Raw genomic sequence first — 144,179 nt, forward strand, 5'->3', positions numbered from 1 at the left:
AAGTATGGCTCTACCAGGAGGCTAGGGGTGCAAGCCATGCTGAATAGACTGCTGGTCACAGTATAGCCTGTGATCACAGGGGCATTCTACCTCTGAGCTATTACCCCAGCCATAATTTTTTTTCCTTTATTCTGAAACAGAATCTCACTGAGTTGCAGAGGGCCTCACTAAGTAGCTGAGGCTGTCTGCACACTGTGATTTTCCTCTCGAAGCCTCCCAAATGCTAGGATTACAAGCGTGCGCCACCATGCCCGACTATTTATTCTAATTTTAAAAAAATATGTTTTATTTGTGAGTTATAACTATACATAATAGTAGGCTTCACTATGATATATTTGTATCTGCATATAGCATAGTATGGTCTATATCATTCCTCTGTATTTCTTTCTCTCCCCCCTCTCCTTTATTCTTATCTTCTACTTTACTGGTCTTTCTCTTATTTTCATCAGGAAATTCTTCATTTCTTCTCCTCTTCGCTCTAGCTTCCACATATAAGAAAAAATATATGACACTTGGTTTTTTGAGATTGGCTTGTTTTATTTAACATGACCTCTAGTTTCAGCTACTTTTTTACTATAAATGATATAATTTCATTCTTTATGACTAAAACTCTATTGTGTATATATAACATTTGCTTTATCTATTCATCTGTTGATGGACACCTAGATTAGTTCCATAACCTGGCTATTATGAACTGTACTGATATCAACATGGGTATGCTTGTGTCACCATTTTATTCTGACCTTCATTCTTTTGGATAAATACAGAGGAGTCTTATACTCTTTTATTAAAAGCAGTTAAATTTATGACAAAAATACATGCTGAGTTTACAGTTGCCCAACAAATCCTTTCTTGAAACTTGGAAACACAGTGAGCCAAATTCTCACAAGTGTAGTCATCTTTTTCTATTTTTATTAAGGTAGAGATTACAGATATAGCCTATAAACAACCCTTTTTATAGATTTGTTTAACTATGTTATATAAAGTTGATCAACACATATTGTTCTTCTAAATATGTCCAAATTTATATACTTTGACCTTGTTCTCTGAACCCTCCTCAGCATGTATGGTATATGTTTATTTTTTAAGTAAAGTTATTATTAAATGTGTTTGTAAAAGATACAACTTGGTATAGTTGCCTTGATCTCATTGATTTCCCAGGAAAACACAGATATCCCATGTTATGGATTGGGAGAGTATGGTTTTGGGGAAACTGTTCCCAGGGACCCGTTAGGGTTCCAGATACACTTTTCCTCAAACCACAACAAAACCCAAAACGACCCAAAACAGAAAAAACCCGCGGGTTCTTGTCCTAAGCTAAGAATAAATATACATAGCATGGACAGTTGCTGAGGATTTAAAGAAGTTTATTAAAAAGATAGAAATATAGGAGATATTTACAGCCCTGTACCAGAGAGTGGCACAAGGGGGCAATTCGAATGAATTTTGCCAAAGAACCCCAGTATGCTGAGTTCTTATCCTGACCAAGTCTGCAGCAGGTCCTTTGATCTGTAGATATGCTGCCCTATCTCTAGCCCAGTTTTCTGCTGTCTCCATCTCTGAACACAGACCTCTACACATTTTGTTATACCCCCAAGATGTGTTAAATTGCTTCTCCAGGATCTGCGATTTCCTCCCATCCATCGCTTAGGCCATCCGTCTCTCCTTAGAAATGTAAAGAGACCTCTTCCCTGGCTCCGGCTTTCTTTCCTTGTCTTTAGAAATGCAAAATACAAGTCCCTTCTTCCTGCCAGTCCTGGCTTTCTTTAGTACAAACGATATATTTTCAAAATTGAAAATCTTTCCCAATACTGGTACATTAATACATTTTGGAACCTCTTCCCAATACTAGTACATCCTACTCTGCTTGTTCAGAAAAGGTCTCCACTCCTGGCTCTGACTCAACAGGGGCAGGCCAATCACAGTGCCTCACCTGGCCACAGGTAATGGTAGTATCCAAAAAAGAGTAATGACATTCAAACTGGCTTGGATTGCCTGGGAATTTTGTAAATGTGAGAAAAAAAATTTCTATTTTTATTTTCAAATCTCTCTGTCAACTGCACTAAGACATTGGCCTGGCATTGCCTGTGACTTGCAGCCTTGTGGTATTATCAGAGAACTAGAGCTGACATTAAAAGGGAAAAGAAAGCCTCTCATGTCATGTGAGTTACTGGATCCAGGAAGGGAGGCCAGATCTACTCCTCCCTTAGTCTTGCAACTGCTATGTTTAGATTTCAGATTAAATTATCACTTGAAAGTAAAAAATAAATCTCCCTAATATAATGCCCTTAACCTTCATTATTGATGTCAATTAAAGGGCTTCAATATCATTAAATTTAGCCTAGCAGTTAGAACACTGATGCCAGGATTCAGCTAGCCTAGAACAGGATTTAGAATTGATGGCTTCTGTGAAACCCTCTTATCATCAACCATGTAAACTAAACCCAGTGGCAATGTGGCAGAGGGGAGTGGCTTTAGGACTCTTTGTGTCTTTGCTGAAGGGTCCAAGTAACCCAGATCTAGGTTTAGACTCCACTGGCAGCTATGGCCTCAATGATCTCAGTAAAATGAAGATTATAACAACCCCACTTTGTGGTCTTTAGGTGTTAATAGCACAATGGACAAAGTAGAGTGTAACAGGTTTTTTCTCCCTCAGGATTAACATATCTTACATCTTTTTGCCCTTCGGTTGGCATTCAAGTCTTTGTTTAGGCTTTTTATTCTGCTGTAAAATATCTTTGTGTGTGCTGGGTTGGGGTGAAGCTGATCTTGGCAGCAGACCATAGGAGCTTTTATACACCTGGCCTTTTAGTGTATTGAGATCTTTTCACTGTTATTCAAACCTGAAGCATCTGAGCCAAAAATAGTCATCTGATTCTTCCATTGTAGCAGATTCCCCAATGCATACTTTCCATATCACTGCACATCTGCTTCTTATGCAAGTGGTCTTTGATGGAACAGAACTGCTGAAAACAGATTTTTCCTTAGTTGAACCTCCTACCGAGTGACTTAACTCTTCATCATTGCCTCGGTCCACTCCTAGTTTTCTTTTGTTGTTATATTTTCCTCAGTGTAAGTTTAATTAAAGAGTGAGTTTCAGGCATTCTTCTCTTTTTCACAGATAGACGTCCTCAGTCAGTTCCACCTTCTCTCATCCTCTGGTCCTCCACCACCTAGATGTCCATTATTAGCAGATGCTACACAAGATGTGTGCTGCTCTTTGATGTTTTGGGTCCACTAGGCTCTGATGCATTTAAAACATGGAACAGGTGGTAACTCTAGTTATCACCACCATAATCATGACACTCACCATGAGTTTATTTTTTATTTTTATATTGGGGATTGAACCCAGGGGCATTTGACTTCTGAGCTACAGCCCAAACTTTTTAAAATTTTCAAATGGGGTCTCACTCAGTTTTTGAGGATTTTGCTGTGATCCTCTTATACCACCCCTCAAGTACTAGAATCACAGGCTTGCTACACCATACCTGGCTGAACTTCTTCATCCTTCCAAATGCTACCATTTGAGATGAACTGATGTCTGTCACCTCACTGGTCACCAGAGTCTCTTCTTCCTACTAACCTAATTAGTGGGGATGGGCGCCTCTTTTCTTCCTCTCCATAGCATGTCTGCTTTATCTGAAACAGTTAACTAAATTAAGGATTACTTTTTGGGGGGCTTGGGTGTGGCTGAAATAGTGGAGCAGTTGCCTAGCATGCTGAAGGCCCTTGACTTCCCCAGTACCACAAAAAGAAAACAAAATAAGAAAGATTACTTTTTTATAGTAAAAATATTTTTGTTTGTACAAGGATTAAGACTTTCTCCTAAAAAGAATTTTAGTACTAGACTTTTCAAGTCCTGTTTTGCAGATCCACAGCTGTATTATCTATAGAAATTAAAATAATTCCCTTGTTTGGCAACTAAACCTTAACGTAGAAAATATCACACTGATGCTAGGAATAAACGTATAAATTAGTTCTTCTGTGTTTTATATCTTGAGAAGAATAACAGTCAGCTGAGAAATGTTTCTCACCTTGGAAACATTTCTCAAGTTCAAGAATGGTTTTATTATTGCCTTTTGAAACAAGTGTAATATTTGGATGAACAGGCAATTGGTAAAATGTCCTTGCCCTAGTGCTAATAAACTTTGAAGAAGAGTTTTCAGTTACTTTGAAGAATATATTTTATCTGCTGATAGGCTGTAAGTAATTCAAGCTGTAATTTCTACTGGTACGCTGGCCTAGCTCTTGCTTTAGCATGTAGGAGAAAAAATGAAACTGTTGATAGAAGTCATCTATCAGAATTACTAGATTCAAGCGTTAGAAGAGGAAGCAGAAGAAAAACAAGAAGTGATTTTTCTGTCAGTTATACTGTGTTTTATATCGAGTAATTGTGTACTAGGAAGAACTATGCTGGCTGTTAGATTCTCTGCACTTCCAGACACACATGCTCTTTTTAAGCCTTTCTTTCAACTTCCCCATAATGGCAAAACAAAGGTATTCCATTTGACAATCTACCTTATCAGTTACTTCCTCAGTCTAGAGTTGAGTGTATTGGCTATGATGTGAGTTTAGAAAAAAATGATGTACGCAAGCATAACTTTGAGCAGTGGCTTGTCAAAATACAAATAATAAAGAGAAAGAGAGTCATTCCTCAAGATAACCAAGTTACCTCAGGTGGTGAAATAACATTATTTTTGGACCAATCTGTCACAATCTTTAACAGCATATTATTATATTTTAATCAAATTGAATAACATTTATGTCAGGCAATTTAAAGAAGACTAGGATTAATTGTATTGCAACTCATCAAATAAAGAAGTGATGCTAACTATTTGATTTTTCTTCTCAAATTGTAGACCCAGGAAAGATGCTGATCAGTGAAAGTTTTATTTTCTTGAAGTGGTCTAGCTCCTAATAACTGTGGTGTTCAAGATACTCTGGACAATTGCTCTGGCCTGAGGACAGGGACAGGGGTGAATCTTCAGTCACACTAGAAGCAGCAGTGTGTAGAGTCAGAGTTTCATCCTGCCTTCCCTTGGCTGCCTTCTACTTCAGCAAGGTTAGAGCCTCACACGTCCATTGCTGTCAGCTCTGTTACCAAGGGGAAGTCAGCAGGCTTATCTGTAATTCATTTATTTCTTCCTAATGATTGTTCATGAAATACTTGTGGAAAAACCTAAAATCAAAATCAATTTATAGTATTCAACATTACAACACTTAGTACTCTGACAAACGTGCTGTGTTTCAGTGAACTAGTATGCAATTTAATTGTGTGTGTGTGTGTGTGTGTGTGTGTGTGTGTGTGTACATGTTTGCTTTGAATATACAAGACAGTACCTATCGATCACAATGAAAGGGTTGAATCCATAGGTAGCTCCAGTTACAGTGTTTGCATCTTACCTTGGCGCACAGTATGTCCATAGATGTCTACCTGTTTTTGTTGTTGACACTGTCTATTTAATTGCTCAGAGTTTTGTTTATTTTTGGAAATACTTTATTATGGTAAGAACATAACATGAGATATAGCATCTTAAGACATGTTTACGTGTATCACACATTATTGTTGCTTATAGCTGTGATGTATGAATGATCTCTCTAGAGCTTCTTCTTTTTTTTTTTTTTTGCAGGTCTGGGGATGGAACCCAGGGACATTCGACCTCCAAGTTGCAGAGGGCCTCACTAAGCAGCTGAGGCTGTCCGCGAACCGCGATTCTCAGGTCTCAGTGTCCCGAATGCCGGGATTACAAGTGTGCGCCACCACGCCTGGCTAAGCTTCTTCTTCTTTAACTGAAACCTTTTGCTTGTTGATTAGTAACTCTCAACTCACCTATCAGAGAGGATACAATGATTAAATTTATGTTTTAGGACATTCTACTATGTAGAAGTGACTTTGTAGGTAAGCAAGAACGGGTGTGGGAAATCTAGTTAGGAGACTACCACAAATAAAATGGTGAAAAACGATTCACTCTATTTTTCCATATTCTCTGAATTTTTTATTTTCTGGCTTCAAGCATTGTGCCAGAATTAATATGTATTTGTTCAATCCAAAAGACTTATAAATGAATAAATTCATCTATGGCATGATATAGAACAAACACTCAAATTAGCTATGCTGTTTTTCTGTGTGTCTTCAGTGTCTGTTCTGTTGGTCATTGATGCCCATCTTCAATTTGAAAACCTCAAAAGTTATACATCACCATCAAAATACGAAAATAACAATGTTCTAAATATAATAAGCCACTTACTGGTGAACTAAGGAAAGAAGTTATAGAAGCTATAGAAACATAAGGCAGACATCTCATCTCTCAATCCTTGTGGACCAGACAGTGATTAAACAAAATTAAAGATTTGATTAAGACTGCAAAGGGTATAGAGATTCCTGAGGTTCTTGTAATTATGCAATAGAAATTTAATCCAAATTGGCAGGAAATTAGTCTTTGAAGGATAAGGAAATGATAACTAGGTCAGTTGACAATATGGTATGAATATTTTGCCTGAGCCCAAGAAGAGGTCATTCTAACTGCTTCATTAAGACTCAAATCTTCCATTAAAATGAAGATATTCTAAGTATGTCAGGTTTTGCAAAATTTCCTATAATTACACAATGATATTTTAAATTGCAAGTACTGGATGCCTAACCAGGAATTAAATTTGTAGACACAAAAATATAATATTACTATTTCTGCTAAAAATTCTCTTAACCCGCAAAGTAAATAAAATATTACAAGTTAATATGAAGCTGAGGCTATGCAGCTTGAAAATGTTCCCTGTTGGCTTGCAAGTTGGACTCATATCTGGGTGCCTCCATTAGAAATCCTGTTCATGTGTCTTGTCTAATGAAGGATCTAGTTGAGGATGTAAGGACCTACCTTGACTAGCTTCTATCAGCAGGACTAGCATTTTCTCATTGTCTAATTTCAGAGATCAGATCCAGAGTCTTAAAAGATTCTTAGAAAGTTGGATTCTGGGTTCTAGAAAAAAAGATTGAAAATACATTATAAGGGAAAGGTCAACCTTATGACATTTAGGTTCACCTTAATTAAAAAAATATCCACTTTATCTCAGACCCATAGATGTGAAGAACTTAGTTCAGTGAGTGGCAAATTCCATGGCTCTCAACAAATTCCTTCTTATTGAGAAAAAGACAATCTGAAAAATAATAGCAAGGTTATTATTTTGGGGGTCTAATTAACCCAAAGATAATTCTTCTTTTTACTAAAAATCATTTGGAAGGCTCACAAAATTAAAAGTATAGTAGATAAGTATGCAGGCTTTAGTCCTGCACTCTTAGAGCAGATCCCATCTCTGTTGTTAATCACTAGACCTTGATCAAGGTACTTAACTTCTACATATCTTTTATCTTTAAATGGGGATAATAGCGCTATCTACTTTATATAATTAATGGAAGAATCAACTGATTTTATAAATATTAAGAACTTAGCACAGTGAATGACATGTAATAACCTAAAATAATTGCAGCAACTGCTTCTGTTAGCAGGTCTTTAAGATCTTTTATAATCTTCGTCCATTTCTCATCACACAGAGAAATAAAAGAATGAAAAATATCCATAGATTATTATTCCAATTAAATAAACAACAAATAGTCTATGAAACTACACAGCTTTTCAGAGATAGCAATTCAATTTTAGGACATAACACCATTTAAAATTAATCACTAAAATATTATTATAAGCTTATTATATGTTATATTGTTTTAACATATAATATTTTGTTTTAACATAATATTTTGTTATGACCTATTAAAGCATCTACAGAATTCAAGTGTTAATGGCATATTGCATGAGTTTTTCTTATCTTCAGAAATAAAATATTAAGTGTTTAAGCAAATTCTGCAATGTTAGTGACTGGAGGAAATAAGCCTAATGCATACATGGAATATCCTAGTATTTTCCTGATTTAATGGGCTAAATCAGGTGAGTTTTTGAAAAAATGCAATTTATATGAAAATGTAATTTCTAAGCATTCAGCAGCCTATTCACATGGTAAAAACTGTTGTCATAAATCCAAAAAAATACAATCTTACATTCTCACAACTATTTATCAAAAATGAAATATTTTTCTTCAGGCATGAAAGACAACTTATTATTATACATTTGGGGTGCTTAAAGATTCATATTTTGTTTCAGAAACAGGTTATTATTTCTGATTGACTGCTTTGAATTTTAAAACTAATATTGTCATTAGCAAAGAAATGTACCCAGTTATGTAAGCATAAACAAAACAAGGCTATATTTAAACAGCATCTCACAGGAAGTTTCTTAAGAAGTCATTTAGGTAATTAAAATTTTTTTCTCTGATAATCTGTTGTGTTACATATAGATTCGAAAGCTTAGCGGCCATTGTATCTTCTGTTTTGGCTGTTTTAACGGTATAGCTTAACTATTGTGGCTTATAAACTCCATAAACGTATTGTTCACGGTTCTGGAGTTCGGAAAGTCCAATATCAAAGTGCAGATTTGTTATGTGGTGAGGGCCCTTTTATTGTTCACAGGCAATACCTTCTCCCTGTGTCCTCAAATGATGGAAGGTTAGGCAACTGCCTGGAGCCTCTGTTACAAGGGCCGCTAATCCCAATCACGAAGGGGCCTGCTACTACTATCACATGTGTGATTAGGTTTCAAATCATAAATTTGGCTGGAGAGAAGGCACAGACAAGTATCCATAGCATAGCACCTCGTGACTGTTTTTAAATGAAGAACAAAACTAAAATATTAATTTCTTAAGTATCTCACAGTGTTTCCCCTGTGAGTATCTGTTTGCCTCTTCTTAGCTAATTAATCCTAGAGAAATTTCTCTAAGTATTCCTACTACTAAATATGTAATCTTCCAAAGTTTTCTAAAAAAAAAAAGAGACTTCTGTTGTAAGTCTCTTTGCTCTGGAAGAAGAGACCAATCAGGGCTGAGGATGTAATTCAGCAGTAGAAAGCTCGCTTAGCACTGGGCTCAGTCCCCAGGACACAAGAGCAACAACAGTTGGCGTGGTGGTGGTGGGGAACTCTACATTTTAGAGGCAGAAGGAAAAGACAGGTTATATATAGAGAAGCAAATGTCAATTAGTGAAGCCCCTAAAGTAAAAGAATAATTTTGAGTGGGGTGTGGTAATACACGCCTATAATCCCAGTACTTGGCTGAAACAAGAGGATTTGAGGTTTGAGGGCAGCCTCGGCAATTTAGTGAGTCCCTTAGCAACTAAGCAAGACCATGCTTCAAAATAAAAAAATGGTATGAGAGTGGGGGAGGGAGTGTATCTCAAAGGTAGAATGCCCCTGTGTTCAATCACCAGCAACATACACACACAAATACATACACACACACACACACACACACACACACACACACACACACACAATTTTATTTTCTGATACTTTATATTGGTGGTTTTGTACTCTCAGGAGAACCAACTATCCATTTGTTCCACAAACTAGTCTCCTGTCCTTCTAACAAATCTCCCTTTATTGTGTATGGTAGCTTGTGTGAATTTCTGCTACTTGCAAACCAAAGCACCTCTATAAAAGAGAAAACTAAAGTCTGGTCTTGAGTGGGCAAGAAAGTGGTAGTGATGGCAGTGAGTTTTTTCTTATAAAACTGTTCACATTAGAACTTAGAATTTTGAAACCTGAAGCTAGAAATGTACAAGTTGGGATTTTTCCTTGTGAAATTATGCAAGGTGGTAGTGCACATTCCCCTGGGAAATTATACAAGTTGGAAATTGTATTTCCCATAAAAGCATAGAAAACAGTCATGGATTGGACTGAAAGTCACAAAATGCTTGTGAAAGTTTAGGAATAACCAAGCACTGACCAAAAAAAAAAAAAAAAAAAAAAAAAAAAAGAAACATTTTTGTATAGGCCAGGAAAATTTGATCGTCTTTGAGGACAAATGAGGAGAAATAAAGCATGAAAGGGGAAATTATATAGGGATTTCTTTTTTTTTAATTTTTTTAAAAATTTTTTACTTATTTATTTATTTTTTTGGTGGTACTGGGGTTCCTGGAAGCCCTTCTACCTCCGGGCTACACTCCCAGACCTATTTTTACATTTTTATTTGGAAACAGGGTCTCCTAAACCAGCACGCGCGGCTGGCTTCGAACCTGCGCGATCCTCCTGTCTCTGCCTCCCAAGCGCGGGGATTACAAGCGTGCGCCACCACGCCCGGCCTATATAGGGATTTCTGAAAGTAATTTTTACAGTTAGGACATTTTTACTCTGATCTTGGAATCTAACCACTTTATGTAAGATAACTTCACTGTACATGGTTTCAGAGAAAATTAATTTTCCTAGAGCTGTAGTGGATGTGTGCTAGAACTGAGATCAATTCCAAAGTGCCTTTTTTTTTTTTTTTTTTTACTCTGCCCCCTCTGGTGATCCTAAAATTTAGAGTGCTGCTAGGCTTAATCCTTCTAGAAAGTACATTTTTCAATTAGTGATAATGTACAAAGAAAGAGTATACATAAAGGAAGTTTTTGATGCTCCTTATCTGCATTCTTTGCTCCTTATAGGTATTCATTCTTTATCCATCTTTGCCTGCTTCCTAGACCCAAGCCTACCACAGAGTAAAATACTCGCTTATTACCATTACTTAGCATGTTGATACCAGCCACCTATTTTTACTTTTACTTTTCTTGTAGTTATACAGGACTGGAAGTCATATTTGAGATACGAGAAAGAGAGGAGTTTTTGTTTTAACATATTTGCTTCTCAGGCCGGGCGTGGTGGCGCACGCTTGTAATCCCTGCACTTGGGAGGCAGAGACAGGAGGATCGCGCAGGTTTGAAGCCAGCCGCCCGCACCGGCTTAGGGGACCCTGTTTCCAAATAAAAAATGTAAAAATAGGTCTGGTGGGAGTGTAGCCCAGAGGTAGAAGGGCTTCCAGGAACCCCAGTACCACCACCCCCCCCAAAAAAAGATATTTGCTTCTCTGTATACTGCATAGGCTAATGGCATTAAATATTGTTGTGGGAAAATGACCAGCTTTATCAGGGGACTAAATGTAAATGTAGTCCCTACAGGCATAATGGTTTTATTTTTAAATCAAGCTGATCACATCAGGAGATTCCAGCGTAATTTTTAAAAGTATCTTTAGATGGCTATCTCTAGTTGAGAGTGACAAGCACAGGTTAGGGCTCTTTTCCTATTTATTGATCTATGCTAAACAGACCAATAGAGCTCTTATTTCTATACATTGTGAATCTAAGAAACAGTGGATGCATTTGTGACGAGTCAGTTACCTGAACATTAGCCATTTTGTTTGATAAATATAAAAATAAACATCATAGTTTCTATAATGACTAAAACATATTTTCATGTAGGGAAATTCTGTATCACACAATTTGGGGGGCATATTGGTAGTGCCAGAGACTGGGTTAGGCAAAGAGATAGCAAGCAAGTCGCATAAGTTATTATTGTTTCCAGGAATCTAGCAGGAGAAAGAACAACATTAGGAATAATTGATAGTGAAGGGATGAGAGAGATAAAAAGAGATGGACTGGGGAGAATTTAATGACTCTTTGTGGCTTTACATCTGTCACAGTTTTTGTGCCACATTAAAGTTTCATTATTTTCGCATTTTGTGTTTTCATATTTTTCCGTCCCCTTCTTTCTGCTAAATTTACCAAGTAATACAATGTAGATAATGAAGAGCTATTTCTGCAAATGTCATCGAATCTGTTACTGGAAATGAATAAAGTGTTCCGGTGATGCATTTCCTTCAAAACACACTTTCAATTAGCAGGAGAGGATTTGTGTACAAAACATGCTCTTTATAAAATTACATAAAAAATAGGCTACCGTATGCAGAAAACCTAACAACCTCAAACTATGAATCACTGCATTTTTTTGGTTCAGTTTCATTGTGTCAAATAGCTTTGTCAACTGCTTTTATAGACTTCAGTTTCTTGTAATATTTGGAATTCACCTAGAAAGTCAATCTGCCTTAGCTTAGCTCCTTGACCTTTCCCTTGCCACAGGACGCATCCTCATGGTGATTTCCTCATGGTGATTTCTGTTACTTTACCTCGGGCATAAAGATATTTTAAGTGTGAACATCTGAGGGCATCAGTTGAAATGATTTCCATAATTATATGTTTGCATAATTAAGATTTTGGTGTAAATCTTCATTCAGAATTAGGAAAGAACCCTGCTTCAGTCCTGTTTCCATGACTGAGTCGTGATGTAACCTCTTGCAAGAATTTGTATTTTGGGCGTTGACTTGGGTAGAAGGGAAACAACTTTACTAGCTTTCCAAAGCATGTTCTCTCCATGCGTGTGTGAGGGATCACTGCCGCTTTGCCTGCAGTGAACTGCTGCTAAACCAAAATTTCAGGAAGACACAGAAGGGAAGGCATAGTGTCTCATTTACTGGGTCTGCCTTTCACTGTCTTGCTATGCAAGACATTGCTTAACTTTAGGAATCATGTAAAATTTGAGTACCTTTGGGTATTATGCATCTATATTCTCCTGTCCTAACTGGCATAGGAAATACTAATTAAATGCTTGTTAAATGTGTTTATAAATATTACATGTTTTAAATTCAACTCTGTTGTTCTATCCACAGGCTAAAAATACAGAGTGTACCTGTTGTCATTTTTAGTAAAAAAAAAAATGTAGGCACTCCCCAAATAATGTGGCCAGTTGTATTATTGGATGATATTAAAATTTCTTCTTTATTTATCCATGTGTTATGTTGTAGAGAGAATATATGGTTTCATTGAGCTAATATTGAAAAGAGCCATGACATTTTGTTTGAAAATTGAGGTTGTGCTCATTAGGAAATATTGCTGAACCAATATTGTCACTTTTTTTGGTATACTGTGTTCTGGGGATAGCTAATCATTTAAAGAAAATTTCATCACATTTTGGATTTCAAGAATTTTGTGTTAAAAGTGATATTGTTAGCATCCAATCTGCATCTCTTGAAAAAGACTAATTTGTATTTGCCGCACTTATTATTGGTGAATAAACAATTAGAATAGGACCACGTTCATAAAAATCCACTGGAGTCAGAAATATGATATGAGAAAGAATGTTACATAATACCAAGAAAGTTTGTTATATTCATAGACTGCAGCTCATTTTTAAATTGCTTTCCATAAACATTTATTATAACATTCTTTTCTTGTATGTATTTGTGGTACTCAGGATTGAACCAAGAAAAATTCTACCTCTGAGCTATACCTGTAGCCCTTTTTATTACTATTTTAAAAAAAAAAATTGAAACAGAGTCTTGCTAAGTTTTGGTGCGCTGACCTCGAGCCTGCGATCCTCCTGTTTCAGCCTCCTAACTACTGGGATTACAAACATGCACCACACACCTAGTTATTCTTTATGCCACTTAAATTCAGTAGAAGAAGACTAAACCATGATTAGAGCTTCCAGGGCTACAGTCTGGTCTGTGGCTAACTACCTTTATACACAGTGGTCGCAATCTGTGTCCTTGTGCTTGAATTTTTTAAAATACCTGTCATAAAAGTGAAAGAGCCCTAAGCTTGGAGTTGGGAAACCTGGATTGAAATTCAAGATCTCTTTGTAACTTTCTGAGTTTATTTAAATCCATTTCTTTCTTGAGCCTTAATGTTCTCTCTGTCAATGGTAGACAAACACACTTTGTATAAGATAATGCATAAAAAGCGTTTATAAATTCTGGGGCGGTTATCAAATGTAAGATAATAGAATTATTATAAAATGTGTGGGCTGTTATTATTATGGAGCAAATGAAAAGCACTTTCAATGAAAGTATCACGCCAGCAGAAACCTGGCCAGAATATGTTACCCAGGACTCCTTTGAAAACCGGACTCCAGCTGGACTCAGGTCTTTGACTGACGGCACATGCTTGGAGCACGACATAGCCCTGCTCCAGCACTCACACTGTGTCTTCACACAGCGAGCTCATTGTTAATTAAACCGAGCCAAGAGTGTCAGCATTTATTAGGCTGCGCTCTGGACAAGTATAGAACTGTGAAAGCTAAAAAGAATTCAAAACTTGAAAGAGTATTTAAAACACATAGGCTTCGAAGTTTACTTATTTTGCTTTCTTGTGTATTATAATTTAAAATAGACATCATGGCTAAACAAGGAAAATGCAAAAGAATTCTAGCTTTTTTTTTTTTTTTTTACCGATGGGGCTTTGGGTCCCTCAGTGCTACAGAAGCATTTAAATATCCCTGAGAGGCCTCCAGTCTTCATTCACCTGGAACAAGTGGAAAAGGACTTTGGCGATAACAACATCAGAGCCAGAGTGTCTCCAGCCATTTCCATGTGCATGATGTTTTACTTTCTTCACCTTTAAAATGGAAAAAAAAGAAAACAAGAAGGCTTTCTTAATGGAGTAGCACAGTTCCCCTCATGAAAAGCTATTGACAGACTCCTATTTCTTTGATAAATGTAACTAGAGGGCCTCTGGATGATGGGAGTTCATTTACAGATGCTTTCAAAGGCAGATGTTAAAGAAAGTGAGAGGAAAAGAAGAAATTATCCACATTCCTTACTGTGACTTCCAGTTATGAGATGCTTAGCCCTGTCTTGATTTCTAACCTACCTTGGTGCTCACCTGCCTGGTGATGATTTCTGACTTATATTTTTACCATTCCAGTATTAAAGTATCTTGATTTTTTTTCTTTATCTTCAAAATACTTCCCCCTCTGAGTTATTAAATTTGAATCTAAAAGTGGTTTCTCCCGCTATATTTTAAAGAAGAGCACAGTCAATTTTAAGGAGTCTATGTAGAAATGATTGTACTTTGATGTTTCTTCAATAAATTAAAAAAAATAAGGAGAGTTTTCTGAAAATTAGAGAGGGATGTGCTCATAGTAACCAATATGTTTAAGAAATCAAATATATCTTTTCTTTTTATGTGCCTGTGGTACTGGAGATTGAATCGGGAATTCTGCCACTGAGCTTCACCTTCAGTCTTTTATTTTTTATTTTGAAACAGGGTCTTGCTAAGTTGTGGAGGATCTTGCTAAGTTGTGATCTTCCTTTCTCAGCTTCCCAAGTAATGGGATCACAGTCATGTGCCACCTTGCATGGCTCAACCAAATATTTCTTAAACAAGTCAGCTGGTTGGTGACACAAAGCATATCCCATTGTTTGAAGTGATGGCCAGGGGCACCTGTGTGACATGAAGGTATTGTTATCAGCTACACAATTTTTGTTGCCAGAGGCCGCAATTCATACTTTTTATTCTGATTTATGGATTTTTTTGAGTAGAGAAAGCATATCTTATACTGTTTTACACATTTTTGCCTAATTTTATCATAAGTCAACATAAGACACTTCTATTTAGTTTCTTGCTTCACAAAGATCAATGCTTGTCAACATTTCTAATTTTCAAAGTGGTGAAAATTTCAATTTTATTTCCTGTTTCAACAATTTCTCGCTCCCCAGCCTATTCATAACTACTAAAGGGAGACATAAAATGGATCTTACGAAGCGACATTCATTAATGGGCAAGTATGTGGGAAGTAGAGAAGTCTGTCTAATCACAAGGCAGGGATGGCATTTAGTATCCAAGTCCGCTTTCAGACAAAATTAGCAAAGGCTGCAGTGAAGTTAAAGCCTGCTGGTTGCAAAATTGGAAATTGGTTTCCTGGGGCTCTCTGTAAACTCTTCATTACTTTACTCAATCATGCTTCATTAGCAAGTTAACAGACAGAGGACCAGTGCATATTGGGATATATGTGGAGCCAATCCTTCCATCTCCTTGAGCATCACCTAAAACTTAAATGTCGCAGCAGATTAGACATCGCATCAAGCTGCATTTTCATACAGTGTTGTACACGGTCAGCTGCAGATCATATCCACTTAACCTCTAACTAGTGTCAGGTGTTTTTGTTTTAGCGTGCATTTCACAGAGCAGCAACAGTTTTAATTCAAAGCGACTCTGATGGAACAAATAAAAAATCTTAAAAGGCATCCGAGAAAGAAACAACTTTAAGAAACTCAGTTAAGGGACTCAAGTAAAGTAGATTTAATGGTTCCCATTAACTTGGATCTAATTCACTGGAGGGAAGAAATCCATAGGGACATTAGAGCATTTAAATGTGCTCTGGAAATGGCTGGACACACTGTGGCCTTGGCACATGGAACACTTTTTCTGAGCCTCAGCAAATGGCTTTGACTCCCAGACCAAAACAATTCATTTTATGCAGTACATGTTGCAGGAGAGTATCTTGAAGTCTCCCCACTTGTGTAAAATGTAAACCAGGGAGAGCAGGGAACTCTCAAGAACCCACTGGAAGTCCTGGTACATTTCTATTTTGGTCTGATAGGTATCTGTATTACTCAGAGGATGTGTCATTAGCTGTTGTGTAGAGTACTCAAATCTTCTGTGTGCTTTATATTCTGAGAGTCATATTCAGGGAGTGGGCCTAACTACAAGTTGAAATAAAATGAGATGGATGTAAGAGAAAATGGATTCAACAGAAAGAAAAAAAGGCACCAAAGAATGGATTGTACATTGTTTTTAAAAGGTCAGTGTGGTAGCGGTTAGTCTCCAACAGTAAGCATCTAGGGAAAACTGGCATTTTATTTAGCTCTTATTTTACATAGGAGGAATAACACGATTTCTTTTTTTTCCCTCTAAGATAAAAGTTTTAATTTTTCTCACTTCCTTTTCTGTAGTGTATCTTGCATTTATTTAATAATTTTAGGTTGCCTTCTCCATATTGTTTTCTTGTTTTCATGTAAAATTATAGAATTTGACAAAACAGCCTGCATACTGGCAGTAAGTGCAGAGTTGTCTGATCCCTGGGCTTTGTTATTGTTTGAATATTATTGCTCAAATGTATTGATTGGAGTGAAATTGTTCACGATGATGTTTAAAACCCTTAATAAAGTTTGACTGAATAACAGGCACTTGGACTATCTGATTATTTAATCTCAAGATGCAGAATTTAATTATTGTATATTCCTTCTTGACACTAAGAAATGGATGAATCAGGTCACCTTGCAGAAAAGTAGTTTATAGAAACATCCACTTGTAAGATAAAAATTATTCCATTTTCTGCCTCCTGAAAATTAGACTGATTCTGACTTAAATTAACAAACAAACAAACAAGCAAAAGCAACCAGATCTGACCCAGAAGGAGACCACGTTGGCAAGATACTTGGGAGTCCGAGACTGTCCGTGGCCCAGTTTGGGCTGAGTTGTTTTCTGGTTTATACCTAGTTGTGTGCACTTGAATATATCGTTCTTAGCCCACACTCTAGGAAATGATTCTGATTCAGGAGGGAGGGCGTGTTTAATTGGCCCCCTTACCCATGTCATTGGGTATCATGGGATTAATTTGTTAGACCTTACCTCCAACAAAGATGCCATAGCACGTGTTCAATTTCTGTCCTCTTCCTTTTCTTTTCTTCCCTTATCTTGTTGTCAACTGTCCTCTATTTCTTTCCATGCTCCTTTTCCCTCAGGAAATTTAACAGCACCATATTGTGACTTGAAAACACAAATAGTAAAATAAACAAAGCTATCAAAGAAACCTCCCTTGCAAAAATCAGCTTGACTCCTTTTACACTTTTGCCTTTGACAATATTTAGATTATAAAGCCTTAGTATGTAAGGGTAATGTGAACTTTAACTTTTTTCCCAATTTCATGTGAATAAACTTGATACATATTGACTATATCTATCCATTAATAATCTTGTTTACTCAAACAAATTATTTTTACCTCTTTTTAAAATTTATATTTTATGAATTTTCAAGTGGAGTCAATAAAAATTATTTTTCTCTTATTTTCTGGGGAATTTTAATTTTATCATTTGGAGTATTTTCCCATTCTGAGGCTGACAGATACTATCCCCATTAGCAAAGACATTACTCTGATATTTTTAGCAGGATTTTCTTTCAGGATGTCTTTCAGTTACTACTTGTTTACAGGTTATCTCAAGAAATATCATTTCTCTCTTGTACAGAAGTACACAGTCCTTCCTTTACAACTAAATGCTTGAGGGAACAGCAAAGTGTGGATGTCATTGCTCTCCTGTCTCTTGACTTAATAAATTCATCAGTGTATACATCTCCTCTTTGTGTGCCAGGTGGATGAATTCTGACCTAATTTCTTCAGTGACACCTAACCTGCAGAGGTATATTTTTGTCTTGTTACCTGAGAACAACTACATAATGAAACAATTAATTACCTTCCAAATCAAATTCAAAGCTTTCAATTAATGAGACTGAAGAGATGGAAATTTTTGGTGTTACATCCTGAGTAGCAAAATGAGTGGGATGTAAGAGTGGCTGACCAACTGAATAAACATTGGCTAATAACAATCTATTCCAAAGAGAAGAATCCAGTTGACACTGAGATTAAAGGCTGGATTTTTCTCATAATGCCTGAACTTCCTGAATCCCATAGTGCTTTTTTTCATCATTATTAGGTAAGCATCTGCTAATTTTTGTTTCAGCTTCTTTATTTTAGTTTTTATTGGTGCATTGCAATTATAATGAGGTCCAGGGTGACAGACACATACATTGCACTCAGCATCTATTGTGTATTTCTCGATCATAGATAGTCTTTACATTGATACAAATAACTTCACGTGTGAACAAAGTATTATTAGAATGATTTCTATCATCAGTTTCTTAATGAAATGTAGTCACTCTCCATAAAAGTTTAAAGATAGCCCCTTACATAGAACGAGTTCTTTTAGAATTAGGTAGGAGAACTGCAAGCTAGGAGGCAGAAACAGAACAGAGGAAGAGAAAGGCCAGACGATGAAGTAGTAGCGAGGAGGAGTGAGCGAGCTAGGAAGAAGGCTGGTTTTAGAACAAAAGAACAAAGCATTTTGAACCATGGACTTGGACCAGGGTGAGGCCGCATAGAATTAAGAAAGCACACTGGCATAGGATTTAGAAGGACCGATTTCTGGGCTTTGTTCTGCCACTAAAGATTTGTGTGACTTTCAACCTATTATTTAACTTTACTGGCTTTTGGTTTCATTGTCTATAAAATGAATGGAAGATGCCAAATAATTTCTAAGTTCCATCACAGCTTTAAAATCTACCATTCTGTGGGATGTCTTATTCCGAGCCATCATACCATTAAAAGGAATGAGATTGCTTAGAGAACATTAGAATTAAGTTGAAAATGAACGCACTAGATCAATCCTTTTGACACTGATGGTTGGTTAGCAATTTAACAACTGTAGTTAGCAAATGAATTCATGAGAAAGATAAAAAGAACATTCGCCAAATAAGTTATTAAGAAAATGCTTTCTATTTTATGTGATGACAGTAACAACAGATTAGAAAAGTTACTTAAACAAGTCACTTGTAGATTTAAAAAATTATTTAACAGAGGAATGCACTCATTTCAGATTTTGTTTGCCTCCTGTTAATAAAGAGCTATAGGTGCACATAAACAAATATGGGCAGAACAAAAAGCACTGCTCCTTTTTATTTTACTTTTATTTGAAAAGAAAATTATATTAACAAAATTTGCATTGAAAATGAGTATGTCGCATGTTTTGCCTCTAAAGGTTTGTGTTGGAATGCAGATTCTAGAACCAAGTCTTCTGTGCATTGCAACACAATATGAGTAGAAAGAAAATTAGGAGTTACTCAGAGGAAAAAACGAAAACTGACTTGTACTCTACTACACTGAGGTGGCAGAAACAGCTGCACAACAGCTAAATCCCTGTGACAAGCCCAGAACTCTGCAATAATGCTGGCACTGTCTGATGAAATTGCCAAGGAGCCAGATGCCACAGCTGGGAATATTATCTTTGTGTTTCAGACGAAATTGATGCAGCAAATGGCATTCTGCTCTTAACTCTTTGGTATCCATTTAAACTTTCTACAATGAACTAAAACTGCCTATAATAAAAAGTACATTTTAGAGGGTCATGAGGAGCGGGGCGTGCTGGCGCACGCTTGTAATCACCGCTTGGGAGGCAGAGACAGGAGGATCGCGCAGGTTCGAAGCCAGTCGCGCTGGCTTAGGAGACCCTGTTTCCAAATATAAATATAAAATAGGTCTGGGAGTGTAGCCCGGAGGTAGAAGGGCTTCCAGGAACCCCAGTACCACCAAAAATAATAATAATAATAATAAATAAATAAATAAATAAATAGCATGTCTAAATAAATAGCATGTCTAAAAAATAATAATAATAAATAAATAAATAGCATGTCTAAATAAATTTATAGCATGTCTAGTCTATTAATATGGTATAATCTATGTGACAGGTAGAATAATACCCTTAATACCCACAAGGTGTCCAAATTACAATTCCTGGGACTTGTGAATATGTTACCTTCCATTATAAAAGGGTCTGCGAGGATGTAGTTAAATGTATGTAATTTGAGATAGAGAGGCTGTTTTGTATTGTTTGGCTGGGCCCAATCTGATCACTTCATCCTTAAAAACAGACAATTCTTCTTGCCTGGTTGGGGAAATGAGAAGAAAGGGAGTCAAAGCATGAGAGGAAGTCACCCCTTCATGGCTGCCATGGAAGTTAGAGGAGGGGCCAGGAGTCAAAGAATGTGGTAAAATTCTAGAGACTGGGAATGACCCTCAGCCAAGAAATAGCAAGAAGCCTTTAATCCTTCTAATTTCATGAAACAGTTTTACAAGTTTTCATTCTTAGCTGGGCATGGTGGTGCACCATGGGAGGCTGAAATTGGAGAATCATGGGTTTAAGGCCAGCATCAGAAATTTAGCAAGGCCCTTATCAACTTAGCAAGACCTTTTTTCAAAATTATAAATTAAAACAAAGAGCTAGGGGTATAGCTAAGAGGAAGAATGTCCCTCGGTTCAATACTCAGTACCCCCAAAAGTTTTCATTCTTTATTTATTCAATAATAAGACATTGTAAAATGTTTTTAATCTAATATAATAAGAGTTATAAAATGTAAGAGTCCCTCTACCTGTGTCCCCACCCCACAGATCTATGACCAGAAGGCTGAGAACCTCACTAAGTTGCCCAGGCTGGCTTTGAACCTGTGATCTTGTATCGGTCTTCCTAGTGCAGGGATTACAAGTGTGCACCACCATGTCTGGTTCCAGAAGGCAGCTTTTAAAAACTATTTTTTAATATTCTAGGTGATATTCTGTAGCTACGTAATATGCTACGTAATGTGTGACTTTAATTGCACATCTTGATTAATCAACTTTTGAACTATATTATTTAATATCTTCTATTAAAGTTGTAGACCATTAACTTCCTAATTTTACATCATATGTTCATACTTATATTTTCTGTTCCAATGCATATAACCAGTATTTCCTTATTCTTTCAGAGAAGATGAGAGCCTGCTATGCTTAGTTTATCTTACTATTTTCTGGGTTAACCCCTTTTAACTTTTTTTTTTTTTTTTTTTGGTCTGGGAGCGGAACCCAGGGACATTTGACCTCTGAGCTAAACCCCTGCCCTATTTTTTATTCTTTATTTTGAAACCGGGTCTCACTGAGTTGAGAGGGCCTCGCTAAGTAGCTGAGGCTGTCCGCGAACCGCGATCCTCCGGTCTCAGCCTCCCGAATGCTGGGATTACAAGCATGCGCCACCACACCCGGCTCCCCTTTTAACTTCTAAATGACTTCAAATAACTTACTAGAAACCAGTAGGGGTGGAAGTTATGGTGGAAGGTCAATATTCTGGGTTCTTGCAAAAATGCCTTTTTTTTCTTCATTTCACTGGTACTTCTAAGTACAGAATTCTAGGCCCCAATTTTTTTTTTTCCTCTCAGAAACTTGAAAGTTATTATTCTGTTGTTTACTGGGATCTAGTTTACTGATGTATTATAATCAAATGTATTATAATATTATGTATTATAATAAAATGAGATTTATTTTTTCCAGTAGTTTATTGATATTCTCTTTATTCTTGAGGCTGTGAAACGTTCTGAGGATATATCTAGATGGAGGTCGTTTTGTATCTATTGCTTTGGAGATTGTATATAAATCTCTAGATTATATACAGTCTCTCTAGAACTTCAGCTCTTTTATTATGTCTTTCTAGAGTCTCTTCATTTCTTATTTTCTGGGTACTTGTTGCTTAAAGTAAAAAGATGTTTAAAATCTTAAAATATAAAAAAATTTAAGATTAAAAATAAGGATGGACACAGATTTGCTGAGAAAAATTAAAAAAATGTGATCTTATAATTAATATGTTTATGAATAATACAATGTACAATAAAATTATGGGCTATGGACAGAATATTTAGTTTTATATGTCTAAAAACACAAACTCATAGCTATAAAAGAAGATACAAAAAGTTATTATTAACACAGTTATTAACCACACGCTTGTAATCCCTATATTCAAGAGGCTGAGACCAGAGGATCGTGGTTAATGGACAGCCTCAGCTACTTAGTGAGGCCCTCCACAACTTAGTGAGACCCTGTTTCAAAATAAAGATTAACACAGTTATTGACAAGTAATTTATTGAGCACAAAACTACAGACTAAGAATTTTGTATGTGTAAATAATCTTAGAATAATATGGCTAGAGATACTTTTTGTCGGATTCCTGACCTGATTCTAAAGATTGAGATTCTAATGCTCTGCCTTTTGCCTGCCTCCTTGACCCAGAGAAAGCAAAAAATCCCCTCAGTAACATAGAACAGGAATGACCAAACTACCAAACTAATGCATGTGTATCTATGTTCATAGCTGCCCAATTCAACTGCACACCTATGGGACCAGCCAAGATGTCCATCAACAGATGAATGGATTACAAAACTATGGGGTATGTACACAATGGAATTTTACTCAGTCATAAAGAAAAACACAATTACATCATTTACAGGGAAATGAATGGAACTGAAGAACGTTATGCTAAGTGAGATTTTTCAGTCACAAAAATAAGAAATCGGATGCTCTCTCTAATATACAAAAGCTAGGGAGAAAATGAGCCGTAGGCGGAACTCTAGATGGAAAAGGAGATACTATAGATGAGCAAATAAGGCAACCTGAGGGAATGATAAGGGGTAAGAGGGAAATTCTCTAATGTTCATGATGTATATTAACAAACATATTGAAGTCAATCACTAATCCAAACATGAGAAGGAGAGAGGGAGAGAGAATGGGGCAGGAATTGGGTAAGGGCTAATTGGGTGATGTGTGCATTTATGCCTCCACCATCTTGTACTACTCCATTAAGAGGTATGACTGCAATGCACCAATAAAAAGTTAAAATAATAGTAAATGGCAGCTGGGCACAGTGATGCACACCTGTAATCCCAGTATTTGGGAGGCTGAGACAGGATGATTGCAAGTTTAAGGCTTTTGCACCTTACTGATACTGTGTTTCATAATGAAAAATAAAAAGAGCTGGGGATGCACAGTGGTAGAATATCCCTGAGTTCAACCTTTAGTACTAAAAAAAAAAAAAAAAAAAAAAAAAAAAAAAAAAAAAAAAACCAGAAAAACAAAACAAAACAATACATATATGTGAAGGGGCTGGAAATGTGGCCCAGTGCTACAGCACTTGCTTATAATGAACAGGGTTCTGGGTTCAATCTCCAGAACTGCAAAACAAGCAAACATAAAATAAAATAAAGATACATGTGGAAAAATTTCAATTCAATGATGTGCCAATGTTCCTTTGTTATAAGCATTAAGAAAATTAATATAATCATATTTTTGGGCACAGAAAACAGCAGCCAGTTTTTTAAAGCAGAAACTATATATTCTTTGACCATCTGTAATGAAAGCTATAATTTCATGTAATGGCATCAAAATGTTGGTTATTTAAATTGTTTTATTCATAAAGAGATATCAGTTCAATGTGCTAATATTTCATTGCTAATATTCATAATTTGTATCATTGTTCATCCAAGGTTTCACCTCCATATCTAAGTCAGGATGGAAACCACACTGGCCTCCAAGTCAACACACTGGCCTCACAAAGCATGTTGTAGTACTTACTCTAGCTCCACCTTTTGGAAGAGTTTATGTAGTATTGGTAATGATTCTACTTTGAATATTTGGTGGACTTCAACAGTTTTCAATTATTACTTTAATATCCTCATTTATTATTGTTCTGTCTTCCTGATTCATTAATTCTTGGTAGCTTGTATTTTTCCATGAATTAGTCCTTTCTTCTAGATTTTCCGCCTGGTTGGCATATAATTGTTCCTAATAGTTCTTTATGATCCTTTTAATTTCTGAGGTGTTTGTTGGAGGATATTTCTACTTTTGTTTTTGATTTTATATCTCTTTTTTTAAGTCTAGCTAGGGTTAATTTTTATTCGTGGAATTTAATTTAAATTACATTTGACTAATTTTAAAATGTAATTTTTTATTTTAGGATAATTTTAAGACTAATGTGAAGTTGCAAAGACAGTATAGATTCCTGTGTATCACAAAACCAGGTAGACTACTGTTAATATCTTTTATTTCTATATTTGTCATAATTAACAAACCAATAAGTTCTTACTTTGTTTAGATTGAATTTATTTTTCTTTCTGCTCCAGGATCTTGTCCAGGATAACTTATTTGATTTATTTTGTCATCTCCTCTTAAGCTTCTCTGAGCTGTGCTATTTTCTCAGGCTTTTCTTTTTTTTAATGATCTTGACAGAGGATGACTAATCAGGTGTTTTGAAGAAGGCTCCTAAAATTTGGTTTGTCTGATGGTTTTCTTATGGTTAGATTGGAAATATAGGGTTGGGGACAGAAGACACAGAGGTAAAATGCCATTCTCAACAAACTTTATCAAATACTCATGCTACTGCATGATTAATTTGTCACTAATGATGTTGACTTTGTTATCTGGCTCATGTAGTATTTACTGGCCTCCCCAACTCCTTTTCATAGTGTGCTCTGTGGAAGCAAGTCAAAAGTAAAGCTTCTGGGTGGTCTGCTGAGTACCGAGTAAAGCAAGCAGTTACCTGGCTGTCCTGCTGTTGGGTCTCTGGAGGGCACATTGTGCCACTGTGGGTGCAGCCTCTGGTGAGCACACAGGCTTTTGGATCATTTTCTGCATCCCTGAAGCATGGTGCTGGTTGCTTAAGATGTTGGAGCTCTGCCACCACTTTCTTTACTTGAAGTTCTTGGATTATTTGGGGGGATTTTTTTGTGGCTGTAGTGCTAAAGTCAGTGGCACCAGCACTGGCACTAGTGATTTGGGCCAGTGGCCCAAAATGGCTCCAGTGGCCATACAGGTCAGTCATGTGCTCAGGCTTTTTGCAGTGGATCTCGCAGTCATAGTACTGGATTCCTTCCTGCTTCTGTTTTGTTTGTGAGCTTAGTTTATTTTGTTTGTCAATATGCTGCTTTCTCAGTAGTTAAGCTTTATTTGTTCCAGCTACTGAGACGTGTTGCATCCCACAGTTGCCATTTTGAACCTCTCATTTCAACTATTTTTATTTTTGTGGTATTGGGGATTGAATCCAGATTTATTCTACCTCTGAGCTACACCTCTAGCTCTATTTTTATGTTTTTGAAGCAGTGTCTCATTAGGGAGCCTTGCTGAGTTTCTTAGGAACTGTCCTTAAACCTGTGATCCTATCTCTGCCCCAAAAGTGCTTGGATTAAAAGCATCCCCTGCAACGCATGGCATTGAATATGTACTCATTATTGAGTTTTTAAAGTACTTCCTTACTTTTTGGCACTATGTGATACTCCAGGCTCATAGTGTATATTTCTTGCTTCAGCCCTAGAATCAATCATTTTTTCCAGAGATCCTGGTTCCTTACACCGAAGAATATCATTAAAATCAAAGATCTGGGTGCATGGTATTTTTATTGCTAAATTACTGTCTTCACTTTTAGGCTCTCTCAGCTCACAGTGCATACTAGCCCTTGAATATATACACCTCTAAATCTACTCATCCATCTGAACAACAGTTCACTCATATTGATGTCTCCAAATCTAATTCATGGTGTGAATCATTCTAAGCATCTCCCCTCACTTATCTACAACTTCCTGCTTCAACAGTGGGTACCTTGCCTCCTCACTGTCTATAAAAATATCTCCTGAAGAACTCATATATCAAGATTCAGATGTAATATAATTAAGTCATGAGGGCTGCAATCTCATCAATTGATAAATCCATTGTAATGGGTCGAGGCCAGCCTCAGCAATGTAGTTAAGCCCTCAGGAACTTAGTGAGATCCTGTTTCAAAATAAAAAATAAAATAGGGCTGGGGGTATAAACAAACAAATAAAAATTTTCTAGGTTTAGTAGCCAATAACACACACACACACACACACACACACACACACACACACACACACACTATAAACATAGCATAATAAGTGGTACCTGTTTGCATCTGGGACCTTGTAGATATCCCAGGGCCATAAAACTGAAGACAATAGTTTCGTATTTTCTCTGATTATATTTATTTACATTCCATAGGACTAGAGTAAGAACCAGTATCTTTCTCGTGGAGGAAAGGCCTTTGTTCCTCTAGCTGGAGAGGAGAGTAAATGTGTATTTTGCAGCACTTAGAGTCATTGTTTTGGCTTTCTTGCTTTCTAAGACAGAGCCCATAGGTTTATGTAGATAGAATCTAATTTTCATTTCATTGTTCTGGGGGTTAGAGGCTGCGACATGGGGAACCAAGGCGATTTGTTGTAAAGTAAGCAGTAAGTGACTTCTCTGTGTGTATAGTCAGGATAATATTAAAAAATATATATGATTGTAAATACTTAATGGCTTTGCTCATCAGCACATACAGCTTCAAAGTGGCTGTTTCCTAGGCTCTGACAGTTCAGTACCCAAGACAATGCAACTCAGTCTCATAGCGTTTTTTGTAATTCAATTACAAATTCTTAGGAGAGGAAACCAACTCAGAATCTAACTGATATAACAAGAAAAAAGTTTACAGACTTTTGAATGTAAAAAAACAGGACATGATTGGCTCCCATAGAACAGCCTCCAGTAATATAAAAAATGATTAACAATGCCATGGATTTTTATAAACTTAATAAAATTGTATTTGTGTGTGAATGCACACACACACACACACACACACACACACACACACACACACACACACCGGATTTAATCCAGGTACATTTTTCCTTATTCTACCCAGCCCTTTTTAATTTTTGTTTTGAAAAAAGGTCCTGCTAAGTTGTTGAGGCTAGCCTTGAGCCTGTGGTTATCCTTTCTCAGCCACCCCGGTACTGGGATAGCAGACATGTGCTACCATGACTAACTAAAATTGTACTTTTAAAGAATATTTAGTGATTTGTGGACAAATTTATGATATGTGTTTGTGAGATATATTGGACAGAAAATGATGAGGAAAGTGTTTCCTCTACTTTTACTTTTTCTGGAAAAAGAATGTGTAGAATTGGAACAATTCTTTTCTTAATTATTTGGTAAAAATTATCAGTAAAACCAAAACCAACTGAACCTGGATTTTTCCTTGATTGAAGGTTTCAATCTATATATGTAAACTTTTAAAACTGCTACAAGACCATTATTATTATTTATTGCTTCTCAACTGAGTTTTACTAGTTTGTTTCTTTTCAGAAATAGCACATTAAGAACATTTTTTAAAGGAAACAACATTAGGATACAATTAGGCATCATTCTTAAAAATCCTTCATTTTTCCTTGATGGGCTTATTTTAGTCTTAAATTCAATAAAATATTTAGCTGAAGTTTATTTTGCAAAATCCTTATGCCTAGATTTTTATGATTCTGGCAATATCAAAATACCTCAAATTTCGGATTTTTCAACTCTACCAATGGGATTGTTCAGCTGAGAAATCATTCTAACCCTTATAAGTAATTGTAATATTTATAAAGGCATTGAGTAGCTATTTTATTCTTATTCAAACAGACGGGCTCTAATCACAAAAAAAGTAAAGCAAAAAGGGAGAGTGCACAAAACCAACAACAAACAAAACGACACCAAAGTTATGTCTAATATCTCCCCTGATTGTGACACAATTTGCTTTACTCTTGCAAAGAAGAGCTCTCCTAATTTTGCCTTTCAGTTTAGGAGCTTGTTTAAATTAGTTGTATGCAATGCTTAATTAGTTAACTAAAAGCCAGGAGAAGACTGAGTTTTTCCTAGAAGCATTTGGCATCTGACATTTATAACCTTGTTAAGCTTTAGTTGCACAAGGATAGTATTCCACATACCAAAGGGAACATTTTGATTAATAAGTTTGAGCTTCAAATTAGTCAACTTTTAAAATGATTTCTTCAAACTTATTTATGTGTTTAATTTTAGATCATTAAACAAGTAGCATTTGTAGGAGTTTGATGGACTCTAAGACAAGTTTTCCCAGGATGATTAACTTCTTTTTATTTATTTTTTATTTTATTTTATTATGATTATTTTTTTGATGGTACTGGGGATGGAACCCAGGGACTTTCTATCTCCAGGCTATACTCCCAGATCTATTTTATATTTTATTTGGAAACAGGGTCTCACTAAGTTGCCAAGAGCCTCACGAAGTAGCTGAGGGTGGCTTCGAACCTGTGCCATCCTCCTGTCTCAGCCTCCCAAGCACGGGGATTACAAATGTGCTCCACCATACCTGGCCTTCTTTTTATTCTTTTTAAGCTGGGTTTATTGCAATATAATGTGTGGACAGTAGAATTCACTCTTTTTGGTAAATAATTCTATGAGGTTTGAAAAAGAGAACTGTACTCTTGAATTGACCTATTCCTGTCACTTATTTTCTTATTTTCTTTCTTATTGCTTTTTTTTCTATTGCTTTTCCCCATTTCACCCAACATTGATGAGAATGTTTGAAATAACCGTTACTCTTACAAGTTTCATAGTTACTTTTAATATGAAAAGAAAATGTTCTTTGGTAGATATATAAAAGTTAGTTTTCTTAAAACTTGCTTAGTTGTCCTGAATTTGTGAGTTTTTCCTTTTTTCTTGTTTTTTCTATTTCCTTTTCTTCTTTTTTTTTCTGGAGACCACAGTGTTTTTACTTAATCTTTGCATAGTAATCTCGTGATACTGTATTTCATGCAATTTTGTGAACTGTGAGCTGTCAATGTTCTAAACTTTATTTGGTTTAATCATCTCCTTTTCAGAAAAAAAAGTTACTAAGTGACTCCTGCCCTGAAAATCTACCTTCTTTAAGGTAGTAAAAAGAAAGATGCAGCCAGGCATTGTGGCACATGCTTGAAATCCCAGCATTCAGGAGGCTGAGACCAGAAGATCACGGTTCATGGACAGCCTCAGGTACTTAGCGAGGCCCTCCCAACTTAGTGAAACCCTGTTTCAAAATAAAGAATAAAAGCCAGGCGTGGTGGCCCACGCTTGTAATCCCCACGCTTGGGAGGCCGAGACAGGAGGATCGCACGGGTTCGAAGCCAGCCGCGTGTGCTGGCTTAGGAGACCCTGTTTCCAAATAAAAAATGTAAAAATAGGTCTGGGAGTGTAGCCCAGAGGTAGAAGGGCTTCCAGGAACCCCAGTACCACCAAAAAAAAAAAAAAAAAAAAAAAAAGCATAAAAGAAAATAGGACAGGGGTTGTAGCTTGGAGGTTGAATGCCCCTGGATTCCATCCCCAGATCTGGAAAAAAAAATTAAAAAAGAGAAAGAGAGAAAGATGCAGTTACAACTTGGCATTCTTTGTATCAACATTTCATTCCATTGTCCTCCAGGGGGAAATGTCCCACTTCGGGAACATATGCATGAATGTGACCTTTATATACTGTGAACCATATAGCTCATCTACTGGTAGAAAAAAGGGTAAGTTTTTTTTTTCTATTTTCTTTTTTTATTTGGTACTTTGTAATTTTATATCATAATGTAGCATAGAATGTTAGAAAAACACATGCACACAACTCTTGTTGCTCTCCTCACTAGGTCCCCTCCACCCTCACCCCACAAATCCTTGAGAATGGAATTGGCAATTTTGTGTATGTTTATAGCATTGTTTTTTTATTTTATTTTATTTTTATTGTTTTTTTACAAATTTTTTATTGAACATATTTGGTTTACATTTAAGCTATGCTTGGTGCCCTCTCCCCCCTGCCCTCATTTTCCCTTCACCCCTCCCACCAATGATTGTCCAGGTTCATAATTTTACACATATTTGGATGTAGACCCTCATTAAACAAGTTCAGCATTCCTCCTCTCCTATCCTTCCATTCAAACTTGGCTGGTATTTCCCCTCCATTATCTGGAGTCACATTGGTATCCTCTATGTTCCCTAGTTTGGGCATATTAATGGAAACATATGTATCTTCTGCTTCTGTGCTTGGCTGATCTCACTTAACATAATGCTCCCCAGGACTTTCCATCTTCTTGCAATGATATGATTTTGTTCTTCTTTATGGCTGAGTAGAATTCCATCGTGTGTATTTCCCACAGTTTTGCAAACCATTCATCAGTTGATGGAGGCCTGGGTTGGTTCCACATTTTGGCTATTACGAATTGTGCTCCTATGAACATAGGCATGCGTAAGTTGAATAGCATTGTTTCACTATTACATTCTTTATGATTTTGATTTCATCTTCCCCTCCCTTCCCTAATCATCCTCACTCATTTCCCTGGAGTTGCTGCTCATCTCTGATGTTGCCCTTATTCCCAAATATCTCTCCAGCTTCCACATATAAAATACAACATATGTCTGTTTGTTCTTTGATACCAGGTGTGCTCACTTAGTATAACATTCTTGAGTTCCTTCCATTTTCCTGCAAATGGTCTAATTTTCTTCTTTATAGCTTAGTTAATCAATCGTGTATATATACCAAGTTCTATGATCCATTCATCCATTCAAATATCTAGACAAATCAGTTATAAAATTCAGATGGAAAAACACAACACCCAGAATAGCCAAAGCACTTCTATTTTCTTATCATCATGATATTTCCATCTTCTCTCCTATGATTTGCTTACCTTTTCTTTATAGAGAATTTCAAAATTTCTCTCCAGCACCAGAAGTCCTACCCCCTCCCTCGCTCCTTTCTTTTACTTTTGCTTTTTATCTTTTTTTAGATTGATGTTTCTCAAGGTGGTTTTGAACTCATCATCTTTCTTTTTTCTTTTCTTCTCCTCCTCCTCCTCCTCCTCCTCCTCCTCCTCCTCCTCCTCCTCCTCCTCCTCCTCCTCCTCCTCCTCCTCCCTCTTCTTTTGGTGGTACTGGGGTTCCTGGAAGCCCTTCTACCTCCGGGCTACACTCCCAGACCTATTTTTACATTTTTATTTGGAAACAGGGTCTCCTAAGCCAGCGCGCGTGGCTGGCTTCGAAGCTGGCTTCCTCCTGTCTCTGCCTCCCAAGTGCGGGGATTACAAGCATGTGCCACCACGCCCGGCTGAACTCATCATCTTTCTACCTAAGCCGGAGATCCCTGGTGTACACCATGGTTCCCAGCTTTCTGAGTATTCGTATGTACTGGAGATTTAAACCCAGGCACATTTGACCTCTTAGCTACACCCTAGCCTTTTGCTTTTTATTCTTTGACACAGGGTCTTACTAAGTCTCTGAGGTCCTCATGCAGTTGCTGAGAGTGGCCTCAAACCTGCAATCTCCCAGTCTAGCTTCACTGGTACTTCATTAACAGGGTGTGCCACCACACATGGCTCTGGGGGGGCTTTTCTTAATATTTCTCTAAATTACTCTGTGATTCAAAAAGTTTTTGTTTCATAATATGATTATATTACATATATGACTCCAAAGAAAAGACAGTAGCAAAATCACACACATGTGTGCATGTACACACACACACTTTTAATTAAAGTAAAATTATAAATGTGCTCTATAATAAATATTTTGAACATGCATCTTAAGCTAAAATTGCTGCATTAAAGAGTATTAGGAGTTTTAAAAATAACACAAAATCATTCTCTTGATAGTCTTAACTGTTAAATTTTCAGAAGTTTGTGTATGTTTAAAAAAACAACAAAACTATTTCTCAACTTCCTTGCATTTCTTTGCTTTATGTTTGTTGCTTCCATGCTTAATACAGTTCTGATTTTCAGTTGCTACAGGAAAAATATTTGCTAAACTGATTTGAACTGAAAGTATTTTTGCCAAGGATGTGTAACTTAAGGTTGGGGTGCTTATATTACTAACTTAAAAGAACAGATAAATCTCAAAGTGAAATGAACATTATTATCCTACTGGTTATAACACTATGCCATAGTGAAAAATTACTTTAGATTAAAATTTAGAATCCTGCATTGTGCTGGCATAGAAAATATAATTTGGAATTAAATGATATGTATAAAATGTACATATTTTTATATTTTATCATTTTATTTTTATATCATTATATTTGTATATATTTTATTATCATTATATATATTTTATTATCAGTATATTTTATATATATTATATATTATATATTATATTACCAATATATCATTATATTTTTATATCATATCATTTTATTTTTATTATTGGAAAGCAATAATTCTCACATTAAATGAGTTTGGTACCATGTTTCTGTAATAATTGCTCAGATTCTGCTAGTCCACTTTTCTATTTATAACTACATGTATCAATTTCCATTAATTTATTTTACATGTATTTTGGGGATTTTTCCAAACATTGATACTGTTGTGTCATTCAATGGATTAATGTTTATCACAAACACACAGTAGATAAAACAAGCCCTACCTCCTTCACCACAGAAAATTTCTAACAAAGAATGTAAAGGACTAATGAAGGTTGTGACAGTTTGCCAATTTTATGAGGCGTACTTGCTTAAGGACGTATACACTTGGTTAGAGTTTGACAAGTTACTCATCTTAGGTTCAAGAAGTAGCTGCCCTTGTATGCTAGATTTTACCTGCCTAAAATACCAGCTGAACCAGCTGAATGACTGGATTTTAATTTAGGGTGATGTTTATAAATTTATAAATTTGATGCGAATCCAAATTTATAAAGGTAACTAGAGGATCTGGTAAAATGGGACAGCTGTACTCAATGAGGAAAATAATTATAGAAGTGTGTGATGTGTGCATTGATGTCTACACGTCTTTTATTCCATTAATATGTATGACTACAATGCACTACAATTTAAAAATTTTTAAAAATCCAACCATAATTCTGACTTCAGTTGCATAATTGTATATACATGTAAAACAAAGAGTTGACTTAAATACCAAACACATTGGAATTCCAATGCTTTTGTTCAAATTCCTGGGGTAAATTCATGTGAATGTAGGTATTTAGTGCCACTTTACTGAATATGTGCTTCGGGGTTTAAGTTGAGTATGTATATATAGAAACCAGGGTATTTTAAAATGTAATGGATTTGACTTCCGGGAAGATGGCGACCAAGAAAAGCGGGGCTTAAGAGCCCCGCTAACAACCAATCTCCATTACCACAAAATCAGCGCCTTTCATAGCCAGAAAACACCATCACCAGAGAAACAAAAAAATCACCAGGCTCCAGAGAGAAAGCGGACTGAGAACAGAGCTCAGAGCCACAGAGGAGATACACCAGCCTCACGCCCGAGGACGTGGCAGCAGTGCCATACTGCCGGCGGCAGTGGCGAATTCACCAGACGTCTACAGCAAGCTGAGGTGAACCGCTGCGAAACAGCCAGGTGGGATCTTTCGGCGCAGACAGCATTTAAAGCTCCCAGTGGCTGAGCTCAGCACACGCTGCAGGGACTCAGGGTGAAACTCAAAACCAGAGAAGAAAAAATACGCCAGCCTGACGGCCGAGGGCATGGCAGCAGCGCCATATTGCCACTGGCGGCAGCAGCAGTGAATTCACCGAGTCCAGTACAGCTACATCTGCGTACTCAAGAACAGTGAGTCAAATTGCGGGCCACAGAGGAGAAATCCCAGTACTGTACTCCCTGGGACTTGACCCAATGGGGGAGTGGCGGTGGCAGAGATATCACACCATAGGAGAATGTGCAACCTGGCACCCCCCCATAGTCTAAAGCAGCCTCTATCGACTCCCTAGGTCTGAGACTCTGTGATACAACCCAGTAAAGGAGTAGAGGGGTCTGAGATACTACAGACTCAAGATCCAAAGCGAAGTCATAGTGACCAAAGGGAAGAACCCAGAGAAGGCACAAACTCCCGAAATCAGGGGAAAGAGGAATAACACTAGAGCAATGAATGCCCACAACCCCACAACATCAGAACCTGATAAAACAGAAAATCAGAGATTTCTAGAAGATCAAATCAGGAAAATAACTGTAGAAATAATAGAGGTGCTTCGAAAAGAATTCAGAGAGAGCCAAAAAGAGATAAAGGATGCAATTATGAAGTAAAGGCCTCAATTCAAAGCATGAACAACCAATTAGACCACATGGAGAACAGAATCTCGCTCCTAGAAGATGATCATTCCAAAAATGAACGCATAGTTTCTAATCTAGAAAAAAATATCCAACAGCAGGAATCTGACATTGAAGAAATATGGGCCCATTTTAAGAGAGCTAACCTAAGAATAATTGGAATAGAGGAGGGAAAAGAAAGTGAAACCAAAGGGATCAACAATCTCTTCAAGGAAGTAATAGCAGAAAATTTTCCAAACATAGAGCAAGAGGTCGATACACAGGTCCAGGAAACTTATAGAACCCCCGTTAGAAAAGAATCAGAGAAGAGGATCCCCATGCCACATAATTGTCAAAATGACCAATGTGGAAGCCAAGCAGAGAATCAAAAAGGCAACAAAAACAAAGGACCAAGTGACATTCAGAGGCAAACCAATTAGAATCACTCCAGACTTCCCAAACCAAGTCATGAGAGCCAGAAGGGCTTGGAGTAACATATTCCAAACTCTGAAAGAAAACAACTTCCAGCCAAAAATTTCCTACCCAGCAAAACTTTCTATCAAATTAGATGGAGAAATAAGAAGTTTCCATGACAAACAGAAACTGAAGGAATTTATGTCTTCAAAACCAGTGCTAGAGAAAATACTCAAAGAGATTAACTACAAAGAAGAAATAGGTAACACACACCAGAACCAGAGAAACAAGATTTTCCATCCAACAGACAATTAAGATTGGTTATCTGTGGAGATTCATTATTTATGTTAGTCTTTTACCTATCTCTAAATTGTATTGTTTGCCTTTATTGTTGTTAATTTTTAGGATGTCTAGTTGGAATATTAATATACCTTCAGATATAGCATTTGGAAATATTTTATCCCATTCTATTAGTAACTGTTAACTCTGTTTACATTGTCTTTGGATATACAATATTTTTTTATTTTTTAGGGAGTTTGTATACTCTTCTGTTGCCTGTGCCATTGATATCATATCCAAGAAATCACTGCCAATTTCAATGTTGTGAGGTTTTATGACCCAGATTTTCTTCTAAAAGTTTATAGTCTTAATATTTATATTTAGGTCTTTTATCTATTTTGAGTTAATACTTGTATATGGGATTAGGTAAGGGTCCAATTTTATTCTTTTCCATGTAAGTATTATTTTTCAACAATATTTGGTTAAAAGATTATTATTTCCACCACCAAATGTTCGTGGAAACCTTGTCAAAAATAACTTGACAATATAGGGAAGAATTTAGCTCTAGGCTTTTATTTAACTCCAATGTTTTTTTATATCTGCCTTTATAACAGTACTACACTGTTTCAATTATTGTAGCTTTATATGGTTGAAATCAGAAAGTATATATCTTCTAGCTTTGTTCTTTTTCAAGATCGTTTTGGGTATCTAGAATCCATATTCCATATTAGGATAGATTTTTTTCTGAAAAATAAATATATAAATATATGATAGTTTCACCTAAAAAAAATAGAAAAAAAATTCTCTGGTATGAAAGAAAGCAAAAAGAAATATTGAAATGTTATCTTTAAGTCATCAAAAGCTTGGTATCAGACAAATGAAACTGTTATGTGAAATTATCATTTTTAATTTTGGGTAAATTGCTATAATACTAGATGTCAACTACTAAGCCAAGCATGGGAAGGAGGGATGGGGAGAGAATGGGGTGGGAATCGGGTGGTGGCTGACTGGGCGATGTGTGCATGTATGTCTACAAAAGTTTGTATCCCACTATGATGTATGAATACAGTGCACCAATAAAAAAAAATATATATATATATATACCCATTCAAAAAAATAAAAAATAAAATGTAATGGTTTTACCTAAAAAATGCTTTAATATGAAAGAAGTGAAAGGTGCTTTTGGAAAAAGAGTTCAATGTTTCAAAGAAAATCTGTGTGGAGTAACTAAGGTGAAATAGATTTTAAGCTTAAAAAATCTCTTTGCTTCAGTAGCTTTAGCCAAAAAGCAAGAATAAAAACCTGAGGTAAAAAGCAGTAAGACTTCATTCCTAATGCTCAGAAATCATAAGTATGGTTCTGTGTTCAGTTTGATAACAGAAATCATCTTTATTTTTGCTTATGCCAGAAACCTAATAGGTATTTCCCTTTGGAGTCTCCTAATCTCACTTTTGTGATTTTTTTTCCCTGTGCATTGCTTGTTTAGGACAGTTATCTTTCTTTTTTGTAATCAGGTAACTTCCCTCTGGTGCTTTTATAAATGTAGCTATTCTGTGAGTCTGTTGCAGTGACAACTCATCAAAAAAGACTGATGTTACGCCAAGACTGAACAGTACAAAAAAAAAAAATCAAGGAACCATGAACCTCCTGAGACCTAACCTCCTTATCTAACTATGACTATTAAATTTGTTTTAGTCGGGCGTGGTGGCGCACGCTTGTAATCCCTGCGCTTGGGAGGCAGAGACAGGAGGATCGTGCAGGTTCGAAGCCAGCCTCGCTGGCTGAAGAGACCCTGTTTCCAAATAAAAATGTAAAAATAGGTCTGGGAGTGTAGCCCGGAGGTAGAAGGGCTTCCGGGAACCCCAGTATCACACACACACACACACACACACACACACACACACACACACACACAAAATAAATAAATAATAATAATAATAAAAATAAATAAATAAATTCATTTTATATTTTAGTCAAATGATAAACTCCCAAGACAGAAAGAGTTAAATTTGAAGAGCATACTTCAAAATAAATCAGAAATAACAAAAAGGGGCTTGTGTGTTTATTTTCAACACAATATGAGCAGTTTTATAAATCACCATGTTATCACTAAAAATGCATTGTCCCCATGTAGAAAATTGTGTCATTTTTATCAATTATTCTATATAAGTTAAATATATATATGAATGAAAAAAATGAAGTAGCACAGAAGGGCTGGTTATTCAAAAAGATCCTGATTATGCCCATTTCCATCCAGGCCCGCTCCCACAGGCCACGACTCTAATTGGTTTCCTCCATTACTCACTGACTTTAGTTATTCCAGTATGTCTTATTAACTATAGACATTATCTGTCAGCTTCCTTTAATAGCATGTCAGATTTATCTCATTTTCCAATTCCTTCAAATTTATTTTTTCTTCTTAATATGGCTGTTTTAGTCCCTCAATTGCCTACACGATCAATGATATACAAAAAAAATGTATCAAACTTGACATTGATCTCATGTTACATTAGGTATTAGTACCTCTGGACTCCTTACTTTCTCAGATAAAAAAAAAAAATTAGTGCTCCTATTTGTCCTTTCTTTTCTTGTTCCCTCCTACAACCCCCAAACAATCTAATTCTGTCAATTTCTTTTCTTTTCTTTTTTATTTTTTTGTGGTACTGGAGTTCCTGTAAGCCCTTCTACGTCCGGCCTACACTCCCAGACCTATTTTATATTTTTGAAACAGGGTCTCTGAAGCCAGCGCGGCTGGCTTCGAACCTGCGCGATCCTCCTGTCTCCGCCTTCCAAGCACGGGGATTACAAACGTGCGCCACCACGCCCGGCTCAATTTAATTTTTTTTAAACTGACAATTCGGGCGCGGTGGCGCACGCTTGTAATCCCCGTGCTTGGAAGGCGGAGACAGGAGGATCGCGCTGGTTCGGAGCCAGCCTCGCTGGCTTCAGAGACCCTGTTTCCAAATAAAAATATAACATAGGTCTGGGAGTGTAGCCCTGGAGGTAGAAGGGCTTCCAGGAACCCCAGTACCACACACACACACACACACACACACACACACACACACACACACACACAATAATAAAATAAAATATAAAATAAAATAAAATATAAAATAAAATAAAATATAAAATAAAATAAAATAAACGGACAAATTCGAAACTATTTGTCATAGCCACAATTAATATTCCTATTCTTTTCCTTTATTTTGACTCCTGCATAAAACTCATTCTATTTTTCTTCTCAAAGCTCACTAATTTCCTCTTAGGAGTTAATATATTATTTTTGGGAAAAAGAGAGGAAATAAAACAAACATACTCAGTTCTCTATTTTGCACCAGAAATATCTAATAGTACTATTAAACATTTAACTAAAATATTAATATTCATAATTGATTATACATATATTGATTTATCCTTTTGCCTTTAAACTTCACAACAGCTCTCTGAGGTATCTTCTTTATATGTCAGGTATAGAAACTTGGAAATTAATAGAGGATATCAATTTATAAAACTTTTTTCAGGGAGTGGTGGGTAATGTTTACAAATCTAGCTCTATTGACTTTTTTTGTGTGTGTGTGATACTGGGGTTTCTGGAAGCCCTTCTAACTCCAGGCTACACTCCCAGACCTATTGACTCTGACTATCATGCTCATTTGCTTTGCCTGTGCCTCCATGCGCAGTGTGTATTAGTACATTTTAATTATATAGAATAATAGGTTTTATTATGGAGTATTCATACATGCATATGATGTATGTTGATCATATCTACCTCCCTATTACTCTTCCCTCACCCTTTCAATGATACTCCACTTGTATATATAGCATATGTTCTTTTTGTTTTTACTTTTTAATATTTATTTATTTATTTATTTATTCATTCATTTATTTATTTATTTATTTATTTATTGGTGGTACTGGGGTTCCTGGAAGCCCTTCTACCTCTGGGCTACACTCCTAGACCTATTTTATATTTCTGAAACAGGGTCTCTTACGCCAGCACGGCTGGCTTCAAACCTGCGCGATCCTCCTGTCTCTGCCTCCCAAGAGCGGGGATTACAAGCGTGCGCCACCACGCCCAGCATTTTACTTTTTTATTTTTATGTTGATCATATTTAAGACGGCACACATTCAGACTGTGCTTGATGACCTCTTCCTCTCCCACTTCCCCTTCCTCCTCCTAACAATGAGTGTCCAGGTTAACCATGCTACATTTATACTTTTAGACATATTTGGGTATAGCTCCTCCATTAATCAACCTCAGCCTTCTTCCTCTCCAATCCTTCCATTTGCTGAGATTTCCCCTCCATTATCTGCAGTCCCTCTTTTATCCCCAATGCTCCCTAGTTTGGGCATATTAGAGAAAACATATGTCCCTTCTCTTTCTGCGCTTGATTAATCTCACTTAACATAATGTTCTCCAGGTCTTTCCATCTTCTATAGCATATGTTCTTATTCATTCATTTGCTGATGGGCACCTAGGCTGATTCCATAACTTGTCTATGTTGAATTGTACTGCGATAGACACAGCACAGGAATCTCTATAGAATGGTGACTTTAATTACATCAGGTATACACTAAGAAGTGTTATGGATGGATCCTATATGTAATGATTTAATTTTGGGCTGCCCTCCAGCTCTTAGGTAAATGTGATGGCAATGTTGGAAGCGGGGCTTGGTGTAATCTCAGCAGTAATGGATTTATTGAGGTGGTGGCCCAGCTCAGTGGGGTGTGGCTAGAGAAGGTGGATCCCTGGGACTGCATCTTTGTTGATTATATATGGTTCCCCTCCCCTGTTCTTCCTCTTGCTTCTGGCCTCCATGATGTGAGGAGCAAAGCCCTGTGCCCTCCCTCTCTTAGTTTCCAGCCAAGTCCTGAGATCCATGGTCCCCAGCTTCACATGAACTGAACCCAAAACCATGAGCAAATTAATCCTTCTTCCTTTAAGTTGTAAGGTCAGTTCTTTAAATTATAACCCTGAAAGTGCTGACTAATACATTATAGTAGTTCTATTTTTAGTTTTTCAAAATAAACTTTTATACTGATTTAAATAATGGCTCTACTAATTTACATCCCCCCAACAGTATGTAGGTGTTTCTTTTCCTTGCACCCTCACAAGAAATTTTTAAGTATTCTGTTTTTTACATTCTTACTGGTGCATTATAGTCTCATAACACAATGTAGTTCATAGTAAGAGTGACATGCATGGATTTTTGACAGTCTCATTCCATGAGATGGAATCTCAGTGTAGTTTTGATTTACATCTCCTTGATGGCTAAAGATGTTGAACGTTCTTCATATACATATTAACCATTTGTCTCCTTTTGAGAAGTGTCTGCTCAGTTCACTTACCCATTTATTAATAAGTTTGTTGTTTTGGTTTTAACATTTTTGAGTTCTTTATTTAATCTATGTATTATTCCTTCGATGGAGGAGTACCTGGCATATTTCTCCCACTCCATAGTCTATCTCTTCATTTGTTAACCGTTTCCTTTCCTGTCCTTTAGTCAATTCTTGCTATTATTTTCTGAGTAACAGAAATTCTTTATAGGAAGTGATTTCTGAACTTATTTCCTGAAGTGTTTCTCCCATGTTTTCCTTTACCGCTTTCAAAGTTTCAGTTCTTTCTTTTAGGTCTTTGATTAATTTTGAGTTGATTGTTGTGTAGGGTGAGAGATAGGGCTGTACTTTCAATCTTGTACATATGGCTATCCAGTTTTCCCAGCACCATTTGTTAAAGATGCTGTTTATTCTTCAACATATATTTTGGCACACTTTTCAATATCATCTATTATTTTAAGGTCTATTCATTTTTCTCTGAAACCATCTATTCTCTCCTAAATTGCCCACAGTCCCCACTTTTCCTTGAAGAGGGTATAAAGCCTCTCTGTGTATTAACTTTTCTTTTCTGTGATGTGTCTGTGAACATAGTTTGTATAACTTTTCTCTTGTTAATCTACCTGTTGTTAATTTAATAGACTTAGTTATTGAAACTTCAGAAGATGAAATAAAAGTTTCCCTTCATAAAAACTTATATAATTCATTAGAACATAATGCTTAAACAACACATTTGTGTTAATTATAACTACTGTAAATTTTAAAGATGAAGTTGCTGTGGTTAGCCATATCACTTTTGAGGATCTTCTCAAAGGGATCAGGTACAGATAGGAACACATACATGTCCATGTCTAGAGCACAATTCATGAGGACCAAACTATAAAACCAGCCTAGGTGTCCTGCAACAGATGAATGAATTTACAAAACTATAGTATATACACATAATGGAATTTTACTCAGTCATAAAAAGAACACAATCATGCCATTTGGAGGAAAACGAATGGAACTTGGGAATGTTATGTTAAATGAGATTAGTCAGTCACAGAAAGTGAAGGGTCACATGTTTTTCCTCATATGTGAAAGCTAGAGAAGAACTTGAAAACAAAGAGAAGTTCAGATAAATAAGGGGAGAAACCAGTGGAATGGGAAAGGGAGATTGGAGGAGAAAGGTGGGAGGGAGAAAGGGGAGATATGGTGATGAAAACTACTCAAATAATCCTTTGTTCCTACATTTAAATAATCCTTTGTTCCTACATTAAGTTAACTGTATAAATGTAAATATTATACGTGGGAGGTAGGGGATGGGAAGGACCAGGAGCAAAATGCACAATGAACGCTGTACATGTGTTTTTGTCACTCTGAACCTCACTGTGATGTAATTACAATGCACAGATAAAAAATAATTTAAATAAGTTGTTTGGGTAATAAATACAACAATCTGTGTTCTTCTCACTGTATGACATTGCCTTTCTCTCTAAGGAGATAAACTAATGGATATCTTCATAGTTGGCATTTAGAAAGTTAAATGAATAATCTTTGGATATTATTTCTTTACCATAATTTATTCAATTTATCCAGAGTCTGAATGTCTAGATTCTGTGCTTGGTAATAGTAATAAAATGATGAAAGAGATGATGTTAACAACTCCTTGGTATGAAGAACACAATGATGACACTCCTCAAAAATATTATTTTAAAAATCCTATTTATTATGATTTTGCCTTGGATCATACGACTACAGATCTGTAGCACTGATTAGAGTTGTCAATCCTAATATATTGTATTACTTTATACATGTAAATATATGATAGCAGCATAGTATAGTATAGTCTTTATGATTATATGTCCACATTATCTTCACATACTTGTTACATGACCTCGGTCAAATTTACTAACCTCTCTGTAACTCAAGATTTGTTTTGTTTTGTTTTTCAAATAAAGATAAGCTGGGTGTGGTGGTAAACACCTGTAACCCCAGTGCTTCAAAGGGTGAGACAGGATGGCAGGTTGGAGGTCAGTCTCAGTGAGATTTTCAGCAACTCAGCAAGACTGTTTCAAAATAAAAACTGTAAAAGGGCTGAGATGTGGCTCTAAGGTTTAATCTCCAGTTTAACAAAAAAGAATGAAGATAGTAAGAGAGCCTGTTTTGAAGGACTGTTAAAAGACTAGTGAGTACAATCATAAATATCTCAGACAGCATCTTAGTTCACAGGCCAGCCTCCATAAATATTAACTGTTACTAGTGCTTCTGGCCATGCTTATTTTAGGTAACTTTGAGATTTCAATTTGGTAAGTTTTATGTCCAATGTAAAGTGAAAAATACGGGGAAAGAAGGCACAAGGATACAATTAGTTTGTCATTTTTTAATTCACTATAAAAATTTTAATGAAGTTTATGGTAAGAAAAAATAATTTTTTATTTTTATACCAGTAAATCCTAAGCAACAAGGGTCTAGCTTGTTAGTAATTATTCTAGTAGTCAGTACCATCTTACCAATTAGTGAAATAATATGTAACATTATTATATATTGCAATATGATTTATTGTATATATATATACATGACTTATATGCATACACATATGTAACATTATGTAATAACATGTAACATTATTATATATTGTAATATGGCTTATATGTATGTATGTATGTATGTATATATATATATATGACTTATATGCATACATATACATGCAGACATAGGTAGGATGCTATATCACCAGTGTAATAAGGGGTGATAATGATTATCCACATTCTCAAGAGTTTTCCACATAAAATAAAACTTGAGAAATATTAGTACCTAAGCCATAAATCCATGCTTCTAAACTTTATTGGAATCATATAGCATAGACTTTGTAGTTTCACTTAATAATTTATATTTCCATTTATACTACATTATATTTTATTTGTCTAGTCAAAATCAGATTATTTCATCAAATGAAAATTAGTGCTAACATTATATAGTTACTATAAGTAGGGTAGTACTCTTCTGTTTTATGCTCTTTACATTGAAAAATGATATTTTATTCATGTTATGAATTTATTTCATTTATTTTATCATAAAGATAGAAATAATTGATTTTACCTTTTAACTATATTGCCAGTGAATTATTTAAAAAAGAATATTGAGAGTTCATAGAATATTTCTTAAATAGCTCTATTACTTCATTTTTTCACCTCTATTATTACATGAATAATTCCACCACCATGAGCACACTTCATTCATTTTTTTCTTACAGGATTCCCTTTCCTGGAGCTCCTGGCATTTCAATCTCTGGAAACGTCAATTTTCTTAATTATTTTATTTCAAAGTAATTTATTTTTTATTTATATTTCTAAATACTCTATTTCATATATCTCTATTAGCATTTGTCACTTTACATCATATAAATATTTGGGAAGGTTGGCAAAGGGCAAACTTTACACTAACACTAGACAGTCATCTTTTCCTAATTGAAGCTTACCATGAGGCTTGTGGAAGATCTTTAAAGTATAAAGAACAAATCTAGGTTGTGAGATGTCAATAAAGTGAACTGGGTGCTTCTTTATGACCCTTGTACCTTTGGGAAGGGAATGAGTGTAGAACAACAAATGTCGCATTTGTTTTCACATGACAAGGACTAAGATAAAAAAGCAAAAATACCTACATGGTTTCAGACAGCAACTATGGATCACAAAATACCCTCTTCCTAATATTCAAGCATATCTACAGATAGAGATATCTATGTATATGTAGTGTCGTAAGATAAAAGTTGATTTAATAAAAATTAATGACTCAGATTAAATAAGAAAATCTCAAAAGTAAATAGCCCAATGAAAAGTGGCCTCTACTTCCAGGGCCACCTTCTTAGTGAGCCTTTAACAAGAAAGAATTGGGTAAATATGCATAGCAAGGAGGAGTAGTGTGAGTATACTTGGGGCAGCCATGACAGCAGAGGGCCACTGTATAGACAGAAACGGTCTTGGACTATAGAATGATGGATGTGTCAATACCAACATCAACCCATTTGCATCTTCTGTTCTTAAGTAAGTATGTAGAAAGTGAAACACAAGAAAAGACACATTCTGGGCCTAGGACCGTCAACAAGAACACACACATTATCAATTTAAATGAGGTACACCAAGTCTTGGGTCCTCACTCAGACCTAATCCTAATGGTTTTGAGAAGAGCAACTAGGATTAATACCTTCTCTTTTGTCTATTTGCTCTTAGTTAAGTGAAGTTTATTCTCTTTGAGATGATGATGTGCTAGGAGTGCCTGTGAGGAGTAGCTTTAATCCGTGTAGGTTAGTTATAGAGAACTGAAAGAAGTCATTTACCTCTTTCTGTAAGTCTTCTAACTCATGAGACAACTTGGATATGTAAGAGAAGGGACAGAAGATTATGAGGTAGAAAATGTCTCTAGATACTGGGCCAGAAAAGAAAGAGCTAAAGAAACTTGTTTAATCTGGAAAAAAAGAGTATTTAATGGATGAAACAATAACTTTTCAAATAATTATAGACACATCATACAAGACAAGTATCCTTTTTCTATGTCAACAGAAGAAATAGGCCTGGCACTAACAAATACTGTCTACTGGGAGGTAGATTTTAGTCTACTAGAAAAGAAAAGCCAATAAATCACCAACAAACCACCACCAACTTTTACCACGAGATGAAAAAAAATTGCTTTTTCATAAAGTAATGTGCTCTGTCTGGGTCACTGGAGGTATTCTGGCAGAGGTAGAATGCCCACTTTTAGGGAATGGTGCAGAAAAGATTCCAAAGTCTGATAATGGTGGGATTAAATGTCCTGTGAGGTTTCTCTGAAATCAAATGTTTTATGTTTCTGAAAATGTACCAGATTTTATGTCTTAGCTATAAAGTTCATGAAGCCATATTATTTCTAAGCAATTTCTCATGTTCCATTTCTGAATAAAAAAGGAATAGAATTGGGGCTTTGTATTTTCTTGTCAAAAGAGGCCTTCAACATCTTTTGTTCTGTGGAATCTAAGAAAATACATAAAGTACCAAATTCTGAGACCTTTTCTCTTTTTAATATTTCTTTTTTGTGAAAGCTAGTTTCCTTTTTCACCTAGCAGGGAAGGTGCCAGTTTTGAGTTTATCACCTTTTATGATCTCTTTTGCCTCAGAGAGCAGGGCTTCTCAGTGTGTCCTCAGGGTATCATTCAATGCAGATTCTCCTGGGGTGCTTGTTTAAAATTTAGATTTCTGGCCCTACTTGGGCATAATAAATAAGAATATTTAGGATGGTACCCTTTGCAGCCTAATATTTAATAAATACTTCCTTATGACTTATATTCACATTAAGTTCAAGAATGTTGCAATGGATCTTCATGATTTGGGGGTTTTGGTATATAAACAAGTTTTATTTTCATAAAAAATCTAAAAACCTATTCTTATTTTACACCATCTGAGACAACCCCCTAACTTTTGCAATCCTCTAAAAGTACTTTTCTTAATTTCTTACAAAAACATAACTGGAATAGATAAGAATGAACTGCAGTTAATTCTTCAGGTACAGCTCAAATGATATTATCAAAGCTTGTCCTGAACTACTACTTAACTCTTATCTTTGTCTGAATTATATTATTCTGTAAATTCTTCCTACATGGGGAAAAATGACCATGACCGGCTTTGGACTCCCATTGTTCTTTCATAGTGATCTAAGAGAAAAGATATTCCGTCTTTCCAAATTTCCTTTGCAAAGTTTCAAAGGATGACTTCCTTTGCCCAGCCAAAGTAACATGCCTATTCTTAACTTAATCATGGTGGCCAGTGGGATGTAGTACTTAGTGTTTGTTTATTCTTGAGTCACATGTCCATCTTGAGTGTTAAGATTTCCCTTGGGGACTTGTATGGACCTGTATGAACAGGGCTGGTTTTCTAAAAAGAAAGGTCAAGGAGAAAAATAGATGGATTTTGATGGAGTTCCTCCAATGAAACTATTCAAAAGTCCTTCTTTTGATATGATGTATATTGATCACAAAATATTATGTAGAGTAGAACCTCACACTGTTCTGCCTCTATGAGGCCTGGCTAGTGGTGAGACTGGTCTCTGACACTTGCTGTGAGAAGTGGTAAAAGTTATAGTGGAGACAGAGGTGAAAAGATTTTAAGTAAAAACACCAAAAGTGACAAGTGAACTGGATCTGAAGGAAAAAATGGGGATCTGGAGAATAAGGGATAGGTATAGTAAGAGAAGCCCAGGAAGAGGTACATAGTTTTAAAAAGAAAGCAAGCCAGGCATGGTGGCTCACTCTTGTACTCCCAGTACTTGGGAAGCTGAGATAGAAGGGTTATGGTTCATGGCCAGCCTCAGCTACTTACTGAAACCCTGTTTCAAAATAAAGAAAAAAAATGGGGCTGAGGGTGTAGCTTGGAGGTAGAATGCACCTGGGTTCCATCCCTAGTACTGCAAATAAATAAATAAATAAATAAATAAATAAATAAATAAATGCAAATATTATATTATATCTAGTATCTAGATTATGATCAAAATAGACTTTCTAAACAAGCATCCTGAGTAAAAATTCTGACTCAGCGTAAACTTTGAGTTGTTTGTCCATTTTGGCTAGAATCCAATGTAACTTAACCTAGATATCTGAATTTTTATTAAACTAAGCTATGTTTCTACTTATAGGAAAAGCCCTATAGTGGAAATAAAGATATTATAAAGATCAAGCTGTTAAGATAAAATGTTAGGAAGCTTTTGAAAGCAATTGCAGTGAAGAAATAACACTTTCACTTCTTACCAAGGAAAAAATAATAAGGCAGCAATTCATGAAAGACATGCTTAAAATTCAACATAATGCAGAAACAGTAGAATGTAAAAGTAAAAGAGGTCTCTGTAGATTTAGGTTGATTTTAGAGATAGCAAGCACAAGTGTTGCTTCTGTGTGTCTGTGTGTCACTGGTGATAATCTAAGTGTAAAATATTCTGAATACAGTATTGGCTCAAAATATAAAAACAAAAATGGTTGTAAATATTTTGAGGTAGGATAGAGTAAAGAGGAGCCAGGAAAGAGACTGCTATGAGGTGGGATGATAGTAAAAATTTTGTACTGGGGATTGAATGCAGGTGCATTCTTCTCCAAGCTATACTCTCAGCCTTTTTTATTTTTTTATTTTGAAACAGGGCCTTGCTAAGTTGCTGAGGATATTTTTAAGTTGCTCAGACTAGTCTCAAATATTTACAATCCTCCTGTCTCTGCTTCCCAAGTACTGGGATGATAGGCATATGCTCCTATTCCTGGTTCAAAACTAAGTTTGCATTTAGGGTTTCATGAGTGGTTATGTGTAAGTTTCAATAATACAGTTTGCTTTAGTGAGACAAGTTGTAAAATGATGATACAAGTGATGATAATCAGAGAAGTGTTTCAAAACTTACGCCTATATTACCATATTTAATTCTCAAAATGACCTTTTAAATGTATCAATAAAAGTATAGAAAAATGTGGACTACAGTATTGTCTCCATTTTAGAAATGAGAGACTAAGACACAGAGAGACTACATGACATGGCTAATGTGAGAGAATTTGTGTTACCTAGAACCTTGACTCATGCAGCAAGTCCAACTTGGATATGATGGGCTAGTATTTATTAAACATCTACTGTGAGCCCAGACTTACTCTTCCACTATCTGTTCTTTATCTATTCCCTATAAATAGAAATTATTTTATACTCCATTTTCTAGATGAAGGATGACTTGAAATGTTGAGAAAATTTCCTTAGTAAAGCTAATACAGACCCAAATAAGTGTTTTTGACTTCAAAGGCTATACCAGAATCATTATTTTATATGATCTCTTTCCTGACTATATACAATGAGAATCATGAGCAAGAGGAAATTTAGTTTTTCATTATCTTTCGTAAATCCTTAACAAATGCCATTTAACTACAAAATATTTAAACTGAAGAGTTTAAATATTTTATAAAAATTATATTTAGTGAGCCCCCCCACACAACTTAGTGAGACTCTGTTTCAAAATAAAGAATAAAGAGATAGGGCAGGGGTGTAGCTCAGTGGTCTAATGCCCCTGGGTTTCACCCCCAGACCTGCAAAAAATAAGTTTTTAGAGGAACTTATATCTGTGTTATAAATACCCTTATACTGTATTTGGAACTTAAGTTTATTTGACAACATTTTCATTAAATATAGCCTATATCAATTCTCAATAGCTCTCTGAATTTTTTTCTTTTAAAAAATATAAAGTTTGATGTTTGATACTGATTTCACATATAAAATGGTTATATTTCTAGTTAAGTATACCTGATCCCATTTATTAAATGGTAAACATTGAACTTACAGTTCAATATGGTTAATTGAGCATGTGCTTATATCTACCACTGTGATCCAGAACTCACAATAATAATATGTATTTTTTTGTGAACCTAGTCAAATAGAGTGTGAAAGATTTCATCAAGTATAATGGGAAACAAAGAGTAGATGCAGGAATAAAGATAGGTTAATAGAATGGAGGAAACCATAGCTTAAAAATGTCTGGAAAAGTACACAAATCCAAAGAGCATGTACAATTCTCATGCTTCTTCCTTTTCTTCTAGAACAGATAACCCAGTTTCAAATGGGTAAAGGATTTGAATAAATATTTCTCCCAATAAGAGAAACTAATGACCATTAAGTGTATGAAAGGATGCTCAATGTCATTATCCATCAGGAAATACAAATCAAAACCACAAGAGCATACATATAACTTTATACTCTTTAGGATGCCTATGTATGATGAAAGATACAGATAACAAGTGGTGGAGAGGATGTACATAAATTGGAAATACCCTACACTCATGGTGTTAATAATATTTTGCTTTGGGAAAGTTGGTCAGTTTCTCAAAATTTAAACATAGAGTTACTGTATATATGAGCAAACAATTCCACTCAGGTATATAGCTCATAGTAATTAAAACAAATATTCACACAAAACTTGTGTATTACTAGTCATAGAAATATTATTCATAATGTTTCAAAGTAGAAATAACCCTATGGACTGATAAATAGATGGAAAAGATGTGGTATATAAGCTCAATGGATACATATATAAATGTATATTCATACAATTGGACTGTACAAAAGAATGAATTACTGACACACCCTACAACATGAAAAAATCTTGAAAACATTTGTTGAGTGAAATAAGTCAATCACAAAAGACTATATATTTAACATTCATTTTATGTATGATATATCCAGAACAGACAAATATATATAAATAGAACATAGACTGATGGCTTGGCTAGGAATGTAGGGTTTGAAGGACATGAGAATTTACTGATCACTGGGTACAGTTTCTTTTTTGGAGATTAAAATGTTTGCAAATTCTTGTAGGAATGGTTGCACAGGTCTGGGAATATACTAAAAACCATTAAAGTATATACTTTATTTTAAATTCATTAGTGAATTGCAATTAAACATCATAGCGACACAGCAACATGTGCATACACTCTTGGTATATGTTCCTCCACATCCCACTCCTCCCTCCCTGCATGTGGAAGTGAAATTGGTGGTAATACCTTAATTTATTGCATTAGTATTTGAACTGCTTCCTTCCTCAGTCCTTTTTTTTCTCCCCTACTTCTTCCTCCAATTCCTTTTCAGTATTCTACAGGTCTCTGTACATTATGTAAGGTCTCTGTGTTTCTTATCTTCGCTCTAGATTCCATCTGAGCGAAAACGTACAGGCTTTGACTAAGACTGGCTGATCTTGCTTATTATACTATTCTCTAGTTCTATCCATTTTTCTGTAATGACATCATTTTGTTCTTTATGGCTGAGAAGAATTCTATTGTGTGTAAATACCTCACTATGAAGTATACACTTTAAATGGGTGAATTGTGAAGAATATGTGAATATATCCCAACAAAGCCATTATTTTTTAAAAAATTACACTGTCATCAGGCTTGTTAACACATGATTCTAGATGTGTATAAATAATGAGCCAAACAGACTCCAGATGAAAATAAGGAAAGATTATTCAGAGCTTTTTATAGCAAGGGAGTCCATCCATCAGTCACCATCACTTGGCTTTGGCAGAGACTCAAATGGAGGCAGAGGAGTGGGCGAGCTATTGGAGTAGAAGAGTGTTTTCCCCTTGGACGCTGATGGCACAGGGATGCTGAGTGGGCTATTAGTGAGGCTCCCATGTGACTGCTTGGAGCTTTCTGTGGCTGGGATGAAGCTGGAAGCAGGGACAGAAATTAGGAATATTACTAGTTATTAATTGAGCTTTTGCCATTTGGGGCCTGTTTCTTCAAGACCAAACAATAACCATTTGGTCTTCTAGCCTGGCCTCTATCTTCCTACAAGTCTGATTTATAGAGAGCAGTGTGGCCTCCTTCTCCCTTGGCAATGTGAACATTACCCCCGCTCGTTATTTACACATTTTCTTTCTTTCTTTCTTTCTTTCTTTCTTTCTTTCTTTCTTTCTTTCTTTCTTTCTTTCTTTCTTTCTTTTATTTATTTATTTTTTTGGTGGTACTGGGGTTCCTGGAAGCCCTTCTACCTCTGGGTTACACTCCCAGACCTATTTTATATTTTTATTTGGAAACAGGGTCTCTTAAGGCAGAGAGACTGACTTCGAACCAGCGTGATCCTCCTGTCTCTACCTCCCAAGTGCGGGGATTACAAGCGTGTGCCACCATGCCCAGCATATTTAGATATTTTCTAAGATGATATAATCTGAGGGCTGGATAAAATATTTTGTACAATCAAGGACTCATAAACTTTACTTTCTAAGCACCTTTTTCTTAGGAAGAGAATGAAAAATGCATTAAAAAAGTAAAGGGATAGGATGGGCTCTAGAAAGAGGTATGTAAGCAGAGCAGGGACCTGCAGTTCCAGGGAGCATGATGAGTCAGGCCTAGAGAGCATCCTAAAGATGGAGGGATGGAGGATGTGTACAGGGAATTCCACATTCCAGGGAATTTCTAGAAGAGCTAATATAATGGATGACCCAGCTATACCATTCCTGGGTATCTATTCAAAAGAATTGAAACCAGTCTACTATAGAAACAAATGTATGCCTATGTTTACAGCAGCACAATTCATAATTGCCAAGCTGTGGAAATAGTGTAGGTGTCCATCAAGAGATGAATGGATTACAAAATTTCAGGATGTCCACACAATGAAATTTTATTCCGTATTCAACCGTAAAGAAGGAAAAATTATGTCACTTGCAGTGAAATGGATAGAACTCGAGGATTTTATACTAAGTGAGATTATCAGTCACAAAAAGTGAAAGGTTGGATATTTTCCCTCGTTTGTGGAAACTAGGGAGAAATTGGGGCACAGGAGGGGTCCAGACAAAGGAGGAGAAAACCTTGATTGAGTGAGAGAGAAGAACTAATGTTGGAGGGAGTAAGACCCAAAGAGAGAAGCACTGCAGTGTACATGATGCACCTGCACAAAGTTACCAATAGCAATCACAGTGTTATGCATCGGGAGGGGGGGGGAGGGTTCACAAATACTGTGTGCATGTATGCCTCTATCACTCTGAACTTCATCGTCATAGAATTACAATTAAAAAAGGAGAAGAAAAAAAGAGGCTATAATCAGGATACAAGCAAAAACAAAGAAGGGAATTTAAAAAGGCATAAGCTCTCCAGACAAAACAAAAATATATAATAGCATTTGCAGTTTTATGACTTTGAATTATTGTTCACAGCAGAGCCTATAATTACAAAGTCATAATAATATAAGTACTATTGTTTTTCAATAAAGACAAAATATAAAGTAATTGGTTGTAGTTACAGAGCAGAATATAATTAATGTTCTCCTGGATAAAGTAAAACTAAAGTACAGGTAACAGAAGAGAGGAGGTAGAAAATAAGAAAAATATGGAAGGAAAGGCAGAGGTGCAGATATCATTGTTATAAGATAGGGAGCCAAGAGATATTGTCTGTGGTTACAGAATACAAAATAAACGGGTCAGTTTTTTCTTTTAAAGAAAATTTTTCTAAGATCTTTTAAATTCTGAGATCATCTGAACATTTAAAAAAAAATGAATGTGCTTGGAACAGCCATGTATATATTTCTCTTTTCTTGCTAATAGAGGCCAAGGCCATATTCTTTTTTAACTGCTCCCACTTTACCTCCTGTTCCCGTGTCAACTCATACTATTTCTTAGTCACAGACCTCCCAATGGCCAAATCTGATGGATTTTATTTATTCTTTTGTGACATATTTAGGTCATTTCTGGTGAGGATTTATTTTTGTAAAACTGTGTCCTCTTAGTTTTCCTAATATTTCTCTCTTTATGTACTCCTCTTGATTCTTTTTTCTCTGACCATTCCTGAAATATAAAGACTCTCCAAAGGTCTATTCTTTTCTGTTTCTCACTTTATAGAATTATTTGTAACATTTCAAACCACTCCTAAGACCTGCCTCACTATTCACCTGTTGTTGACTTCTATATCTATGTCTAAACTCAGAACTCTATCTAGGGATCCAGACTTATGTATTCAGTTGCTTAGAAAATAAATCTACCTGTATTACAGGTAGATGGGTCAGTTTATTACAGAAGGAAATAATGATATTTCATTTGCAGGAAAATGGATGAAGCTAGATACCGGAGCCAGCCGGCAAGAGTAGGGGTTCTGAAGTGAGGCGCGAGGATGAAGAGTTCTTAGCCCTAACATGTCGGAGCAGCCAGCCTACTATCTCTACTGGTCGACCCCTGTTCATGGGTCAATATTTCCTACAGGTCGATAACTATGCCTGGGTCAGTATTCTCTATTGCACCGACACTCCTGGCCAACACAACTTCTAGGTCAATCTCATCTTTATTGCGCCAACTACGACCTTGTTTTTCCAGAGGTATTTATACACAGCTACAGGTCAATCAACATTCTCATGCTACCACCACCAGAATACAATAAAGACCAATACAAAACACATCATTACAGATAGGCCTATCAGTACCCTCGTGTCATCACCACCTGATCTTCTCCCAGACCTCCTTGAACTTTCCATAACCCCAAACCTTGTTGACTCTGGGCGAAGGACAATCAGCTGAGTCAGAGACACCAATCTAGGGGAAGGCCTTAATGGCTCCCAACACCTTGAGAACATTAGGCTAAGTGAGATCTGTCAGTCTCAGAAAGGGAAGGGTCATATGTTTCCTCTCATATGTGAAAGTCAAAGAGACACTGGGAAGCAAAAGAGACTTAGGAAAAATGAGGAGAGATGCCAATAGAGAACATTAGGATGAAAGGCACCAGGTGTTAGGTGCATAAACTATGAGGGGTAACTTTATAGTGTTGATTTTCCTCATGTAATAAGAACATAAACCTCCCGGTGTAATTTTCTTCTTTTGTATCACTCAAGGTTGATTGATAGTTCTCCTTATGTAAATTTTGCATGCTTATTAGGTATACATGGTACAAATGCATCAAATGCATATGTATGCACATGGTCGACATGGCTTGTTATTTGAAGCAGTAATCCACTGACTCTCACACTCCTGTCTCTTCAGAGGCAACAGCTTTCAAATCATTTAGCTAATCCTTCTGGTATTTGGTCTCATATCTATCTTTAAATGCTTTGCTTATGATCTCATCAGGATCAGTGTCTGTGATTAGGCACTTAGTGCATGCACTAAGTTGTCCTGGAAGTCAGGATATGTGGTTGTTCTCTTCTCAAGCTGTCCTGGGCGGCACCTTCAGCATCTTCCTGCAATTCCTTCAACTTCCTTCCTATTGTATCTTCTTTTTCTTATCTGTCGTGACTTTCATTTTCAAAGTTTGATCTTCATTTTGGTAAAACTAATATTCCATTAGCTTTCTACCAATGCCCAGTGCATTCTGGGGCCTTAGAATATGAGTTCCATTTACCATATCCTGTTTTTATATCATTTAAACACGGTTTTATTTCTCTATGTATATTAAACTCAAGAAAATATAATTGTTTATAGTGTTGGCATTTATCTTTGCTTTCCTGTTACTTTTCACTCCTTTGTATGACTCAATATTTTTTCAGGGTTCACCTTTCTTCTGCCTGAAAAATTTCTTTTAGAATACTACCAGAGTAAGTCTATTGGCAATGAATATACCCAGATTCTGTTTTTTAGAAAGTATTTTTATTGCACCTTTGGACTTTATTTATTTTTTTGTTACTAGCAATTGAAATCAGCCAGTACCAGTCTCTCATGTGTGGTGGCTAGAGAGAAAATAAGAAAGTAAAGCAACTTCATGATAAGAAAGAGTGAGAGCAGTAGAAGGATGGAAGGGGTTTGGAGAAGGGAGAAAGGGGGGGGGGAAGAGGCTTAAAGAAAGAGGCTTGAAGAAGGAAATATACCAAAAATATTATGTCCATATATTAAAAGGTTACTAATATCCTTACTAGTAGGTACAAAGAGGGAGAAGGGATAGCTAGATGAGGTTAGGAGGGAACCACACCAAGAGATGTGTGTATTTATGAATGTATTACTTTGAGTCACACTGTGATATATAATTATAATGCACCAATAAAATTCTAAAAAAAGTAAAGAATTGACACAACTCTGTTGATTTGTTTCACCTCAAACCCCAAACATAAACTTAAATGAAAACTCTACAAAGTCTCCCAAAGCCATCAAGTTGTCATTATCCATAAATGACTGGTGAACCAGTATTTCACTATGATATATCATTGTGTTGATAAATTTTCAGAAATTCTGCTCATCATCAGTTCAATTCTCTGCATATAATTTCCAGTACATACTGCTTCTAATGATGATTAAGATTATTTACATCACATTGTATGTTTCTTTATTCTCAATATGTTGTCTTTCCAGTAAATCTTTACATTTAATTTATTTGGAACTATAAAGAAATTGTTGTCTAAAATGGTCTTTCACTTATAGGGAAAAACCCTCAAATGTGTATTCATCATTTTTATATGTTTTGTTCTTTGATTTGGATACTGTTTTGTTTTCTTAAATTAAAAAACTTAAATATCAGTGTATGTGGAGTTGTTTCCATTTAATCATGGGGGAATGTTATCTAAGCTTGAAAATTTGCCCCAATTTCAGACAGAAGGACTTTCCTTGTATCATTTGGCTATTCTTCTCTGCACTATTCAAAATGTCTTTTAAAAATAAAATACATACATACATACATTCATACATACATACAGGAATATATTTTCAGTTAGGCAGAACTCCTGCCTACAGTCGAGCAGCTGGTGCAATGCACAAGGAAGGTCACTGGGGGATGCAGTCTGTGCTCTACCAGTCAAGGCCTGTGGTCCAGGGCAAAGTGGCATCTCCTAGAGGAAGGAGCTCCCTTTCCTTCTCACAAACACATGATTCCTGCAGGCATTCTGTCTCTCAGAGTCTCACACATACAAACCTCCTACTTACCCATGCCTCTGTGGACACATCTGCCTTACCTTTTGATCCACTCCTGTGTGTCAGCCCAGTTTTTTCACTGTCTAGAAGTTTCTCCTATTTTACATCACAAATTGTGCCTTTTCTACTGAAATAATCCCATCAGTGTACAAACATGTGCTTTCTTTTATCTAAACAAATGGCTTTCTGTTCTCTGAGTACTGCTCCACCTATTGCTCCATTCCTCCTCCACAGTCAGAGCAAAACTCTTCAGCGAGATGGATACTCATGCACCAGCGTGCAATATTCTCTCCCATTCTTTAGGTGTTTGCTCATATTCTCTTTCTCAGTGAGGATATCTTTGACCATCCCTTTAAAAATCTCCATCCCGTTTCTTTTATTTTTAAGATGAAACTATCATACATTTATTTATTTTTTTTCAGGAAAAAATCTATCCTAACATGAAATATGAACTCTAAATACCCAAAACAATCTTGAAAAAGAACAAAGCTACAAGATGTACATTTTCTGATTTCAAACCTTATAGAGCTACAATAATCAAAACAGTGTAGTACTGCTATAGAGGCAGATACATAAACCAGTGGAGTAAAATAAAAAGCCTAGAAATAAATTCTTCTATATATGGTCAAGTTATTTTTGACAAGGTTTCCAAGAACATTTCATGAAGGAAATAATAATCTTTTCACTAAATATTGTTGAAAAATAATAATTACATGAAAAAGAAGAAAATTGGAATCTTACCTAACACCATATACAAATATTAACTCAAAATAGATAAAAGACCTAAATGTAAATTTTAAGACTATAAACTTTTAGAAGAAAACCTGGGTCATAAAACTTCACAACATTGAAATTGGCAGTGATTTCTTGGATATGATTTCAAAGGCTCAGGCAATAAAAGAATAAACAAACAAACTTCCTAAAAAATAAGAAAATATTGTACATCCAAGGACAATGTAAACAGAGTTAATAGTTATAGAGAGCATGGGATAAAATATTTCCAAATGCTATATCTGAAGGTATATTAATATTCCGAATAGAAATCCTAAAAATTAGCAACAATAAAAGCAAACAATACAATTCAATTAATTCACTATTATTGTTTAATGATAATAAGAATTATTACATAACATCATATGATTAGTAGTCATTATCTAACTTTAATTAATTCATAAAGAAGGCTTTCAAACTCTATGTGTCAGACTATACAAACCTACTTCCAGTATTAGTACTGGTTGGTTGAATAAGTTTGGTAAACATAGAACTAAACCAAGTAAATAGGTTTCCTTGGCATGGAACTTTGAAGATGTTTATCATTGAGAATCGCAATGCAAATCATTCAAATGGCATAGGACATGAGAACACTTGTGTTCTCATCGGGCCTTCCAGGCCATCTGCATTTTGTGAGACACTGTTTGGGGAGAGCTTCCCTGGAAGCCAGCCCACCTCTCTGCTTCCCAGAAAGGCTGAAAACTTCCCTGTTCGGCAGTGAGCCCCTTGAGGTGACCTTTCACTGTGAAAGGAATGTCCTTTCAAAATAAATTTTGTATGCTATGGAAACATGAAGTAGAGTCTTTCTGAGATCGACAGAATACCCTATATTTGGCATGACTCTAAGTAAAATAAGAAGGGAAATGATTGCTTTGAATACAATCTAGTGGTTATCCTTGTCACTATTTTTTTTTTTTTTTTGGTAGTACTGGGGTTCCTGGAAACCCTTCTACCACCGGGCTACACTCCCAGACCTATTTTATATTATTTTTATTTGGAAACAGGTCTCTTAAGCCAGCGAGACTGACTTCGAACCTGTGAGATCCTTCTGTCTCTGCCTCCCAAACGTGGGGATAACAAGTGTGACCACCATGCCCGGCTTCCTTGTCACTATTTTACCTTGTCAAGCTCCCATTGAAGAAGAGGTTGCTTTGTTAGAAGAGCAACTGGGCCATAGTAATGTTTTCAGATTCCACTATCCCACTGGAAACTGGTAGTATTACACTTGGGAGCACTACATTTAAAGAGCAAAGCAATGCAATTGCCAATTGGAAGTTCTGGCAATAGTTTTAGAATATTTTTAAACCATTATACATTTTCAAACTATTTTTAGTTGCTTAATATGAAAAAAGAGCTGTGTCATTTTATAATAAAATTAAGCTAGATGAGACTTACTCTAAGTAGCAGACAATAGATTAAAGAGCTCAAAATCTGTGTTAGAAAAATGTCTCAAATAGTAAAAGTGAAATTATACTTTTTCCAAGTGAAAGTGAAATTGTACTTGTTCAAACTACGTGGTATTTTAAGAAGTTCTTCTCATGGGAAACTAAGTAGTGAATGTGTGCATGTTTATTAGTAGGAATTTCATCTGTCTTTGTACTTGACTTTTTTCTAATGTGCCATCTATTTTTCTAACTTTTTATGTGAGTTCTATCACACTCACAGCATCTGCATTCATAAGATTACTTATTTCCCTAGCTCAGATTTCATAGCATTTAACAACTATAATTATACTTTTCAAGTGCTACACCAATCTTCGGCATTACATTCACTCGAAAGGATATTAGCTTTCAAAATGCTGGAAAGCTCTTAGAAGTTTCATTTGTAAAAATGGCCTGCACTTAATTTTGATGACAGTTATCATGTTCATAACCACACTAAAAAGATGAATCTCATTAAAAGTGTATTACAATTGGCAAATCTAAACATGATGGACTAAAAATCTATCATTAAATTTGGAGAAATAGTCTCAGCTCTGAGTTATTTGGAGTTTTAAGAGGAAAGGTGATGGAAATGAAATTGTCATACTTTCTAGGTATATATTGCTCAAGATTCATAGATAGGGTGAAAACATATCTTGGTTTTCTCAACACAACCCCAGTTTATGTCTGGTGCTTTTGTTTAATTATTAATGATATCCCCCTTTGCTCTCAAATGTGTCCTGGTATGGGTGATAAATTATATAGTCCTTCTATTTATAGATCATTTACTAAGATCCCACTAAATCTAGAATAAAGTGACCTAAGTCAGTAAGTTCATTCTTTCTTCCACCTTCTTTGAATACCTACTGCTCTATAAGGCTTGAGTGAACTTGTAATAATGGTTCAAATTTTTATATGTAAATAATAAGATAAAAAGTTAATTTTAGACTATACATAAATATGTATGTCCTTAAAATACAACAAATTATATAAAGACACCAAGCAGATGACAGCACGTTAACACCTTGTCTCACCTTCACACATCAGAAGGCCTGTTATGTACATTTTATCTTGACTATTCTACTTCCTTGTTGGGGCAACTGTATCAGTAAAATAAAATTTCTTGCTAAGTCACGAAAAACCTCTATGTATCATATCTGCACTAACATCTAAGAAAAACATTATTATTTGTCAAAGACAAATAATTATTATGGTAACTTTGAAATTTTAACCACAGTTATTGTTTTCCCCCTAAATTTGACCTAAAATGTCATCTTGATGGAATACAAGATGGTAGAGGCATACATACACATATCACCCATTCAGCCCTTCCCCAATTCCCACCCCATTCCCTCTCACTGCCCTCCTTGTCATGTTTGGCTTAGTAACTGACTTCGATAATGCTTGTGAATGTAACTTCCTTGACTCATAGTGAGAGAATTTTTTTGGCGCAGGTATCATTTTTTAAAATAAGTTTTCTATTGTATGTATTATTATTTTTTATGTGTGGTACTCTGGTTCCTGGAAGCCCTTCTACCTCCGGGCTACACTCCCAGACCTTTTTTTTATATTTTATTTGAAAGCAGGGTCTCTTAAGCCAGAGAGGCTGGCTTCAAACCTGCGCAATCCTCCTGTCTCTGCCTCCCAAGCACGGGGATTACAAGTGTGTGCCACCACGCCCAGCTCTATTGTATGTATTTGAAACACATAGAGTGTAAAATATATTTTAATGACTCATATTTAAACCAGCCACATGATTAATCCCTATTAATATTTAAACATTCAACCTCTTATAAAATTTTATTTGTATATGTGATACATTAGTTGTCTTTTTTTTTTTTTTTTTTTTTTTGGTGGTACTGGGGTTCCTGGAAACCCTTCTACTTCCGGGCTACCCTCCCAGACCTATTTTTTATATTTTTATTTGGAAACAGGGTCTCCTAAGCCAGCGCGGCTGGCTTCAATCCTCCTGTCTCCACCTCCCAAGCGTGGGTATTACAAGTGTGTGCCACCACGCCTGACTGTTGTCTGTTTTTATATAATAAATAACTCCCAATAATTTTCAGCATAACAAAACAGGCTATTGTTATTTCCCAGTTTCTCTGGGTCCGGACTGGTCCAGAGCTTGGTGGTTCTGGCTCAGGGTGTATCATGAAGTCGTAGTAGCACCACAGGCCTGAGTTAACACTCATCTGGAAGCTTGACCAGGGCTGCACCATCATCTTCCAACATGGTTTATGGGGCTGTGGGCAGGAGGCCTCGTTTTCTGGCTGGTTACTGGGCCTTAGGTCTCTGTCCCTCACCAGGAGTCCTCTTGTCTGAGATCCTGAATGTCTCCACAAAATGTACGTGGGCTTTCCTCAGAGCAGGTGAGCCTCAGGGTCCAAGGAAGAAGCTGCAGTGCTGTTTGTTGCTAAGACTCAAAAGTTACATGTGATGACTTCTGCCATATTCTGATCATTAGAGGTGAGCCACCAAGTCTAGCCCCAATCTGGGGGAAGGGAGCCTGTCAGCCCTTAAATGGAGGGCTTCAAATAATTTGTGGGTGCATCATAAGGCCACAATTCAAGGCAGAAAGGTAGGAAGCTGTACGTGTAAAGTGTCAACACTGAGAATTTCAAAACAGTGCTGAGACAAATTAAAGAGCTAGGAAAATGGAAAGATATTCCATATGTAGAGGTTGCTGGATCAGTATTGTAAAGATGCTAATTTATTTCATATTGCTTTGTATATTTAATACTTTAACAATAAAGATCCTGCAGTCTTTTATGTAGAAATTGACAAGATAAAGCCAGGCGTGGTGGTGTGTGCCTCTAATCCCAGTACTTGGGAGTCTGAGACAGGAGGATCACGGGTTTGTGGCCAGCCTCAGCAACTTGGTGAGGTTCTCAGAAACTCTGTTTCAGAACTAAAAATAAAATGGGGCTGTGGGTGTAGATGAGAGGTAGAGCACTCTGGGTTCAATCCCTAGCACAAACAAAAGTCCTAGAGAAGTAAGGTAAACATTTTTCAAGAAAAAAAATTTAGAGAACATTTACTGACAGATTACAATATTTACTATCAAGTTATGGTAATTAAGACAGAACTTTTTTGGCATAAAGACAGATAAATAATTCAATAAAGAAGAAATCTCAGAAAGAGACATATATAATGTCACTTGGTTTTCAACCAAAGTGCCAAGAAATTTAAGAGACAAAATTCTAAATTGAAAACAGTGGATAAATAAGTTCTGGTGTAACATACTCTGAAATTCTACTCAGCAAGAAAAAGACCAAAATTCTGATGCAAGCAAAAACATGAAATCAACCTTTGAAAGTTTTTGAGGAGCAAAAAATGCCAGTAGAAAGGAATACACACGTGCACATACATGTACACACACACACACACACACACACACACATGTTGCCATTTATATGACATTCAGAACAGATAAAAGTAATCTATCAGAGTAGAAACTATTCTCATGGATTAATGTTGGGGACAGTATAGACAAGAAAAGGACTTGACAAGACTTTCTGGAATGTTGGAAATGTTTACACCATGTTCTGCATGGTTTCTACATGAGAATATGCATAGGTAGGAATACATAGAGCTTACACATAGTAGTCATATGCTTTTTCTGTATGCAAATTTTCCCTCAATTAACACACACAACATAAAACAATCAAAACCTCCAAAAACAAACAAAAACCTTGCAATTTTTATCAAAGCACCAAAATACTATAAAGTCTTATAATAAAGGGATGTGCCAGATAAAAGCACTTACTTTACAAAAAAAAAAAAGGAAAAAGAAAAAGAAAAGAAATGTTGAAACCACTGTTACAACTTTTGGAATTTTTACCAAAATCAAGCAATAAATGTCCTATCCTGGAGAAGAAACAACAATCTCTTCATCTGGTGGATCACAGGATGGGGGAATGTTCATCTCAAATCATGTGTAGGCCATGTAGGAGAAAGAACTGGCTTTGGGGTTTTAATTTCCACCTGGAATGGAAAAAAAAAGTCCCAAAGGTGGGCTTCCATGTCTGCAGAGGATAAGCAGAAGGCTAAAGATGAAGAAAGTGGCCTATTGAAGGTGAGGACCTCTGCTATGGGAGCTTGGACAGGGTGATGGAGGGACCGAGGGAAGGAAGAGGCAGGGTTAAACACAGCCAGGCTTATGAGAGGACGAGCCATCTGTGACCTATTTTTTCTTTTTCTCTACATTCTTTGATAGGTAGCTTGTGAATGGAGAGGAGGTATAGAAGAAAAGAAACAGGACAGAAGAATCTACACACTCTTTTTGCTAAGTGTGAGACATACCCTCTAATAGACTTTATCTGAAGAAGAGTCATAATTATCAATGAACATTAATGAGTGCTTAATATTTTGGATTTGGATTTGAAGCACTTTCTGAATTGAGACTGTGGTATGTGGTATTTTTAAGCTACTCTAGGACTGTTGTCTAATGGCAGAGAAGCTGTGAATCCAGCCATTTCCATTTTTGGACAGGGCAAAGCTCCTCTGAATGTAGTTGAGAGAGGAAAATAAAAGTACAATGGTATTTTATTTAGGTACCACATATTGTGTGTGTGAAACTTCCAGATATATTAGTATTCCACAAAATTAAGGTGTACTTTTTCAAAAAATATGTTTATCTGTTCTTCCCATTTTAAAAGGGTAATAAAGGGTAATTAAAGCTATACTACCTTGCCATGTTTAATTACATATTCTTCATTTTAATCTGTGATATGTAGGAAGCTAAGAAAGGCAAGCATATCTAATTTATAAAGGTCAGATTATGCAGAGAGCAGCTTCTAGAATGTGGCTCTTAAAATAATTTTAGTTAAAAAAATCAAAGACAATGTCAGAGAGGATGATAGATCTGAGTTTCTTTCTTTAACTTTACTTCCACTCTGGGTCCTACAAGCACTTCTACCAGTTGTCACAAGCCAAATTACCACCATCTTCTGTGGTTTACAAAGCTAAGCTATAGCCGGGCGTGGTGGCGCAGGCTTGTAATCCCCACGCTTGGGAGGCAGAGACAGGAGGATCGCGCAGGTTCGAAGCCAGGCGCGTGTGCTGGCTTAAGAGACTCTGTTTCCAAATAAAAATACAAAATAGGTGTCTGGGAGTGGAGCCCTGAGGTAGAAGGGCTTCCAGGAACCCCAGTACCACAAAAACAAACAAACAAACAAAAAAAAACAAAAAAAACAAAGCTAAGCTATATACACATGTAGTATGGATCTTATTTAATGACTTGCCTATGAGTCAGAGCTTGCTAGTCTAGATCACAGAGGGATATAATATTGATGAGGTCACACCTGGATATGCATTGCTTTGTATTCCAATATTTCAAAAGTATTGACCTCTTGAAAATATCCCACTGAATGTAATTAGAATTACTAGGTCTCTAAGTGAGTTGATTTAAACTTGCATATTCAGTCTGGAGAATCTTGAAAGAGGCAAGCTACTGCTATTAATGTTTAGAAACTGCATGAAATAGACTGTATTGTTGTCACTTTAGAGGCAAAATAAGCTTGAGAAAAGGGTATTTCAGCTCCATAGCAATTAGAGCAATCTAGTGACAAATGTTCTTCCCTGTGGGTTGTTGAGATCTCTGTCACTGAAAATATTCAACCAGTTAATTGCTACTCTTCACAAAGCTTATAAATGAAACTAGGAGTCTTATTTATTGTAATTCATCTGGATTCTTTGTGATACTAAGATAATATAACTCCATGAGTAGATAATTTTTTTGTGAATTTCTAACAGTAAAGTTAAACTAAGTTTGGAAAATGTAAAAAAAGGAAGAAAATTTTAAGATATTTTCTCACCAAAGATAATTACTTTCAGAAATTGTGTAGGCATAAACATTTTTGTCATATAGTTTTTTGTCATTGTTTAGTTTAATTTTGTCTTTTTATTGGAGATTGAACCCAGGTACATTCTACTTCCAAGCTATACCCTCAGCTCATATTATTTTTGCTAAGGGAGTCATTAAGTTACTGAGACTGGCCACAAACCTGCTCTCCTCCTATCTGAGTTTCCTAAATGCTACATAGTTATAATCATAATGCTGTATATCAGTATTTATAATTTTGTGCTCTGGATTCTTAACTACCACCATAAGTATTTTATGCTATTACTAATTATTGGAACATAACAATTTTATTGACAGTATATATATATATATATATATATATATATATATTGCTGTATGTATGTATGTATATGTATATATATATATATATATATATACTGTCAATATATATATTGGTGGTACTTGGGTTCCTGGAAGCCCTTCTACCTCCGGGCTACACTCCCAGACCTATTTTACATTTTTATTTGGAAACAGGGTCTCTTAAGCCAGTACGGCTGGCTTCGAACCTGTATGATCCTCCTGTCTCTGCCTCCCAAGTGTGGGGATTACAAGCGTGCGCCACCACGCCCGGCGACAGTATATCTTTAAGTAAAATTTAGCCTTACATGTAAGTTATTGGGAAGTATATAGAAACTGCAAGAGTGAATTTTAACAAGGGTCCATTGTAATATTTGTGGGATGACTCATCAAATGACCATCTTCTAAAAGTGCTTCACTTTTAATTAGGTGGTATAAGGGGATCTGACATATTTCAACTTCACTTAGGAGTTCAGTGACTTTATCGCCTTCCAGTCCTGTGGCTTCAGCTTGTACTTGACCTTGTCAGAGCCACCACTTCTTCCTGGAGCACTATTCTTTTTTTTCCTAGATAGCATAAGAAATGCAATTTATTATTCTCAACTTAGGCAATTTTATTTATAAAATTTTTATTAATTTAAAGAAAATATGATTCTTTCCTTGTAGTTTCTTCATCCTGATATGGAGATAGAGTTAAAACAAGGCATTTAAGCAAGTAACATGTTTTTAGAGATTTTTTTAACATTATAATTTAGGATAATGAATGTCTCTGTGAGGAAAGTTTATTGAGTCTACCTAAATACATTGTTTTTAGAATGTACTCTATGTCAAATGTATGTTATGCAAATAGTCACATATTGAGCATCATTGGTAAAACATTAAAAGCCACAATTGGGAAATTGGAACTCAAGGGAGCTCAGGATGGCAAAAACAAATATTTTGAAACAAATGGTAGACATGATATATCATACCAATTTTGTCGTCACTATCAGCCACAATTTATACCTGTTCAATATTCTATTCAAAGCACATTCTGACTCATAACAGGACAAATCTTTTCTGTTAGGAGCTGGGCTCTTGGAAGGCAGGTAAATGGCTCTTCCATCCTATTTGTTTGTGCATCATAACCATTGGTACGATTGATTTCCTAAAGATGGTGAGCACTCAGAGAAAGGGGACAGCACTGTCAAGACAACTGAAGATTCTCTGAATACAATTTTGGGATTGTGAAACTAGCAATGCAAAAGGGATACTAGGTGGGAAAGGGCTAAACCTCCACTGTCTGGCCCAAGAGAACTGCGGAGAGCTTCGTGCACCAGCCCAGCTTCCCAGGAGGATGTCATTTCCTTTTTGTAGGTTTTGGAAGACAGCAGCATAGTTTATTGAGAGTCAGCAGGATTTTCTTTCAGGAGTCTACTGTTTCTTTTCTATTCCAGGACTAAATTCAGCAGCTTTAGTTTTTCAACCCTGGCTTCAGAGTCACTGCCCCCAAATTACAACTTGGTACTCTTAACCTGACCTTACAGAGAAGATTAAATGACTTGGTTAAGGTTAAAAATGGGTCATCTTGAATGTGATACCGAAACCAGTTCTTCTGATTATATCTCATAGGTTTCACTCCATGTGACTACACTGTCTGCTCTCGACTGATTTGGCCCAGATTTTCTTCTTCTTGTTCACCAGCAGGATTGTGCCACCGCTCAGTGTTCCATGACAAGGATTCCATTTATACTTATGTAGAATGCCATTATTTACTTCAAGACATCTTATGTTCTTTTGTTTTTACAATGAACTCTAATTTTTATAGTGCACTCTCAGTATTAAACAAGTATTCTACCTTTACTAGCCCATCTTATTTTTTATTTGCTTGAGTAAATAGCTAAATCATTGTTGTTATTATTTGGATATTTTTATGTTTAAAATGCCTTTCATGTTTATGTCCTTCCCTTTCTATTCCCATCAGTGCTAAACATTTTTTTGAAGAGTTATATACATTTTAATACTTTGTTTCAGACTTGTCCTGGATATTTAAAAAGGTGTCAAATGAGCCATAGGTGCTGTTGGCAGAAGGCAACTGGGGACTACAGGTATAGGGATGAGGGACAGTATTTCTGCTCAATGCAGATGGTAGGTACAGTTTGCTCAAGAAAAGCACTTTCTCATAGGGAAGACAAGTACTCCACAAGTACGAGAAGCTCCACTCTGGGATCAGGTTTACCAGCAGGCCTGTGGCCATCACTGCTGCATGTTGGTCATAATCTCTAGGATGATCATCTTCTCTGGGCAGAGTCCACATCCTCATCCTGCTTCTGGACCACTCCCATGTACAATGACAGCCTGCTCTTTTTAAGCCTATATTCTATACCACTCCCATGTACAATGACAGCCTGCTCTTTTTAAGCCTATATTCTATACCACTCCCATGTACAATGACAGCCTGCTCTTTTTAAGCCTATATTCTATCATTTTACTCTCCTCAGAAGCCTAAGATGATAAGTGGTAAAGGATTAACAGAGGCATAAAATACTTCAAACCTTAATTCTAGAAGGGTAGATGTCTGATATAGTCAGAATAACAAAAATGTTAAGTAGTTCTCCACACAGGAAATAATACCTCTACATGGCCTGTGGCCCAGGTTAGGGAGTGGGAAAAAGATTATGACACAGGAAGAAGCAGCAATTGCAAATGGAACAACTTCACTGGTTCTAAGGATCTTTCCTGAGAAGCATCAGACATAATTGAACTGGTTCTAAAACATCCTGCCAGTCCTGCTGAGTCTTTCTCAGAGTCCTATAATGCCTCCTGGACAATATGCAGTGAAGGTTTGCATTTCTAGCAATACCCCTAATGCATGCATTCAGGAACTAAAACCTCAAACCACTGAGGGACAAAGGCAACAAGAGACCTGGACGTGGAACACTGCTTTGTACTTACTGAGTGGTGCAGGTGGTGAGTGTTATGGATCCAAGATATACCTTATTATCATATCAGACAACATGAAACTGAAATTAGAATGAAAATCATTGCAATGTAGAAGTGTCACATGGAAAGAAAGCCTTCTAAACTCTGGGAACTTCTAAGCTCTGAGAAATGTGCCCCCTTATTCAGATTTAGATTTGAAAAGGACTTTTAACAGTATTATGTAGATAAAAATTATGCCAGGATCATAAATTTGGAAAATATGAAGTGGCAGGATCTCTTTCTCCCTAGCAGAAGCAAACAGAGAATAATTAAGAAGGAGATTTTGTAAGAGTACTACAAAAAGGAGGGAAAGAAACACTATTTTGAAGAGGCAGAGGAAGAATAATTAACTTCCAGAAATGAGTATATTTCAGAATCCAAAGCAATCCTGAGGAAAACTGTGACCATTTTATATAGAATTCAAGAAGAATGTATTTTTTATGAACAGAAAAAACATATTTAAAAGTCATGACAAATGTTCCTTGGCACTCTTCAAGCATCATTTTATTTTATCCTTATGAGCATGAGAATCCTCTTAAAGACGGTAGCTGCCTTCCCAAGGTATACAGCGTATGGTGGCATCACTATTTAGATGTGAAGGTATGTGTAGAATGGCCTGGGCTTTGCTCGTGACTTCTCTCCCGTTCCATTACCCCATCCTCTCCCCCAGCAAATCTTTGGCTGTATTTTCAGATGTATCTAGAGCACATCACCTATGTACCACCTCCTGATGTTAGTCTGATCCAAATTAATATTACTTTTGTTTTATGTATTGAGATAGCCCAAGATAAATTTGACCTTAATGATCCTCATAGCTTCATTATACTTTAGACAGGCATCTTTCTTATTTTAGGGCTCAAACTCCTTCTTTTCTTTTATTTCTGGTACTGAGGATGAACCTATGGGCATTCTACCTCTGAGCTACATCCTCAAGCCTTTAAAAATTTTTTTTTTTAAAAACAGAGCCTTACTAAATTGCTGAGGCTGGCCTCGAATCTGTGACCTTCCTGTTTTAGCCTCTCAGCTACTGAGATTTTGGGCATGCACCATTGTACTTGGCTCTGATACCTTTTGTCTTAGAGTGCTTACTTCAGAAAATCTGTAATTTATTTTTTCTCTGACTTTGACATGTAAATGTGAAAGACCTCTACAATGAAAATTATAAAACAGGAAGTTCCAGGAAGATGGTGACTTGAGGGAAACAGCACATCTCAGTCCTGCTGACACTTGATCTCTATCACTGTAAAAAAAAAGTATCTTGACAAGAGATTACAAACAAGCATAAAACTGAACAGAGCACTGAATATGGAAAGGCAGCAGAAACAAAGGTAGAAGGTAGAAGAAATGCCAGAAAAATACTCCACTACCTCCAATAGCTATGGCCGCAGAAGCTGCTGTGGTGTCATCTTGCCTCACTGTTGGTACTGTGACCTTCAGAGACCCCCAGCAAAAAAGTCAGAGCCTTCAAGTGAAATAACTGGCTGTAGCTCTTCAGAACTGTAAGCAGTCTGCTCCTTGTCCCATGCTCCATAGACACACTACTGACTAAACACTGACTAGACCTGCAGCAGCAGCAGTTGCAATACAGCATTCTCCAGCAAACCTGCCAAGACAGAATTGCAGAGATGGCCAGAAGAACAAATCAGAACCTTAATAGTCAGAATAATATAGAATTTTCAAAAAGAATTTAGAGAGTCTGAAAGAAATAAAGGAACAAATAAACAAAGAATCTGACACCCTGAACAGGAATCAGAAGCTCTGAAGGAAGTAAGGATGATTACATTGTGAAGTGAAGGCATCAATTCAAACTATAAACAGTAGACTAGACCACATGGAAAATAGAATCTTGCATTTAAAAGATGACCACTTCCAAAATGAACTCATAGTATATTGTTTAGAAAAAAATAATTTGAAAGCATGAATTGGATATTGAAGAGATATGGGCCCATTTAAAAAGAACTAACTTGAGAATAATAGGCATAGATGAGGGAATACAAAGTGAAAACAAAGAGATCAATAATCTTTTCAAAGAATAATATCAGAATTTTAAAAAGGGGAAAAAGAGGTTGATACAAAGTTACCAGAAACATATAGAACCAATTTTAGACAAGATCAGAGAAAAGGGTTTACCATGCCACATAATAGTCAAACTGACTAAACCCTGGAAATACCAGCAAAGCCATTATCTGGAGTACCACTGGTATCCTCTACATTCAAAAAGGAACATTTAGAGGTAGACTAATTAGAATCACTCCAGACTTCCCAAACCAAGTCATGAAAACCAGGAGGGCCTGGAGTGGCATATTCTAACATCTGGAAGAAAACAACTTGCAGCCCCAAATTTTCTACACAGAAAAATTAGCTCTCAATATTGTAATCTCTGCACTTGGGAGGTGGAGACAAGAGGATTGCGCAGGTTCAAAACCAGCTGGGCTGGCTTAAGAGACCCTGTTTCCAAATAAAGATATAAAATAGGCCTAGGAGTGTAGCCCAGAGGTAAAAGGGCTTCCAGGAACCCCAGTAACACCAAAAAAAAAAAATTGACAAGAAAATAAAAATCTTCCACAACAAATAGAAGTTGAAAGAATTTATGTCTTCCAAACCAGCACTAGAGAAAAAATACTCTAAAAGAGTATTTTTTAAATTAACTGCAAAGAAGAAAAAATTAATAAATGCCAGAACCAGAGAAAAAACAATTTCCATCAAACAACTAAGCAAAAAAGAAAAACATTACCTGAAATAGAAGTTAAAACTCAAAATGTTAAAAATTAAAAATCATCTCTCAATAGTCACTCTGAATATAAATAGCCTCAACTATACAATTAAAAGATATAATGTGGCAAATTAATTAAAAACTAGAATCCACTTAGATTTGCCTGCAAGAACACACCTTACAAGTATAGATGGTTACAAACTAAAGGATACAGGCTGGAGCAAGGTAATCTATGGCAACGAAACTCAAAGAAAAGCAGGAGTAGCAACTATGATATAAGACAAATTAGACTTCAAGCCCAAGTGTAGCCACTTTCATAAAACAAACTCTTTGTGACATTAAGTCACACATAGGTCCCAATACAATAATACTGAGAGACTTCAACATTTCTCCCACACTGCTAGACTGATATTCTAGATAAAAAGTCAATAAAGATACCTCAGATCTAAAGAACCCCATAAACCAAGTGAACCTATTAGACACATATATAATATTTCACCTAACTACAACAGAGTTCACATTTTTCTCAGCTGATCATGGAACCTTCTCCAAAATAGACCATATCCTGAGCCGCAAAGTGAGCACTAGCAAATTTAAAAAATGCATCCTACTCCCCAGTCTTTTCAGACCACAATGGAATGAAACTAGAAATAAACTATAAGAATAACCAGAGTACTAGATTAATGCATGTATATCTGTGTTTGTAGCCTCACAATTCACAATTTCAAAACTATGGAACCAGCCAAGATGTCCATCAACGGATGGCATGTATCACATGTTTTCTATCTTATGTTGAGATTGGAAGAGAAAATAAAAAAAATCATGTGAAAATAGAAGAGAGATGACTAGGAATAGGGAAGAATTCTGGGCATGGTGGGGCAGGGAAGGGTTAATGGTACAAGGGTAGAAGAGCATGAATTACATACAATGTGTGCATGTGTGGAAATGTCACATTGGAAATTGTGAAAATTAATCCCATTAATTTGATCAAGTAACATGTGTTAATAATTATAATTTTAAAATCCCAAATATATAAGGAACTTCTACAATTCAGTAGCAAACAAAAAAAGTCCAAATACCCAACTGAAAAAATAGACAAAAGACTTACAAAGATATTTCTCCAAAGAAGACCTACTGTAGCAGTATTGAATGAAGTTCACATTGTCTGGTGCAGGTTTTAACATATCTTAGTGGGTCTCCCCACTTCTATCCACTTTGACTCATTGAATTCTATTTTCAGTTAAGCATGTAGAGCAATAAGTCTGCATCATTTTTATAATCAAAACTACCCATGACTCCTAATTTTAACGAGAAAGAACCAAAGTCCTTATAAAAGTTATGAGCACCACTCAGACTTGCCCTTTCTGACAACATGTACTATACACTGAAATTCATTCATTCCACGTTAGCCACAGAAACATGTGTTTCTTGAGTATAGATGTTCTCCTCCTACTAGATCTGCCCTTCTGCATTGGGACCCATTAGAAAACCTCCTTCAAAGTTTTTTTTTATTCTTAGCTTTATTTTATTATTATTATGATTTTTTATTGGTGCACTGTATTCATACATCATAGTGGGATACAAACATTTGTAGACATACATGCACACATCGCCCAGTCAGCCCCCACCCGATCCCCACCCCATTCTCTCCCAATCCCTCCTTCCCATGCTTGGCTTAGTGGTTGACATCTTATATTATAGCAATTTATCCAAAATTAAAAATGATAATTTCACATAAGAGTTTCATTTGTCTGATACCAAGCTTTTGATGACTTAAAAGATAACATTTCAATATTTCCTTTTGCTTTCTTTCTTACCAGAGAATATTTTTTTCTATTTTTTTTAGGTGAAACTATCATATATTTATATATTTATTTTTCAGAAAAAAAACTATCCTAATATGGAATATGGACTCTAGATACCCAAAACGATCTTGAAAAAGAACAAAGCTAGAAGATATATATTTTCTGATTTCAAACCATATAAAGCTACAATAATTGAAACAGTGTAGTACTGTTCTAAAGGCAGATATATAAACCATTGGAGTTAAATAAAAGCCTAGAGCTAAATTCTTCCCTATATTGTCAAGTTATTTTTGACAAGGTTTCCACGAACATTTGGTGGTGGAAATAATAATCTTTTAACTAAATATTGATGAAAAATAATACTTACATGGAAAAGAATAAAATTGGACCCTTACCTAATCCCATATACAAATATTAATTCAAAATAGATACCTAAAAAAAATCTTAAGACTATAAACTTTTAGGAGAAAATCTGGGTCATTAAACTTCGAAATTGGCAGTGATTTCTTGGATATGATTTCTATGGCACAGGCAACAGAAGAGTATACAAACTCCCTAAAAAATAAAAAAAAATATTGTATATCGAAAGACAATGTAAACAGAGTTAAAAGTTACAAATAGAATGGGATAAAATATTTCCAAATGCTATATCTGAAGGTATATTAATATTCCAACTAGACATCCTAAAAATTAACAACAATAAAGGCAAACAATACAATTTAGAGATAGGTAAAAGACTAACATAAATAATGAATCTCCAAAGATAACCAATCTTAGTTGTCTGTTGGGTGGAAAATCTTGTTTCTCTGGTTCTGGTGTGTGTTACCTATTTCTTCTTTGTAGTTAATCTCTTTGAATATTTTCTCTAGCGCTGGTTTTGAAGACATAAATTCCTTCAGTTTCTGTTTGTCATGGAAGCTTCTTATTTCCCCATCTAATTTGATAGAAAGTTTTGCTGGGTAGGAAATTTTTGACTGGAAGTTGTTTTCTTTCAGAGTTTGGAATATGTTACTCCAGGCCCTTCTGGCTCTCATCACTTGGTTTGGGAAGTCTGGAGTGATTCTAATCGGTTTGCCTCTGAATGTCACTTGGCCCTTTGTTTTTGTTGCCTTTAAGATTATCTGCTTGGCTTCCACATTGGTCATTTTGAAAATTATGTGGCGTGGGGATCCTCTTCTCCGATCCTGTCTAAAGGGAATTCTATAAGTTTCCTGGACCTGTGTATCAACCTCTTGCTCTATGTTTGGAAAATTTTCTGCTATTACTTCCTTGAAGAGATTGTTGATCCCTTTGGTTTCACCTTCTTTTCCCTCCTCTATTCCAATTATTCTTAGGTTAGCTCTCTTATAATGGGCCCGTATTTCTTCAATATCAGATTCCTGCTGTCGGATATTGTTTTCTAGATTAGAAACTATGTGTTCATTTTTGGAATGATCATCTTCTAAGAGTGAGATTCTTTTCTCCATGTGGTCTAATCGGTTGTTCGTGCTTTGAATTGAGGCCTTTAATTCATTAATTGCATTCTTTATCTCTTTTTGGCTCTCTCTGAGTTCTTTTCGAAGCACCTCTATTATTTCTACAGTTATTTTCCTGATTTGATCGTCTAGAAATCTCTGATTTTCTGTTTTATCGGGTTCTGATGTTGTGGGGTTGTGGGCATTCATTGCTCCATTGTTATTCCTCTTTCCCATGATTTTGGAAGTTTGTGCCTTCTCTGGGTTCTTCCCTTGGGTCACTATGACTTCGCTTAAGGTGCTCTGGATCTCGAGTCTGTAGTATCTCTAACCCCACTACTCCTTTACTGGGTTGTATCACAGAGTCTCCGACCCAGGGAGTCGATAGAGGCTGCTTTAGACTATGGGGGGTGCCAGGTTGCACGTTCTCCTATGGTGTGATATCTCTGCCACTGCCACTCCCTCACTGGGTCAAGTCCCTGGGAGTCAGTACTGGGATTTCTCCTCTGTGGCCCGCAATTTGACTCACTGTTCTTGAGTACGCAGATGTAGCTGTACTGGACTTGGTGAATTCGCTGCTGCTGCTGCCGGTGGCAATATGGCACCGCTGCTATGCCCTTGGCCGTGAGGCTGATGTATTTCTTCTTGGTTTTGAGTTCCACTCTGAGTCCCTGCAGCGTGTGCTGAGCTCAGCCACTGGGAGCTTTAGATGCTCCCTGAGCTGAAAGATCCCACCTGGCTGTTCTGCAGTGGCTCGCCTCAGCTTGCTGTAGCTGTCCGGTGAATTCGCCGCTGCCGCCAGCAGTATGGCGCTGCTGCTGCGTCCTCGGGCATGAGGCCGGTGTATCTTCTCTGTGGCTCTGAGCTCTGTTCTCAGTCAGCTTTCTCTCTGGAGCCTGGGGATTTTTTTGTTTCTCTGGTGATGGTGTTTTCTGGCTATGAAAGGCACTGATTTTGTGGTAATGGAGATTTGTTGTTAGCGGGGCTCTTAAGCCCCGCTTTTCTCGGTCGCCATCTTCCCGGAAGTCTCCTTCAAAGTTTGATAAAATTGCCCCTTCCTCAATGAGGCTTACTCTGACTGACTCACTTTAATGTGTGTACATGACCTCTTACACAGCAAAATGACTTTGCAGGTATAATTAAATGATGAGTCCTGAGATGGGAGCTTAGCCTGAGTTGTCTGCTGGACCTAATGTAATTACGAATGTCCTTATAAGAGGGAAATAGAAGGGTCAAAGTGTGAGAAGATATGACAACGGAGGCAAAGATAGTGAAACAGCCATGAGCCAAAGAATGCAAGCAGTCTTAAAGCTGCAAAAGAAAACAGATTCTCCCTTTGAGCCCCCAGAAAGTTCACAGCCCTGTGCACACCTTGATTCTCTTTGGACTTCTGAGTCCAAACTGCAAGATAATAAATTTATGTTTTTATAAGCCTTTAAGTTTGTGGTAATTTGTTATAAAAGTGATAAAAAACTAAAACAGTGTGTCACTTGCAATCCCAACCCTTTTTCACTTTATTCTGTTTTACTGTTTGAGTATTGTAAATTTTTATTACTTTATGTAAAATACTGAATCTTTTTAATTTTATTCTTTTTCTTTTCTGCCACAAGAATTTCAGCATCTCAGGTTTAAGATCTTTTTGTTTTCTTCCCTCAGCACTTAGAACAATGTGTGACCAAATGCAAGTGCTTATAAATACTTGTTGAATTGATGCTGAGGACCAACATCTCAATCTCAGATAAGAGTCTGCATAATGATGACCTTTTATCAATATTGTATAATTTTCCTCACTAACACTGAAACTGAGAGAGCTGGGTGAAAGGATGAATAACTCTGTACAGAAGACTTTGGGTTTGTACCTTGCTTGGTCTTATTCCTGTGGTGGAGATGGTAAGGGTGCATTTTATGTTCCCTGCTTCACCATCTTTCTTCTCTTGCAGTTAGCTTTTATCAATATACTGCAAGTGGCAGGGACATGTCACTTCTGGGAGGAGAAATGTAAGAGCCAGCATGCTCTCTCTATCTCTGTCCTTCCTGCTGTCATCATCACGAGCCACATGTTGCAGAATGAAGAGGTAAGGGTGGAGGAGGGCTGCCCTAGCCATAGTAAGCTTTGCAATAAAGGAAAGGCCTTAATGGTATTATGCGGCAAAGATTCTCAGGGCTTTTACCTGCAGCAGATACCCTTAATTAGAGAAGCAAATTTTGAAGTGCATTTGAGGTTACAAAGATTTTTGCTTCTGCAAGCTGGAAGTAAAAATTGTCCTACATACACCTGTTTTTCCCCCCCTTTAAGCTATTAAACATTTGCATCTATTTTTTTTCTCAGTACTAGAAAATGTTTTCCTTGAGATATATTCTGCATTACATAGTTTACAAAATTCATATTCTTGTTCTTGGCCATATAAAACAATACTGCTATTGTTTATTTTCTTACTGTGCTTTTTACCTATGGCCAAACAAGTATTCACCTGGGAAATTTCTAGAAGTATTAGTCTTTTTATTATAAGAAATTTTAACTGCCTAGAGCAACATAATGGCTCTTTCCACTGATACTGATCTTTGGTAAGATTTGATGTATCATTAAAATAAAAAAAAACAGTAACACTAAATCATCCTATTTTCTTAATCAAAAGATTAAGCATCTGAAGGCAAATATTTTTGTTATAAAATTCAACACATATCCACATATATTGGCCTTTTTATATTCTCTAATATTCTGATATATAAAAGTCAGCAAATTTCTTCTAAAAAGGGCCATAGAGAAAATATTTTCACAACTCTGCCATTATAGCATGAAATCAGCCATGGACCATACATAAATTGTGAGTGTGTTCTAGCAAGATTTTGTTTACAAAAATAAATGGTGGCTATAGTATGACATTTCATGTTCTAGAGGAATATAGTCTTGGCAGTAATCTTTAACTGAGGGCTCAGAATCTCCCAGAAGGGGGATGATGAATGTGTTAGTCAGAATTCCTAGAAAAACATAACTAGTAGACACACACACACACACACACACACACACACACACACACACTTGACTCTTATTCTCTTATTATTCACTGTACTTATGGGTACTTATGCTCTATAAACCCTCCATGAACATTGAATTAATGAATAATGAGTGCTTCTTCCTAGGAAAAATACAGGGCATATGTCTTCAGGCCCCTGGACAAAATATTTATATCAACTAATCAATACATATCCTTGTTTTATGTATGTTTCTATTTAAAAGCATCTTATTTTATGTATTTCATGTATACTGCTGATTGATTAACTTTGAACTCATGACCGACAGTGCTGATACTCATGCCTGATTAAGACTAATCTAATACCTATGTTTTCTCTCTAAGGAATATCAGGAGTTTCTTATGCTTAAACACATTAGATGGCATTGGTCACTATGCTAAGAGGCTATTATAAAAAGCAAAATTACCAATTATATGCATTTAAAAAATTGCACTAAATTCATCATTAAAAACTCTCAGAGACCCTGTCTTCAAATGAAAAAATAAATAATAGGGTCAGTATTGTAGCAAAGAGGTAGAATGCCCTTGAATTCAAACCACACACACACACACACACACACACACACACACACACACACACACATTTACAGCATGAGCTAAATCAGTGTATCACCTGTACAACTTCAGCGGGGAACATTTTGTGTCAGGTGATTGAATTTTTCTGCTACTCTGCACATGACTGAGAAAGATTAAGAAAGTCCTGCAAATATTGATTTTGTATCTACAAGTAAATTTTAGTAAATAGATGAATTCACAAATAGAAAATCTGTGAATAATGAGAATCTGCTGCATACGCACACACAATTTATTTCAAGGAACTGACTTTTGTGATTGTGGGAGTTGGACAAGCCTGACACCGTAGAGCGGGCCAGTGGACTGGAAACTCCATGGCGAGTTGGTGTGGCAGTCCTTACGCAGGATTTCTTCTTTCTCAGTGAAGCCTCAGTTTGAAAGAAGCCTGCAGAGATGGTCATGCACTATCTCTTCTACATGGGGCAACTGATTGGAGATGTTAGGACATCTACAAATTAATTTCACATCACAATCTTGACTCCTGTTGGATTGAATAACCAGGGCTATAGCCTAGCCAAGTTGACAAAACTAACGCTCACAGTGAGGATAGTTTGGAAAAGCACGGGGAACTTAAAAGTAAGATTATACTGAAGCTTATGTTTTCTTTTTTAAAGACAATATATCACTTAAGAGTATATAATATACTATCTATCCAGTCTAGTTATCTCGGTCCGGTTACCTTCTCAGTGGTTATTATGCTCTTCTATATTTGTAAATGTTTCTACATTTCTTTTGTGCCTTTAATTGTGTAATCAGTTTACAAGGTATATATGTATACAACTATGCCTAATGAGTTACTACATATTTGGTAGTTTAAATCAATAAAATATTTTATCCTGATTTCTGTAGGTTAGGAATCTGAGCAGAGATTATTTGGGTCCTCTGCCCATAGTCTCCCAAGACGAGCCCCCATGTGTGAGAAAGGGCAACAGAACCAGCCAAGGCTGGAGATTTTCACTGTGGTTTGCTGGTTGTAGAACTCAGGTCTGTGTTTTCTGGCTGGCTATTGAGGTGGGAATTTTTCTTATTCTTAGCAGGCACCTCCAGGCCCTTGGCCATGCAGTTCTCTCATGATGTGGAGCTTAATTCTTCTGTCAGCAGGAGAATCTCTCTCCAGTCTGCTAATATGGAGTCTAATTTATATCAAAACTTAATGGAGAGAGGAACTGTCCAATCATATGCACAAGTCTTATTCAAACTGAATAGACAGACATCTAGTATGCAAAATTGGGAGTGGCCTCTTAGGCTTCCACCTCCCATGTCATATAATCACAACAAATAAATAAAAAGCTGAAAAGAAATAAGCAAAAAAAAATGTTCAATGTTGCTATTCCTGAGAGTTGGCATTGTGAGGAAAGTATATTTTCCCCTACAACTCTGTAGTTTAAAAATTCTTCTGTAGTAAACATTTGTTATATCTATTCAATGTCAACTTATTTCTTTTATAAAAGTAATACTAGTTAATGAAGGGAAAAATAAATAGTGAAGGTTTAAAGTTTATAGCATGATTAAATCACACTTCCTTCTCTGACCCCCTCTACAGGTTAAATAACTCTTGTAAAAGTCGGAGACATTCTCCTATCAGTGTTCTTCAACTTTCTGTTTTTACTATACATGTTAGAAAGTTATACCTAGTCAAGCCTTAATTTTGATCAATATATTTTTTAATTCAAGAATTTTGTTTTTCCTTCATAATTTCAATTCCTTGGTAAATGCTTTTATCTCATTGCACATTTCAAAAATAATCACATCAGTGAATTTGTCATGTTTGATACAAGGTCCATATTTGTTATATCTTTAATATGTGGATTATCTATGGCTCCATCTCTATTTTTTCCTCTTAATTTTGGCCATTTGGTCTCGTCTTTTTTCATGCCTACCCATTTTCAACTCTGTGCATACGTTTTGTATGAACAGCTGTGGGGGCATGAGTGACTTTGTTTGACTCCAGAGAGGGCCTGCCTTCGCTTTGGAGGGCAGCTGGCATAAGGACAAAGCAGAGGGTGCCTGGCAGAGATGAGTCTTCCAGTGATGCTGCTCTGTCTTTGAAGGCTTCTAACTCTGGTTTCTGAAATGTAGCCCTTTGAGGCTATCATGGAAAACCCAGTAAATCAGGGCTGCTGCTCCCTGATGGGCCCTGAACTCTGTGGAGTATGTGAGCTTGAGCAACTCAACTTTAGTTTTACCTGCGGCATAGTGAGTGATTGGCTTCTCAGCCTCTCATACTCTGTTGTGTAGGAGTCAGTAAATACCAACATGAGAAAAACAACCTGAAGGTTGACTTATTTCTCTGTCTGCTTTTCTCTGGAATCATGGCCTCTTGTGTCCTGGATACCTTGGTAGCAGCGACCTGCAGCTCAGTTGCCCTGAACTCCAGAGTTTAAGTATTCTGACACCCTCAGTTACAACTTCTGCTCAGTCTTGAAGGCCAAGACACTTAGGGCCTATCAAATGCTTCTGCTATCTCTGGGAAGAGCAGGGCGTGATGTCAGGCTAACCTCAAGGTGACCCCTCAACTCTGCTCTTGTCTGAACAGCTGTGAGCCCCCCACAGCTTTTTTGTTGTTTTTAATTTGCAATCCGTTATAAGGTACGTTGTCATCGTCAGAAGCAGAAGTCTTGCACCACTCTGCTTATCCCCTAATTTAAACATTATTTTTTATTATTTATTGTTGTTGTTTTTTAGATGGTCAATGCTTAAATTAATCCCCATTCTTTCTTTGATTGCCTTTCTTCTGGGAGTGTTTCATTTTTTTAAAATTTATTGAGGTATATAAAATTACACACATTTTAACAGCTGTCTTTATAAATTTGAACATATGCCTCTATCTGTGATCCTATACCACAACCAAGGTACTAAATGTATATACTGCCTCTAAAAGTTTCCTTGGATGTGTGTGTGTGTGTGTGTGTGTGTGTGTGTGTGTGTGTGTGCATACATGTGTGTGTGTTTTATGTGTGGTCTAGACTCTTAAATTTATTTTGGTACTAGAGATTGAATCCAGTGGCATTCTACTTCTGGCTATACCCCTACTCCTGTTTTGTATTTTATTTTGAAAATAGGATCTCTTTAAGTTGCTGACGTTCTTACTAAGTTGCTAAGGCTCTCCTCGAACCTGATATCCTCCTGTCTCAGCCTCCCAAGTACTGAGATTACAGGTATGTAGCACCATGCCTGGCCTCTTAACATATCTTAAAGTACACAAAGCAATATTGTTAACTCTAGGCACTGTGTTCAAGCACAGATCTTTAGAACTTATTCATCTTGCAAAACAGTGACCTTATGCCTGTCGAAGAACAAGGCTCCAGTTGTGCCTTACTGTCCCTGGCAACCACCATTTTATTTCCTGCTTCTGTGAATTTGACTCTTACAGATTGCATAAGTGAATCATGCAGCATTTCTTCTTCTGAGTCTACCTTATTTGACTTCACATAATGTCCTTCATGTTCATGAATGTTGTCACAAATATTTTTTAAATGCTGAATAATATTCCATGACATGTATGTATCACATTTTCTTTATCAGTTCATTTATGGATGTACATTTAGGTTGTTTCCACATCCTGGCTGTTGTGAATAATTATGCAGTGACTATTTCATTGAGATTCTGGTTGCATTCTTTGGGATGTATACCCAGTAGTAGAATCCTTGAATCAAAGAAAAATTTTATTTTTGATTTTTTGAGGAATTGATATTTTTCTGAACCGTTTTCCACAATGGCTGCACATTTTACATTCCTATCAATAGTGTCTAGGAGTTCCAATTTCACCACATCCCTGTCAACATTTGTCCTTTACTTTTGATAATAGTCATCCTACTATTAGGACATGAGGTGATGTGTCATTGTGGTTTTGATTTTCCTTTCTGGGATGATTAATGATATTGTGCACCTCTCTATGAACCTAGTAGCTATTCCTATGTCTTCTTTGGAGAAATGGGATGGCTTATTTTTTACTGGAGTACATTGGTTAGCCTTGTTCAAATCCCTTTAGTGAGTGCCTATTGGTATTAAATTTCCCACTTTGTCATGTATGAAAAATCATTTGAAATAATATTTCTCTTTAATTAAACTTTTCAGTTTCACAGTTCTTGTCTGATTATTATTTTGTCTTAATTTGAAGATAATATCATATCACTTTTCTTGACTTTTAATTTTGATGTTGAGAAATTAGCCTCAGTCTGATTAGTATTCATTTTATCAGTCCTTTCCCCCTAGGGTTTTAGGAGCTTTGTTGTTGTTGTTGTTACTAGGGACTGAACCCTGAGGGATTCTACCTCTAAGCTACACTCCCAGCCTTATTTATTTTTTATTTTGAAACAGGGTCTCATTAAGTTTTGAAGGACCTCATTAAATTGCTGAGGCTGATCTAAAATCTGTGATCCTCCTGTCTCAGTCTCCCAAGTACTGGGATTACATGCATGCACCACCATGTCCACACCTGCACTTTTTGACTTGATCAAAGACAATGAAATGTATCTAAATGTTTGCTTATTTTTTAGTTTTATTATGGGAATATTTACAAGCATACACAAAATAAGAAAGCTGAGTATAATGAGCCCATTATTGTCCTCAATTCTGGAGTTTAAATATCATTAGCCTTTTGTCATTCCCAATGTATCTTTTTTAGCATTTATTCAATTTAAAATCTGTAGTAATTTCTGAAACTGTAGATTTTTTTTCTTCATTTCCCAGGACAAATATCAACTTTTTAAATAGAGTTTTCCCCCCTCTTTATTATTCTCTGTTTCTGAGATAGCATTGAGGCAATTATCTCTTAATTTGGGGCTTTCTTTCCTTATCTTTTTCTAATTCAATCTTTTCTCTCTTTTCTTATGTCTAATCCATAGTTTAAGTGACCATTGAGATTTTACTTTCAGTTACCCTTCCTCCCTTTCTTCCTCCCTCCCTTCCTCCCTGCCTTCCCTTCCCTTCCCTTCCCTTCCCTTCCCTTCCCTTCCCTTCCTTTCCTATGGCCTTGTACATACTAAGCAATTATTCTACCACTGAGTTCCAGCCCAAGAGCCTATTGTTTTCAGTAGAAAAATTAATTGGCAATATATTTTTTTATCCTTGCTTATAAAAGAGTTGTCAGGGAATCAATTTTAGAGCCATTATGCACTGCAGTTTTTGCTGTCCAAATTTAGGCAAATTTCCTCTGAAGGCCTCAGTTTTCTTATCCATAAAACTGGTGGCACCTACTTTATATAGAGTTGTTTAGAATTAAATAAATAAATATATAGAAAAGTACTTAGACTCAGACTCAAAACAAACATTGTAAAAGTGTTTGTTAATTAAAGTACTGTTATTCCTCATTTATTTCAGCACTTTGAGAAGTTACTTTTGCCTTCTGATTTGATCACATTAGTAGCTGGAATCTTTGAAGTTTAATTCTTCTGAGTATATTTCTGGTGACTTTCATTAATGTCATCTTGCTCTCCCATGCATCTTTGAAAGTTAGTTTTTGTGTGGTTTCTGACTAATCTTATTTTATAAGACTACAAGAAACCTGATTTGAACCTGCATTCCTGGATTCATTTTGTATCTTCTGTGATTCTCAGGGTGCCCAAGCCCCTGTATTATTTTAAATCAATGTTACTGTTTATGAATGCCATGACTAAGCTGAGGGCAGATGCGCTTATGAATTCTCTGTGGACTGTATTTTCCAATGTATGGGGCTAAAACAGTCACATTTATCATTTATTCGTAGCTCCCCTTTGCTGGCTGGAAATTTTAATTCTAGTTTACTCTTTTACTGAAAGTACAGAGTCCTAGATCTGTAAAGGGGTCTAGCTGAATTCCATCTTTCAAGGTTCTTGGAACCACAGCCTCAGGTTCTGTTCCTAAATGGACATTAGAACCTAGGTTTTCAGTTGCTTGTATCCACAAATATTTAGAGGACTTATGACTCCAGAGCCAGTTTACCTCCCTTTCTTTTGGGGCCATTTTTTTTTTTTTTTACTGTCATATTGACTTATAAGTTAGAGTACAATGTGTCACAATTTTTTGAGAATATAAACTTTTTATTTTTTCAGGTTCTGGTGTGTTACCTATTTCTTCTTTGTAGTTAATCTCTTTGAGTATTTTCTCTAGCGCCGGTTTTGAAGACATAAATTCCTTCAGTTTCTGTTTATCGTGGAAGCTTCTTATTTCCCCATCTAATTTGATAGAAAGTTTTGCTGGGTAGGAAATTTTTGGCTGGAAGTTGTTTTCTTTCAGAGTTTGGAATATGTTACTCCAAGCCCTTCTGGCTCTCATGACTTGGTTTGGGAAGTCTGGAGTGATTCTAATTGGCTTGCCTCTGAATGTCACTTGGCCCTTTGTTTTTGTTGCCTTTAAGATTCTCTGCTTGGCTTCCACATTGGTCATTTTGACAATTATGTGGCGTGGGGATCCTCTTCTCTGATCCTCTCTAACGGGGGTTCTATAAGTTTCCTGGACCTGTGTATCGACCTCTTGCTCTACATTTGGAAAATTTTCTGCTATTACTTCTTTGAAAAGATTGTTGATCCCTTTGGTTTCACCTTCTTTTCCCTCCTCTATTCCAATTATTCTTAGGTTAGCTCTCTTAAAATGGGCCCATATTTCTTCAATGTCAGATTCCTGCTGTCGGCTTTTTTTTTCTAAATTAGAAACTATGCGTTCATTTTTTGAATGATCATCTTCTAGGAGTGAGATTCTATTCTCCATGTGGTCTAATCGGTTGTTTGTACTTTGAATTGAGGACTTTACTTCATTAATTGCATCCTTTATCTCTCTTTGGCTCTCTCTGAATTCTTTTCAAAACACCTCTATTATTTCTACAGTTATTTTCCTGATTTAATCTTCTATAAATCTCTGAATTTCTGTTTTATCAGGTTCTGATGTTGTGGGGTTGTGGGCATTCATTGCTCCATTATTATTCCTCTTTCCCATGATTTTGGAAGTTTGTGCCTTCTCTGGGTTCTTCCCTAGGTCACTATGACTTCACTTAAGGTGCTGTGGATCTCGAGTCTGTGGTATCTCAGTCCCCACTACTCCTTTACTGGGTTGTATCGCAGAGTCTCAGACCCTGGGAGTCAATCGAGGCTGCTTTAGACCATGGGGGGTGCCAGGTTGGGCGTTCTCCTATGGTGTAATATCTCTGCCACCACCACTCCCCCACTGGGTCAAGTCCCTGGGAGTACAGTACTGATATCTATGCCAGCAACTAATTGAAAGTAGAAGTGTTTTGTTTTTTAATATCTTTTTCTATATGGTCATTATTTTCATTTGTATATGTGTCTGAGTGTGTGTTGTCTGTGTTGTGTGTGTGTGTGTGTGTGTGTGTGTGTGTGTGTGTGTACATATTCTTGTATCAATGTTTTCCCTTATTTCTTTTTATATAAAACAAGGGTCCTAAACTGGGTATAGTGGGGTAGGTATGTAATCTGAATACTTGGGAGGCTGAGATAGAAGGATCACAGGTTCACCACCAGCCCCAGGAACTTAGTGAGGCCCTTAACAACATAGCAGGTCCCTGATTCAAAATAAAAAAAAAATAAATAGGGCCGGAAATTTAAAGGTAGACTGCCTCTGAGTTCAATCCCCAATACCATCGTAATAAGATAAAGAATAAAATGAGACAAGAGACCGGAATGATTTAACCTTTTTATTTTTTGCTTGAAAGTTGTGAGTTCTGAAGTCAACTTCATATGGATAAGTTTTAAAAATTATTGACTTGTGAAAACCAGCAAATTTTAAAGTATGGGCAGTAGATCTCTGTTATTTCCCAAGACCCTTTCAGGGAATCTGTTAGATCATAAAGAGGTTTTTTTTTTTTTTTTTTTTTTTTTGTGTGTGTGTGTGTGTGTGTGTGTGTGTGGTACTGGGGATGGAACCCAGGGGCCCTCTACCTCTGGGCTACATTCCCAGACCTATTTTATATTTTATTTGGAAACAGGTCTCTTAAGCCAGCGAGGCTGACTTCCAACCTGAGTGATACTCCTGTCTCCACCTCCCCAGCACGGGGATTACAAGTGTGTGCCACCACGCCCAGCTGAGTATCTATCTCTTTAACATTACACATGATGAAGTCGAAAGCAGGTATCATATGCTTCTGCTGCATACCAAAGTCCTGAATTACTGCAGTTATCTAGAGAAAAAGAACTATGCAATTGTGTTCTAAGTGGAACCAGCTACTGTTTTATGGAACACTGTTTTTTAAATAAAACAAATGACAGCCAAAATATGGTTATTCAGACTCAAGTATGTGGCAGACATTTTCTCAAATCTGAACAAAGTGAACCTGTCAACTCAGGGAACACCTGTGACAGCATTTGTTGTCAAATATAAAATGAGCTTTCAAGTGAAAATTAGAATTTTGTAAAAGTTGTATCAACTTCCCAAACACTTAAAGATATTTTGATGAAATCATTGTTGATATTAATAAATTTTTAAAAATAGTGAATAATGGAATATATCAACATTTCAGATCCCAATGGCAACTCAGGGAGTTACTTACTGAGTAATAATATTTTTAAATAAAAATTCATGATATTATAACTCATGGACCAGATATGTATTGAAAAGGCAAAATAAGGCAGTGGTCTTAGCATGATACCTTTGTTCATAGATGTGGTCTCAGATTCTACATCTCAATTATCTTCAAGCAAGAAATATGAGTTCAATTTGGTTGTAGTATCAAACAATAGCCACATTTATCTCAAGAGACTTAAATTGTTCTTTCCAAGTTGGTAACTATGTGAAGTTGGATTTTCCTTATATATTTCAACTAAAAACAAAATCCAGCAAATTGAACATAGAAGTAGATAATAGAATACAACTGTCTTTTATTTAGCTAGATACTAAATTTACATATTTGATACTAGGTTTTCAAATATGTAAAAATGCCATTTTTACAAAATTATTTGTGTATTGGATAAAATCATAATTTATAAATAAGGTACTATACTTAAATTAATATGCAATCGATTTATTACTTTAAAAGAATTAATATTTTAGATTTTTTTGTATTATTCTCTAATGTGATAAACATCAGTAGGTAAGATTTGATCAAACAAAACTGCTTTGGGGTCCTTAGGAGTATAAAGGGGTCTAAAGATTCAAAATTTGAGAATGGTTGGTCTAAGAAAAACCAAGATGTTTTTTCTAGTAGGGTTGATTATTTTTTAATTTAATTGTAGCAAAAGAAATATAGCCTTTCATCTATTGTGAATAATGCTGCTGTGAACATGAATGTACAAATATCTCTTTGAACCCCCAATTTAAATTCCTTTGGATATATACATGCATGCCTTTGGATAAGAACATGCATGCCTATACCAACTTATACCCCATTAAAATGTATGACTACAATGTACTAATAAAAAAAATTTAAGTAGAATTTCTGAATCATTTTAGCACCTCTCACTCCAATTATTTACATAACTTCTGAACCATTTTATGTTACCATCAACAGTGCACAAGTGTTCCAGTTGCTTCACATCTTTGCTGATGCTTGTTATTGTCATTCTTTTTTTTTTTTTTTTTTTTTGTAGTACTAGGGGTTTAAAACAGGGACATTCTACCTCTGATCTATACCCCAGTAGTTCAATTTTTTTTTAAATTTTGAAACAGAGTCTCACTAGGTTGAGGAGTTTTACTAGTTGTTGAGATTGTCCTCAAACCTGTGATCCTCCTGTCTCTGACTTCCAAGTACGGGTATTATAAGCATGTACCTGGCTTCATTATAAGCATGCCTGGCTTCATTTCTAATTAAACCACCATCCAATGTGTGATGTGGTACTTTATAGTTTTGATTTGCTTTGCCCTAATCATCAGTGATGTTGAACATTTCTTCATGAGGGTGTTTACCTTTTTTATGCCTTCTTTAGAGAAATATCTATTCAAGTCCTTTGTCTATTTTTCAATTGGGCTGGTTTTGTTATTGAATTATATATATTCTTCATGTATTATGGGTACTAATTTCATTTCAGAAATGTGGCTTGAAAATATTTTGTTACATGCCGTGGTTGCATTATCACTCTGTTGACTCAGTCCTTATATGAACATAAGTTTTTGATTTTGATGAAGTTCGATTTGTCCATTATTTGTTGTTGTTGTTTGTATTTTTTTGTGTCATGACCCAGAAGTCACTGCCAAATTCAATGCCAAGAGGCCTTTCCTTTGTTTTATTTCCAAGAGATTTTTTTTGGGGTAGGTACTGGTAATAGAACCTAGGGGCATTCTACCTCTGAGCTACATTCGCAGCCCTGTTTTTTTTATTGATGTTTCAGTAGGGTCAATTATTGTTTGTAACTAAAATTTACTGAACACAAGCACTGTTCTGAGGATTCAAATAAAATATATCAAACAGATTGCATTCTTAATTACTTTGTACTAGAAAGGAAGATCAGGCATTGCAATATGTGCTATAAACGACGTTTCTACAGGGTGCTATTGGAGAGCACAGGGCTGCCATGTTCATCTCAATTTAAGATATGCTTATCGTCTTGGAGGTTACATCTCAATAGAACCTTGAAGGAAAAAGCAGGCTGGAGGAAGAATAAAGGAGGGAGGGGTGGCAAGACTGATAAAAATAGAGGGAAGAATTTGAGTGTGATGGTGTTCATCTGTAATCCCAGCACATGGGAGACTAAGACAGGAGAATTGCAGGTTCAAGGCCAGACTCAGGAATTTAGCAAGACCCTCAGCAACTTTGTGAGACTGTTTCAAAATAAAAAATAAGAAGGGATGAGGGTATAGCTCAAAGGTACAATGCTCCTGGGTTCAATACTTGGTACAAAAAAAAAAAGAGGAAGAAAGAGCCGCTGGGCAAGAAATTTGAAATATGAAATAGCATGATGTATCTAGAGAACTGCAAACAGCTTGATATTGAGCTTAGGGTTTCTACAGGAGTTGATGGGGAAGAGGCTAGAAAATAGACAGAACCAGGTTTTGATAGTTTGGGCTCAAAGTGCTATTCCTCTTAAAAATCAGGTGTTGCCAAACCCAAGAGGTCCTCACTAATACCTCCCACTCTCTCCAGGCTAAGGTTTCATTGCTATCCTCCCACTGATGCACTGTACAAATGACTCAGTACACTTAAAAGTTGCAATCAGGCCAGGTTGGTGTCACGTACCTATAATCTCAGGGCTTTGGAGACCGAGACAAAAGGATTGCAGGTTCAAGGCTAGCCTCTGCGTCTTGATGAAAACCTCAGCAACTTATTGAGCCCCTGTTTCAAAATAAAAAATTAAAGGTATTGGGGGTATATAGCTCAAAGTTAGAGTGTCCCTGGGTTCTATCTCCAGTACAAAAATAATAAAAAAAAATTGCAGTCTGTATTCTTAACACAGTTCCTGGAATATACCATTGTATTGAATGTCTCTGAATCGGGTACATACTTTTGAGCAGAAAAATTATACAATAACACTAATGTGTAAGAAAGATAATTTTGGTTGCTATCTGATCATTTTGATAGGAGACAGAGAGGGAAACTGGAAATATTTCATGGGGAAACAAAGCAATTAGGGTCTGAAGCAGAAGGGAGCCTCTGGAAACAGAGGGAAAAGGCCCAGAACACCCTGCCTTTCAAAGGCTGCACAAGCCTGTGTTCCTGAGAAAGTGCAGTGGGCAACAGGGTGGGTTGTGGAGCAAAGATTGTGCAAGCTGAGTTATCATGACAGAACAGTGTTCAGATAACTTTGGGGGTGAATGGGAAACAGTCAAGTTCATTATCTCAGGCAAAATGCAATCAGAAGTGAGTCATGAGAAATAAAAATGACTGTGAAAATTAAGAGAGGTTGGAGAAGATTTTGAACTGCCTGGGAAAAGTGGCCTCTCTTAGAAAGCTCCTGCTTAACTCAAGGTCACACATGTTTCTTAGACGTGCAGCTGAACTAACCATCTGCCTTCTCCACCTCACCTAGCCAGAGCCGGGCTCTGCCACCCAGGTCGAGACTCCTTCCCGTGCCTGCCCATCTGCATCTACTGTGGGCCACAAAGACTTCTATTTTTTTTCATTTGCTGTAACAAGGCAAAATCACTTTAGAAAATACATTTTCTCAACAGTTTCAGAGTGCAGTATTAATCTTTTGTTGACGAGTGCAAAATAAAGTCACTTCTACTTCACTCTTTTTTTTTAAGAGAGAGAAATGTGCGAAATTATTCAAGGTGACAGCAACCACCTTCAACTTTTCGTATGCCGCCAATGCAAATTTTTTATGGAATGACCTTATATCATAACAGCGAAAAGAATCAAGTGTAATATAGTAAGGCAACTGTGAGCCTGCCACAAAAAGGGAAATGGAAAAAGAACCCTTACGAAGTAGAATTCCTGCAATCTACCATTTTAAAAATCAGGTACTACAGGAGAGAGTATTGTTTTCCCTTAGAGAGTTTCCAACAATAAGATAGAAAATGACCCTGTTCAAGTTAGGATTGCTGGTATAGTTACTGTACAGAATATAGTATAGCAGGATATAAATTCAGCTAGTGAGTATATTATATTTTACTTCATGATCACCATTTTTCTGCATGGGCTTTTGGAAATCATATCGTTTACTACTGAGACACCAAAGTTTGAGAGAGAGAGAGAGAGAAGCCAGGTGTTAGGATTGGGTTGGTAACTGAGCAGCATTTAAAGTTTTTTTTTAAATTTTAACTTGAGATGTTTCTTTGTTTTATTTATATTTTGAAATAAGACACAACCTTTGGAATATATGACTAAGGAAATTAAATTAATTGTGTTACAGTGTAACATATAAACAAATGAAATGTGCCCTGAGAACCAGAAAGGAAGCAATTATGAAACAGTCAATAATACTGATAAATAATACTAAGGCCTGCATATAACACCACTAGGAGAGTCTTACAAGTCCTGCTTTTAAGTTTCTTTTTTTTTCTTCAAGCCATCCTGTAAGATTCATCAACTCATTTTCAAATTTCAGGAGATCAACAGTAGCACAGCTGAACTGTGAGCGCCATTGCTACAAACAGACACTCAAGTCCAAGCCAGGATACAGGGCATCCAGACAGGGACCCGCCTCCTCTGAGGCAGCCAGCCCACACCGGACAGCAGCTCATTGTTTGAGCTCTTCACATAAGATAAAACTTAGTGATGCTAGTGTTTACCAACTGTGAAAGTGCTTATAGCATGATGCAATCACACCTGGAATCATCTATAAAAGATTAAGCAATGTGCAATAATAAATGCAGTTTTAGAAGGTACAAGATAAAACATTTTAACGTTGCCTAAAGAGACCAAACTCTGACACCTGTATCATTTTACTGGGAGGACTTATTTCTTAATGATTCTGAATCATGATTATATGTTGGTTTGAGTAAATTAGTAAGGCAAGGTTTGTTATGACAGCTGTATTAAAATTTTTAATCCCAGTATTGGGAGGCTGAGACAGGAGGATCACAGCTTTGAGCCTCAGCAACATAGCTAGACTCTCAGCAACCTAGCAAGGCTCTGTTTCAAAAGAAAAAAAACAGTTAATGGGACTGGGGATGCGGCTCAGGATGGAATGCCCTTGAGTTTAATCAATTCCCAGTATCACAAAAATACATACATACATGCATACATACATATATACATACATACATACAATAAAAATAAAAATAGTATCCTTTCTCATTGATTATCATATAATTTTATTGGGGAAATAGCTAAGTAGGACCCCCTAGTTTGTAGGCAAAAGGCAGTTTATACTTACAATTTTATGTCCAATTATAAACTTAAATCTCATATGTTTTATAAGAATGTTATTAAACTTGCCAATACCACATAATTATTCAATGGGGGAAATAAAACTGACTTGAGCTTTTTATTACTAATTTGACATTATTTCATCATGTCTAGTTCTTTTTTACCACGTTTAATAAAGAAAAATATTGATCATGTTTGTATTTGTCATTATTTGATTGTTATTAAACCAGTATGTTTTGAAAAGCTAAGTTGGATAGACAAACAACACTTACACAATACAAATTATTATTAATAGTAGGATTTTTTTTTTGTGGTACTGGGGTTCCTGGAAGCCCTTATACCTCCGGGCTACACTCTCAGACCTATTTTATATTTTATTTGGAAACAGGGTCTCTTAAGCCAGCGAGGCTGGCTCCAAACCAGCGCGATCCTCCTGTCTCTGCCTCCCAAGCGGGGATTACAAGCGTGCGCCACCACGCCTGGCAATAGTAGGAATTTAAAATACACTTAGAAAGCAAGAATTAAAGGAAGGAAGTTGGGTGTGGTGAGGCCCTCCACAATTTAGTGAAACCCTGTTTCAAAATAAAGAATTAAAAAAAAGGGCTGGGGGTATAGCTTGGAGGTAGAATACTCCTCAGTTCCATCCCCATTACTGCAAAATAAATAAATAAATAAATAAATAAATAAATAAATAAATAAATAAATAAAATTAAAACTTAAAAATACGGCTGATAGTGTAGCTCAGAGGTAGAATGCTCCTAGGTTCCATCCCCAGTACTGCAAAAGAAAAGAAATGAATGAATGAATAAATAAATAAATAAATAAATTAATTAAATTTAAAAATAAATAAAAGGAAGGAAAAGGAATGAAGAGAAGTGTTAGTTTACCGCTTATCTCATGTGTGTCAGGCTTTGTGCTCAACAAAATTAAAGAATTTGTTTCTCAAGAATTCCTAGGATATAGATGAATAACATGAAGTTCAATTTATACTGAGCAAAACCATATTTCTAACAGACCCACCTGGCTTCAAAATCTGTTCTCTTTTCATGATATTGCTGGCCTCCAAGAAAATACATGGCCACTGTATGACTTAAGGAAAATGCCCGATGGCAAAATAAGATTTTAGACCACCAATAAAGGAGATCATTTTGGCCGAAGGACTCAGGAAAAGTATCACTTAAAAAAGATGCACGCAAGCCGGGCGTGGTGGCACACGCTTGTAATCCCCGCGCTTGGGAGGCGGAGACAGGAGGATTGCACAGGTTCGAAGCCAGCCGCGTGCGCTGGCTTAGGAGACCCTGTTTCCAAATAAAAATGTAAAAAATAGGTCTGGGAGTGTAGCCCGGAGGTAGAAGGGCTTCCAGGAGCCCCAGTACCACCCCCCCCCCCAAAAAAAAAAGATGCACGCACCCTTGTAATCCCAGTACTTGGAGGCTAAGACAGGAGGATTGCAGGTTCATGACCAGCCTCAGCTACTTAGTAAGGTCCTCACAGCTTAGTAAGACTGTGCTTCAAAATAAAGAATAAAAAGCAAGCTCAGAGGTAGACTGCCCCTGGGATCAATTCCTGGTGCCAAAGGGAGGGATAAAAGAAGTTTGTATAGATCTCAAGATAAAGTGAATCTTAATAACAAGAGGGGGGAAGGGCATTTATTCAGATTTTAGTCACTAATTACCATTAAAAAGATATTATCATTCTTATATGAAAAATTAATGTCCTCCACTTAAAGAAGTAATGTCAGAAAAACATATTCATTTTATAGGATATACATCACTACACATTTGGAAACTCTTCAAAATGGTGTAAATACAAAAATTTCCCAGAAAATATAGTAATCAAAATAAGAATTTTTACTAAATAATTGAGATCACATAACCTATACAAATATAATTACATATAAATGAATTTTTCTACATATTGATATTAAATCAATAATTTTAATAGAAATAGCTAATATTTGTACATTTTGACTCATTTTTTTTCCTTTTTGGCCAGCTATAGTTCTGAGCAAATTTCATGTACCATTTCATTTATTCCTCAGGTTAATCTGAAATACCATTTTCCTCCTCACTTTCCAGACAAGTCAGTGTCATTTTACAAAGTCCAGGTAACCTGTCTACGATTGCACAGGATGTGCTGGGTATCTCCATTTGCTCTTCACACCCTCTGCGTCTGTCTCGTTCCTCTGTATGTCCTGGGAGCAGCTTCGTTTCCTGAGGATGTGACCTAAGCAGAGGGCCAGGGCTCCACACAGAAAACCTCCCATTTAGTTTATTACTTTGCTGTTTCCAATTAGAAATTCTTCACAGTTTTTCTTTTTTTTTTCTTAAAAAGAAGCCCTGCACAAGTTGTGTTGGTGAATGCTTGTAATCTCAATATTTGGGGGGCTGAGACAGGAGAATCACAGGATTGAGGCCAATCTTAGCAACTTAGTGAGACCTTGTTTCATAATAAGGGGTGTGGCACAGAGGTAGAATGTCCCTGGGTTCAGTCCCCAGACATGAACAGGCACACACACACACACACACACACACACACACACACACACACACAATGTTGAATGAATTTTCATTGTGTCCGTGACTCTGTCAATCCAGTAGCCAGTCATGTCTGAGGAGCTAACCCCTTTGCTTGGAACAAGCAGGTTGCCTTCACTGGAATTGTTGGTCTCAAACCTTGTTATTTACCTTCTCAAACAGTTCCTTCATTAAACTCTCTTCAGATTATCCAGTGTGAATGTGCCCTATATTTTCTGCAGTGACCCTGTCTGATGCAAACAGTTACTTAAAAGAAGAAAAAACATATGCATGGTAATTAGAAAGAGGTAAATAGCTTTGAGTTGGAAAAGTAATGGCTTGATGGAAGACAAACTGGACTTCCACCATTTTCATTTGCTATACTTAGATGTAGAATGTCTCTTGTAGAACTGATGTATTAATGCTCAGGGTTGATGTACTTAATCTCACCTGGGGGTAAATCCATGCATTTACTGGGTACTAACCTAGGCAGGTGGGGTGGGCTGAAGAAGATGTGTCCTCGGGGATATGGCCTTGGGGATTGTGCTTTTGTCTTTGAATCCTCTTTTTCATCTTCTCTCTGCTTCTGGCCTCTGTGATTTGAGAGCAGAGCTCTTGCCCTCCTTCTCTTTGCTTCCTACCACCATGTCCTGAGATCCACAGACCCAGTCTCACATGGACTGAACTCAAAACCTTCAAAATTGTGAGCAAATCAAACCTTTCTTCCTTTAAGTTGTGTGGTCAGTTGTTTTGGATTTCAGCAGTGAGAGCATTCATCTAGATACCATTCGACCCCATATACATCTTTTGATCTAGTGACTCTGTTGAAATCAGCTCAGAAGAGAGAGGTGGGGACTGGATGAGGGGAAGGAGAAACACTGACTGTCACAGAGATGGACCTGAAGTACTTAGCGTTAGGAGCTGGCTGTAGATTTTTTTTTTCTCCACAAAGCTTGAATCCACTTATATGCCTACAAGCTATGAAACTACATGTCTGCTTCATTGACTACTTATACTGGGTTTTATAATTTGCCATTTCCCTCTCTGATCCTGAAAGGGAATGGGTTCCAAAATTGTTGCAGGGTGATATATGACCCTGGGAGGGTAGGGCAGGGAGCAAGGCACTGGTAGAATCTAGGTAACTATACTCTGTACAAGAATATAAATTCCTAAGGCTATTAGTTCAATTTCTGACAAATACCTACATAATTACTTTTTTCAGACAAGCTCTAGAGGCTTAGAATAAAAATCTTTGTTCCAGAATTTTCAGATATTAAAAATAAATATAAAAGAAAATGCTTGTCAAGGAAAAAAAAGTGAGGTATTAGCAGGGTAATACATGTAGGGTACTACATTTCGCTTTCAATTTGCATGTCTTAAGGTTCTGGTTCTTTATATTAAGATGTTTAAATCACCATTATATTTTTTTATTGCTGGGCAATAAAAAGATATTCCTTAAAGTTCAGTTTTATTATGTTTCAATTTCTTATTATGGGATTTTTCTTTAGAGGCAAAGAAGCTAACTTCCTAGAAATACTTCCAAGGGATATTAATAACAAATATAAAATAGGGACCCACATTTTAGAAATGGATATTTTATATAATTACTATTGGAGTGGTACTAATGTATGGGGCTCATTGAAGTTGACTTCAAGTATATATAGAACTTTTAGTTAGGGAGTGACATATTATTGAACAGGGGAAACTGGGAAGATTTTTACCTCAAAGGAAAATTAAAATCAAGCACATGTAGAGCTTGAGTCACAAAACTCTCATCTTATTCCATAACAAACAAAACACTATCCTGTTTTACGTCTCTATGGAAAGGAGATAAGGCACATACGAATATCAAGGCCAAGTTCATTTCTCTTTTCTATCTATCCTCAGTCCTCTGGTTACTTCTCCCAAGACTTAAGAATTTAAATATCATCAACAGGCTGATAATTAACAAATTTCCATTTCCAGCCCAGACCTCGCTTCTGAACTTCTGAGGTAAATATTCTAATTAATTATCTCTCCTTGGATGCTAAATTAATCTCTAGAGATGGAAATCTGATCTAGGCTCCAGAACTGGTCTACATATATTCCTACCTGTCTCCATTAGTGATACTTCCTCTTCTTGTCAGGCCAAAGCCTGGACTCATGTCCACTGCCTCTCTCACTTTCTGTATTCATTTGTTAAAAAGTTCTAGTGCTATTACTTCAAAAGCCAATAATCTTGACCACCTCTACCAGTAATCCCCTGACTTAAGCCCCTACTCCCCCTTTCTCCTGGACAATTCCAGTAGCCTCTTTCCTGTTTTTATATCTGATCTCTCTGCATTGCCTTTTTTCCCCCTCCTATGTTTGCTCAACACCTTGAAATGACTTCTCTCTACATTCAGTGTAAAAGCCAAGCCTGTGAGGCCTGCTGTTCTCTGACTCCCTCTGCTTCTCTGGCCTCATCTCTTACTAACTCCGCCCCTGACTGACCAATCAGATACATTGCACTATGCACACCCCTTTTCGGCTCCCTCCTCTAACCTTCCCAATCCTCCTTCCTCTGATCCATTTTTCTTATTCCAGAGTACCCACCATCTTTTAACACAGGGTCTACCTTTCTTATCTATTATTGTTTGTTTATGGTCTATCTTTCCCTGATGGAGTTTTTTCTGTTTTAGGCATCTATCCCTTGTGTCTAAAATAGAACCTGGCCCATAGGAGCCAGTCAATATTTGTTAAATGACTACAAGCTTGCTTATATATGCCCCCATTTAAAGCTGTCTGAAGGACTGTGTGGGGATGCAATTTCATGCCCAATCTATTTATAGATTGGTAAAGTAACCAGATCAGATTCAGAGAGATAACAGGTCTTTTCTAAGTACAGAAAGATCTTTTAGAATTATCATAGAACATTCTGGGTTAATATTTTCTAAAAGGAAATTAATAATGATTATTTCTCATTTTCAGTATGAAGAACATGCAAGTTAAAAGAAGAAAATGAATTTTAGAGTTGGTCAGATCTGGGTTCTATACATACCTCTGACACTTAAAAGGTGATCAACCTTGAATGTGACATTAACCTTTTTGAGCCACAGTCCTGTGATCTGTGAAATGATGACCTACCTCATGGGGTTAGTTTGAAGATCAGTGAGTTGGTATATGTGAAATACGTAGCCCATTGCATACCATGAAACAGAACAAAATTCCCATCTTTTCCACTTGATTCAGAACAAGGCTGACTGGGTTTCTTTTCTAGAAGGACAAAGACAAAGTTGACCTTTATTCCTGTTGCTCTTTGAAACATTTCTCTCAAGATGCCTAGTTAACAAAAATATAAAGACTACTGAAAATGGGGAGACATCACTGAGAAAAGGCAATTTGCACTGGGTGAATAGAGTTGAGGGAATGTGGATATTGGCAGGTCCTGTTAGATCACTGAGTCAGTGACTCAGTGGTACACTAAGAACTGCAGAGTCATTGACAAGTTCTCAGTAAGCCAAATCTAAGAATACGTTTGTCTTTAAAGGAAATACTATCGATGGAATGAGTTTCCAAAGCATAAAGAAAATAATAGTCACAAAGACAAAAACTTTTTCAAGTACACTCAAAAGGATTTCGGGGGTCATGTGTAAACTAAGGGAAGTTAATTATTTGGAAAGTTAGCATTATTACATCATTGGTGCATTCAATCAAGTTTATAAATACTATACATTTGACCTTTACAATAATTTTTAATTATTACCTTATGATAATGTACATAGTCAGATATCCAACTTCCTTGCTTAATACATAGAAATAATATTTTTTCCATTTTGGAGATAAAAATATTCCTAAGAACAGAGACTAAATGACTAATTCAGGCTTAATTATTCAGTCAGTAATAAAACTAGAATTAAAATAGAGTTATTTTCTATCAGATCTGCAAATAGTGTGATAATCTTTCCAGAATTATTGAAACAAATATTTTTAATGCTTATATAGGGCAGATTAAGTGGAAGAAACGTGGCATTATTTTTCATCAACTATAAACTGAATATGGTCTTATCCTGCTCCTCAACAACTGGGATGGCAAAGCGAGTGCCTGCATGTCTCTCTGTTGACCTCATTGGAGCTTCACTTATTTCAGAATCTTAGAAGAAATATTCATGTTGGTTAACTGTAGGAGAAATGTGAATATGAATATAACTCATTTGGGGAGAAGTACATGTCTGTAAAGCTTTACGTTTCTTTGAACTTACTCATTTGGGTGATGCCATCTCATGATCAGCAAAGATTTTAAAAGTATGGTTGGCGGCATAAAGCAGTAAGAGTGTTCTTGAGTCCCATAACTCTCTACATACTTGTTTTGCTGGATCTTGGTGCTGGATGCCAACATCAAGCTAGAGTGCATGGAGCTTTCTTCACAAAGATGTGACCGCAGCAAAAATCCACAAAACTAATCAATATGTACTCACTATTGCTTTCCACAATATAAAGAATTGATTGATAAAAGAGTAGGTCAAATCACTGTCAACTTTACTGCCGTAGGAGTCTTTAATCCCAACTTATCCTATAAATTATTATTCTATATTTTTTCACTAAGTACAGTTTAGTATTTCAGCATTATGGAAAATTCTATGCTTGAATTCCCTATGAAGTTGTGATTGGCTGTCTGTCAACTGCAGGGCCTCTGAGCTTGATATCTGAGTACTTAATTGTCACTGTAATTGATTTTACCTTTGACTTGGCATGGCGATTTCTTTGTAATTTGTTGATGATTAATGACCATCCGCTGGTTATTGCTGTTCAGCTGGTAAGAAATGAGCAGTTGGTTTGTCTTGGTGCTTACCTTTCCTTAAAAGACTTTAAAAATTATTGACAGAAACTGTGTAAAAAGGTTTTTTTGTTTTGTTTTGTTTTAACTGTCTTGTAAAAAAAGTCTAGAGACTAAAGTTAAGTAAATGTTGGCTAATTTTGTGTCTATATTCTTAAGATACATGGACATTCAAAACTGTCTACTTATAGCTTTTTGGTAAATAGAGTGGTTTTGGAAAAGTAGATGCTTATGAAGATTATGAGAAAATTGGATGTTGAATTATTATAAATTTTTCTCAAGTAAATGTTCACAAAAATTGATAGCATTATTATAAACGGGATTATTAGTGTTGGTCAATACAGTAGAAAAAAGGAAATAAACTATTATAGAAATCAAACTATATAAAGATTCTTTTGAAATAATATGTAGCTCATTTTAAATACAAAATATGAGGTAATAGTATGTAAATGACATTTTATCAGATATTCAAGAAATATATAGACATAAATTTTGTCCACCTCTACCTGAAATACACAAAGTCACCAAAACATTGTAATATAGAGAGGAAAACTAAATGACACAAAAGACGTAATGAAAATGTATAATTTGTAAAAATGGTTCACATAGTGGGACACAGTGGCTCATGCCTGTAATCCTATGAAAGTCAATTAGTAAGCTAAATATGAGAAGGAGGGTGAATCGGGTGGGGATTGGGGAAAAGCTAAATAGGTGATGTGTGCATGTATGCCTCTATCATCTTGTACCCCATTAAGATGTATGTCTACAATGCACCATTAAAATAAAAGGCTGAGAAAGGAGGATATCACAGATTTGATGTTATTCTCAGCAATTTAGCAAGACCCTGTTCCAAAATAAAAAGGGCTGGGGTATAGTTTGGAAGTACAATGCCCCTGGAGTTCAATCCCTAGTATGTACACACACACAAAAAAAGTTTGTCAGAAAAATTGAATTTTGTATACAAATTTCTGTTAAAAAATACAAAGTATTTTTATATACAAATTTCTGTTAAAAAAGTGGGAGGACTAATATATATACATATACATATATTTTAAACCTCTTGGGAATAGTTTTAGATACTTCACTGCTAAGAAAACTGAATAGAATCCTTAGGTGTGAGAATATCTTTGTTATAGGAAGAAAAAAATAATCACTGGGAAACATATTCAGTCTAATAAAAAACTTTTGTCTAGAGCCAAGTGCAGTGGCATATGCCTGTAGATCCAGCTATTTGGAAGACTGAGGTAGGAGGACCAATTAGGTACAAGAGTTCAAGGCTACCTGGGTAACATAGCAAAGACCCTGTCTCAAAATAACAAAACAAAACCAAAAAAATCTCAAGATAAATCTTTGGTCTAATATAATTACATTTTACATATAACGATCTATTGAAATTTAGTGTCTTAAGCTAATATACATGTTATCATATAAATGATTTTAGAATTTTTTTTTGTGTGTGTGGTACTGGACATTGAACCTAGGGATATTCTACCTCCAAGATACACCTCCAGTCTTATGTTATTTTTTATTTTGGAATCTTGCTAAGTTGCTAACGGCCTCAGTAAGTTGTTGAGGCTGGCCATAAATCTACAATCCTCCCATCTCAGCCTCCCAAGTACTGGTATTATAGGTGTGTGCCAGTAGAATACTGATACTTAAGAGCAAGGAATCTTTGGCATATTTGTCTTTTGCCGGGCGTGGTGGCGCACACTTGTAATCCCCGCGCTTGGGAGGCAGAGACAGGAGGATCGTGCAAGTTCAAAGCCAGCCGTGCACGCTGGCTTAGGAGACCCTGTTTCCAAATAAAAATGTAAAAATAGGTCTGGGAGTGTAGCCCGGAGGTAGAAGGGCTTCCAGGAACACCAGTACCACCACCACCAAATATATATATTTGTCTTTTTATGCTGAATGTAAAAAAAACATTGCAATTTATGTTTTAAAATTAAATTGATAATAAATCATAGGATTAGGCATATAGATTTATTTATTTTATTGATGAAATAAGTTAGCAATTTCTGGGTGTTTTTATAATAAAAATAAAAAGAAAATGTATTCAGAGTAAGTGAGAAAGCTTTAACCAAGGATTCTGACTCTGATTTTGACCATTTTCAAGTCTTTGACACATGTTAAAGTTTCTAGTGAATTATATCTCAAAGAATTTTTTAAATAGTTGTTATAAATACTTAATGCACTTTCCAATAAATAATATAATTTACATGATAGTTATATTTCCAGCAAACCAGTAGAATCTTTTAAACTTATAATTAATCCAAAATATCACTCTGAATAGTGTAAAACCACCGGGCGTGGTGGCGCATGCTTGTAATCCCCGCTCTTGGGAGGCAGAGACAGGAGGATCACACAGGTTCCAAGCCAGCCGCCCGCGCTGGCTTAGGAGATCCTGTTTCCAAATAAAAAAAAATATCAGAATAGGTCTGGGAGTGTAGCCCGGAGGTAGAAGGGCTTCCAGGAACCCCAGTACCACCAAAATAAATAAATAAATAAATAAATAAATAAATAAATAAATAGTGTAAGACCTTAATCACTGTGAATATTGATGTTTCAAGAAACAAGTGCTTGGACATCTCACTTGAGATAGCATGAGGATTATAAAAGAGCCCCTAGGATCCCAATAGAGATGACTGGTACATGTTTTCATATTTCATAGTATGATACAAGTAGAAGGGCGTGAGGACTGAATTTACTCATAGATCATGGCATATCTCATATACTGTCCCACCATCTCTTTTGTGAAGCCTTTGAAGACCTTGTCTGTTTCTTCTGCACACATCAGGCAGGCAATGGAAGACAGAGAATGTGGAGGATGGTGTTGGAGGCTTTAGGAATAAGCCTGGGAGTGGTTTGACTTCATTTCCACCCACTTTCCATAGGCCAGAATTTAGTCAACCTAACTGGAGAGGAGTTTGGAAATATAATCCAGCTATTTTTCTAGGAGGGAAAACTTATTTTGGTAATAGACAACATTTTCTCTGACACAAAGACAACATTTTTTTTTTTAGTAAACCATGTAAACTAGGAGACAAAAATGACATAAAGAAAAAAGACATGGCAGAATCTCAATTTTCATACTATAAATTCCACTATTTCTAAAGAAGAACTTCTCAATTAATTAAACTCTTAGATGATTCTGTGGAATTTAAAATAAAACTATAGTGTGTGTGTGTGTGTGTGTGTGTGTGTGTGTGTGTGTGTGATTGAACCCAAGGCAGTCTTCTTTTGAGCTAAACCCTCACTCATTTTTATTTTTATTTTGAACAAGATCTCACTAAGCTGCTGAGGTTTTTGTCAATTTTCTGAGGATGGCCTTGAACCTGCAATCCTCCTGTCTCTGCCTTCCAAGTACTGGGATTATAGGCCTCTACTGCCACACTCAGCTTTGATATTGAATTCAATTTACAAATTTATGGAGACTATAGATTCCTAATACTGAGTCTTGGGCTTTCTAGGAAAGTGGTATATCTTTTCATTTATTCAATCATTCTTGAGCTTTTAAAACTCATTTCAGCTTACTTTGGAGGATGCAATGGGGAGGAATAGAAAGTTTGAAGGTTTGGCTCAAAAAGCATCAGGTTCTCTTTCAAGCTATGAACATTTTTTTCTAGTTTATCCTATGTAGAAATAAGCTCATAAAATGATATGTGGCTCCTCAATATGATAAGTCCAGAAGGAGTACTTATCATCTGTAAATATCTTTAAGCCAAGCAATACATTGGTTAAATTTAGTTGCTGATATTTTTAGATTGACTTTACCTAGGCTATAAAATATGTTTTCAACCAAGTAAATTTGAGAAAATGTTGAGAAATTCAGTTAAATTATTTGATTGCTTAACTTTTTAACAAAAGACATTTTTTGGTTAGACCCCTTAGTAATAACTTTAAAGTATCACTTTAACACTTGACATTTATGTTGTTTAATGTTATCGTTGGGTTTATCCAAGAGTACCCTAAAGGATCTTTTATAAAATTCAACTTATGAAGTATGTTAAAATTAAATACCACTCAATATCTTTCTTATGATATTTGTTGCAAAAAGTTTTATTTTATTCCAGACAGTTTATTTAATATTTACTTTGTCTAATCTGAGAAATTTGCTTTTGCTCTTATTTTACTTAGAAATTTATAGAATTGTATACTGCCAAAGTGTTCAAAGAGTTACATTATTCAAAGTTATTCCTGGAGATAAATCATTTATTTGTAAAAAAAAAAAACAGAAAAGAATAAACCTCTTGCACATTCTGCCATTCTGCCCTATATTAAAAGTTCTCTGTGTGTTGACATTGTGTTACATCTTTCAGAGCTATACAAATATTGAATCAGCCTTTTCACTCAAAAACTACTGTGTATTAATGTCGAAAATAATTTTATTTTTCTGTCCCCACAATTTGCCTTTGTATAAAAATCAGCTGGTTGAATAGCTGGGGCATGAACATGTGCCTGTAATCCTAGTCCTTGGGAGGCTGAAACAGCATGATGGCAGGTTCAAGGTCAGATTTAGCAACTTAGGGAGGCCTCAGCAACTTAAAAGAGACTGTTGTAAAATAAAAAATAAAATTGAAATTGGGTACAGCTCAGAGTTACTGGGGATGCAGCTTAGTGGCAGAGCATATGCTTAGCATGTGCAGTGCCTTGGGTTTTGAATCCTGGTGCTTCCCATACCTTCCAACAAAAGAAAAAGAAAAGACACAAAACAAAACAAAAATTCTACAAAGTATGCTGTTTGCATTGATCTATTAACAAAAATTAATTTTGGTTCAAGGAAGATTTTTACTATATCATTTAGTTTTATCTTTTTAGGACCAATTTTTCTTCATTCTTTTTTTAATCATGCGCTTGATTTAAAAAAAAACATTGAAGTAATTTCTTCTCTTTTTATCTCATATGCTTTTTGTTGGAACATGGCTAACACTGGATATGATACAAGGAACCCTTTATCTTAATCTTAGCAATTTTTTCTCATGCATTAGCTATCCAAACCACAATGTGTAATACTATTCAATTCATTATAAGCAAATGTTTATTCTGAATCACAGTAGCTGACCTGTCTACACTCACATAAGCCAGAAATCAGCCCATTGAGTATCCTTTTATTATTACTGGATGACTAGCATGCATGTAATTCTTGAATATAGGGGACAATTTGCCTGTAAGTTCTTATTCTAGTATATTTTTAACTCTCTATATAATATTACATCAGAAAATAATGATACAGCCAAACAGAAATTTGGTTTTTGCTCTTACTTACTGGAATATGAACTCTAGCCCTGCAATGTTTTGACTAGAAGGAGTTTCTTTGTTGACCTGGGACTCTTGCTACTGGACAATATGACAATGTGATTCATGATAGAGTTGTTAGAACAGGCCATTATCTGTTCCTACCTCTTGAGGAACTGAAGACAAAAGGTTCCAGGTCACATCTCCAGCAGAGCTTGGTCATTAAAGTTAGCCACATGAGATCTATCCCAAATATAAACTCAAGACTTCAGAGGTTCAGATGATCCTTCCTGGTTGGCAGTATTGCTATTGTCACCCACTATCTCATGGAGAAGGTAATAGCATCCAAGACTCCAAAGATGGCCTCAAGCTCCCCATTTGGACCCCTCTCAGATTCTGCCCTGTGCATTTTTCCTTTGGGCTGGTTCTATTGTATATATATATATATATTTTTATTATAATAAAACTATACTAGTAAGCATGGAACTTTCTTGAGTTCTGTGAGTTGTTATGGTAAATTATCAAACCTGAGTTTAATGATCATGGGAACCCTGACATTTGTAGCTAGCTGGTAGGAAGTGAGTATGACTCCAGGGGCTTCAAAACGGTAACTGGTGTCTAAAGTAAGGTTGTTACAATTCAGACTGTTTCTTCAAACTGTAGATGGTCTAGCTTATAATAAAGCCCTTAAGTTAACTAATGAAATATATAACTACAGCGCAGTGCTTTGTATGCCATTGCCTAGCTATATCCGTAAGAAAAAGATCTACTTTATTTAATAAGCTTCATTAAAGAATTACTACTTGTCAAGCACTGGGAAAGGGAAGTGACCAAATAGTTATAGGAAAGTTACTGATAGTAAATGAATACTCATTCTTGTTTTATAGAGCTATCTTGAGGAAAGATGGGAAAGATCAATTAAACCACAAAATTTGGCGGTTTAAAACAGTTTATTTTGAATAGAGATAAAATGCTACTATACTTGGAGCTTTTCCAGGTTTCATTGTGTTCAAAAGTTACAAGAAATTAAAAACTCCTGTAAAAAATGGTTGAAAGACCATAAAGAGTACTAATATACAGCTCTCTGTTGAGTCTGGAGAAAGTAGTCATTGGGACACAAGTGACTGGTCTCTTACAATGCCTTCATTAATGCTTTGGGAGAGACCATAAAAGCACTCTAATAAAATTTCAAAGATTCCTAAAGGAAGGTCTTTCAAATACCACCAATTTTGTCAAATGGTGAAGCTGGGGATTAGGAAATTTTGGGTTCCTATAAGAATGCTTGTCTGAGCTTGACTAATTTATTATGTAGCTTATATATACTTTAGTTATATTCTGATAATTTTCACAGCTGGCAATCAGTAATCTATGTCACTTGAAAGTTGATGCCATGGTTAATACTTATTCATATTTAAAAAATAATAAAATAGGACTTGGTGATTTTTGTTTTGAGATAAAATATCATTGAGCAAATTAATTATCCAAATAGAGCCATTTGAATTTGAACTCATGAATTCCGTAGGTAGTTATTTTTACAACAGAAAAAATGTACATATTTTCCCACACTGTGTTGAATCAGTATCTACTCCTACACTTAACAGGAATTTTAAATGTTATAATAATTTTTCTTACTACTTCTTTTTGATTTTATAACATTTGACATCCTTTAAGGCTTACCATCATTTTCCAAGAAGAGAATTGAGAATAATTCAGTCATTTAATAAATTGCTGCTTTTATACTTTCTGTTCAGTGGCAGGACTAGTGGTATAGTTGAAAGAGTTAATGTAGATTCGATTGGTGTCTATTTCCAACCATCGAATGGTGAGTCCAGGGAGACTACGGCTAAGTGCCTGTATGTGGAGTCAGCTAGTAGCAGTAGGATTTCAGAAAATGACTTAATGCTGTGGTCATGTGCTTCAGTTGCAGGGGTTGGGGCTATTAGAGTGAAGACAATATTCACAGTGTCTTACACCTTCTGAGTGTTTGACATTATGTTATCCTTCCAACTGTGAAATGAATTCTGGGATGTCCTCAAATCCCAGTAAGTAACTAAAACCACTGTAATGTAAAGAAGGTAGCAGAGCAGTAATTACTGTACTCACTTAAAAATGTACCAAGCTCATTTGCCCTGTGTTTTTAAAGTGATACAAAGGGTGGCTAAGCTGACACTGATTAGACTCCTGAGGGGATGCCGCAGAATGGCCCAGACGAAGACATGACTGCTGCAATCATAGTTTATTTCAAGTCAGGATTCATCATAGTTGAAAGGCCAGTGGGTGTGGTACTCAACTCCCAATTTTTGAAGAGGGTTTGTAGGAATGTGTGGCCAGAGTTCAAACTAGATCACTTTTAAGCAGCTCAGTGGGTACCACCATGCTGACTCATGTGAAATGTTGGTTGCAAGGAAAACCAGGTCTCTGACAACATCTTCTTCTGAGTGGGGTCAGCAATTATTCTGTACCCTGCAGGTCACCAGTGAAGGATGATGATGGTGGTGCTTAGCTGATATGTACTGAGAATTCTTTTATATGTGTGTGAACACAGTAAGTGATCAAAATTCATTTAGTTCTTAAAATAGGTCCTGATATTATATTTAAAAAATAAGAATGAAGTACAGAGTAGCAAGTTATCTGAGCATGCATAGTGTGTATACTGAGATTTGAACTCATGTAGTCTGACAATAGTTCTGTATCTCCAAATCACCACTTCATTTAGGAATTTTAACACATTTGGCCTGTATACTTCATGTATATTTAGGAAATTTCCAGACTCTGATGAACAAGATTAACACAGAAAATTAATTTTGGATTGGCATTTTAAGAGAAATAACACCTGGTATAATGCATGGCTTGAATACACCTCAGAAATGCTATCTGATTAAAAATATATTTTATCAGATCAGAGGTGTTAGAGATGAGATGTTGTTGTGGACATCTGGTGCGTAGTCCTGGTTCCCTGCAGCATGAGTTTAAGACAGTGCTTGAAGTCTTTGAAATTAACATATTTTAGAGGTATATTTGTGTGTCTGTTTCTAATATTTATTTTCATCTGGTTCTCTGTGACTCAGGATTAATCTGAGCATTCTCAGGTAATGCCTTTCATTTTTCTTCTTGAGTGCCGCAGTCATCTCCTTGAACTTCTCCATTTTCCTCTTCATTCCCCTGTTTCTGCTTGTGCTATCCCTGGCTAGCTCTACCCAGGTCTGGGCTCTCTACCTGCCTTCTCTTTGCCCATAACTGTAAGACCTGATATCAAAAGCAACTCAAGTAACTTTGAAATGAACTCACCATTTCTTGGCTTACAGAAGGACCTAAACTTCAACCACAAATGGCCTGAAGGAGCTTAATTGTTTCAAGCTTGCTGTTCTCCAATTGTTCCTTCTCTCTGCTGAGTCAGTCTCCTTAGTATATTTTGGTTGCTCTATCTTCAAGAGCCTGCAGCTTATTAAAGTCACCCCTTTTCAGAGGTTAAGCAGAAAAGCCTAGGTGTAGACATGACTTTCAATCCATAAAAGCCTAGGTATAGACATGATTTTCAACCCATATTAGTGTGGTTTCTTCCATTTTGCAGTCCTTTCAGGAGGGTCCTCTTTCAAGACAGCTGCAAAACTAAAAATATACTTAGTTGGGAAATGCCATACTAGAAAGCATGCTCTTCTAGTTTCTTAGATTCTTATTTCAAACTAACTGAATATTCTTATCATGTTTTTCTATCATGTTTTTAATTCATTCATTCTTAACTGTATTTAATGATCTGGCATTATACTAACAATACTGCAGTAAATAACACAGACTTGCTTTTGTCTCAAGTAACTTTTATTCAAAACCAGATTTCTGGCAATGGAAGGAAAATGGTGGTGGCCGCGGTCACAGTGGTGATCGCGGCCGCCGAACAGGACAAGCATTTCTTGGGGAAGCCCTGGACACCAGATTTTGGTTTATATCAGATTGGGACAACTTAAGAAGGCATTTCCAGCCGTGACTTCCCATCTAGAATACAGGAGAGAGAGTGGATAATGGCAGAATTAGAAGCAAGATGACAAGGAGGCGCACACCACGCAAGAAAAGTGATTTTTGGAAAAACATCCCAGAAGGGATTAGAGAAAAGATCACTTAAGCTGCACATGCTGGGGAATTCTTAACAAAACACCTTGTAAGAAAAATGAGCCGGACATGATGGAGGGAACTGAGCAGCGCCGGGTGGGGAACTGAGCCGCTTGTCCTGGGAACTCAGTGCACCTGGCCACCACACTCTGCCATGCTGCGTTGGGGCTGCGGTGTGACCAGACAGCAGACCCTGCTCTACGTGGTGAGGCTGTGGGCCTCCACTCTTGGAAGGGAGATAAAATTCATTGCTGCCAAGTGCTCGATCTCACAACCTCTTCAAAACACACATACTGTCTTCTCTCTCTCTCTCTCTCTCTCTCTCTATATATATATATATATATATATATATATATATATATATATATTGGAGAGGAGTCAAGGTAGTGGTGTCAGCCAGGACTCAGGAGATGCAGGCAAACTTTATCCAATTCACTTGGAACCTTTGGAAAAAAAATACCCATGAAGGGGGACTGCCCCTGCTGCACATATTTAAGAATTCTGGACATTATATCATGTAAGGAAGGAACTCAGCAGAGAACCAGGAGGAAGGCAGCACCTGCACAGTGGCAGGCTGCGCCAGTGGGGTGGCAGTGGGGCAGCACAGAGGCGCGGGTGCTAGTGCTGGCAGCAGAGGTGGAGGCTATTATTTTGGAGAGGCAGAGACCTGATTCAACCCACACTGATCTTCTGAAGAAATTGCCCCAAAGGTAGAAATTGGAGAGGCAGACAGATTAAGTCCAGTCCACCTTGAGCTTTTGAGGAAACCTCCCCAAAAGTAGACTGACTGCACCTGCCACACATGCTCAAAAAGTCTGGACAACATGCTAAGTGGCAAAGGGCTTGGGGGATATCAGAGTGAGCCCCACATAACCGGGATGGGCCTACGCATTGGGTGTTCTGGGAGTCATTAGCCCTCATGGCCACCGCACTCCTCTGTGCAGAGTGGGCGGCCAGGGTGCACGTGGAACAGCAGAGCCTGCTTTCTGAAGAGAAGCTATGGACCTCTGCCTTTGGAGGGAAGACAAAATTTATTGCCACTAGGTATTTGAGGTTCCAGCTTTTGCAAAAGACATGTACTACTTTCTCATATTAAAAAAAAAAAAAAAAAAAAAAGGAAGAACACCAGGCGTGGTGGCGCATGCTTGAAATCCCCGCGCTTGGGAGGTGGAGACAGGAGGATCGGGCTGGTTCAAGGCCAGCCTCGCTGGCTTAAGAGACCCTGTTTCAAAATTAAAAAAAAAAAAAAGAGATAGGTCTCCGGGAGTGTAGCCTGGAGATAGGAGTTTCCAGGAACCTCAGTACCACCAATAAATAAATAAATAAATAAATAAATAAATAAATAAATAAATAGTAATAGAAAGAAAAAATGGGAACATCTGTAGATAACCTGCTCATAGTGACAGAGACCAGAGCCTGATGCACAGCAAGGTGGGTGCCGGGGACTCTGAGGCCAGGATTGGAGCCTGTTGGGCCAGCACCGGGCCCAGGGAGGCTGGGATCGGAGCCTGCCATGAGGCAAAGCCGGTGCTTGAGCCTCCGAGGCCAGGATTAGAGCCTGCTGCGGGGTGAGGCCGGTGCCGGGCCAGCGAGGCTGGAATTGGGGCCCACCGTGAGGCAAGGCTGGTGCTGGGGCCTCTGAGGCTGGGAGAGCCTGCCAAGGGGTTATGCTGGAGCCAGGCCAGCGAGGCCGGGATCAAAGTCTGCTGTGAGGCAGGGCCAGTGCTGGAGCCTCCAAGGCTGGGATCTGAGTCTGCTGAGGGTGAGGCTAGTGCCGGGGCCAGCATGGCCAGGATCAGGGCCGGCTGTGTGGCAAGTCCAGTGGTGGTGCCAGCAAGGCCAGGATCAGATTCTGCCGGGTGGCCAGGCCAAAGCCAGGGTCTTCAGTAGTGGAATTGGAACGTGCAATGTGGCATTCACAGAGGAATATCACAAAAAATAAAAAATCAGATGCTTTCCCTAATATGCTAAAATTAGGAAGAAATGGGAAATAGGAGGAGGTCTAGTTGAAGAAAGGGACCTATGGAGGAGCAATTCAGGTGACTAATGAGAGGGAATGGGATGGGGGAATATGGAATCCAATTACTTAGTATTTTGGCTTCTTATTAATTGATGAGGACTATAATAAAGCTAATAGTGATGCTATATAGGCCTGAAGGGTGGGGTGCTGGGGATTGAACCTAAGGTCTTGCCTGTGCTAGATGAGTGCTCTACTAGTGAGAGCAATACCCTCAGCCCTGTATGATTTTAATGACAAGAAACTATCCTAAAAACATACAGTGCTGAGAGAGTTCCAGGTAGTAAGGGGACCATTTGAAATCTCATTTCCATCTGGCTGCTTATGCAAACACTTAACTTGTGTTTTGTCCTCTTTATGTATATTTCCTTTGTGGTTGCAGGCATCCCGGATGCCATTATCTGCTGTTTGACTTGAAAATTGAACCTGTCTCTTTGAAATATGTTACACACTTTAAAAAGTGTAAGCAAACTCTGACATTAAAATCAACTTAAGTAGAGACAAACAAATGAATATAGATGGAGATACTTTGCTGCCTTCGCCCGCTCCCTCCCCTGACTGCCCTTTGGCTGGGATGTGCATCATTTGACAGAGCCATAATTCAGTACATGTTCAAAGGCTACAGATTCAGCAGCGAGCACTTAAATGGTACTGTAAGTGATATCTTAACAACTTCTGTTAGGCTTAAAAATGAATCCTTGTAGAGACTAATATATTGTACAATTTTTTAAAAAGATGAATGGAGAAAATAGGCTGACTTTAATAGAGTGCTCTTCCTAGAATAGCTGGAATTTGTGATTCACCAGCATATCCACATAATAGTTTTTGCAAAAGTGGTACTACAATTTAAAGAAACTTCTGGTCTCTAGGCCTCAATTAATTAGAATTTATGTTTAATCAACCTAAAAAAATAGAATTTGGAAGGAAAATCACTTCTGCATTTCTTGAAGAGGTATGTTTCTGAATTTAGTCACTTTTGTGCTTTTTCCAGTGTGTTGAATAAAGCTGTAGCTACTGATTCCTGTAAATGCAGTGCCCAAAAAAAGTCCTTGTTAGGGTTAGCAAAGGAGGAATGCAAGGGTCTCAAGATAGATGACTGGTTTCCTTTATCAAACTAGGATACTGCCATTTACCAGGTATATCTTTGTTCTTGTCTATTGCTATAGTCTTAATTACATTGGGAAAACTTGAGAAGAGGCTACCAAGAATATGCAAGAATGAGAACTGTGGGGCCCTGAGAATAAGGCCCAACCATTTCTCAGAATCCTCAAAAATACATTACAAGACCTGTTCATGTAGATCATTGTTTTTTGATGGGGGATTAGAATCAGTATTGGTTGTTAAGTGTAAATGCAGAGGGAGGTACTAAGGAAAGACTTCTATTTGCCTTGATTTTGCCTATCTTTTAATTTTTTTTTGGGGGGTGGTAATGGTGGTGGTCTTCAAGAAAGTAAGAAACCAATATTGTGAGGGGGCACCAGAGATTGAGCCCAGGGGCATTCTACCCCTGAGTTCCACTCTCAGCCCTACTTTTTATCCTTTATTTTGAAACAGGGTCTCACTAAGTTGCAGAGGGCTTCATTAAGTAACTGAGGCTGGTCAAGAACCTGAATCCTCTAGTTTCAGCCTCCCAGGTACTGGGATTACAAGCATGTCTCCCCACGTCCGGCCTAACAAACTAATTTTTTAAGGGAAATTGAGGCAACAGTTGTATTCTGGAATCATTTTAGTGTTCAATTGTAGCCTCAAGAGTCCAAGTAGTTCTATGGAATTTTGTCCTAAACATACCAGTGCTATGTGCTTGGATAAAATAGCAAGCTGATGCTGAGGTTTCTGTGCACTTGTGAGATGTGCAAAGCAAATACAGCAGCAGAGGAGGAGGAAACAGAGTAGATGTGCATGGGAGGTAGCTGGAAACACTGAATGGCACCTAATCGCCCTCCTCCTGATGTGGAATCTGAAGCAAAATCAGTTGCTGGAGCTCGCAGTGGGTGGATAAGTAAATGAAATTAGAATTTTCTGAGCTCCCTGAATGATTTACACTAGAAAGACTAAACCAGCATTAGAGAAAATGCAGAACACACAAAGAAAAGATCTCTAAAATAGTAACAGAACAATTGATTTTTATAAGTGGTTTAATTCAATGGCTTCGAATTGGTGTCCTGCCAATTAGGCACTAATTGGAATGAGTTTGAACCCTGGGAATTTTTACAATAGGAAAATATATTTTGCCTTCAGATTTTTAGGCTCCCTGTTGGTCTCTTAGGAAACATTTTTTATATTGTTCAACTAATAAGTCAACAGTATTTATTGAGCATTGATTGTGCAAAGACATTTCCCTTCATTCTATTTTGTTGAAGCAATTGAATGTGAAGGTTTTTAAGAGACACAGGTTCAAGGTTAGTAACATCAGGGACCTATTGGGCAGCAACCTCACAGATTCTATGGTTTATCCTTGAGATTCCAAGGATTTTGCCAGAATAAAGTTTGGACATTTTTGCTGTGTGGACTTTCTTTCCTTGAAGCTAAAGGATAAGTCTTATTTGATAGAAGAAACTTCTTTTTAGCATCAGTTTATTCTCTATGAAAGTCTCAGTCTCCACAAGGAAGTTTTTTCTAATACGGAAAAATGGTATCAAATACAGATCATACTTATAATCAGATATTGGGATTTTGAACAGGGCTATTTCTGCAAACAGTACATTTGGGGGACTCAGGAAACACATATGATTTTTTTCTAAATAGCTTTGGTTGTTCAGTTCAACTTTCCCCTTTCTTGCCCTCCTGTCAATCCTCCTTCCTCCTCTGTCTTGGCTTCCTTGTGCTATACATGAGAACTTGTTCTCTGGGGGGAAGGTGTTTATCACATTTGCTGGGAGGCTAGCATCACCAGGAGAGTGGAGAAGAGCAGCCACAACAAAAATGATAATGAATGGCTTTTTTAGCACAAAGAGGAAAAAAGAGCCAGCACTGTGCACTTCACTTGAGTCCTGTACAACTCAGGCTGTTTGATGTTCAAAAGCCACAGAAGACCTTCCTTTAATCTCTATATATGTAAGTTTAGCTTCAGTTCTTAGCAGAGCAGGAGTTCAAAGGGGAGACATGCAGTACTCAACAACAACAACAACCAAAAAATCGAAAAAATGCTTAGAAGGGCTTAGCAGCCCTGACATACTCATAGATTGCATTACAGTGAGGTTGCTGCCCAATAGGTCGCTGATGTTACAGGTGGGGAATGGCCTATTAGAGAGAAATCCAAGATGAGAACTATAGCATAAGCAGGATTGTGCTGCTTTTGTGCAGCAAATTTATAATGAAAAACTTTATGGAGCCGGGTGTGGTGACACATGCTTGTAATCCCCGTGCTTGGGAGGAGGAGACAGGAGAATTGCGCAAATTCAAAGCCAGCCTCGCTGGCTTAAGAGACCCTGTTTCAAAATAAAAATATAAAAAAGGTCTGGGAGTGTAGCTCGGAAGTAGAAGGGCTTCCAGGAACCCCAGTACCACAAAAAAAATTTATGGAATGAAACATTACAGGATATCTTAATCACCTTCAGGAATTAACATGGTAAACCTGTCATGATGTGCCAAGCAGGATCTCCATGTGTGCCCTCAGGTCACGGTCATTCTGAACTCCAAGCAGACATGTGATGAGGAGTCCTGTAGGTGTGTGTGCCCTCTGTTTTCTTATGCCCTGATATAAGGTGCTTCTCTTTTCAGCTATCTAGGATTTTGAAAGTGAGCTTTGTCTCTCCGTGAAAACTATAAACATCTTCAGCTTCCCCCATCATTCCTCTATTCTAAATTGACAAATAAGCAAGTTGGAAGAATTAGTTAATTTCACCAGCTGTTGCATTAATGACTTTTGGGTTAATTTGTTTGGAAACAATTTATGGGGGGGGATGAGTTATTGTTTTCTATAATAAATTTTCAATATTCAAATGATGTTGTTTGGAACAGCTGTATTCACCAGTCTTTAGGAATTAAATGATTTATTTTCAGGTACCTTATTCTAGAATGGTTTCTCTTTAGAATAACTTTAGGCAATGAGGTTTACCGCTCAATAAATTAATGTCTTTGGGCAATTGCTTATTATGATTATACTCATAGTAAGAGTTTAAGTATATGACTGTTTTAGAAGTAACTGGAATGCAAGTTAGGTCAGTGTTTGGGGTAGATTCCGATTCTTTTAACTATTGGAGGCAAATTTTTAGTGTTATTAAGTAACTACCATGTCATTTGGGGGTACTGGTTACATGTGGCAGCTGACTTTCCCTGGACACAGCAAGTCTCTTTCCTCTTTAGACAATAAAGACATGAGGCATTCATCTCCTAGGCCCGTGGGTAGAAGGAAAAATGAGTTAATGGGTTTGGAGATTAAGTTTCTAACAAATGAACTTTGAGTAACATATTTGAATCATAGTTGTGAATGTACTTGGAAATCAGCTACCACAGTGGACTTGATAAAAACTTGTAAGATGAGGGTATGTGGGAATATGAAATAAGAATATCCTAGGTAGAGGAAGTAGGTTAAGCAAGGTTTAGAAGTAGGAAAGTCTGTGAAAGATAATAGCCTATATCATATCTGGTCATGCAGAAACTGAGGTGTTTGAAAGCAGAAAAAGGAAAAGGCAAAGTACATGTAGAACAATATTTCTCGCAAGGAAAGAGGGATACAAGCCAGTGTCATCCTCCAAAACACCAGAAAATCTGATGATTTGTAAGTCACCAATGGAGCAAAATAGCCAGGCCGGTGGAGGAACCCTAGTACAATACTGATGTCAAGAAGTAGTCTTACAGGCTCACTGAACCTAATGAACATTCTCAATAGGGCTAAAGTTTAATGTGTTTTGTAGTAGGACATCACTCCATTAAACAAACCATAAAGACAGTTAAGAGAAATTAGAACAATTGTATAAATATCTATAAATATAAATATCTATAACAATTGTATAAATTGTATAAATATCTATAAAATTGTATAAATATCTATTGTATAAATATTAGAAAAATTGTATAAATTGTATAAAAATCTGATGTCAATTACCTAACTTTGGTTTGAAATTAAATTTGCTAACAGACTTGCTGTTTCAACATGGAAAAGATCAGAGTTGTAGAGCTATAGTCTTGCTAGGAGTTTTTAATTATCACTGGTAGTTAACAGATTTTCAGTATTTTTGTTTTGTATTGTAATTTGCAATAAATTTTGAAGAAAAACTCATATAAATCATAATAAAAGGGAAATAACCAAATTATAAACTGAATAAAGGAAATGAGTCACAGAAGAAACAAGTCATATGAAAAATAGAATGATAAATTGCTATTCATCCAGGAATAGTAGAGGAACTAAGAATTAGAATAATTATATACCATTTTTTAACACATTGCACTGAATGACAAAAATGATGAAGATGTTTATAGCTAGCAGAGATGTCACAAAAAAGCCACTGGTATATGTGAATATGAATTACTATACATATTTTGGGATATGATTTGGTGATATATGTAAAAATTTAAAAACTTCTGCTCTACGACTCAGTGATTTCACATGAGCCATCACATGATAGATGTATTCTAAGGACTATTAGCACTGGTTTGTTGGACTATAAGAATTAGACTATTTATTACAACATGATTTGTGTTGGCTAAATACAATAGTGACTTTAAGGACCATTACAAAAAAATGGTTGAAAAAGTGCAGTATATTCATGCCATGGAATATTATGTGCAGATTAGAAGGAATGATTGAGAAACACATTAGTTGATTTTCAGGAAATTCCCAAAATATATTGCAAAAAATCAAGTTGTGGAAAAAGTCTATTGCATAATTCCTTCTCTTTTAAAACAATCCCAAATATTTTATTTTTATTTGTATAGGTGTCTTATGTGAATCTATGAACATAGAGAATATTCTGAAAGGCTGGAAGGGGTGGTGTGGGAAATAAAGGAGTACAGAAGAGATACATAGTAAAGTATGCCTGCCCATGACTTTACTGTAAATATTGTTAAATAGAATATGCACAGCATGGAGAAAAGCACAAAACACCCGAAACATTTATTATGAATTCCCAGTATAGTAATGGTGCCTGAAAAATCATAAAAAGATCAAATAATGTAAACTTCTCATGTATAAAATGGTTAATGTTCTGACTAAAATAAGAACTCAACTTTTTATTCTTAACCAAATTTTTAATAAAAAAGCATTTACATTGTCAGAAACTGAATGTCATGCAGCAAGAGTTTTATTCCCAGACCTTTATACCCTACTCAGAAGCAATCACACAAATTTCTTCCAAATCTTTAAAAAAGATAATCTATGAATAACCAAGAAAGTAGTCTACAGATTATTCTACCTATGACTTTTTGCACTTAATAATATATGGTAGAGATTTCAAGATAATGGCATGTACCCACATAATTACTTTCTTATATCAAAAAAGTAATTCTATAATATGTTAAAATACCATGTATATTCTTTGTTGTGAAATTGACAAAGATCAAACACATGCTATAGGGAAGGAAGAAATATCAAAGGAACACCTTTTAACTCCTTGTGTAGAAAACTGCACTGTAAAGAGATAATCACAACCGAACAAAAATAATATGTGAACAGTTTTTAGCTGTCAAGGCTAAATAGTCTCACTACTCCACAGCTATTTAGTGCTGATAAAAAGATTTTTGTTTGTTTTTGAGATGGGGCTCTCCCTATATTGCCCAATCTGACCTCAAACTGCTGGGCTTAAGAGATCCTCATTCCTCAGCCTCCCCAGATGATAAAAAAGTACTACAACTAGAAATAATTTTTGAAAATTCTATAGAGGAGAAGGAATTCCAGAGAGGACAAACACAGCTCATGTTACCCTTGTTTCCTTGGGTGTCCTACTCCATCTTTTTTGTTTCTGTAACTTGCCTAAGTGAGTTACATGGGAAAAACTCAAAGAAGAGATATAAAGATCACTGTGGTTATACACGAACCTTTAAAGTATTTGGTTTTGCTAGAAAAACTGGCTTTTTAAAAGTAAGTACATATCATGGGCTTATGTATTTGTTTTAATTTTTTTTTTTGATGGTACTGGGGTTCCTGGAAGCCCTTCTTTCTCCGGGCTATACTCCCAGACCTATTTTTTATATTTTTGAAACAGGGTCTCTTACGCCAGCGCGGCTGGCTTCAAATCTGCGCGATCCTCCTGTCTCCGCCTCCCAAGCGCGGGGATTACAAGCGTGCGCCACCACGCCCGACTGTTTTTAATTTTTTACTGGTGCATTGTAGTTTTACATCTTAATAGAGTACAAGATGGTAGAGACATACATGTGAAAAATTGGATTCTAATAGCTGTGAGATAGTTTGCTTTTAAACTAAATTTTTTATAGGTCTTTGATTATGTAATATTGGCCAAATGTTTAAAAAGTTTTCTAAACCTGTGACATTTTAAAATTATGAAATATACCAGGATAGTTTTAGCTTATTTCTTCTACACAGATGGTCTTGTTCACTGGTAACTTAGAACTGGTAAGAGAATTAAAAGATGTTCATGTTAAATTTCTTTCAGAAGTAGGCAAAAAAGGATTCATAAAAAAGACTTGATTATAAGTCTTTTGGTTGAGTTTGTTGGGTCTTCTAGGTATAGTATCGTGTCATTTGCAAAGAGTGAAAGTTTGAGTTCTTCTTTTCCTATTTGTACTCCTTTGATATCCTTTCATTGCCTTATTGCTCTGGATAGGGTCTCAAACACTATATTGAAGAGAAGTGGTGATAATAGGCATCCTTGTCTTGTTTCTGTTTTTAGGGGGAATGCTTGAATTTTTTCCCATTTAATATGATGTTGGTTGTGGGCTTATTGTAGATTGCCTTTATGATATAGAGGTATGTTCCTTCTATTCCGATCCTCTGCGGTGTTTTTATTTATTTTTTTATCAAAAACAGATGTTGGATTTTATCAAAGGCTTTTTCAGCATCTATTGAAGTGATAATGTGATTTTTGTTTTTGGTTCTGTTTATATGATGAATTACATGGATTGATTTTCATATGTTGAGCCAGCCTTGCATTCCTGGGATGAAGCCTACCTGGTCATGGTTTATGATTTTCTTGATGTGGTTTTGAATGTGTGTTGCTAGTATTTTGTTTAGCAGTTTTGCATCCAAGTTCATCAAAGATAAGGCCTGTAGTTTTCCTTCCTTGAACTCTCTTTATTTGGTTTTGGTATTAATGTGATGTTGGCTTCATAGAATGTATTTGGGAGAGTCCTGTTTCTCTTTATTTCATGAAATAGATTGAGGAGTATAGGGATTAGCTCTTCTATAATGGTTTATAAAATTCACTTGGGAAGCCATTTGGTCCTGGAATTTTCTTTGATGCTAAGGTCTTTATTGCCTTTTCAATCTATTTGATTGCTATTGATTGGTTTAAATTTTCTATATCTTATCTTTTTTTTTTCCGGGTCTGGGGATGGAACCTAGGGGCATTTAACCTCCGAGCTACACTCCTGCCCTATTTTTTATTCTTTATTTTGAAACAGGGTCTCACTGAGTTGCAAAGGACCTCACTAAGTAGCTGAGGCTGTCCGCAAACCGCGATTTCATGGTCTTGTCCTTCAAAATGCTGGGATTACAAGCGTGCGCCACCACACCTGGCTTTTCTACGTCTTCTTAACTTGTTTTAGGAAGGTTTTATTCATCTAGAAAATTGTCAATTTCCTTCTGATTTTCCATTTTGTTGGAGTATACTTTTTCAAAATAATTTAGGATAATCCTCTGGATTTCTGCACTGACTGTTGTGATATCTCCTTTTTCATCTCTTATCTTAAAAATTTGGGTTGATTCTCTTTTTAGTTAAATTGGCTAGTGGTTTATCTTGTTAATTTTTTCGAGGAATCAGCTTTTGGTTTTGTTGATTTTTCTGTATTTTTTTTATTCTCTACTTCACTTATTTTGGCTCTCATTTTAACAATTTCCTGTCTTCCTGGCTTTGGGGTTAGACACTTCATGAAAGAAGAAATTAAAATGGCCAATAAATGCATGAAAAAATGTTCAACATCACTGGCAATCAGAGAGATGCAAATCAAAACTACCATGAGATTTCACCTAACTCCAACTAGAATGGCAATCATTTAAAACACAAACCATAACAAATGCTGGCGAGGATGTGGAGAATTGGGAACTCTAAAATATCGTTGGTGGGATTGCAAATTAGTGCAACCACTTTGGAAAACAGTATGGAGGATCCTCAGAAAAATGGGAACAAATTTACCATTTGACTCAGCAATACCACTTCTGGGTATCTACCTAAAAGAGAGCGAACCAAACTATTAAGCTAATGCATGCATATCTATGTTCATAGCTGCACAATTCATCATTGCCAAACTATGGAACCAGCCATGATGTCCATCAACAAATGAATGGATTACAAAACTGTGTGATATGTACACAATGGAATTCTAATCAGCCATAAAAAAACCACAATTACATCATTTTCAGGGAAATGGATGGAACTGGAGGACATTATGGTAAGTGAGATTAGTCAGTCACAAAAAATAAAAAATCAGCCAGGCGTGGTGGCCCATGCTTGTAATCCCCGTGCTTGGGAGGTGGAGACCGGAGGATGGCACAGGTTTGAAGCCAGCCATGCTAGCTTAAGAGACCCTGTTTCAAAAAAAAATTATATATATATATATATATATATATATATATATATATATATATATATATATATATATGTCTGGGAGTGTAGCCCGGAGGTAGAAGGGCTTCCAGGAACCCCAGTATCACCAAAAAAAAAAAAAAAAAAAAATCAGACACGTTCCCTAATATGTGAATGCTAAAGAGAAATTGGTCATAAGAGTAACTCTAGGTGAAAAAGGAGATCCTATAGAGGAACAAATAAGGCAACCTAACTGAGGGGATGGGGGGGGAAGGAAACTCTTTAAAGCACATGATGCACTAATTCATATCACAGTCAACCACTAAGCCAAGCATGGGAAAGAGGGATGGAGAGAGAATGGGGGTGGGGATTGGGCAGGGCTAACTGGGCAATGTGTGTATGTATGCCCACACAAGATTTTTTTTTACCACATTATGATGCATGAATACAATGCACCAATAAAAAAAAAGACTTGATTAAAGATGATGATGATGATGATGATGATGATGATGATGTGTGTGTGTGTGTGTGTGTGTGTGTGTGTGTGTGTGTGTGTCTGGAGATTGAACTCCGGGGCATGCTACCAATATAGTAATGAATTATATCTCAGCCTTTTTACTTTTTTTTTTTTCCTTTTCTTTTTCTTTTTTGTTTTTGGTACTGGTGCTTGAATCTAGGGTCATTCTACCTCCAATCTACACCACTAGCCCTTTTCATTTTGAAACAGGTATACTACTACATATTCCACTGTGCTAGACTGGAGATGATCCTGAAGCTTTTGTTATAAGATTTCTACAGCTTAAATAAATCTCCAGGGAAAATATTACTTACTACATGGATTTAAAGATACTATCAACAGATTGGAGGCCATAAATAAATACAAAATAATATTAATGATAATTATAATTTATTGAGTACCTATGGTATATCAGAAATAATACTTAATTCTTTAATACTTATTCTATTCTTCAGAAGTTGTATTATTAACCTAGTTTTATAGAAATGTAAAATTTTGAAGACTATAGGATTCCAAATATGTGCTTACATCTGTTTGATTGTAAATCCTGTCATCTTTTCAGGGTGTCCATGCTATATGGGCCAAGGAAATAAAGTTCTAGAAGCAAGGAGTGTTGAGTGCTGGGAGAGGGTGAGAAGGCCAAGAACTGGCCTTTACATATGACTACAGAGAATTGCTTTTGGCATTGAAAGAAGCAGATTCAAAATTTTGTTGAGTCTGAATTCCTTTTTAGAATGGGTTCCAGAGAGAAGAGGAGGCAAGAAAGTATATATGTTGATGAGAGACAAATATTTAGATGCATTTGGCTATGTAGAGGTGGAAAAATTTACCTTCCCTATAACCTTCATTCTTTCTGGCTGGAACGCTAATACAAAAGACAGATAACAGGAGAAAAGCAAATGGACATTTATTAACAAGCGTATCTCATGTAAATGTTGGAGATATGAGGGGAGGGAGAGAAAACCTCAGCAAGGTGGCCTTAAACTCTGGCTTCTATAAAATTATATCTTCAACAAGGAAGATCTGGAGAAGACAAGTTGTGAACACAAGGTAGGTAAAGGCTGTTCAGCAGAATCTGCTATGTGGATCCTTCTGGTGTTACAACCTTGCTGTAAGGGTCTGAAGACATCTCTAGTGATCAACCTCTGCCTCTCCCAGTTGAGAGGGAAGGAGAGATGCCTTTCTACATGTATTTCCTTCTTTTAGATAAAAGAGGTTAGACAGAGAACTTTTCTTATATCTGCTTCTTTTTAGTTTTATGCCAAAGTGGCATATTTTGGGATGGCATATTCTGCTATTCCTCATATGTCAAGGGAAATAGAGAAATAAGGCAAATAAGATAATGGCTGGTGGTGAAGAAAGGGTTTGGGGTTTATGATTTTTTTGTTGATATGAATGATACTCTAAAGGGAAAATGATTATATAAGGAGAGAATTATCATAGGATCCAAGTACTAGAGTGGGGGCTGTCTATAAACTGGCACAGTGATGGATTACAGTACCAGAAGAGGGGACAGACAAACTGAGCCCAGACCCAGGCAGGGTGGTCTTTTTGGCCCTTCTCTGAAGTTTCATTTTCAGAGTAAAAGCAAGTTTATCAACTGAGCAGTAGGGGCTGGGGACTAATGAAGAGTCCAGGAGTGAGTTGCACTGAATTCATTGCATTTTTTTTGTCCTATTCTGACAATCTTAGCTTTAAGACCAAGGCTTCTTGCTTTATGGAGGAAATATAGCCCCAAGAATAGAGATAAAGGCCAAAGCCAGAAATCCTGAAATAAGAAAATCCTATAAAAGCCTGGAAATCATTTTTTTAGACACTGATATGAGTAATTTAAAGTGAAATGAGAAACATATTCTAAAACATATACATCATCATATAACTGATGCTGAGCATCCACAGGCATCAGGCAGGAGAGAGAGGAGCCTCCTGGCCATGGGAGCCACTAGCAGTGTGATTCCCAAGCCCATACTCCCACACATGAGCCACAGATAAAATAGCATGTGTTGAGTTTGGTGACAGCTTCTTTACAAGCATAAGGGGTGGAGAGGTGAAGCAGAAGGCTCCCAGTGATACGTGGGAAAATGCACATTTATCTAAGTGAAGTGATAAAACAAGGAAATGAAGCTAAGGAATAAACATTAGATATGATAAAATAAATGATTAAGGACAGCGTGAAGTATGGAATTATAATCTTTCAGATAGTATTTTAAAAACATGTCACTAATCAGGCATGTCCTTACTTCTCTCATATAATTTAAAAGTCATATTACACAAATGTGTTCTATAAAACTGGTATATATATAACAATCACACCAAGCCTATGATGTGTTTGGTGCAAACAAGACAGTGAGGGACCCCATAGAAAACAGCACCCCATAAGTTTAAGGGAGTAAAGTCTCTCAGAAAGAATGAGACAGGGACCAGCACAGGGAAAAGAGCAATGCCCTCCTGTGCCTTAACCCATTGCTCACTTGTTATCCAAGTTTCTGGATGTGCCACCAATAGGCTTGTCAGCTTCAGGGAACAGGTGCATCACTGGGGCCACTATGCTCCTGCTGGGACTCTTCAAGGACAAATGACATGAAAGATAAAATGGCTTAGGAGTCACGAAGCAGCAAATCCCGAGGGCCCATCACTGGTTGGCCGCCATTATTTGTGCTTTCTTCTACTCCCCAACGATGTGTATTCTTAACAGCCACAGAACTCACCCTTATCAAATCAGAGATGTTTACACAGGATGCAGGCCCATATGAAAGGCTATCATTTGAGCTGGGCATGGTGGCACACACCTGTAATCCCAATACTTGGGTAGATAAAGACAGGAGGATCACAGGTTAAAGGTCAGCCCCAGAAGCCTATTGAAACCCTGTTTCAAAGTAAAAAAAAATGGAAAAGCTGAATATAGGGATTTCCAGGAAGATGGCGACAGAGAAAAGCGGGGCTTACGAGCCCCGCGAACAACCAATATCTATGACCACAAAATCAGTGCTTTTCATAGCCAGAAAACACCATCAGCAGAGAAACAAAAAAATGTAATTACAAGGGACAGAGAAAAAGAGGGCTGGAAAAATGAGACACCAGAAAGAAACCAGACCACAGTGCTGAAGCCGAAGCTGCGGTGTGGAACGAAGTGGTGCGCCATCTTCCCTTGCAGCACCAGGCCCCAGAGAGGACGGGAACTCAGAACGGAGCTCAGAGCCACAGAGGAGATACGCTGGCCTCACGCCCGAGGACGCGGCAGCAGTGCCTTACTGCCGGCGGCAGCAGCAAATTTACCAGACGGCACCAGACCAACGCACTCAACAGCCCACCAGGCTCCAGAGAGGAGCGGCGGACAGCGAGCCAAGGTGAGCCGCTGCGTAATAGCCGGGCAGAATTTGGCAGATGTTTCGGTGCAGGGAGCGTCTAAAGCTCCCAGAGGCTGGGCTCAGCAAACCCTTCAGGGACTCAGAGCAAAGCTCAAAACCAGAGAAGAAATACACCAGCCTCACAGCCGAGGGCATGGCAGCAGCACCATGTTCCACCGGCAGCAGCAGCGAATTCACTGAGTCCACTACAGCTCCATCAGCACACTCAACAACAGTGAGACAAATTGTGCCCTAGAGGAGAAATCCCAGTACTGCACTCCTAGGGACTTGACCCAGTGGGGGAAGGGCAGTGGCAGAAATATCACACCATAGAAGAATGCCCAACCTGGCACCCCCCCCCCATGGTCTAAAGCAGCCTCAATTGACTCCCTGGATCTGAGACTCTGCGATACAACCCAGTAAAGGAGTAGTGGGGACTGAGATACCACAGACCCGAGATCCAGAGCACCTTAAGTGAAGTCATAGTGACCCAAGGGAAGAACCCAGAGAAGGCACAAACTTCCAAAATCATGGGAAAGAGGAATAACAATGGAGCAATGAATGCCCACAACCCCACAACATCAGAACCTGATAAAACAGAAATTCAGAGATTTATAGAAGATCAAATCAGGAAAATAACTGTAGAAATAATACAGGTGTTTTGAAAAGAATTCAGAGAGAGCCAAAAAGAGATAAAGGATGCAATTAATGAAGTAAAGTCCTCAATTCAAAGTACAAACAACTGATTAGACCACATGGAGAATAGAATCTCGCTCTTAGAAGATGATCACTCCAAAAATGAACGCATAGTTTCTAATTAAGAAAAAGAAATCCGACAGCAGGAATCTGACATTGAAGAAACATGGGCCCATTTTAAGAGAGCTAACCTAAGACTAATTGGAATAGAGGAGGGAAAAGAAGGTGAAACCAAAGGGATCAACAATCTCTTCAAGGAAGTAGTAGCAGAAAATTTTCCAAACATAGAGCAAGTGGTCGATACACAGGTCCAGGAAACTTATAGAACTCCATTTAGAGAGGATCGGAGAAGAGGATCCCCACGCCACATAATTGTCAAAATGACCAATGTGGAAGTCAGGCAGAGAATCTTAAAGACAACAAAAACAAAGGGCCAAGTGACATTCAGAGACAAACCAATTAGAATCACTCCAGACTTCCCAAACCAAGTGATGAGAGCCAGAAGGGCTTGGAGTAACATATTCCAAACTCTGAAAGAAAACAACTTCCAGCCAAAAATTTCCTACCCAGCAAAACTTTCTATCAAATTAGATGGGGAAATAAGAAGCTTCCATGACAAACAGAAACTGAAGGAATTTATGTCTTCAAAACCAGCACTAGAGAATATACTCAAAGAGATTAACTACAAAGAAGAAATAGGTAACACACACCAGGACCAGAGAAACAAGATTTTCCATCCAACAGACAACTAAGATTGGTTATCTGTGGAGATTCTTTACTTATGTTAGTCTTTTACCTATCTCTAAATTCTATTGTTTGCTTTTATTGTTGCTAATTTTTAGGATTTCTAGTTGGAATATTAATATACCTTCAGATATAGCATTTAGAAATATTTTATCTCATTCTATCAGTAACTTTTAACTCTGTTTACATTGTCTTTGGATATACAATATTTTTTTTTAATTTTTAGGGAGTTTGTTTACCCTTCTGTTGCCTGTGTCATTGAAATCATATCCAAGAAATGACTGCCAATTTCAATGTTGTGAGGTTTTATGACCCAGATTTTCTTCTAAATGTTTATAGTCTTAAGATTTATATTTAGTTCTTTTATCTATTTTGTGTTAATATTTGTATATGGTATTTGGTAAGGGTCCAATTTTATTCTTTTTCATGTAATTATTATTTTTTAACAATATTTAGTTAAAAGATTAGTATTTCTTTCACCAAATGTTTGTGGAAACCTTGTCAAAAATAACTTGACAATATAGGGAAGAATTTATCTCTAGGCTTTTCTTTAACTCCAATGGTTTATATATCTGCCTTTATAACAGTACTACACTGTTTCAATTATTGTAGCTTTATATGGTTTGAAATGAGAAAATATACATCTTCTAGCATTGTTCTTTCTCAAGATTGTTTTGGGTATTTATAGTCCATATTCCATATTAGAATAGATTTTTTTTCTGAAAAAAAAATAAATGTATGATAGTTTCACCTAAAAAAAAGAAAAGAAAAAATATTCTCTGGTAAGAAAGAAAGCAAAAAGAAATATTGAAATGTTATCTTTAAGTCATCAAAAGCTTGGTATCAGACAAATGAAACTGTTATGTGAGATTATCATTGTTAATTTTGAATAAATTGCTATAATACTAGGTATTCAACCACTAAGCCAAGCATGGGAAGGAGGGATGGGGAGGGAACAGGGTGTGATCATGTAGGGGCTAACTGGGTGATATGTGCATGTATGTCTACAAAAGTATTTTTTATCCCATTATGATGTATGAATACAGTGCACTAATAAAAAATTTATTTTAAAAAAACAAAGTAAAAATTGCAATAAAATAAAAATAGAGATTGAGTTGTATCTCAGAGGTATGATGCCCCTGGGTTCAACTCCCAGTTCCAAGAAAAGAAAAGAAAGAAAGGAAGAAAGAAAGGAATGAAGGAAGGAAGGAAGAAAGAAAGAAAAGAAAAGAAAACTAACATTTGGAGAAGAAAAGCTAACATTTGGCATTTGGCTCCAGGCTGACAGACTGACTTTGCTTTCTTCAGAAGTTAAAGTGTCCTTGCAGGAAATTATAAAAACACTTGTTTCAAAAGGAACCTAAACCAACTAACATTTGTAAAAACTTAGTCCCCACCCCTGGTTAACAGCTCTCTTACATGAATAAATCTAGTTCTCTCTTTTGTCCTGACAGCCTGTCTGACAGTCAGTGTTTTTTTTTTATTTAATATATTTTTATTCATGTATTGTATGTAGTCAAACATCTCAATGGAATACAAGACTTATGGGGATATACAACAACACATCATTCAATTATTCTTTTTCCAATCCCCATCCCATTCCCTCCTCTCCCTCGATCCCATGCTTGATTTAGTGATTGATTTTGATATATTTGTCTAATTACATCATGTGCTTTAAAGAGATTCCATCTTCCCCCCTCCTATCCCCTCTGATAGGTCACCTTAATTGCTCCTCCATAGGGCTCTTTCTTCAACTAGATTTTCTCCTATTACCCATTTCTTCCAAGTTTTTGCATGTTTGGGAAAGAATCTGATTTTTTATTTTCTGTGATATTTCTCTGTGAATGCTGCATTGCAGGCTCCCATCTCACTCTCGAAGGCTCTGGCACTAGCCTCGCCGCTTGGCAGACTCTGATCCTGGCCTCTGTGGCCCCAGCACCGGCCTTGCCTCATGGCAGGCTCTGATTCCAGCCGCACTGGCCCCAGCACCAGCCTTGCCACCTGGTAGACACTGATCCTGGCCCCGCTGGCTCCAGCACAGGCCTTGCCTCATGGCAGGCTCTAATCCCAGCCACGCTGGCCCTGGCACTGGCCTTGCCTCACCTCAGGCTCTGATCCTGGCCTCAGGGGCCCTGGTTCTGATCCCAGCCTCGCTGACCCTGGCACCTGCCTCACCCCTTGGCAGGCTCCAATCCTGGCCTCAGGGGCCCCAGCATTGGTCTTGCCTCATAGCAGCCTCCAATCTTGGCCTTGGAGGCTACAGCACCAGCCTTGCCTCACAACAGGCTCCCATCCCAGCCTCGCTGGCCCTGGCCCTGGCCTCACCCCTCTGCAGGCTTTGATCCTGGCCTAGGAGGCCTCAGACCTGGCCTTGCCTCATGGCAGGCTCTGATCCCAGCCTTGCTGGCCCTGGCACAAATCTCATCACTTGGCAGGCTCTGATTACAGCCTTGAAAGCCATGACACCAGCCTTGCCTCATGGCAAGCTCTGATCCCAGCCTCGCTGATCCCAGCACTGGCCTCACCATGTGGCATGCTCAGATCTCGACCTTGGTGGTCCCGGCACCGGCCTTGCCTTAAGGCAGGCTCTTATCCCAGCTTCACTGTCTCACTGGCCCCTGCACTGGCCTCACTGCCCAGCAGGCTCCTATCCTGGCCTCAGAGGCCCCGGAACCAGCCTTGTTGTGCAGTGGGGTCTGGACTCTGTCACTGTGAGCAGGTCATCTACAGATGTTCTCTTTTTTCATTTATTTATTTATTTATTTATTTATTTAGTGGTACTGGGGTTCCTGGAAACCCTTCTATCTCCGGAACACACTCCCAGAGACTTATTTTTTTTATATTCTTATTTGGAAACAGGGTCTTTTAAGCTAGCGAGGTTGGCTTTGAACCTGCGTGATCCTCCTGTCTCTACCTCCCAAGCTTGGGGAATACAAGTGTGTGCCACCACGCCCGGCATTCTTCCATTTTTTTAATATGAGAAAGCAGTACATGTCTTTTGCAAAAGCTGGGACCCCTGCCGGGCATGGTGGCACATGCTTGTAATCCCCGCGCTTGGGAGGTGGAGACAGGAGGATCGCGCAGGTTCGAAGCCAGCCGCGCTGGTGTAAGAGACCCTGTTTCAAAAATATAAAATAGGTCTGGGAGTGTAGCCCGGAGGTAGAAGGGCTTCCAGGAACCCCAGTACCACCAAAAAAAAAAAAAAAAAAAAAAAAAGCTGGGACCCTGAATACCTAGTGGAAATGAATTCTGTCTCCTCTCTGAAGGCAAAGGTCCACAGCTTCACTTCAGATAGCAGGCTCTGCTGCTCCACGTGTGTCCTGGATTCCTGTGATACGCAGAGGAGCACAGTGGCCATGAGGGCTGCTGTCTCCCAGAACACGCAGTGTGGCAGCCCAACCTGGCTATGCAGGGCTCCTCTGATACATCCCAAACCCTTTTACCACTTAGCATGTTGTCCAGAATTCCCGAGTATGTGTGGCAGGATCAGTCTACTTTTGGGGAGATTTCCTCAAAAGTTCATTAGACTGTATCTGTCTTCCCCTCCAAATGCTTGTCACCACTGCTACTACCGCTGCTGCCGCTGCCAACCAGATTCTCTCCTGAACATCTTTCCCACACAGCATGTTTTCCAGATTCTTGAGCATGTGTGGCAGTAGCAATCTACCTTTGGGAATATTTCTTTAAAATTTTAAGGTGGATTGGATTGGATCTCTGCCTCTCCCAAATACTGGCCACTGCTGCCACTGCCATGGCCATCTCGGTTCTCTTCCAAATACTTTTCCCACACAGTATGTTGTCCAGAATTCCTGAGCATGCACGGTAGACTGGTAGCAGTCTACCTTTGGGGCAATTTCTTCGAAAGTTCAAGGTGGATTGGATTGGATCTCTGCCTCTCCCAAGTACTGACCACCACCACCGCCATCCTCCTGGTTCTCCACTGAGCACCTTCCTCACATCGTATGATGTCCAGAATTCTTAAGCATGTGCATTAGGAGCAGTCCCCCTTCATGGAGAATTTTTTTCCAAAAGTTCAAGTTGGATTGGATAGGATTTGTCTGCATCTCCTGAGTCCTGGCTGCTGCTGCCGCCATCTTGGCCCCTCTCCAATATTTTTTAATAAGAGAAGACAGTATGTGTGTTTTGAAGAGGTTGTGGAATTGAGAACTCAGCAGCAATGAATTTTATCTCCCCTCCAAGAGTGGATGCCACAGCCTGACGGTGTAGAGCAGGGTCTGCTGTTTCCAGCACATCGTGGCCCCCAGCGCAGCACAGAGGAGCACGGCAGGACAGCCTGGTGCACTGCTGAGCTCCCCAGGATGCACGGCTGGGCTCCCTCCACCACACCGGGATCATTTTTCTTACAAGGTATGTTGTTAAAATTTCCCCAGCATGTGCTGCTGAAGTGGTCTTTTCTATTATCTCTTCTGGGATGTTCTTCCAAAAATAACTTTTCTTGTGTAGCGGGCACCTCCTTGTCATCTTGCTTCTGATTCTGCCATTATCTACTCTCTCTCCTGTATTCTAGATAGGAAGTAATGGCTGGAAATGTCTCCTTAAGTTGTCCCAATCAGATATTAAACAAAACTCTGGTGTCCAGGGCTTCTCTGAGGAATGCATGTCCTTTTCGGTGGCTGCGGTCACACGGCTATTTTGCCAGCCCCAATTGAAAGTCAGTCTTAGTTCTGCCCCTGTCTTTGGCTCCAGCAAGATGTCCCAATAAAGAGTCCTCTTCCTAGCACAGTTAGGCCTATATCTGACTTTCTGGTGGTGAGTGCTGGAATCCAACGAGCAGGCATCACAAGGAGCTTTGCACTTAGCTCATTTAAGGGGAACAACAAACCCAGGACAGGTAGGCTGGTATGTCCATTCCTAGGTGAGAGAACTGAAGCATGGAGCCTGCTAGGGATACACACCTAGCAACAGGAGGAACGAGGATGTAAGTGTAGGCTGGCTCTAGCTCTTAGCCTTTTTCTATATGAATATTTATACACACACACACACACACACACACACACACACATATATATATTATATATATATATATATATATATTATATATATATATATATATATATACTTTTATAATATATATACTTTTATATCTGCCTCTCTTCTCCTTACATGTTAGTGAGCTGCAGTGCTTTTTAAATTGTAGACATTCATGTAATAACTATATTAAAATAAGAATCCTAGATTTAAAAAAAGTAGGCAGAAATAATTGTACCTGCACATTAGTATAAGGGTTAGTAAATTAAATTCTGAGTTTCTCAGTACTTGGTGTGAAAACAAATATAATTTGGAAATCTACATGTTGACCATGGCAGCTGCCTGTGGGTAAATCACTGCAGGTTCCATCGTGCAATGACACATGACAGTCTTGTTGGGAGGGGAGGAAACGGGGAGAGAATCGGGGAAGGGTTGAGTGATGTGTGCATATATGCCTCTCCCATCTTTTACCTCATTAAAATGTATGAATACAATGTACCAATAAGAAAAAAAAACAATTAAAAAAATTATTAGGTTCAAGTCACAAATCCCAGTTCCTTAGAATATGACTATATTGGAAGTTAGGTGTTCTAAAGAGATGATTAGTTAAAATGAGGCTGTCAAAATGGGAATGGGCCCTAATCCAGTTGGGTATGGTGCAGCATGCCTAAAATCCTAGTACTTGAGAGGCTGAGGCAGGAGAATCGCAAGTTCAAGTCTCAAAATAAAAAATTAAAAGGGCTAGGGATGTAGCTCAGTGGTAGGATGTCCCCGGGTTCAATAAGTAGTAACACACACATGCACACACACACACACACACACACACACACACACACAGCCCTAACATGATCTGACCAAGGAGATCTTGACACACAGAGGAACAGCAGGGATATGTGCAGAAAGAAGAGGCCACATGAGGCCACAGTGAGATCACAGCTGTCTGCAAGCCAAGGAGAGACTTCAGGAGCAACCAAACCTGTCAACAACCTGATTGAACTTCGAGCCTCCAGGACTGCAAGAAAGTAAATTTCTGTCCTTTGAATTACTTAGTCTATGGTATTTTGTGATGGTTGGCCAAGCAAATTAATATTATAGAAATTGTAATTTTAGAACAAAGCAGTTTAAATGAACCTCAGGGCAAAAGTAGGAATTTTAACCAAGTTTGTCAGTCAGTAGACTGGAATAAAGAAAGCTTCAGGCCATATTATCCCCTCTGTAGAACCAGACAACCCTAGCAGCCATCCAAGCACAACAGTAGAAATCCAATGGTGATTATGCTAAGTACAGTTTATGTACTGGCAATTTCCCCCTGCACAATTCAATGAAATGTGGGAGGGGGGGGAGAGAAAGACATTCTTATACTGATTGTGTGATTCTGCATTGTATTTCCCTTTGGGGGAAAAATCTTCCCATCTCTCCTTTTATTTTAGCAAATATTGTTTGTGAAAGCAACTTGCAAAAACATGTTCTGAAAACTGCCATTTTCAGGCAGGTCCAGACAGCACATGGGGCACAGAGGCGAGCCTCTGCATGCACCTTGACCTCCACTTTCCAGGTACTTCCTTCTGATCACAGCGTGAGATTTGAACTCATTATGAAATAGAATTTGGCTTTCAGAACCTGGAGCCATATGTCTTCTTTAGTGATAAGGTTGACATTTGCATCCATTGAAAATACATAAGGCTAGTCATTCTTGTGCTAAGGCTCCAGGGAAGAGCCTGCAGCAGCGAAGCCCATGCTGGCACACAGGTGCTCTGGATCCGCAGCCTGTCTTCAACAGGTGGAATTGGAAGGCAGCTAAGCCTCCAAATTTTTAAACAGACAGTAGATAGAGAGGCAAAAGGAACTTCAACTTTTTTCTCCCCCCCTTTTATCTTTATTGCTCATTCTGCTCACAGAGATAAACTTTTGTTTATCAATTTCCATTTGTTTCTGTTTTACAGAAAGCAAGTTTCTCTGGCAAAAAAATTTGTGATCTCTGTAGCAAATTTTAAGACTATTTGTACTCAATTTCAATTGGAAAATGTGAGTAGTACTTCATGTTAGTATAGAGTTGAGACATGTCAGGATTTGCTGAGATTTCTCATTGTTCATCTCATTCTGTCTGTGGTCTATTATAGCCTCAGTGTACCATTTTGTGGAGGCACCGCAATGAAATAAGTAGATATAACCATTTAAAATACATTATTCTTTTATTAATATGACCTTGATAAATGTTTTTAAATTTTAACTTAAAATAATAACCACTAGTTTTATATTTTATACCTTAAATATAGTCAGGTTCTTGTTTTGTCTTTTACTTGGCTTTGGTCAAACCATTTTATATCACCGTGACAATAACTTATTATTTCTATCATTCTACATTCAGTAGAAATGATATTATTTAATTATTTGGTGGCAAATTATCCATCTTGAATCTTTGAACAACATGTGGTTGTTGAACATTTCACTAGAGGATGGAAGAAGAAGATTTAGTAAGACTAGAGTTCATTATTCTTATCTTAATTACGTATTTGAATGCCCAAGACTTCTCTTTTAAGCACTAAAGTTATAGAGAAAAATACATTCTTTATTTTTTTTTAATATAACCAGGCTGATGATATTGCAGAATACCATAATAAAAGTAGTATGTGATCATGGATAAAGCAATGGACAAGAAGGCCTGGCTGGCAGCCCATCTTGCTTCTGCCACTCGTTTTCTGAGAGATCTGAAGTAATTCTTAACACTTGCCTCATCTTTCTCATTTACAAATAGCACTAATAAGAACTCACCTGTCTACTAATTTTCTTGTGGTTAAACTAGATAATACACATAGCAAATGTATAAGGCCAAATTATATAGGCATAAGGTTCTTTTTTTAAATTTGAGGTTTTATCCATTTCTTGACTTGAATGATGAGTTCACCTAAGCATGAAAGATATTTTCCTAAGACGGTTGCTCCTTAGAACAGACATTAGACAGTGCCTAATTTACTTACCCTTTATTGTAACAACATTCTGATAGATTAAAAAACATTGTCACATGGTCTCATTTAATTTTGTATACATCTTTCTGACCCCATGATACTGGAATAGATTTATCTGGGTGGTGGCCTTCTGGTAGAGTGTGACTGGAGAAGATGGATCCCTCACAGTGCAGCCTTGCTGGTGCTTTCTCTTGTTTCCAACCTCCATGATGTGTACCTCCTCCAGATTCCTGCCACACCACCGTGCCTGAGACCCAAAGTCACTGGCCTCATGAGGACTGAACCCTGAATTTACAAAGAAAAAAAAAACATATGAAAACAAGTCTTCCTTCCACTAAATTGCACAGTCAGTTCTTTGGTTAATAGCAGTGAGAATACTAAGTCAAAAGCATTTGTGAACTTTGGGACTCTTCTTCTACAGGAAACTTGAAGGATGAGTTTGGGCAGTGTGGTGGATGGCAGCATGGAGCTTATGTGAGAGGGATGGAGCACATGGTGATACAGGAAGCTGGAGAACAGGGAGGGAGCGGTCCATCTTGCTGTGTTGTTGTTGTTGTTGTTGTTGTTGTTGTTGTTGTTGTTTTGAGTGTGGTCTTGCTGTGTTGCTCAGGCTGAACTTGGACTTTGGGGCTCAAGTGATTCTTCTGTATCGGCATCCCAAGTGACTGACACTCCAGGTGTAAAAATCAAGACAACTAAAATGTATTATAAATAGCACCAGAAAGTTCCAATGTTTTCTGAGAAAACATAGTAGAATCATGTATGCTAGATTCTTTAGCTCTAGCTTTCAAACTTCTCTTTTCACCAGAAATATTGTAGTTAGATTATACTTTTGAATTTTGTCTTTATAACATATTATTTATGTAATTTGCATTTGAAATCATCTCATACTGTTATCTTTACAAAATAATTACTTATATAACTTTATATAATATCTCTATAATGATACCTCTTGATAATAACATTTAAATTAAGAGTTGTCCATCATTAATTTTTCTATAGCTGAAAAATAAAATGTAATCATATCCAAGCCTGGTATTAAACTGTTTTATGCAATCCAATCTTATTATTACAATATTTTATTTTGGTTGCTTTTTGCTAAATTTGCTTATCTAAATTTTCTATCCATATCTTTCTGTATATAATAATCTTGATGTAATGAAAAACTTAATTAGCCTCATAGTTGAAGCTATGGCTTTGACCTTTTTTGCATTGTAAAGTGATATATTTTCTCCAATTATAGATATTTCTATTTAAAGTATTCCTCTATTTTAGCTCCATGTCTAAAAGAGAAACCATTTGACAATTATTGTGCATTTGTGCTACACCATACAAATCAAGACATAGAGTTCTTGCTGGTTATGGTGGCACACACCTATAACCTCAGTACTTGGGATGGTAAGACAGGAGGATTGCAGGTTCAAGGTCTACACATAGTAATTCAGCAAAATTGTGTTTCAAAATTAAAAAAATAAAATAAAATAGGGCTAGAGGTGTGACTCAGAGGTACAGCGCTCCTGAGTGCAATACCTAGTAACACAAATACAAATGCACATACACACACCCCAAATTTCTCAAAGCATGTGTAAATAGCTCAGAAATATAAATGGTAATATAACCATATATGCAAAATTATATAATGTGAAGGCTAATACTTTGAGGCAGTATTATAATATTTGAGTTGATATATGTGTGTTGCCAAATACAATGCACTACAAACTATTTTTCTCTGTGATAATTAGGTTTACCCAAATCATTTTTACTTTCTCACTCTGATTCTTTATTAATCAATTGCAAAGCTTAGCTAACATAAATAAAAATTAACTGAGAGAAAAATGAGTACAAACTCAGAGTGTACCTCTTTGTGGCTTTGGGCAAATCACTCAAGTTCTTTTACAGTCCTTGGTTGTTCGACCTTCATTATCACAGTCCCTTGGAAGTCCTGCTTTAACCTTCTATAGAAATTGATTAATGTTTTCTCTATGTTTTTACAGTTCAGTGTTTGGCAGTAACACAGACCAGAGTTTCCTACTTGTATATTAATTTAAGTTGGTTTCCCTCAGTAGATTCTAAATACGTAGGTTAGAAACCAAGCCTTTTCTTGTAGCATTCCTCATGACATTTTAGGTGAAATGTTTAATGAGAAAGCATCCAGTCTGAAACGCCGAAGAGTGTCAGTGTTACCTTTCTTGCAAACTGAAGCAATAGTATAAAACAGAAACATGAAGCCTCCTGATCAGAACAGAACATTTTATATCAGTCTCCACATCAAAAATCTTTCCTTGCACCATGGGAGTTTTCTTCTTGACATATGAGACTCGGAGCTCATACAGGGTACTGGCAGGTCTGAAGATTATGCCCTTGGAAAAATACAGAAAATTTTGCATATTTTCTTTAGGAAGAGGAGGAGAAGGTCACTGTTTTATACTCCAGAATGGAAAGAAATGGATCCCACAGCTACATCTCTGTATCTGTTCAGTCTGTATGTAGTATTGCTATTCAAACGTCCTTTAACCCAAATGGTAGTGTCTTTGCTCAGAAATCTTTGATCAGGCAGAAAAACAAAAATATTAATAAAAAAATTGAAATAAGGTGGCATAATTTATTGCCAAAGCTAAGATTTTTTCTTTTTATTTTCTGTGGTACTAGAAAAAAAAACCCAAGGGCATTCTACCTCTGAGCTACAACTGAAACCCTATTTTGTTTTTTATTTTGAAACAGAGTCTAGCTAAGTTGTTGAGATTGGTCTTGAACCTTGCAATCTCCTGTCAGTCTCCCAAGTACTGGGATTACAGGCATATATCACCACACCAAGATGCTTTTGAGAAAGGAAAGGATATCATTAAAAATTTTGCCAGAATATTACTACAGACAAAGGAAGGTTGAGAAACTATTTTAGATTTTAAAAACAAGAAATGTGTCACCTAAATTCAATGTGTGATCTGGACTGGATCCAGAATCTGAAAAATAAATACAAAAACAGTGCAATAAAAACTCCTGACACAACTGAAAAAAATTTAATATGTATTAAATGTTTGATAATATATATGTAGATGACATAATAATATTAAACTTCTTTTTTGTGGTACTGGGTATGAAACCCAGGGGCATTGTACCTCCAAGCTTTACCCCCAGCCCTATTTTTTTAGTCCCTTTATTTTTTGAAACAAGGTCTCACTGTGTTGCAAAGGGCCTCACTAAGTAGCTGAGGCTGTCCTCGAACCCTGATCCTCTGGTCTCTGCCTCCCAAATGCTGGGATTACAAGCATGTGCCACCATGTTTGACTTAAATTTCTTGAATTTGATAATTTCACAGGACATAGACAGCGTTCTTTTTCTTGAGATATACATATTGATGTATTCAAAGTTAAATTGTCATATAGTCTATAACTTATTCCCAAATGGTTGGAAAAATAATATGTATTTGCATGTAGTTTACATATATATGGAGAGAAATGGGGCAGGGAGAAGTAAATGTGACTGAATTGGGTTCAATATGCTATTTATGCCCCCTTTTTAAAGATTTCACTATTAATATTTTAAAAAATGAGAACAAGTTTACCATGAGAAGTCAGCAGTAAATTGGGGATGTGTCAGGAAAACCAGAAAATAAGATTTTCTTATTTATAAAACATAGGCTATGTGCCACATGGTGTTCAAGGTTCTAGAGACACAAAGGAAAAACCTTTTTTTCTTTTAAGGAGTTCATCATATAAAAGAATATAGACAGTTTGAGAAATGTTAAATTTGTTGTAGAGAAAATATTTTTGTGTCTCTGTGCATTTTGGCTCATTCTAAATACATTTTTAGAAACAGGAGACCTGTGCTTAAAAGCTTAAGCTATGAAAAGAAATAGACAACTGTATAGACAATGAGAATTCCAGACAGATTTACCTAACTCCGGAGGTATGTGTTTGTATTTCAAGGGAGGATCTGGGCTGGCACCTCGAGGACATCCCTGTTGAAACACTGGATTTGTCTTGCAGGTATTGAGATCTATTTTCATATTAAATGTTAGAGTTGGAATCCAGTATCTCTTTTCTCATTACATTTTCCTGACTGTCTTACCAGGAGAGAGAATGGGGAATCCATATAAACAGAGGCAATTTATTTTTTAATCATTCTTGCCTGTCACATAGATTCTGTGTCTAGTACTTTTTATCTGGCTTTCATCCCATTACCTCATGGATAAGAAGGCACCTGATCAGCCCCGGGTAAGGGAATAGAAATCTGTCTCCAACCTAGAAAACCTAATAAATGCATTCAGGGCAAAGTTAGTGATGATAAATATTAAAACCCAACAGAAATACATTAGATATTCTGTGTTCTTCAAACAGAAAGAAGGGAGCTGCTACCATCCTTCAGATTTTGGTTTGAAGTCCCACTAGCCCAACAGAGCAGAAGAAAAAGGTTCTAAGAGTTGTCAATAAATGTATATTAGATCTGGAATACATAGCATATTGGTGTGTGTGTGTGTGTGTGTGTGTGTGTGTGTGTGTGTGTGTGTGTGTTTTACTGAGGATTGAATCCCAGGACATTACACCTCTGAGCTATATCTCCAGCTCCATTTTATTTATTTATTGTGAAGATTTAAAGAAGTTTATTAAAAAAGATAGAAATACAGAAAATAGAAATACAGCCCCATGCCAAAATGGCATGGGGGGGTGACTCGAAATGAATACACCCTCCATTTTATTTTTGAAACAGGAACTTGCTAAGTTTCTGAAGATCTCCTAAATGGTTAAGGCTGGCCTCAAAACTGTGAGCCTCCTGTCTCATGCCAGCTATATTTCATCTTTTTAAATACATGAACCAAACCTATTCTTGTCTTTCCCCATCTTGAAATCTTATTTCAGAAGGACACCATAATAAAAGATACAACTTAGCAGACATTTAGGGAGGCAGCAGGTACAATAGAAAGCAGTTGGCCCTGAGTTGGAATCTCAACTATAGAAACATAAGCCTGTTAATTCAACTCTATAATATCTTTTTTGTTTCATGACAGTGGGAATTGATCTAGGGATATCACACCTCTGAACTACAACAGCGGCCCTATTTGAAATATGGTCTTGCTCAGTTGCTGACAGTCTCACCAAGTTTCTGAGGCCGGCCTATAATCTGTAATCCATGTCTAAAGCCTCCCAAGTATTATAATGACAGGCTTCCACTGCTGTACCTGGTTCAGTTTCATTGTCTTAAAAAGTGAAACAATATATAATTCAAAGAGTTATTTCAGGAAGGTAACAAATAACCTATACTGAATGCTTAACACTTATAAGGAAATGATGCTGGCTGCCTGAAGGGGGCTATGGCTCAACAGTGGAACATGTGTTTTGCATGTAGGAGGACTTGGGTTATATCCCTAGCACCATAAAAAGAGGGGAGTAATTGGTGTTAAATTAGTGTATGTTCTATTTCCTTCCTTTTAATCTTTTTTGCCACTTTGTAAAAGCCCATCAATTTATAAGAAAAATGATATTGAATAATTATAGGACATTATTTCTAGTATTTACCTGTCTCTATAAATATTTCCTTCTTGAAATGGAGTTTTGCATTCAATGATTGTATGTTGAAAACTGAGTACACATTTGGAATATATAGAGAATAATTCTGCTTGAGTTGTGGTTTTAGACTTGTGAGAACTCTAAAATGAAACAACAGAACTTGGAAGCATATTTTGTCTGTTATCTATATTCAGGATTGCTATCAAGATGGGCACAAGTGTCTTAGTAGAATTAATGGTTTATTTTGTTGTTTTTGTTTTATTTTGAAACTAAGGCCATCTCAGAGGATCTACGAAACTCATATCTCCAGCATTGCATATTTCCCAAGCTAAGACCTCCTGGGATTTCCAGGTGAATTTAGTTGAGTTGTGTCTGGTTAGTGTTAATAAGAGCAAAAAGTCATTCATGGCCTGCTGGTTACAGTGACACATCTTTGTTTCTTCTCTCATTGGCTATGCCGTAACATCCGTGCACAGAAAAATCCCTCTGGACAGAAAAGGGAATCATGTGCATTAATGGATATGAGAACAGAAGGAAGATCACAAAATTCAATGATGTAATTATCTACATGTTATTCAATTTATTTATATAAAACCAGGTAAAACAAATATATGTACTATTGTAAATGTATTCATCATTTTGTCTCTTTATCTGGTGGATTCAAAGTTTCCTGGTGTTGTAAAAGTTTTATTTTCCCATAAGTACACTGCTCGAGCTGGGTTAATGAGCATCTTCCATTTCTATTTGAAATCATGGGCAAAACAAATAGATATGTGGTGTCTGCATGGCTTTGAATGCCAGGAATGTCTGAAAGAGTGTTGAGCTCATTTTCTAGAGCTGGAGAATAAAAAGTTAATTTAACATTGTGAATGATGGGCGATCGTCATCAGTGTAAGTGCCACAAGTGATTCTACTTTTGCTCTTTTTTTCATGATGGTCTCCCTGTCAGAGATCTCTTGGATCTCTTGATCTAAGCTTAAATGAGAGGAGGAAGGCTGAAGCATTTAACATAGTCTTCCGATCAACCCTGGAGTTTTACTATGGTAGAGCTAAGAGGTCTGTCTCTCCTGTTACATCACTAAAAATTTGAGGCTGGTAGAATTATCTTGTAACATAAATCATTTGACAGACAAGTCCTTAAACATCTGGAGCTAAAGGTTTAGCATTTTGAGTTGGGAAAGGAACTCAGAAAAATCTGCTGGATTCCTGTCTTAAAATAGATACAATTTATCCAATATAAGACTAATATCTAAAGTATACAAAGAACTCAAGAAACTCACAGCTACAAAAAACAACTCAATCAAGAAATGCGCAAGTGAACTAGACACTTCACAAAGAAGAAATTCAAATGACCAATAAATGTATGAAAAAGTGCTCAAAATCATTTGCAATCAGAGAGATGCAAATCTAAATTTCAAGATTTCACCTAATTTCAGATAGAATGGCAATAATTCAACAACAAGAATAAATGCTGGGGAGGGTGTGGAGGAGTGAGAACTCCTATTCTTGTAGAATAGACTACTATTCTTGTAGTTTCTGTATTTTTTGATAGTAATTTAAAATATTTCTTGAAAAACAAAATTTATTTCAGCATAATAGGAACTTTTACATCTTTGTGGATCTAATCAATTTATTTTTAATATTTATTTGTTCTTTTAATATATTTTTATTGAGGTTTGGTTGTGTGGGCAGTCTTTTCCCTCAAGGAACTTACAGACTAGTGAAAAAGACAAAGTAGTCAAAACATCCTGTGGATTAAATGCTATGACAGTGGTTAGACATCACCTGGGATGTACAACTAATTCATTCTTGAGGGGGTCAGAGAGAAAATTCTGCAAGAAGTGACTTCTCAGTTGGTATCTGAAGGACAAAAATTAGTCTACAAAGTCAGAAGAATGTTGTAAGAAAAGAAAACAGGATTGATGTGCTAGAAATCAAAGGAAGAGATGAAAATGAAGGCATGGTAATTTGGAAGAGAGGGAGTGGGAAAAAATGAAAGAGAAACTAGATGATGGTCATGCCAAGGACTTCTTATTTTATTTGATTTAGAAAGTTTCTCTCTGGTTTTAAGTGAAGAAACATGTCTTGACTAGCTCCTTTAATAGCACAAAAATTAGTTAACTTTGCAATGATATTTGATTCAGTTGAGGTATTATTAAGAATGATTTTCATGCCGGGTGTGGTGGTGCACGCTTGTAATCCCTGCGCTTGGGCAGAGACAGGAGAATCGTGCAGGTTCGAAGCCAGCCGTGCTGGCTTAAGAGACCCTGTTTCCAAATTTAAAACGTATAAAAATAGGTCTGGGAGTGTAGCCCGGAGGTAGAAGGGTTTCCTGAAACCCCAGTAACACCACCACTAAAGAAAAAAAGAAAAAGAATTATTTTCTTCTTAGATTTTTGTAATTATTATCCTAGTAGTTTTATGTTTATATTGGAAGAAGTGCCCAATCTCAACTAATCATTTTACATTGTTACAAATTTTTCATAATTTAAGTTTCAAATGGTGCAGTGATCATGTTTAATATAATAGAATTCAATTTTTTAAAATTGTGTTCTGATATAAATTAATATAGCAGACACTCTATATCAGAATATACAAAAATACATATAGTAAGTAGGTCCCATAATATTGTGATTTTTTCTTTTTCTTTTTTGTGATATTGGGAATATTATATTGTTCTTCCTACAAAAACCATTTAACTTGATTTTATAAACAGAAAACATAGGTAAGGCTTTTGAATACATGAATGAGATTTTTATTCACTTAGTCTTGCATGCATGCACACTTAATCAGACCATTCTACACTAGTTTACATGAATTTGCATAGGCAATTTTTGTATCATTGCTTGTACATCTATGTCCTTAATTATAATGACTGTACTGCCCATTACCAATCATATTAAAGAATCTCATATAGCGAATTAAATAAGGCCTCTTATGATGAAATTTATTAGCCATAGTCTTGGTCTACTCAACCGAAAGAAAAAACAGTTTGGGGAAAAGAATTAACTAATGCATATGGACATAACAATTAGTTATGGAATGGGCCTGTTCTTGAAAATGTTTGGTTGAAGCGTGCTTCAAACCAGTGAGTTAAGACCAGTGAGTCTTTCAAGGGAATTAACCCTTATAGAAATGTAGTATTTTCCTTCTGCCAAAGATGATACTACATCCTACTAACCTGATGATAATCTCTCTCTTATTAACCTATATGTACATATATATAATCAACAATAAACAACTAAAATATGAGCCAGAACATCTAAGACAACAAATATACATTCTCTAATTTTGTATCCAAAGATGAAAGTATCTGATGGAAATTTTGTCTGGAAAAGGAATACAACTTGAATGATTTCTGTGCAATACTTAGCAATTTTGCTTTTGTTACTTCCTTCCCTTGTTTTCCCCACTCACATCTATGTTCTAAGTGTTCAATCATATTAACAGACCCTGGAATCCTAGACACTCGTGTGTGTGTGTGTGTGTGTGTGTGTGTGTGTGTGTGTGTGTTAGTTACTAGGAATAGAACCCAAGGGCTTTCTACTTCTGAGCTATACCCCCAGCTCTATTTTTTATTCTTTATTTTTGAAACAAGGTCTCACTAAGTTGCAGAGAGCCTCACTAAGTAGCTGAGGCTATTCTAAACCCAGCAAAATGCTGGAGGCAGAAAGCCAGAACCCCGCTGACCAAGGGAAGGGGAGGGAGCTTACCCTGTCTGAAAGAAAGTGGTTGGTCCAATTGAGGGTCGGGTTGGAGAGTCCGGGGCTGAAGGAGGGGTACAGCAACAACAATAACAAAAAAGAGAAAAATAAATAAAAAATAAATCCTCCTGGGTTTCATGCACCAGATGTAATGTTGAAATTGAGTCGGGGGTCACAAAGGAGGCAAACGCCAGCCAAGTTATGAAAGGCCTCTTTAATCAACCTGCACCTTTGGGTGAGGTCTGCCGACCATGGGGGAAGGGACTGATTACTGAACAGCAGAGTCATGGTAGGTAGAGTCACGCTGTTAGCACAGTTGCGGTCAGCAGAATCACGTGGTTGGCAGAGTCATGCAGTCAGCAGAATCACACCGCAGAGAGGAAGGGAGGGTATTATGTAGCTGGGTCTGGGTCTCAGGATGGGCTAGAGGCATGGGAATGCCAGTCCTCTAGTGACATCTGCAGTCTTGAGGCATCTGGAGTCTGAAGGCCTCTTTACTTAAACTGTCAACTTCAGGCGAGGTCTGCCGACAATCGGGGAAGGGACTGATGATGGAGCAGCATTCGGAAGGGTCACACCACAGAGTATAATTGAGGGTATTTATGTAGCTGGGTCTTTGGTGGGGTAGCAGCATGGGAATGCCAGTCCTCTTAAAATATCTAGAGTCTCTTGGCATATGGAGTCTGCCTTGTGATGTCTGGAGTCTTGGGATACCTAGAGTCTCGCAACATTTCTGCTCTGATTTCTGGGGTTCTACCTCCTGTCCCTGCTGTGGGGTCCTGTGGGGGAAGAGAGGGACCCGTCCTATAAATAGAGAAATTTTAAAGTCGTTTCTACTCTTTGGAAAAGAGGGAGAACAGCCTGAAAAGAAGGCCTCTACTGGCTCTATACCAAATACCTCCTTCCTGCTTACCTATCTCCTGTTGATGACTGGGGATATCATCCATATCTTTTCACTGTAAAGCCTGAAGGCTGAAGATAAATAGCCACAGTGTGAAAGATATCAGAACAGAAAGAATGGAAACTCAGATCCCAGATATCATTGTGGAGCTGCTTATTGTAGTGAATAATACACATTTTGGGGCCATCCTTGCCACTGTGAGTCATATTCCCAGTTACTTACAACCAAAACCATTTTTTCTTGAAAAGATATGGATGGTGAGCCAGGCATGGTGGCAAACACTTGTAATCCTAGCATTTGGGAGGCTGAGACCAGAGGATCGCGGTTTATGGACAGCCTCAGCTACTTAATGAGGCGCTCTGCAATTCAGTGACATCCTGTTTCAAAATAATTTTTAAAAATAGGGCAGGGGATGTAGCTTGGAGGTCAAATGCCCCTGGGTTCCATCCCCAGACCAGCAAAGAAAAAAAAAATAAAACCCAAAAACAACAACAACAAAAAGAAAACAAAAACAAACAAACAAACAAACAAACAAAAAAAAACAAAGAGAGAAGAAAAAAAGATATGGATGGTGATCAGGGCCCACAGTCCTGGTGAGCACTTCAGGGGATTCTGGTTAAGGCTATAGCTTTCAGAATGGTGATGAATAATACCCAGGTATGACTACACAACTCTAGAGCAAAAGGTCAGTATCTGGAGATGCTGGACTCCAAATCAGAGAGATTTTTAAAATTAACCTTGATGTTTCATCTGTAAATAAGATAGAAATAAATAACTTTTAGATTTTCTTCTACCAGAAATACTATTTAATCAGTTGAATGTCCCAGTACTAACTAAGCTGTTTAATTTTATCACAAAAATCACTGAATCACATTTTCAGGTGAACAACTCATGGAAGAGTTTTCGTTTACCTGTGATCTTGGAAGGTAACTAGTGTTTCAACAGGTGAAAGTTGAGAAAGGAAACTGAAATGAGGGCAGAGGAAGGAGCATTTGAAAAACAAGGACAAAATATGTCAGGCTGTATTTGGACAGCACTGGAGGTACTAGGGGAGGGAATTTCACACTGTATTTGCATCAGAAATACCTGGATTAAATGCTGGATTGCACCCCTAGCATCTTAGATTCAGAACATCTGGATTGAGGCCCAAGAGTTTCCACCTGCAGCACATGCCCAGTCATGCTGATTCTGCTGGTTTGGGATCTACACGTTGAAAAATCACTAATACAGTGTGTGTGATGGAGAAGACAACAAACAAATATTCAGAATTATTGATATTTGAGGCCAGGTCACAGAGGACATATATGCATACAAAAATAGTGACTTATAATGTATATATGTGTTTAATTATTTTGGATTACATTGGTGCCAGGGTTGTTAATGTGCTACTCTGAGGCACTGTGGTAGGCTGAGTCAGGGAAGAAGAGACTGAGGAATGCTTCCAAATCACTTAACTCCAGTCTCCATACCATGACTCCAGTTGCCATGACTCTTCCCTTCTGCTCCTTGTCATTACCAGATAACATATGACATCCTTCCAATTTTTAACACAAGTCAACTGATCAGACTGCAGTATAAATGACTGATAATTGATTAACATCTCTTAATTATTTGAATTCTAAAATTAATTTATATTCTGGAATTCTAGCTATGATTACAGTGTTAAAAATGTCAAGCAGTGTGCAGTGCAGGGGAAGGCATTGGCTTTTTCGGGTGGGAGGGCTTCCTTACCTGTTGACTCTGTGGTTAGTTCTTTCCACCTCTTTATGCTTTAGGATAATTATCTGTTTCCCTTTCTTCTCCTCCTTCTCCTTCTCCTTCTCTTTCTTCTTCTCCTTCTCCTTCTCCTTCTCCTTCTCCGTCTCATTCTCATTCCTATTCTCATTCTCATTCTCATTCTCATTCTCATTCTCATTCTTATTCTTATTCTTATTCTTATTCTTATTCTTATTCTTATTCTTATTCTTATTCTTATTCTTTTGTGGTACTGGGGGTAGAACCCAGGGGCTTTCTACCTCCGGGATATACTCTCAGACCTATTTTATATTTCATTTGGAAACAGGGTCTCACTCAGTTGTTGAGAGCCTAAGTAGTTGAGGCTGGCTTCAAACCTGTGCAATCCTCCTGTCTCAGCCTCCCAAGCTCGGGGATTTAAAGCGTGCACCAACATGTCTGGCTGTTTCCCTTTCTTAACCTGACGAACTCTGACAAAGTCAAGTTTCTTTGCAATGAATTAGTCCCTGACTACAACTGTAATCTGATTTGTTGCCAACTATGTGTAACAACCTGGTTTTAGGTCGTTTTTGTTTTCAGAGATTGTTTATTGGGAGCACTCAGGTCTCTCCAGATGGTAAAGCTTATGGGTAAAACATACCAGTTTTTACATTGCATGTGAAAATATTCCCATAAGCACTAAAATTAAAATTCCATATAGCTTGTTTTCTCC

The sequence above is a fragment of the Muscardinus avellanarius genome, assembly GCF_963383645.1.
Source record: "Muscardinus avellanarius genome assembly, chromosome: 8".
Taxonomy (NCBI): Eukaryota; Metazoa; Chordata; class Mammalia; order Rodentia; family Gliridae; genus Muscardinus; species Muscardinus avellanarius.